The sequence below is a fragment of the Vulpes lagopus genome, chromosome 1, assembly GCF_018345385.1.
Source record: "Vulpes lagopus strain Blue_001 chromosome 1, ASM1834538v1, whole genome shotgun sequence".
Lineage (NCBI taxonomy): Eukaryota > Metazoa > Chordata > Mammalia > Carnivora > Canidae > Vulpes > Vulpes lagopus.
Genome location: NC_054824.1, coordinates 81,586,464 through 81,730,642, shown reverse-complemented (window position 1 = coordinate 81,730,642; position 144,179 = coordinate 81,586,464). Strand labels below are relative to the sequence as shown.

At 41.4% G+C, this 144,179-nt stretch overlaps 3 protein-coding genes and 1 non-coding gene across 5 annotated transcripts; 3 read left to right on the top strand and 1 right to left on the bottom strand.

The window, feature by feature from the left end:
- Positions 1-48,708: 48,708 nt before the first annotated feature.
- TEX55 (testis expressed 55) lies at positions 48,709-81,283 on the top strand. The gene is made up of 5 exons (XM_041748502.1): positions 48,709-49,863; positions 50,437-50,583; positions 51,887-51,949; positions 79,978-80,076; positions 81,236-81,283. Exons 1-5 carry the CDS (start codon positions 48,709-48,711, stop codon positions 81,281-81,283), a joined length of 1,512 nt encoding a protein of 503 aa, XP_041604436.1.
- Positions 73,717-102,664, top strand: UPK1B (uroplakin 1B). 2 transcript variants are annotated; one of them, XM_041723581.1, is made up of 8 exons: positions 73,717-73,767; positions 84,342-84,429; positions 85,484-85,684; positions 88,673-88,747; positions 89,768-89,890; positions 92,288-92,467; positions 97,811-97,894; positions 101,825-102,664. In XM_041723581.1, exons 2-8 carry the CDS (start codon positions 84,361-84,363, stop codon positions 101,873-101,875), a joined length of 783 nt encoding a protein of 260 aa, XP_041579515.1. In that variant the 5' UTR covers positions 73,717-73,767; positions 84,342-84,360; the 3' UTR covers positions 101,876-102,664. The 2 variants fall into 2 exon arrangements, with proteins under 2 accessions (XP_041579515.1, XP_041579600.1); XM_041723666.1 differs by lacking the exon at positions 97,811-97,894.
- A 7,036-nt stretch (positions 102,665-109,700) lies between these two features.
- On the bottom strand, positions 109,701-137,852 carry B4GALT4 (beta-1,4-galactosyltransferase 4). The gene is made up of 7 exons (XM_041722365.1): positions 137,722-137,852; positions 127,205-127,598; positions 124,503-124,735; positions 120,931-121,118; positions 115,863-115,985; positions 113,843-113,947; positions 109,701-110,611 (listed from the first exon to the last, which is right to left on the bottom strand). The coding sequence occupies exons 2-7, from the start codon at positions 127,455-127,457 to the stop codon at positions 110,479-110,481; spliced, it is 1,035 nt and encodes a 344-aa protein (XP_041578299.1). The 5' UTR covers positions 127,458-127,598; positions 137,722-137,852; the 3' UTR covers positions 109,701-110,478.
- Positions 137,853-142,930: 5,078 nt separating this feature from the next.
- On the top strand, positions 142,931-143,034 carry LOC121475414. Its single transcript, XR_005983754.1, has one exon. It is a non-coding gene; the product is annotated as a small nucleolar RNA U13 (small nucleolar RNA).
- Positions 143,035-144,179: the final 1,145 nt, after the last annotated feature.

Below are 144,179 nucleotides of genomic sequence, written 5' to 3'. Positions count from 1 at the left end.
GTTGGGCTCAAGCCCAGTCTCACGTACACCACTAACCTTCACAGGTGGGAGTGTAAAGGCTGCTTCTACTAGAAAAAAAAAAAAAGCCTTGATTAAATTTAGAGGTCCAAATTCCCTCATCTTCACTGGAATCTACCATATGGTCTTGATCCCATTCCATCCCAGTAAAGATCTATTTTTAACAGAATAGATACTGTAGGGTTGGAAATTCAATTTGTGTCATAATTCAGCCACTTGCAAAAGGAAACTCTGGGTTTGGTTTTAAGAAATTTTGACTTTGTGGTTAAAGGAAATAAGGATCTCTTTCAAGAAAGTGGTAGAAGCTTTCAGGTCAGTCAATGTGAAGCCCTGAGCACATCATTTTCTTCCCCTACTTTTTCCAGTGCACTTGAAAACAACCAACCAATCCCACAAAGTTCCTCATTGTGACTGAAATGTACTGAGGTTGCTAATACTTGGTGCCTCAGAGCCTTGCTTTCTGTAGTTGATGACGGATTTCCAAACACGATAATTTTATTAACATTATTGCCACTTCATGCCACTGGAAACAGCGTTCATCATGAGTGCCCTTAAATCTAATCAGAGAACCAATTCCATAAAATACAAAGTCAATTCCAAGAACTCATTCTTAAAACCCTGTTCCTCTGGGTACACCTGGGTGGCTCAGTCGGTTAAGCATCCAACTCTTGATTTTGGCTCAGGTCATGATCTCACAGTCATGAGATCAAGCCCTGTGTAGAGATCTGTGCTGAGCGTGGAGCCTGCTTAAGATTCTCTCTCTCCCTCCACCTCTCCCTCTGCTTAGGTATTTCTCTCTCTCTCAAATAAGTAAAATCTGATTTTATTTATTTCAGAGACACAGAGAGCACAAGAGCACAAGCAGGGGCAGGGGCAGAGGCAGAGGGAGAGGGAGAAGCAGGCTCCCTGCGGAACAGAAAGCCTAACATGAGGCTCAATCCCAGGATTCTGGGATCATGACCCTAGCTGAAGGCTGACACTTCACTGACTGAGCCACCCAGGAGTCCCAATAAATAAATCTTAAAAAAAATTAAAAAGATTCTGTTCCTCTGGAACCATATTTTCTGGTACCAACTTGTGTATGGATCACTGTTCAACTGGAGAACTAGTAGGTTGCATGCACATGCACATATGCACATACACACACACACACAGATCTGGGGCTAGATATAGGTATATACATAGATACAGATATAGACATAGACATAGAAGGACTTATTACATGCAGCTGGCTTACCCGGTAGTGGGGGCGGGCTAAGCAATTCTGAAGTCCATAGGGCCCACACTGGAAGGGAGATCACGTGCACGCCGGAGCTCTACGGGAACAAGGTAAGGGTTGTCATTCACAGTTCAGCATCTCTGCACTCAGAAAAGGCCTGCCCCTCTTTCAAAGGCCTTCCAATGATTAAGTCAGGCCCACCCAGCATAATCCCCCTGATTAATTCAAAGTCAACTTATGAGGGGACTCTAATCATGGCTGCCACATCTCTTCTCAGAAGCACCTAAATTAGAGTTTCCTTGAATAACCTGGAGAAGGTACCTGTTGCTACCATCCTCCAGCTCTCACATCCTAACCGGAGACATACGAGAAATGAAATTGTGGGGACTTTAGTTCAGCCTAGCCAAGGTGAGATGTCAAAAGCTACTGCAGGAAGCTACCAGAGGAATTTAAGGAGGGTAGAAACACATTTGGTTATTTTTTTAAAAGAATACTCTAGCAGCAGCAGCATAGAGAATTGATTGGCAGCCGGGCAGGAAGGCAGGAATTTCAGCCTGATACCACAGTAATCTAGGCCAGATGTGAGAAAGGCCTGAACCAAGGCAGTGACAATAGAAAGGAGAGGTGAGGATGGGTCAGCAGAGAGACTCTAGAGAACTTAATGATTCACTGTGAGAAGTGAGAGAGGATTTACTTGGCAACTGATTGAATGTTGGTACCAATCACAGAGATAAGCAGCACAGAAAAAAAAAAACCCTCAGATTTGGGGAAAAGATCAATAAATTTCCCTTTATTATCTATTTAATGGGCTATGAAATAAAGACTTGTGTACAAATCTATAGTTCAGAGAGGTGACAGCTGCAGAGTGGGAGGCCAGAGTATATGCTCGGACAGGAGTCATGATGAGAACCAGATTGTCCAGAGCAGGTACAGGGAATGAGAAGCTGAGGAGAGGGCTTGGCTCATAACCCTGTTGTAGCTGAGATCACAAGCCAGTTTTTTCTATTGATGCTATACCAAATCACCACATTTTTGGTGGCTTAACCAGTACAAATCTATTATCCTACAGTTCTAGAGGTCAGAAATCCACAGTGGGTCTTCTTGAGCTAGAATCCAGGCATGGGCAGGGGGGCTTTGCCTGCTTCTAGAGGCTATCTGCACGTCTTGCTCTGTGGCCTTCTTCCTCCAACTCCGACAGCAGGTGGAGACTTTCTCCTGTTATCCCTCTCCTGCCTCCGTCTTCCACTTTGATGAGAACTCCTGTGACTACTTTGGGGCATACCCACATAATCCCCGATGATCTTCCTATTTTAAAGTCAGCTGATTCGCAACTTTTATTCCATGGGCAACCTTAATTCCCTCTTTCCATGTGACCCATATATTCACAAGTTCTGAAGATCAGGACATAGATGTTTGGGGGGCCATTAGTCTGCCTACCACATTGTCCCAGCTCACTCATCACGTGAGCCTCCTATAGCCATTTCTATTCCCTCTGCTGAATCCTCCTCTGCTCGACTTTAAATGTTAAACATTCTCTTTTCCATCTCCAAGTGATTTAATCCATTCCCATGGCTTTACATGCCATTTCAGTGCGTTTCTCCTGCTAGAATGTTATTCTGCTCTTCACACTATTATTGGTTTCTCCTTCAAGAGGTCTTCCCTATTCACTATATTTATAATGGGTCCCCCATTATTCACTCTATGTTTCTTTATGGCACTAATAATAATTTGTAACTGTTCGTTTATTGTTTGTTTACCAAATATTTCCCCAATTAGAATTAAGCTCCAGGAAGGCAAAGGCCTTGTCAAGGTTATATTCCATTGTACTTAGCCCAGTGCCTAGTACAGAACCTAGTGCAGAGTAGGCACTCAAAAAAACTGTAGAATGAATCAATCAATAAGCGAAAGAATGAGCAGATGAGAGAAAGAAGAACCTTTAAAAGAGGCTATGATACAAAGATCAGAGATTAGAATGAATACCAGGAGAGAAAAATGTCTCAGATGCCACAGCTGAAGGAGTGTTTTATCAAAAACTTAAATAATATAAAAGGGTTAAGCAAGACAAGGAGACAAAAATCCCGCTGAATCCTTGTCACTTAAGAAATTCCAATATTAGAGACAAGTCAGATTGGAGTTAAGGAGTATATAGGAAATGAGAAAGTACAGAAACATAGCCCTCCTGGGGTGTCTGGGTGGCTCAGTGGGTTGGGCGTCTGACCCTTGGCTTCAGCTCAGGTCATGATCTCAGGGTTGTGAGACTGAGTCCCAAGCCAGGCTCCACGCTGTGTACAGAGTCTGCTTGAGATTCTCTGCCACTCCCTATGCTCCTCTCCCTGATTGTGCTCTCGCTCTCGCTCTCGCTCTCTCTCTATAAATAAATAAGGAAAATCTTTAAAAAGAAAGAAACATAAGAAAGAAGGGCATAACTTCAGGTGGCAGAGGAGGAAATGGATGTTGATTTTCTCAACTGAAAAATAAAGACAAGGTCAAATTCTTGGAGTAGGAGATGAGATGCCAGGTATAGTTTGAGAAGAGAAGTAAAAATGTATAAAAGCTACTGAAGGTATAACGGAAGTGGAGCAAACCAATAGTAGGAAGGCTGAAATCAGGATGAAAATGCTTTGCTTTCCTTCAGTGCTTTAATCATAGTAAAGTTCAGCCCTGTGCATAGAGGAAATGCAACAATTCACAGTCCTCATGGGAGAAAATGATACTATCTTTAGCTTCTGATCTCTGCAGATCACAGCACTGTATGAAGGAGGTCAGGCCTAAGTCGCACAGCAAATGGCCAGCACTCATGGTCTTCCGGTAATGCATTTGAACCATGCAGATATTGCTACCGCAGAAGCCTAAGGGACCAACAAAGCACAAAGGACAAATTACAATAACATCGTCAAGAACCCACATGGAGAGAGTCTGAGAAGCTACAGAGGGGAGGTAACTATGTGAGCTGGGCCTTTAGGAGAATTCACCCAGACAGTTGAATTTTGATTCAAATTACCATTCAGAAAAAAAAAATTACCATTCAGTGAGCATCTTCTTTGCACCAGGCATGAGCTATATGGTTTAAGCACACAATTTACTACCCCCACACAAACACCCTAGTAAGAAGAATTAGGTTCAAGGCATGAAGGTTGAGCGACATCTACAAGGGACATGATGTACGCTTATAGAAATAGTGAAGAATTGATACAAGCCTGGAATTGATACAATGCTCTCTCCAGTCTTCCTTCCTGCCTATCATAACATGAAGAGATGGAAAGACGCAGTCAGAAAACAGCCTATCAGAATAAACCATGGATACAACAGATGCAGAAGCACTAATACTGCCTGTATTTTTCTATGGCATAAGTGCTTCATGTTACCTGGACACGGACTCTGGAAGCTACTAGGTAACTCTGTATATTCTGAGAAATTATGTAGGATTCAGAGCTACTTCTGTACCTGGCCCTGTCAAAGCAGTTAGTGCCCACGTGCCCTGTTCCCTGCCCCCAGTGGAGTCAATCTACTTTACACTATCAAAGGATAGAAGGAAATGCATATCAAAATTTTCCATAATCCTGGGTTCCTGGGTGGCTCAGTTGGTTAAGTGTCTGCCTTCAGCTCAGGTCATGATCCCAGAATCCTGGGATTGAGCCTCACATCGGGCTCTCAGATCTGCGAGGAGCCTGCTTCTGCCTCTCTCTCTCTCTCTCTCTCTCTCTCTCTCTCTCTCTCAGGAATCAAATAAAATCTGAAAAAAAATTTCCAAACTTCTGAGAAACATATATGTTATATAATCAGAAGTCCTTGAGGTGACCATGTGGGAGTGGTTACCCTCTCAGAGGAAACATAGAAAAACAGGAATGCTAACTGATACTTATGGCCAACACAATGCCATGATATGAGAAATCGAGTTAAGATCTGAGGCCACAGACCCATCCATATCTGAAAAATCCCACATGGCAAAAGTTTTGTTAGAAATTCAGAGTATCAAATTCAACTACATAAACGAAATAGTTCACCCCTCGATCGAAAATTCTAAACTAGGAATACAGAATTTATGAACAAGTTGCCATAAGCTAACTTGTCACTTGCCATGGATTTGACTTACCCCTGTCTCAGAGAGGCACCTGATGTCCCCTCAGAAAACCTTCTGGTATGAATTGAACTGAGGTGGGTTGGAGAGACTTGCTCTGGTTCACAGGAAATCCCACAGTACAAGACCTCAGCTGCACCAGGATTTTGGGGACACTCAAGGGTCTTACAACCACAGAGAGTCACTCAGGGGTTTGAGTTCTCACCATGTCCTTTCAGAGGCCTCTGGCGAGAACACTGTTCCAGGCCCATTAGATGTGGGAAAGGATGATCCTAGTACCTTGCCAAGCCCAAAGGTTCTGGAGGATTCTTAAGAGATCAGAACACAGGCTTATCAGGATGGGTCTGAGACCTCAGTAGCAGACTACTGCCAGGCTGTACCAAGTACCCCACTTCACTGGCCTCTCTGGGCAACCACGCCACAAAGAATCGCAGTGGGTGATATATCGAATCATGGTCCTTTTAATCTGACAAGAAGTAAAAACTAAAGCAAAATGGTAGATGGGAATCTAGTTATGTACTTTCCTTGGTGCTTTACATGTTATCTCACTGAATCCAATTTTGAGGTATATACACAGCATTTTTGTACTCAAGGTGATAGTTCCTCTCACACTCCATTTTGAGAAGCTAAGGCCCAGTTTGGAGACTTAGGGACTACATTACAGCCCTCTCCTCTGAGCCAAAGGCAGATGCCCAACCACTGAGCAACCCTTTGCCCATTTTTAAATTGTGTTGTTTATTTGAGATTTCTTTTTGCCTTGTTGAGTTATAGGAATCCTTTATACATTCTGGATATTAGACCCTCATCAGATCAACTATTTGCAAATATTTTCTCCCATTCTGTGGGTTGGGTTGTCTTTTCACTCTTTTGATACTGTCCTTTCATGTACAAACATTTTTAGTTTTTTTAAAGATTTTATTATTTATTAATGAGAGAGAGGGAGAAAGAGAAAGGCGGAGACACAGGCATCGGGAGAAACAGGCTACATGCAGGGAGCCCAACGTGGGACTCGATCCTGGGTCTCCAGGATCACACCCTGGGTCAAAGGCAGCGCAAAACCGCTGAGCCACCCGGGCTGCCCACATTTTTAGTTTTGATGGAGTCTAAGTTATTTGCCTTTTCTTTTGTTGCCTGTGATTTTGGTGTCATATTTACAAAATTATTCCCTAATTCGAAGCCATAAAGATGTAGACCTATTTTTCCTTCCGACAGTTTCATAGTCCTGTTAATTTTTGTATGAAGTGTGAGGTAAAGCTTCAACTTCATTCTTTAACACATGGATCTTTTACACATGGACACATCCAATGTCCCAACATCATTGCTGAAAAGACTATTCTTTTCATATTGAATGTTCGTGCACCATTGTAAAAAATAAGTTGACAATAGAGATATGGATTATTTCTGGACTCACAGTTATATTCTATTGAATGTATAGATCTTATCTCATGCCAGAACCACACTGTCCTGATTTCTGAGACTTTGTAGTAAAACTTGAAATCAGGAAATGTGAATTTTCCAACTTTGTTTTTCAAGATTATTTTAGCTATCCTGTGTTTCTAGGATTTCTGTATGAATTTTAGGATCAGCTTGTCAATTTCTACCAAAAAAAAAAAAAAAAAAGCACCACACACAGCTGGAATGATGAGAGGAACTGTGTTGAATCTCTAGACCAATTTGGGGAGTATTGCCATCTTAACTATGTTAATTTTTTCATCTGCAAAAATAGGATGTCCATCTATTTATTTAGGTCCTCCTTAATTTCTTCAGGAAATACAAATCTTGCACAGGAATCAAAAATGAGAGACTCTAGGGGAACACTTAGAAAAAAGGAAAAGCTGGGATGCCTGGGTGGCTCAGCGATTAAGCTTCTGCCTTCAGCTCAGGGCGTGATCTTGGGATCCAGGATCGAGTCCCACGTCAGGCTCCCAGTGAGGAGCCTGCTTCTCCCTCTGCCTGTTTCTGTGTCTCTCATGAATAAATAAAGAAAACTTAAAAAAAAAAAAAAAGGATTAGCTGCCTAAAAACTTTTCAATCTCCATAAGGCTGGACTATAGTCAGTACATGTGTGTTCCATGAGATCCCTTTGTTTCCTTAAAGTAAATCTGATATGCTTAACCTGGCTCGAATGGGTTTCTACTCCTGGTAATCAAATGACCCTGGGCTAAGACATTACCTATCAAGATCAGTAAGACTTTGGAAAGTTCAGAAAGGGTCTAAAAATCAGAGCACTGGTAAACAGCAGAGCTGAAATTTGAACTCAGCTCCAACAGACTCCAAAATCTATGTTTTCCCCTTCACCATCCTTTGAAGCCTTGAGTTTATTTGTTTCCCAACGTACCTTTAAGAGTTCGGCCATCCTGCAGACCTACTAAGTAATTTATGCATCGAATTGCACATCTGCCTTCTCAAATAATTTTTCTTAAATGGCGTTTCTGATTTTACATTTGGCTCTCTAACTACGCCTATTCTTCATCTTTCAGCTATAACCCCTAAAAGTTTCTCTTTTTATGATTTTTCTATGCTTAGTGGTTGAAGCTTTGATTCTTCACACTCTGAGGATTATGGGAGAAATTGCTTTATTCTTGAATATCATGCTTCTATTAATATATCCCAACATCATGTTGGCTTTTAATAATAGCACAATTCTATGGTACCTCTCATCTTGCTCCAAAAAATTATGGACATTTGCAAACCCCAGCTTTATACCAATCAATATGACAGTGTGGAAAAAAGGAAACGCTATCTATACAGTTTTAGCAGGCAGATTTTCTTCTCTTCTTTCTTAATAACAGTGGGAAGTCTTCTCCAGTAACAAATAACCCAGAAGAGACAAAGCCCAGAGAGGAGGCACAGAAGCTGGAGATGGTGTATTTTTAGTCATTTGATTAAATTATGGAGATGTGAAGTTGATAATTTATTGAAGGGGTACAGGGAAGTCTATGTAAATGTTTGCAGATGAATAATTAATGTGACTTTCCGACATCACTAGGCCTTTAATTAAAGCCACTGTGAAACAAAGCAAGAACCAAAGAGCATATTATTATAGCAGCTAATTGTAACTTTCCTATCCTAAGTAGCATTTGAGAGTCCATGCTTAATTTGCATCTTTAGAGGAAGACAGACCATACCTAGGCTGACAGTTGTTTTTGTTTTTGTTTTTGTTTTTTTCAGTTTAACTACTTCCCTGCAGACTAAAAATCTATTCAGATATTAATGAATTCCCTCCTACTAAAATTTTACCCAGTAAGTTTTCTAGCTTATTTGTTGGTTTTGCCTTTTTATGCATTGCGTTAATTTTCATTTTAGGAAAATATATTAATGCCTCTCAAAAACTTAAAAAGTAAAATGAATACCCAATTTTTTTTGAACATTAATAAAAATAATGTGTTAATGTGTTCCACCTGCTATTTACATTTGATGGAGCATCTGACTGTTCATGGAGTGCTCCTTGACCCTTTCATGTGTCCTTTTTTTAGGATTTATTTATTTGAGAGAGAGAGAGAGAGAGAGAGAGAGAGCACAAGTGGGAGGGGCAGAAGGAGAGAGAATCTCTGCAGACTCTGCACTGAGCCTGACATGGGGCTCAATCCCAAACCCCAACATGAGCCAAAGGGCTCAACCACTGAGCCACCCAGGTGCCTTTCAATTTCCCCTTTTACAAAGTGAGAGTTCTTTGGGCTCTCTGAAATCCCTTTCAGCTTTGTAATGCTGTTGTTCATCCATTCCTACTTGTGGAGGGAAGTAGGAAGATACAATCCTTAAGCCTTCCATAGGCATTTGCTTGGTGATTCAAAAAATCTGTGTCTGGTGGAATTTCAGGCAGCAAGGGAAGATGTTTAAGGGTAAGAGACCTCCCCTTACAATATACCCTTGGTCTGTGCTGCTGAGGCAAGCAATGAAAACAGAAGATAGGGAAGAAAAAGGAGTTTGAGGTTATAGTCCTCAAGTTTGGGGTCACAGTCCAAATTAAGTATGGGAGGCTCCAACAAGGTTTCCCTTGTAAAGCCTGACTTCTTGCTTCCTCCTACATTACAGGTCATGGGATCATCATCTAGAGTTTAGAGCAACTTCTTTATCCAGTCTGCCCATATTTAGCAACAACCCTGGAGCAGCTGAGTCGGACCATGAAAATGCCTACCATTTGTAATTATTTATATGAGCTACTTGTTTTATTTATTCAACCCTCAATTAAATTTAGTGGCTTACAAAAAAATAAACCATATAATAAGTTATAAATAAAAATTAATAAGAAATAATGGTAAAGTAAAAGTTAGATGAAGTGTGAGGTTAAGGCAGATAATCATATCTCCAAATTTACTATAGGTCAGCCATAAATTTGGCTCTGAGCTTCCTGGCAGGTGATGCAAAGAGGAATATAATCAATTATAAAACACAGAGTCCTTAAAAGATAAACAAAACAATAGTTTAGGAGCTGCCCAACTATTCCAGGTACCAAGAACAGAGAGAAATTTTTTCCATGAGTACTCATACAGAAAATAATGAACAATGTATTAAATCATATCCCCAAAAGCATCTTTACAGTTAACCCAATAATATAGTTTATGGGGATATGCCTGTTCTACCCTTCAACTGATGAGTACTTTGATTCCAAAGTTCAAAGTTTGCCACTTATCCTTAAATTTTATGAAGCATAATAGTAATCATGCTCATCATTAAATATTTCAGATTAATTGATGTCACTATAGGTCTCCTTGATTAAAACATGAAATTCTGTTTATTTATGTTTAGTCTTCAGAGTTTGTATGTTTAAATATTTATAACAATAAAAAATTAAATTTTACTGAAATCCTAAAAGGTTCTGGGAGGTATGGTAAGCTTTCTCTGAAGACATCAACTTATCATGCTTCTGTGACCAAAGCTACATAAAAAAGAAAGGTTTTCAGAAATAAAACAAACAAAAACCTGATCCTGTCTCAGGGGTATTTAAAAAGAGAGAGAGGGAAGCAAACCATTAGAGACTCTTAACTATAGAAAACAAACTAAAGGTTGCTGAAGGGCAGGTGAGTGGGGGTGGACTAGATGGATGAGAGGGATTAAAGAGGGTAATTGGGTTTTTAAAATTTTATTTAAATTCAATTAATTAACATATAACGTATTATTTGTTTCAGAGGTAGAGGTCAGTGATTCACTAATCTTAATATAATATCCAGAGCTCATTACATCACATGCCCTCCTTAATGTCCATCACCTAATTACCCTGTCTCTCTTCTTCCACCCTCCAGCAATCTTCTTTGTTTCCTATGATTAAGAGTCTCTTATGGTTTGTCTTCCTCTCTGATTTCATTGTTTTATTTTTTCCTCTCCTCCCCTATAACCCTCTGTTTTGTTTCTTAAATTACACATGAGTGAGATCATATGATAATTCTTTCTCTGATTGACTTATTTTGCTTAGCATAATATCCTTTAGTTCCACCCATGTCACTGTAAATGACAAAATTTCATTTTTTGATAGCTAAGTAGTATTCCATTGCATATATATATACACCACATCTTCTTTATCTATTCATCTGTCAATGGACATCTGGGCTCTTTCCATAGTTTGGCCATTGTGGACATTGCTGCTATAAACATCAGGGTGTAAGTGCTCCTTCAGGTCACTACATTTGTGTTTTTGGGGTAAATACCTGGTAGTAAAATTGCTAGGTCATAGGGTAGCTCTATCTTCAACTTTCTGAGGAACCTCTGTACTGTTTTCCAGAGTGGCTGCACCAGCTTGCATTCTGAGGAGGGCACTTGTGATGAGCACTGGGTATTATATGTAAGTGATGAATCACTAAATTCTACACTTGAAACCAATTTTACCATATATGTTAAATAACTAGAATTTAAATAAAAATTTGAAATTTAAGAAAAAAGAAAGAAGAGGGAGAAAAAGAATAATATCATTAAGTGCTATATAGCTTCAAAATCAATTGTTAGGGTTATAATATCAAGTAAGTGCTATATAGCTTCAAAATCAATTGTTAGGGTTATATTTTAAGACAAAGCTATAATCAAGCAGACTAAATAGACAACTTAATAGACGTTGTGTATTCTTTCATCGATCATCCCCAGTTAGCTTCATGGACTATTTCCCTTTAGGTTGTTCCCAACTCCTTGGTCTATTTGGGCTGCTAAAACAAAATGCCAGAGACTGGGCAGCTTATAAACAACAGAAATGTATTTCTCACAGTTCTGGAGACTGAGGAGTCCAAGATCAAATTGCTGGCAGATCAGGTGTCTGGTGAGACCCCATTTCCTCCTACACTGCCATCTTCTGTGTCCTGGCATGGTGAACGGGGCTCTCTGGGGCCTCTCTTCTATGGGCACTAATTTCTTCATGACCTTATCACCTCCCAAAGGCTCCACCTCCTAATACCATCACCTTGGGGGTTAGGATTTTAACTTATGAATTTGGGGGGGGACAAAAATAGTCAATCCATTGCATATATATATGTCCATGTTGCATATAGATATATATATATACACATATGCAATATATAATATTGTAAGGATAATATTAAAAATGTAAATAACCAAAAGTGCTCCATAATACAATTCACACACTAAATGTCTTAATGTTACATAAGAAACTGAAGATTTCTAAGCTATCTCTAGGGCAAAGCTCAGTTATTTCACCTTGAATCATCAGCACTGGACTCTTACATACACTTCCCAGGGATTCCACATCATCAGCCCCATGTCAACGGAGTGAGCCCAGACAGACCAAACGCTGTACTGCAGAGTGCTCCCTGTAGAAGCTGCTGGCTATTTATGTGTTTGGGTGTCTAAGGCCTTCTTTCACCAAACTACTAAAATTACCTTGACTGACCCTACTAGTCAGGAAAAACCAGAGTCATTAAATAACTCTACCTGTCTATATTTTGAGATGATAAACCACTAACAACTACCAGGAAATTCAATATCAATAATACTCAAAACAAAGTCTTGTCCTTCACATTAATTTGGGGCTCAGTAGAAGTCTCTGTTTCCTCTACCTCCCAGAAATTTTACTAGTTATTTTTTTTATATAAGATTTTGATAGTTTAAATTCCTTTTCTTTGTCAGAGGTTGTTGAATGTCTGATACCACCTGAGATTAGGGATAGATCCTGAATACTAGCAAACAAGTTTATTTGACTGTGAAATCCTTCGGTGTAGGGTCTATGGCTTATTTCAACCCTGTCTCTCTTGTGCCCAGCCCACATCGCCTGGCACATAGAGTAGGCCCCAAATAAAGGTTAGCCTGAAGTGAATATGTAAATAATTCATTATGAGAAATAGAACCACCAAGGCAATTTATTTATGTCAGCTAATCAACATGATTGCTTCTGAGACAGGAATCAAATTAAGATCAGAAGATAGCCTAGATAAAATAAGGGAAATGATCTTAAGACATTTTAGAGGTACTTTCTGTAAAGCTCAAGTATTCCTATAAATCTTTTTTTTTTTTTTTTTTTTTTTTTTTTTTTTTTTTTTTTTTTTTTTTAAAACATTTTTGCTAGCTCATTACATATGGTTCTCAGAATTTTTTTTTAATTTTTTTATGATAGTCACACACAGAGAGAGAGAGAGAGAGAGAGGCAGAGAGAAAGGCAGGCTCCATGCACCGGGAGCCCGACGTGGGACTCGATCCCGGGTCTCCAGGATCGCGCCCTGGGCCAAAGGCAGGCGCCAAACCGCTGCGCCACCCAGGGATCCCCTATTCCTATAAATCACCTCATCAGATGCAGCAGACGGCAGGAATATACTGGCCAAACTAATGATCATAGCTGATGAGAGTTTTAACGTGGATCCCAGGAAGATGGTGGCAATGGCAGCATAGTTTTTCCATTTTCCCTAATCCTCACATAAGAACAGGAAGAGTAACCAGGTAGCAAAGTCAAAAGCCTATGAGTGACATTTATTTAAAATTTGGACAAGGCATGTTTCCAAACCACAAAATACAAATGAGGGCAAGTGAACCACTAACAGCCACAAAACTTGTATGAAATTTATGTCTGTTTGGCAGGAAATATAAAGCAGCAATTAGGCAGCTTCTGAAGGAATCGACAACAGATCTCCTTTATCAGTTAAGGTCCTTGTGGAAGGAGATGCTAATATAGAGTCGGCAATGCTAGGAAAGGACAGAACAAGGAGTAGAAAGTTCTGGGAGTCAAAATGGAGCAGAATACAGAAAAAGGAACAAGAATATCTAGACCAAGTAGCATATGTAAACAAAGCCAGAAAGCTCCAGAAAGCAGCCACCATATTTTTAACACCATATAAAATAAGGAGCAGTGCACACATAGATCAATGAAACAGAACCGAGCCCAGAAATAAGCCAACATTTATATGGTCAATTAATCTATGACAAAGGAGCCAAAAATATAAAATGGGGAAAAGGCAGTTCTTCAATAAAGAGGAAAACTGGACAGCTACATACAAAAGAATGAAACTAGGCTATTTTTTTCACCATTCACAAAAATAAACTTAAAATGGATAAAAGAACATAGACGTTGAGACATGACACCGCAAGACTTCTAGAAGAAAACATAGGCAGTATTTCTTTGACGTCGACCATCGCAACATTTTTCTAGATATGTCTCCTCAAGCAGGGAAATCAAAAGCAAAAATAAACTATTGGAATTACACCAAAATAAAAAGCTTTTGCACAGTGAAAAAAACTACCAACAAAATGAAAAGGCAAGGATGCCTGGGTGGTTCTGTCACTTAAGTGTCCCACTCTTGATTTTGGCTAGGGTAGTGACTTCAGGGTTGCAGAACTGAGCCATGCCCAGCATGGAGCCTACATGGGATTCTCTCTCTCCCTCTCCTGCGCTTCCCTCCTCCCACCCATAACCATGTGCTACCTCTCTCTCTAAAAAAGAAAGAAAGAAAGAGAGAAAGAAAGAAAGAAAGAAAGAAGAAAGAAAGAAAAAGAAAGAAAGAAAAAAAAAAGAAAAGACAATCTATTGAATGAGACCAGATATTTGCAAATGATATATTTGATAAGGGGTTAATATCCAAAATATATAAAGAATTTATACAACTCAACATCAAAAAAGCAAATGATCTGATTAAAAAATGGGCAGAGGGCCTGAATAGACATTTTTCCAAAGAAGACACCAGATGGACAGCAGGCACATGAAAAGGTGCTCAACATCACTCATCATCAGGGATATGCAAATGGTTCTTAGTAAAGAGCTACTACAAAAAGGATGCACATACTCACTTTTTCCAAGAACTGAACCCATGAACCAAGTAGATCTATAAAGGTCAGGATCAACAATATTGCTAAAGCCTTTACAGGGTAAACGTGCCTGACTCGGTGTCGTCTGACATGGTGTATATCCTCATCAGCCTAGAATATCCACATTCATTCCCCAAGTCTGTTTACTTTCCCAACGCAGAATACAGTCAGAAATTGTGAAAGGTCTGGGATTGTACCCTACTTAGAAGCTATCCAGGTAGCTTCCTACATTTCATGGATGCTGGCAGAAGACATGAGATTGCTGGATCAGAGACAAAGGACTTTATTGCTTACAGCAAAGTAGTAGCCAAAACTTCATGTCTGTGCCAGTTCTTTGGGTTCTCCAAGTCTCACAGGGGTGACACAGATAGGTCTAGAAAGTTGTCTACATATGCAGTGGGATGCATTATGGGAGAGAAACACTTATCTTGGAGATTCACCACTTTTATAGTGGGCAGTAAGCTATTCTTTGGGGAAGACATTACCTTATCCATGGGGTTGCTTACTGCAAATACAACTCCAAGAAATCATCTAAGTAAAGAAAACTCAAGGCCTTTATTCTTGGCATAGCCAACAGGAGCATGCAGGATGCTCAGAGCTCATGGGAATTGTCTCTTATAAGCACCTTTATTTTCATTTATACTGTGTTTTAACTATTAACTTCTTTCCTTTTTTTTCCAAAAGATTTTATTTATTTATTCATGAGAAAAACAGAATGAGATGCAGAGACATAGGCAGAGGGAGAAGCAGGTTCCATGCAGGGAACCTAATGCAGGGCTCGTTCTGGGACCCTGGGATCACACCCTGAGCTGAAAGCAGATGCGGGACCTCTGAGCCACCCAGGCATCCCCATTTCTTCCTTTTAAAGCATATTTGAGCTCTTTGAGGACAGGGGCAGTTTGTTTGTTTGTTTATTTATTTATTTATTTATTTATTTATTTATTTTATCTCTGGCAACTACCTAACCCATGTTTAGTACTTAGTAGGGACTCACCAAATAAACAATGAGTGTACTGAATATAATCTATCATGATTTGTGACTTTTCTTTCAAGTATTCTTCTTGGTGGGAATGTACCTACTAGTGGGCAGACTTGTCCTCAAGGTTCTCTTCACTGGTCTACTCTCACGCCCCAGGCTCTGGGGCATACATGTGGATATAGGATAAATAGTTGCGACTCAAATGGAACATATATACGGCTTTAACTTCCTAAAAGGAAATGTGATCTTTATTAATGATAATAAAGTCCAAAATTCTCAAGACTCTTTAAATGAAGAAAACAACTAGACAACACTCCCTGACCCTGAATGAGATACTTTCTCCTCCTTTGGGTCTTCCTGCAGATTACTAATGCCATCATTATATTTGCCTCTGGCTGTAAAGTTGTGCTACTTTGCATTTCACTATCTACCGCATACTGTGCAAATGTGTCTTTATGTCCAGCAGCTAGGAAGGACTGGATGTTCATGCTGTTACTAAATGCCAAAGCATATCAAAAGGGAAAAGAAACAGAGAGTAACACAGACCTTGATTGGCTTATATAAGTTATAACTTTCCCTCCGTCTTGCAAGCCCCATTTAATCTCATGAGGCCTTAAGCAGGGAGCCTGGTCATGGAGTTCCTCTTATTTTAAAAGAAAGGGAAAAAAAAAGATTTTATTTATTTATTTATTTGAGAGAGAGAGACAGCATGAATGGAGGGGAGGGGTAGAGGGAGAGAGACAATCTTAACCTCTATCTCATGGAGCTCCATCTCACGACCCTGAGATCATGACCTGAACCAAAATTGAGAGTGGACACTCAACTGACTGAGCCACCAGGTGCCCCATGGAGCACCTCTTTTTAATCCACTGAGCTTTACTCTGTCTAATCCATACCATAGTGTCTTCTAGACCAGGAGTCTCATTTAGGTTAGACAACTCTTTTGTCACAAGGTCTGCGTTCTCACACTCTGTGAGCCAAGTCTTTGTTATGCTGCCATCTGTCTGACCCTTCCACATCCCTATTCCACTTTTAAGGCTGATGACATTGTACCTAACTTGTCTCAGTCACACCAGGCTGCTATAACAAGACTCTGCAGACAGAGACTTAAACAACAGACACTTATTTTCTCACAGTTCTGGCGTCTGGAAGCCCAAGATCAGGATGGGCCAGCATGGTTGCGTTCTCATGAGAGCTCTCTTCCTGGCTTGCAGATGGCTGCCTTCTCCCTTTGTGTTCCCATCGCCTTCCCCCTGTGTGGACTCAGACAGGGGAGTAGGGTGGATTTCCCCTTTCCCTCTTCCTCTTGTTATAAAGGCACTAATCTTATCAGGAGGGCCTTGCTCTCACAGCCTAAATCAAACCCAAATGCCTTCTAAATGCTCTACCCCCAAATATCATCACATTAAGGGTTAAGGCTTAAACATATGAATTTTGGAAGGACACAAGCATTCCTTCCCTAACACTACTGGGTCATTCAGGATAATCTCCCATTTTAAAGTCAGCTGATTAGCAAACTTAATTCCATCTGTAACCTTAATTCCCTGTGACATGTAACCTGATGTTCACAGATGCCAGGAATTGAGATGTAGACATGTTTGGGGGATCATGATTCTGTCTACCACAATGACTTTCTCAAAAAAAATTAGCTAGTAAATAGCTGGCAAGAGCAGGAAAATATTAGGGAGGTATAAATCTCCACTATTCTGAAGTTTCCTTCCCAGAAGGAACTCACTAATTGTAATTACTGGCTTCTCTCTGCTTTGAAGACATAAGGTGATTTATCTGAGTGGTAAATTTGGGAAGAAGAAATTGGTCATGCCTGGCTCAGAGCCTCCCTTCTTCCTTTTGGGAGTGGCTCTGAGGCTTATAGGAAGCATTCATTTCACTCCCTTCTGGGGACCATGTCCCTGCTGGGGTCAAGCACTGGATGGAAGGTTGGGGGTGAGGGGTACCCTAAGCCTAGGCTTCTGTTCATGGGGCAGGGAAGGGCGAGTGGAGAAGCCTGCTGATGCTGTGACTCAATATGTGTAAGCCCATTTAGCTAACAGATCTAAAACCAAATGCTCTAATTTGCCTTCTGTCAGTAATGAAGGTGATACTTTCGCCCCATCTCCAAGTCTTTTGTTTATCCTTAAACTGGCCAGAATCTAGTTGAGAAAGAGGAATACTTTCATTGACACTTTGTCATAGACTTCAAGAGGAAGCACTTAAGTCATGATGCTATTTCCCCACCATGTCTCCTTTCTCCATAAGCAATTGTTTTTTGAGAACAGAGCTTACATGGGAAGCAGCAGAGCAGTATAGATGGGGTGTAGGTGTTGTGTTAAGACTGCCTCAGTTCAGGGGCGCCTGGGTGGCTCAGCAGCTGAGCATCTGCCTTGGGCTCAGGGCGTGATCCTGGGGTCCTCCCTCTGCCTCTGCTTCTGTGTCTCATGGATAAATAAATAAAATCTTAAAAAAACAAAACAAAAAAAAGACTGCCTCAGTTCAAATGTTAGTTTTACCACTTAAATATTGTATGATGCCTGGCAAATACTTAACCTCTTGGGCCTCCATGTCACACCCGTAAAACAATACTGATTCCTTGTTTGAGTAGTGAGATGAAAAAAAGTAAAGCAACTTGGAACAGTGCCTAGGACCCTGGATGCATTCAATTCATGTGATTTATCGTTATGTCTTACACATACAGGAATCCCCTATTTTATTTAGCACAGGAATACTAAAAAAAAAATTTTTTTTTTAGATAAAATAGGGTTCTCTGCAGCAAGGACTATGTCCTATTCAGCTTTGTGCTTCCAGGAAAAGCACGGGGCCTAGCACAGAATAGAGCTTAATTCATGTTTGCTGTGTGAGCAAGTAAGATGAGGAAAGAGCGTGAAAACTAAGGTAAGGGAACTCTTGTACCATGTAACACAATTTGCTTTTATTAGACTTAACGGCTAATACTAGGGCTTAATTTCTACTTGGTCAGAAAGTCAACAAAATAAATGCTTTTTAAAATTAGTGACACATGCATCCTGTCCGATTTTGCATTGGAAACTATTCTACGGATAATTCCGAATCGTTTTTTTTTTTTTTAACTACCTCCCGATGCACTCATGAGTCGTTGCTGCCCTCTAGTGGAAGAAATCATGTAGTGCACATAAAGTCTTATTACCTTTATTACCACTACTTTAAAAATGAGGTGTGTGTTTTTTTTTAAGATTTTATTTATTGATTCATGAGAAACACAGAGGGAGAGAGGCAGAGACACAGGCAGAGGGAGAAGCAGGCTCCCTTTGGGGAACCCGATGTGGGACTCCATCCCAGGTCTCCAGGGTCACACCCTGGGCCTGAGGCTAGATGCTCAACCCGAGCCACCCAGGCGGGCCTAAAAATAACTTTCTACTCAAATATTTCTTTCAAATACTTTTATATATTTTCAAAAACTGTTCCAAAATTTGCATTAGTATCTCAGGTAACAAATTTGTTTGTATTCATTACCTAGTCCCCTTTGGGAAATCAGTCATATCAAATACAATGTTTCACTTTTTAAAATCTGCTCCAACTATGACAAATTGCAAAATAAATAAGACATGTGAAAATTGCAAGTAAAAAAAGTCACAAATGGAGAACACCATTTAGAAATATAGTAAGTCTCCACAGCTTCTGTTGTGCGATTACTTAAATATTTGTGGTTAATCCCTCTGGTTCCTAACCTGTTTTCAATCCACTTTCAGACCACTAAAGTTCTCCAAAGGAGTCACAAATTTCTGATTCATCTATGGCATCATCTCTGAGCCCACAGAATATGCAAAAGTTGGGAAAGAGAACATTGGTGGAGTATACTAAAATGAAAAAGACACCATCTCTGTATGTAAAGAAAAAGGTACATGGACACAAACATCACTAAATAAAAAAGAAAGAAAATCATCAGAATACCATTCTACTGATGGCCCAAACTCAGACACAAAAGTAAGAGGAAATTTTGCTCTAGGAAAGCCAAGTGGTAAGTGAACGCGCTCTTGAAGATGGATAACTCTTTAACAAAAATAAACAAAAGAGAAGTTATTTCAGAGTGAAAAAGTAAAGGCTTAATTTTGGAAAAGATGACACCTTGAATGCCACCCAGGAAATCTGGACTTTGATCTACCTGCTTTGAACAGTTATTGAAAAATTTGTGAGAGGTCACAGTAAGATCCACATTTTTAGAAGGTAACATTCACTGTAATTTGAAAGATAAACTGAAACAAAAAAAGGCTAAAGTCAAGGAGATGGGTTTGAAGGCCATTGCTATGGTCCAGGCAAGAGAATCTGAACTCCAAGGTATAATAATGGCAATAGAGAAAAAACACCAATGTGTTTCAGAAGGGAAACCTAAGTCGTTCAACAGTGGATTGATGCAGAGTGGGATAGGAGAGTATAATTAAAATAGGAGAGAATAAATAAATCTTTACCTCTTGAGTCTAGGCTAAAGAGATGTTGAAGCCAATGAGACAGAGACTACAGACTAGACAGTGTAACATTCTCATTCATTGTCTGTCACATGTGTTTAAAAGACAATGTTGTTCTAGTATCCACCACTTAGGAGTGTTATAATTTATTATTCTTTAAACAAGGGAAGAAAAGGGAGATCAAAAATATGTAAGCTCATAATCCAACTTATTTAAATTTTTAACAAGAATTTAAATCACCTTTTAAAAAAAGAGAATTAAATCATGCAGTGCCTCTGCCATTAGGGTTTTCATTGGTAAAATAAAATGATGAACCCATGATGCATTTCTAAGGTCCATTTTAAGATTTAAATTTTATGATTCTTTAGTCTTGTAATTAGATAATTAAGACTATGTGATTGAGTTGACATCTGGTATGCATCTGATATTCCAGATAATCTTGAGCTTATAAAAGACAGGGAAACTGTCCACCAAGAGGTGAAAACATGTCATGGAAAGGTAGAAAGACATGAGATAACAGAATTCTACAGAGGAACAGAAGGGCTGAAGCCTGACTGCCCCACCCTGTGGAGTGGCACGGCCGCCCACCCCGTTACCCAAGCCAGAGAAACCTTCATGTTATCTTTGACTCCTCACTCCCCATCATTGCAGCTGATAATACTTCTAATCCATCTGCTTCTCTTCATCCCCACCGCCATATCTCTAACTCAGGTCACCACCCTCTCTTACACAAATAACTTAAATAGCCTCCTTTTTTAAAGTTACTTTTTAAAAGTAATGGTACAAAACTTATGGTACAAAAAAAAAAAAATACGTGCTACAAAATCTTAAGATTACCATGAAGTATACAGTAAACATTTTCCTTTCACCCCGACCCCTAGCGACACAGCTCCCTTAATAAAGGAAACCAAACTAACTTAAGTTTTCTGTATCCTTCAAGACATACATCTTAAACATATATAAGTACATATATATTGGGTTTTGTTCCCCATTCTATTCACTCAGTACCTTGTTTTGCCACTTCATAATTCATTTTGGAGACTATCCCATATAAATACATAGGTAAATATACATCTCTATATAGAGAGCTCACTATAATAGCTGCACTGTCTGGATATACCATATGTTATATACATATAAGTGTTATTGATATCCTATATATATTTATTACTCCCAACTTTTTGCTCACATAAATGATGTTGCAATGAATATCTTTTCACTCACTTTCTAACAGTTGCAATTATATCAGTGGGCTTACTATAAGTTTATAATATATTTAATCCTCTATTTCTTTGGATTAAATGAACCAATGTTCACATTACTTTATTTCCTTTCTGCTCCTCTTCTCAGGCCAACACCTAATTTTCATGGATTAGAAGATTTCTTTTTTTTTTTTTTTTTAATTTTTTTTTTTTTTTAATTTATTTATGATAGTCACAGAGAGAGAGAGAGAGGCAGAGACACAGGCAGAGGGAGAAGCAGGCTCCATGCACCGGGAGCCTGATGTGGGATTCGATCCCGGGTCTCCAGGATCGCGCCCTGGGCCAAAGGCAGGCGCCAAACCGCTGCGCCACCCAGGGATCCCCTAGAAGATTTCTTTTAGTACTTATCTTTAAAATTTTAAATATATTTATACTTCTAGTACTTCATTTATTTAAGTAACTTCTGGCTTCCGAATATAAAAGGTGCTTATGCTACATTCCATTTTTCCTACTGTTTCTCATCTTTTATTTGTCCTATCATTTCCACCTATCCAAGATTAGAAAGAAGATTCTCATTCTAATCATAACCCCCATTCTTAACTCCATGCTGATCATACTTAATTATACTGGCACCTCCCTCCACTCCTTCTGCTACAGTTTCTCCATTCATCCAAGTTGTTCAAGTTTTCCCATTAGAATCCTAAAGAAATCCATATTATAAAGATTCATGGAAATTACATTCTCTGGGTTTTTGGATGTTGAAACATATCTGTTGTCTTTATAACAAGAATGATGATTTCACTGTGAATACATTCCTTGAATCTGCATTTTCTTTCCGTGAGGTTTTTGCATTGTCCCACTGTTTTTTAGCATTGATTGTTGCTGTGCAGAGTCTGAGCCAGCTCATTCTTTTCGCCATATGAAATTTGATCTTTTTGCCTCATTGCACAAAAGCCTTAATCTTTAAGGGCCATTTATTTTTTAAAAAATGATATCTGTGCTGATTGTTCTGTGTCAAGTTGTCTTGGGATGAAGTACGCCTTTTCCACAAATAGATACAAGACTTTGTTTCTAGGGAAAAAATTCTTCAGGGATATTGGTTTGTAGTTGTTCTCTCTGGTGGGGTCTTTGTCTGGTTTTGGGATCAGGGTAATGCTGGCCTCATAGGAAGAGCTTGGGAGTTTTCCTTCTATTTCTATTTTTTGAAACAATTTCAGAAGAATAGGTATTAACTCTTCTTTAAATGTTTGGTAGAATTCCTCTGGGAAGCCATCCAGCTCTGGACTCTTGTTTGTTGGGAGATTTTTGATTACTGCCTCAATTCCCTTGCTGGTTATGGGTCTGTGCAGACTTTCTATTTCTTCCTTTCAGTTTTGGTAGTTTATACAGCTCTAAGAATGCATCCATTTCTTCTAGATCGCCTAATTTGTTGGCATATAGTTGCTCATAATATGTTCTTGTAATTGTATTTCCTTGGTGTTGTTCATGATCTCTCCTCTTTCATTCATGATTTTATTAATGTGGATCCTTTCTCTTTTTTTGGTAAGTCTGGCTATGGGTTTATCAATCTTAACTCTTTCAAAGAACCAGCTCCTCATTTCATTGATCTGTTCTACTGTTCTTTTGGTTTCTATTTCATTGATTTCAGCCCTAATCTTTATTATTTCTCTTCTCCTACTCGGTTTAGGCTTTATTTGCTGTTCTTTCTCCAGCTCCTTTAGGGGTAAGGTTAGTTTGTGTTAATTGAGACCTTTCTTGTTCCTTGAGAAAGGCTTGTGTTGCTATGTACGTCCCTCCTAGCACCACCTTTGCTGCATCTCAAAAGTTTTTTCATTTTCATTTGTTTCTATGACTTTTAAAATTCTTCTTTAATTTCTTGATTGTAGGGGGAAAAAATTCTTAAGCTATACATTAAAAATTGATTTACTCCATTCAATCTGTACCCTATCATGTATGTTGGATCTTCTTTACCTTTCCTATCAGTTATTTTTGTTCCCAAGGCTTTTACATTGTGTGTGTGTGTGTGTGTGTGTGTTTCATTTTTCTTACTTTTCTTAATTCTCCCTAGCCTCCTTGTCTCCAAAGTGTTATGTCTCATCTCCTTTGGGCTAGTTTCATTTCTGTAATACTTTCTTATTTCTTTCCTCAGTTCATTACTCAATTCCTTCTGGTCTCAGTGTATCTTTGCTGAGGTCTTGGACCTTTCTGTTTTGAGTTTTAATTTATAGGGATAATGCATGATTGAAATTTGCTATTGTTTCATTTTATCCTTTAATTCATGACAACATGCTTGGTCAAAATTTTTGTCTGATCCATTGTGACCCTTTTTCTAATGGCAGTTTTCTTTCTCCACTTATTTTGCTTGTTTATTATTTCTTTCCTCCTTTTTTTGGGGGGGGGGGATATATTTATATGATCCCATGCTGATTCCTTTTGGAATTACTGCTCATATTTAAATGAGCTGAGTTCTTCCTATGGTCACTATTGGTAGAAGGTGTATAAGAGAAAGGAGACAAGACTATGTTCTAGATTATCAGAAATTCTTCCTGGTTCATAATAACGTTCCTTACGGTACAGGGTTATATGTGTAGGTTTTCTTTGCTTTTACTTCTCGTTAGTCAACAATGATCAGTAACTCTAGGGTGCCCCCAATGCAGCATCTCTTTTCTCTACTCTCTTTTTATTTTACCAGTAAAATCTCTTTCCTCCACCCTATCTCGCCTATAAAATAAAATACCTAGATATGGCTTATCAGTGTGATTCTCCATTCACTTACTGATACTGCTTCTCATTTGTCTAGGGATGCTGCCACTGGCACATTCCCATTATTCCAAATATAGAAAATGTTTGGGGATTTTCCCCCTGCTGGTTTTGGCTAAAATATGCAGATGCAAGCAGTATCTTTCCATATCTGTTCAGACTCCTTTTGACCATAATTACTCTCAGCAATCCTTTCTTATATATTGTGGTTCAGGGATACAGATACCATCTAATTTTTTTCAAAGACTGAATTTGTGTTTTTATTTCTTGTTCTTCTTATCTTGCATTAATTTCTGGGAGAAGAGTGTAGTACCATCTTTCCTTGGCCATTTTATAAATGGAAGTCTCTATGATACAGTTTTATTAGTCTTTCCACCTCTGGGCAATTCCTTCAATCTATTTTTTCAGTTACAACAAGAATGATCTAAAATGCAAATATGGTCATGTCAGTACCTTGCAAGAAACCCTTTCATGACTCTATGTGTTCTTTTATTTAAATTTCAGTGTAGTTAGCATACAGTGTTATATTAGTTTCAGGTGTACAATATAGTGATTTAACTGTTCTATATATTACTCCATACTCATCAAGATGAACATACTCTTAATCCCCTTCACCTATTTCACCCATTTCCCCCCCTCCACCTCCTCTCAACTATCTCTTTGCTTTTTGGTTTGTCTCTTTTTATCCCCCTTTCTTTGCTATTTTGTTTTTAAAATTCCACATATGAGTGAAATCATATGGTATTTGTCTTGCCTGATTACCTTATTTTGCTTAACATTACACTCTCTAGATCCATCCATGTTGCTGCAAATGGCAAGATTTCAGTCTTTTCATGGCTGAATAATATTTCATTGTACATATATCTTTGCACATTGTACCACACCTTCTTTATCCATTCATCTATTGATGGACATAGGCTGCTTCCATAATTTAGGTTGTAAATAATGCAGCAATAAACATAGGAGTACATGTATCTTTTCAAATTAGTGTTTTCATATTCTTTGGGCAAATACAAAGTAGTGTGATTAATGGATCATATGGTAGTTTTATTTTTAATTTTTTGAGGAACCTCCATACTGTCTTCCACCTTGGTTGCACCAGTTTGCATTCCCACTAACACTGCATGAGGGTTCTGTTTTCTCCACATGCTTGCCAACACTTGTTTCCTGTGTTGTTCATTTTAGTCATTCTGACAAGTGTGAAATGACATTGCATTATGATTTTGATTTGTATTTCTCCGAGGATGAGTGAGGTTGACCATCTTTTTATGTGTCTGTTAGCCCTCTGCATGTCTTTTGTGGAAAAATGTCTATTCATGTCCTCTGCCCATTTCTTAACTGGATTATTTGGTTTTTGGGTGTTGAGTTCGGTTAAGTTCTTTATAGATTTTAGATACTAACCCTTTATCAGATATGTCATTTGCAAATACCTTCTCCCATTCCATAGGCTGCTGTTCAGTTTTGTTGGTTGTTCCATGCTGTATAGAAACTTTTTATCTTGATGATATCCCAGTAGTTCATTTTTCCTTTTGTTTCTCTTGCCTATGGCAACAGGTCTAGCAAGAAGTTGCTACAGCCAGGGTCAAAGAGGTTACTGCCTGTGTTTTCCTCTAGGATTTTGATAGTTTCCTATCTCACATTTAGGTTTTCATCAATTTTGAATTTTGATTACTACAGCTTTGTAATATAACTTGAAATATAGAATTGTAATACCCCAGTTTTTTCTTTTTCAAGGTTGCTTTGGCATTCAGGGATTGTTTGTTCTAACTCTGTGGAAAATGCTCTTCATATTTTAATAGGGATGGCATTAAGTATGTAGACTATATTGGGTAGTATAGACATTTTAACAATATTTGTTCTTCCAATCCATGAGCACAGAATGTCTTTCCACTTCTTTGTGTCTTCTTCAATTTCTTTCATTAATGTTTTACAGTTATCAGAGTACAGGTCTTTCACCTCTTTGGTTAAGTTTATTCCTAGGTATTTTATTATTTTTGGTACAATTGTAAATGGGATTTTTTTCTTAATTTCTCTTTCTTCGGCTTCATTATTAGTCTATAGAAATGCAATGGATTTCTGCACATTGATTTTGTATCCTGTAACTTCACAGAATTAATTTATCAGTTCTAGTAGTTATCTGGTGGAATCTTTAGGGTTTTCTATATATATTATCATGTCATCTTCAAAGAGTGAGTTTGACTTCTTCCTTGCTGATTTGGATGCCTATTATTTCATTTGTTGCCTGATTGCTATGGCTAGGGCTTCCAGTACTATGCTAGATAAAAGTGGTGAGAATGGACATCCTTGTCCTTTTCCTGACCTTAAGAGAAAAGCTCTCAGTTTTTTTTTTCCCACTGAGTATGATGTTAGCTGTAGGTTTTTCTTAATATGGCCTTTATGATGTTGAGGTATGGTTCCTCTAAGCGTACTTTATTGAGGGTTTTTATCATGTGTGAATGTTGTATATTATCAAATACTTTTTCTGCATCTGTTGAAATGACCATATTGTTTTTACCCTTTCTTTTTTATTGATGGGATGTATCATGTTGATTGATTTGTGAATATTGAATTACCTTTGTATCCCAGGAATAAATACCACTTTATTGTGGTAAATGATTTTTTAAATGTGTTGTTGGAATCTGTTTGTCAATGTATACATATTTTAGACGGGGAGGACAGTGGTGGGGGGAGGGGTGCAGAGGAAGAAGGAGAGAGAGAATCTTAAGCAGGCTCCATGCCCAGAGTAGAGCCTGATGTGAGGCTCAATCTCAAAACCCTGAGACCATGATCTGAGCCAAAATCAAGAGTGAGACTCTTAACTGACTGAGCTACCCAGGCACCCCTGTTTTCCAATATTTTGTTGAGGATTTTTGCAACCATATTCATCAGAAATATTGGTTCTCTTTTTTGTGGCATCTTTATCTGGTTTGGTATCAGTGTAATATGGCCTCATAGAATGAATTTGGAAGTTTTCCTTCCTCTTCTATTTTTTGGGAAAATTTGAGAAGAATGAGTATTAACTTTTTAAAAATTGTTTAGTAGACTGTTGTTCAACATAGTACTGGAAGTCCTGGCCTCGGCAATCAAATAAAAATAAATGAAAGTATCTGAAATGGCAAGGAAGAAATCAAACTTTCACTCTTCACAGATGACATGATACTCTGTAGAAAATCCAAAAGACTCCATCAAAATTGGCTAGAACTGACACATGAATTCAGCAAAGTCACAGGATATAAAAATCAACATACAGAAATCTGTTGCTGTGATGTAATGAGCACTGGGTATTATGTAAGACAGATAAATCACTGAACTCTACCTCTGAAATTAACAACACACTATATGTTAATTAATTGCTTTTAAATTTAAAAAAAAGAAAAAAGAAATCTGTTGCATTTCTATACACTAACAATGAAATAGCAGAAAGAGAAATCAAGAAATCAAACCCATTTACAATGGCACCCAAAACCATAAGACACCTAAGAAAAAACTAACCTAAGAGGTAAAAGATCTGTACTTTGAAAACTGTAGAACACAGGAAATTGAAGAAGACACAAGGAAAAGGAAAAACATTCCATGCTTATAGATTAGAAGAGCAAATATTGTTAAAATGTCTATACCACCCAAAGCAATCTACACAGTCAATGCAATTCTTATCAAAATAACGCCAGCATTTCTCACAGAGCTAGAAAAAAAAATTCTAAAATTTGTACAGAACCAGAAAAGACCCTGAATAGCCCAGGTAATGTTGAAAAAGAAAAGGGGGAACTGGTGGCTCAGTCAGTTGAGCACTCAACTCTTGGTTTTGGCTCAGGTAATGATCTAAGTGTCATGAGATGGAGTCCTGAGTTGAGTTCCCCGCTCAGCAGGGAGTCTGTTTGAGATTCTTTCCCTCTGCCCCCCCCCACTCTCTCTCTCTCCCTCTCAAATAAACAAATAAATATAAACAAAGAAGCAACAGGCTTCACAATTCCGGACTTCAAGCAGTATTATAAAGTTGCAATCATCAAGACAGTATGGTACTGGCACAAAAACAGACACATAGATCAATGTAACAGAATGGAAGACCCAGAATTTGACCCACAACTATATGGTCAACTAATATTTGACAAAGCAGGAAAGAATAACCAATGGGGGAAAAAAAACAGTCTCTTCAACAAATAGTGTTGGGAAAACTGTACAGCAACAGGTTTTGCTCAATGAAACCAGACCACTTTCTTACACCACAGACAAAAATAAACTCAAAATGGATTAAGGACCTAAATATGAGACATGAAACCATAAAAAGCCTAGAAGAGAGGACAGGCAGTAGTTTCTCTGACATTGACCACAGCAACATCTTTCTAGGTATGTCTCTTGAGGTAAGGGAACGAAGCAAAAATGAACTATTGGGACTTCATCAAGATAAAAAGCTTCAGCACAGCAGGGAACAACCAACAACTAAAAGACAAGCTATGGAATTGGAGAAGATATTTGCAAATAACATAACCAATAAAGGTGTCCAAAATATTTAAAAAACTTATACAACTCAACACTAAAAAAACCCCAAATAATCCAATTTAAATTGGGCAGAACACATGAACAGACATTTCTCCAAAGAAGACATTCAGATTGTTTCCTTGTAGATTTTCTGTTTGGATCATCTGACCATTGACATAGTAGAGTATTAAAGTCCCCTACTATTATTATATTACTAATGATTAGCTCCTTTATTTTTTTTATTACTTGTTTTATGTATTTAGGTACTATCATGTTTGGTGCATAAATATTTATAATTGTTATATCTTCCTACTGGATTGTCCTCTTTATTATTGTATAGTGTCCTTCTCTGTCTCTTGTTACAGTCTTTGTTTTAAAGGCATTTTTTAAAAATAAGTATTACTACCCCAGCTTTTTTTGACATCCATTTGCATGACAAATGTTTCTTTATCCCCTCACTTTCAATCTATAAGTGTATCTAGGTCTGAAATGAGTCTCTTGTAGGCAGCATATAGATAACTTTTGTTTTTTTTTTTTTTTTAAATTTTTATTTATTTATGATAGGCACACAGTGAGAGAGAGAGAGGCAGAGACACAGGCAGAGGGAGAAGCAGGCTCCATGCACCGGGAGCCCGACGTGGGACTCGATCCCGGGTCTCCAGGATCGCGCCCTGGGCCAAAGGCAGGCGCTAAACCGCTGCGCCACCCAGGGATCCCTAACTTTTGTTTTTTAATCCATTTTATCACCCTATGTCTTTGATTGGAGGCTTTAGTTCATTTATATTTAAAGTAATTACTGGTAAGTATGTATTTATTGCCATTTTGTTACTTGTTTTGTAGTTGTTTTTGTAGTTCTTCTCTGATTCTTTCCTCTCCTACTCTCTTCTCTCAGTTTGCACTTTCTTTAGTGATATACTTGGTTGGATTCCTTTCTCTTTATTTTTTGCATATCTATTATTGGTTTTTGATTTGTGATTACCATTAGGTTTGTATACAACATCTTCTGCGTATAGCAATCTACATTAACTTGATGGCTGCTTAAGTTTGAGCACATTTCTTTACTCACGTTTTTGGTATACAGTATCATACTTTACATCTTTTTACTTTATGAGCCTTTTGACTTATTTGTACAGATACACTTACTTTTACTGCTTTTGTGCCTCCTACTTTTCCTTACTCTTATTTATGGTCTTTCCTTCCACTTGGAGTCCTCTTTAACATTTCTTGTAGGGTTGGTTTAGTAGTCATGAACTCTTTAGCTTGTTTGCCTAGGAAACAAACTCTCCTTTTATTCTGAATGATAGCATTGCTGGACAGAGTATTCTTGGCTGCATATCTTTTCCTTTCAGCACTTTGAATATTATCATTCTACTCCATTCTAGCTTGTAAAGTTTGTGCTGAGAAATCTGCTGATAGCCTTATGGAGTTTTCCCTTGTATGTAATTGTCTTTTCTCTTGCTGCTTTTAAAATTCTCTTTATCACTACTTTTTGCCATTTTAATCACTACGTGTCTTTGTATGGACCTCTTTGGGTTGGTTTTGTTGGAGGCTCTCTGTGTCTCTTGTATTTGGATATCTGTTTTCCTCCCTAGATTAGGAACTTTTCAGCTATTATTTCTTCAAATAAATTTTCTGCCACCTTTTCTCTTTCTCCTAGGATCCCTACAATGTAAATATTATAACATTTGATGGAGTTGGAGTCACTGAGTTCCCTAAGTCTATTCCCATTTTGCATAATTTTTTTCTCTCACCTGCTCAGCTTGATTACTCTCCATTATTCTGTCCTCCAAGTCTGTAAGTCACTCTTCTGCTTCCTCTAGCCTGCTATTTATGCCATCTAGTATATTTTTTATTTCATGTATTGTATTCTTCATCTCTTATTGGTTTTTTTATGTATCATATGTCTTTTTTAAGGGTCTCACTAAGGTTCTCCCCTTTTTTCTTAAATCTAGTGAGTATCTGTACAATCATAACTTTAAATTCTCTATCAGACATCTTGCTTACATCCCTTTCACTTAGGTCACTTGCTGTGGTTTTGTCCTGTTCCTTCTTTTGAGACATATTTCTGTCTCATTTTGTCGAGTTCTCTTTGTTTCTATGTATTAGGGGTATCAGCTCTGTCTCCTGCTCTTAAAAGTAATGGCTTTATGAAGAAGATGCCCTGTAATGGCCCAAAATGCAGCATTCCCTGTTCACCAGAACCTGATGCTTCAGAGGTGTCTCCTATGTGCATAGTATGTGCCCAGATGTTGTTTCTTGGCCACTTTTTCCTTCAACCCAGTTATCTGCAGAGGTTCTCTTTGCCTCTTGTGGACAGTGTTCGGTCCCTTGCCAGCATGGGGCATGCAGTTTTAACAAGGTGAGCTCTGATATGCTTGCAAAATGAGACCTCATCACCACCACTAAGACCAAGGCCACAAAAATGTGCACATCAAGACATGCAGCATTGGCAAGGTTTCCACAGTCTTCTGGGAAAAAGGACCTGCAGTACCCAGACTGAGGCATGTTTATGCCCAGAAGGGGTGGATCTGCAGAAGTGTGGGGGGTAGGGCTTGGCATAAGAAAGTGAGGTAGTATACACAAAGATAAACTCAAAATGGATGAGAGATCTAAAAGTGAGACAAGAGTCCATCAAAATCATAGAAGAGAACACAGGCAACACCCTTTTTGAACTCGGCCACAGTAACTTCTTGCAAGATACATCCACAAAGGCAAAAGAAACAAAAGCAAAAATGAACTATTGGGACTTCATCAAGATAAGAAGCTTTTGCACAGCAAAGGATACAGTCAACAAAACTAAAAGACAACCTACAGAATGGGAGAAGATATTTGCAAATGACATATCAGATAAAGGGCTAGTTTCCAAAATCTATAAAGAACTTATTAAACTCAACACCAAAGAAACAAACAATCTAATCATGAAATGGGCAAAAGACATGAAGAGAAATCTCACAGAGGAAGACACGGACATAGCGAACAGGCACATGAGAAAATGCTCCGCATCACTTGCCATCAGGGAAATACAAATCAAAACCACAATGAGATCCCACCTCACACCAGTGAGAATGGGGAAAATTAACAAGGCAGGAAACAACCACAAATGTTGGAGAGGATGAGGAGAAAGGGAACCCTCTTACACTGTTGGTGGGAATGTGAACTGGTGCAGCCACTCTGGAAAACTGTGTGGAGGTTCCTCAAAGAGTTAAAAATAGACCTGCTCTACGACCCAGCAATTGCACTGTTGGGGATCTACCCCAAAGATTCAGATGCAATGAAACGTCGGGACACCTGCACCCCGATGTTTATAGCAGCAATGGCCGCAATAGCCAAACTGTGGAAGGAGCCTCGGTGTCCATCGAAAGATGAATGGATAAAGAAGATGTGGTTTATGTATACAATGGAATATTACTCAGCAATTAGAAACGACAAATACCCACCATTTGCTTCTACGTGGATGGAACTGGAGGGTATTATGCTGAGTGAAATAAGTCAATCGGAGAAGGACAAACAGTGTATGTTCTCATTCATTTGGGGAATATAAATAATAGTGAAAGGGAATATAAAGGAAGGGAAAAGAAATGTTGGGAAATATCAGGAAGGGAGACAGAACATAAAGACTCCTCACTCGGGGAAACGAACTAGGGGTGGTGGAAGGGGAGGAGGGCGGGTGTTGGAGGGGAATGGGTGACGGGCACTGAGGTGGACACTTGACGGGATGAGCACTGGGTGTTTTTCTGTATGTTGGTAAATTGAACACCAATAAAAATTAATTTAAAAAAAAAGTGAGGTAGTAAAAAAATTTTTTAAAAAAGGAAAGTGAGGTAGTGAATGTCAGGGCCCTGCTGGTTATACTGTGGAGCAGGGGAGGGATATAATACTTACCAGTTCCTTTGTTCCTGGAGAATTCCCTCTAGGACATGCTCTGAGATGGATAAATAGCTCTCCCTCACATCTCCACCTTTCCTACCCTCTTCAATGTGGTGTCTTCTCTACTTTAGTTGTGGAGTTTGTTCAGTCAGTCTTTGGGTCATTATCTGGGTTCTTTACAGGAATGTGAGTATTATCTAGCTGCATCCTGGGAAGGGGTGAGCTTAGGGTCCTCTTACTCCACTATCTTGGTCCTCCTCTCAACTCTGCATACTCTCAGCATAAAGACCAAACATATCTCTGATTGGCCCCTGTCTATCTCTCCTATCTCATCTATTTTTTTCTCCAGCTCCCTCCTACTCAGTATTACAGCATAATGAATTTTATTTAGTTATTCAAACTCTCCATGATCTGTTCTGCCTCCAGGCATGCAACATGCTCTTCTCTCTGCCTGAAATATTCCTCTGACATTGACCACTCCATTTACTTCTTAACTCTTAATAACCCTTCAGAAAAATACCCCTCTCAGAATCATGAGTTTCATTTTTATTGTTTACTATGGCACTATGCTAAGCACTTTATATTAATTCATTTATTTTCATAGAAACTCAACCAGTACTATTATTGTCCTTATTTCAAATATGAGAAAACTGAAGACAGTAAAGATTAAGAAATTTGTCTAACGTAATGTAATTCACAGATGTTGCACCTGCAGCTAGACTCTAGCATTCCAAAGGTCTTACAACAATAAACTTACTATACACTACACTACTTTTATACTTTTTTTTTTATGATAGTCACACAGAGAGAGAGAGAGAGAGAGAGAGGCAGAGACACAGGCAGAGGGAGAAGCAGGCTCCATGCACCAGGAGCCCGAGGTGGGATTCGATCCCGGGTCTCCAGGATCGCATGCCCTGGGCCAAAGGCAGGCGCCAAACCGCTGCGCCACCCAGGGATCCCTACTTTTATACTTTTATGTCACTGTTCCCCTCCCCTCAACTTTGATTCAAGTGTCTCATTTACATGCACCAATACCTGTTTTTACTTCTCCTGCCATTGCTCTTAACACATTGTATTAAAGTTGCTTGTTTTCTTATCAGAGATCCCTTCGAGAATGTGAAATTCTTCACATTAAAAACTGTATCTGTCTTATTTCCTTTTGCATCCTCCTTGCCTGACACACAGCAAATGCTCAACAAATATTTTTGAAATTAAAAAAATATTTTTTCCCAGGATTGAGAAATGGGAGAATATAATAAGAGGTCAGTATCATAAAAATGTAGGAGGGTGTGAGAAGAGGTCAGTATCATAAAAGGCCCTTCTTTCAGCTAGGCCATCAGAGATAATAACTACAAATAGTTTTAAAATCTGGTATTAAGTAACTCACCCCTACTAGAAAAGTAGTCCCACCAGAGCATAAGTCCCACCAGAAACATCTCCTCTTCTTACCTTAGAGAGGTGAGGAAAATAAGAAAAAAAAATTCTATGTTGTGATAACATTATAATAGACAAATCCCATTATTTTAAAATTTAAAAATAGTTGCTTTTAATAAGATCTCTTTGGACACATGATTTGAGTACAAAGCATTAGAATGGGAACTATTTCATTAGACTGTTTAGTTACACAGCAACATTTTTTAAAAAAGGTTTATCTGAAGCTAACCCAGTTAGGTTTATATGAGATCACCTAATGGGATGGGAGCACCATGCAGGAGCTCTGACCTTCTTCCTTCTCTCCTGTTTTACTCCTTGTAGTAAGTCATTTGTAACAATTTCAACTAGTTATCAAAAAGGTAGCACACTCATCCAATATTTCTTAGTAAACTATGGCTTCTCTGCCAAAATCAGTAAGGAGTTAAATGTTACCAGCTCTTTGCAGATTAGGAAACCATAGACACATGAACTCTCTTCACTTAGAAGATGGCATTTCCAGGTTTTCATCAATAGATCTAAATCTTTGAGATCTAGGATTAGATAATGTTTTCCTAAATATGAGAACTAAAGCACAGGCCATGGAAGGTCATTAAAATTTAATACTTCTGTATGTCAAAGGATACCATCAAGGGAATAAAAAGACAACACATAACATAGGAGAAAATATTTGCAAATCATATATTTCATATGGGATTTATATCTAGAACATATAAAGAATTCTTACCACTCAATAATAAATAGACAAGCAACCCAATTTAAAATGAGCAAAAAATCTGAATAGATTTCTCCAAAGAAAATATATAAATGGCCAATAAACACATTAAAAAATATTCAACATCAAAAAAAATATTCAACATCAGTAGCCATCAGAGAAATGAAAGTCAAATCCACAAAGATACAAGACTTCATACCCACTAATAAGGCTGAAATAATAAATACATAATAATAAGTGTTGATGAGGATGTGGAGAAATTAGAATCCTCCTATACTGCTTGTGGGAATTTAAAATTGTGAAGCAATTTTGGAAGATAGTTTTGGTGGTCCTCAAAAGATTACACAGAGTTATCATATGACCCAGGAATTTCACACCAGGTATATAGCAAACAGAAATTAAACTATATATACACATTAAAACTTGTACACAAATGTTCATAGCTACATTATTCATAATAGCCAAAAAGTAGAAATAATGTGAATTTACATCAACTGAAAAATGGATAAACATGTGGTATACCCAAATAATAAAAATGATATGATACTAAATAGAAAACGAAATACTGATACATGTCACAACATTGATAAGCCTTGAAAACATTATGCTAAGTGAAAGACAGATTATATTGTATGATTCCATCTTTGTGAAATGTCAGAAATAGGCAAATCCATAGATACCAAAAATATAATGGTGATTACCCAGGCTTGGGGTGAGGGGAAAGAATGGGGAATGACTACTAATGTATACAGGATTTCTTTTTAGAATGTTAAAAATACTCCACAATCAGATTATGGAGGAAATAAAATATTAGCAACTGATCCCAGAATTGCATTAAAAGACAAACATAGAATGACCAAGTAAAGGTCTATTCTAGGAATGGATTACTGATTTAACATTTAAAAATCTAAAAAAAAAAAAATCTATAGATGTAACTACATGAATAAAATGGATAAAATCATATGATTATTTCAATAGATTCTACAAATTATTTTATAAGATTTAAAAGCCAATTAAAATCTTTTGTAAAATAGAAATAGAAAGAAACTTATCACAGAAATTATTCTGTAATATATTCTTATTCATACATCAGAAACTAAAATCAAGCGTTGCACTTAACGGGACATTCTCATTATATTCAGGAATAAAATGACATCTGTAATCTTCATAATTATTAAACATTGTTTGGCAGTCCTATTCAATATTAGAAAAAAAGAATTAGAGTATAAATATTATAAAAGTAGAGGAAAATTATCATTATAATTGTCTATCAAGAAAAATGAAACCAATCTGAAAATCTATTTAATTTAATAAGAAAATAAAAAAGATGGCAGGAGAAGAGAGAAACAGGATTATCTTTCTTACATATCACCATTAGCTATTTAGAAAATATATTAGTAAAAAAGATCCAATTCACAACAACAAAATTTATAAATTACATGAGAATAATATTTTTAAACAAATATACTCAACATATAAGAGAAACATTCCACATTACCAAGGGACATAAAAAATGACTTTAATACATTTACATTAAAACTCATGACAACTATATTTACTTGCTGAATATTAGGCATTGGGCTGAATTCTTCATAAATATTATATCATTTACTTATCTCATAACTCAGGTAATTACGTTTCTCCTCATTTTACAAATAAAGACACCAAAGATCACAGAGGACAGATCACTTTTCTAAGGACACACAGCCTTTAAATGGTAAGGACAACATTCAAATCCAGTTCTATACGGCCCAAGGCCTAGGCTTGTAATCACTACGTAATACTAGAGACTGAAAATTAAAATGGGTGGAGGAACTAATCAGATGACTTAAACCGTTAAGGAGCAGGAGGGAAAGCGCAGGGAAAATGAAGAATGTATGTGCCTGAACTGGGCAAGCATGAACTCACCAGGCAATTGCTGATATGTGGAACTGGGGGCTCAGTATTGACATATTTTCCAATTCTTAAAAAAAAAAAAAAGCTAGACAGGGCAGCCCTGGTGGCTTAGAGGTTTAGCGCCGCCTTCAGCCCAGGTCGTGATCCTGGAGACCTGGGATCAAGTCCCACATCGGGCTCCCTGCTTCTCCATGGAACCTGCTTCTCCCTCTGCCTGTGTCTCTGCCTCTCTCTCTCTGTGTCTCTCATGAATGAATGAATGAATGAATGAATAATCTTTGGGGAAAAAAAAAGCTAGACATCTCATGTGCATATATAAGTTGCCATTTTCAAAAGTTTAAGAGGGGAAGGGTAGGGAGTGATGGCAGTGAAAGTGGCAGAGTAGGTAGCTCCAGGGGTTCATCCTTCCACAAAAACTATTTTAAAATGAGCAAAAACTGCCAGTCAACGTTTTCAGGATTCTGGAAAATAGACAAAGGCAAGAGCAATCAAGTGAATGCTGAAGCAAGGAGGCAACCAGCAAACAGTTGGAGGCCAGTGCAACATTTTTACTTGTTCTTGCTCTCTGCTTCTCAACTCAGCAGCAGTTTTGTAGATAGCAGTCCATGTTCACAGTATGGGATCATTGTCTCCTATACGTAGAGGGAGCAGAGCATACCTTGTTCTAAAAGAATTGTTTGTGTTTTGTCTGAGGGCTACCTAAAGAACTGGCATAGGTGTCCAATGGATCAAATATCTAGACAGAAGATAAGAAAATACAGGACAACACTATAAACCAACTAGACCTAAGAGACATATAAAGAACATCCCAACCAAAAACAGCAGATAGACATTCTTCTCATGGAACATTCTCCAACATAGACCATATATTAGGACCCAAATCAAGTCTTATTAAATTCTAAAAGATTTAAATCATACAAATAACTTCTCTGAACACAGTGGAATGAAGCTATAAGTCAATAACAGGTGAAAAACTGAAAACTTCACAAATATTAGGAAATTAAACAGTACACTTTTAAATAACCAACAGGTCAAAGAAGAAATTTCAAGAGAAATGTAATGCTTTAAGATGGATGAAAATACCTCGAGATAGATGAAAATAAAAATATAATACACCAACTTACAGGATGCAGCAAACAAAAGGCTCAGAAAGAAATTTATAGCTATAAATTCCTACATTAAATAAAGAAGAAAGAGGAGCACCTGGGTGGCTCAGTGGTTGAACATTTGCCTTTGGCTCAAGTCGTGATCCCAGGGTCCTGAGACTGAGTCCTGCACTGGGATCCTGGCAGGGAGCCTGATTCTCCCTCTGCCTATGTCTCTGCCTCTCTCTGTGTGTCTCTCATGAATCAATAAAAATCTTTAAAAATAAATAAAATTAAAATATGAAAGATCTCAAATCTGTAACTTTACATCTTAAAGATCTTTAAGGAGAAGAACAAACTAAACCCTAATTTAGAAGATGAAAGAAAATTCTATTCTAAAAAATAGAGCAGAGATAAATTAAATAGAATATAGGAAAACAATAGAGAGGATCAACAAAAGTTGGTCCTTCAAAAAAATCAACAAAACTGACAAACCTTTAGCTAGACTGACAAAAATAGAGAAAGAAGTGGTAAGTAACTAACGCCTGAAATGAAAGTGAGGACATTACTACCAATCTTACAGAAGTAAAAAGGCTTATAAAGAGAATGCTATGAGCAACTGTACAGAAAAAAAAAAAAGACAACCTATATGAAAAGGACAAATTCCTAGAAATAGGCGACCAAAGAAGCCTCAAGAAGAAACAGAAGGGATGCCTGGGCAGGCAGCTCAGCGGTTAAGCATCAGCCTTCAGCCCAGGGCGTGATCCTGGAGTCCCTGGGATCAAGTCCCACATGGGGCTCTCTGCATGGAGCCTGCTTCTTCCTCTGCCTGTGTCTCTGCCTCTCTCTCTCTCTCTCTCTCTCTCTCTCTGTCTCTCATGAATAAATGAATAAAAATCTATTAAAAAAAAAAAAGAAGAAGAAATAGAAAAAAAAATCTCAACAGACCTGTAACACATAAACAGGTTGAATCAGTAATCGAAACCCCCAATTTTTTTTTTTAAATCTAGTAACAGGTGACTTCACTGATGAATTTTACCAACAACCATTTACAAAAAAATTAACACAAAGCCTTTTCAAATTCTTTCAAAGAATGAAAGAGGAGGAACACTTTGTAACTCATTCTATAAGCCAGCATTACCCTGATACCCAGACAATAACAAGAAAACTACAAACTATTATCTCTTATTAATATAGATGTAAAAATCCTCAACAAAATACTAGCTGATTGAGTCCAGAAACATATTAAATGCACCACAATTGAATATCCCCATGCAAAGAACTGCAGTTGGACCCCTACCTCATACCACATACAAGAATTAATTTAAAATATATCAAACACATAAATATAATCACTAAGGCTATAAAACTCTCAGAAGGAAACATAGGTCTAAATCTTCACAACCTTGGATTAGATGTTTTTTTTAAGATTTTATTTATTTATTCATGAGAGACACAGAAAGAGGGGTAGAGACAAAGGCAGAGGAAGAAGCAGGCTCCATGCAGGGAGCCTGACGTGGGACTCGATCCCAGGTCTCCAGGATCACTCCCTGGGCTGCAGGTGGCTATAAACCGCTGTGCCACCAGGGCTGCCCAGATAATGGTTTCTTAAATGAGACACCAAAAGAAAACAGATAAACTGGAGTTCATCAAAATTTAAAACTCTGTGCATCAAAGGACACTATCAAAGTAAAGATAGCATGGGAGAGTATATTTACAAATCATATATCTGATAATGGTTTAGCATCCAAATGTATAAAGAATTCTGATATCCAAAAGACAAATTACTCAATTTGAAAATGGGCAAAGGCCTTGGATAGATATTTCTTCAAAGAAAATATAAAAGTGTCCAACAAACAAAGGATGCTCAATACCCTTAGTCCTTAAGGCATCAAAGCCATGAAAAGATACCACTTCACATTTAGTATAGACCAAATATGGAAGACAGCAAGTATTGGTAAGAACATAGAGAATTTGAAACCCTCATACATCACTGATGATAATATAAGATGGTGTAGTTGCTGGGCGAAACAGTCTAGTAGTTCCTTAAAAGTTAAGCACAGAAATGCCTCGATTCAGCAATTCATTTCTACATATATACCCCCAAAACTTAAAAAATGAGTACTCAAATACCTGGATAAGTGTACATATTCACAATAGCCAAAGGTGAAAACAACACAAATGTCCATCAACAGAAGAATGGATAAACAACATGTTATATACATTATAGTGGAATATTATTCAACCATAAAAAGGAATAAATTATAAAAGCATGCTATAATATAGATGAAACTTTTTTTTATGGCAAAGCTGGTTTATTGAACTTCATAATGGAAATGTTACAGTGACACTATTCCACAATGAAATTATTTAGATTTCATGAGGAAATATATTAGCAATATACTGTCAATGAAGCATCATCATTAACAGCTAACTACGTATAGATTCTGGATTAGCTTCCTTCAGTTGTTCTCAAATTAAGACTTTTCCAAAACATATCTGATGTTTTCAATTAAATGTCATAGTTAAAATAAATTCACACAGGAGTTACAAAATGTGTGACTTGTGCTTTAAAAACTTAAAATTATTTGTTTTATAGCCACCATGCTGGAAGTGATTTCCTCTCAACAATGAAGTGTTCTATAAATATTTTGGAAAAGATCTAAAACCTCTACCCCATTCAACTGATAAGTATGCTTTTTAAAAAAATAAAAACATGTAGAAAAAATCAAAACAGTAAATCATTACAAATGAGATATAAATATTTTAAAATTAATAAATATTAAAGTGAAAAAATAAGTTCTTTTACAGAACTATAACAGATACCTATATTAAGTTCTTATAAAAAGAAATAAAGTTAAAAAGTATTTTTAACCATTAACAGCACTTAGAAACGTAAATGTGCTGAGAGTTTGTAAACTTTCTTCCCACACTTTAGAAAATGTTTTAAAAGCAATAAGCAGGGATCCCTGGGTGGCGCAGTGGTTTGGCGCCTGCCTTTGGCCCAGGGCGCGATCCTGGCTCCCGGTCCATGGAGCCTGCTTCTCCCTCTATGTCTCTGCCTCTCTCTCTCTGTGTGTGACTATCATAAATAAATTTTTTAAAAATTTAAAAGCAATAAACAGATTCCCTTCTTTAAAAAACTGTTACACCCACCACAATTAGCACAGTTGTCATTGTTTTTACTATAAAAATAGTTAACAAATCAATTTAAATTAAAACCATTTTTAATTTTAGCATTAAGAAAAATGGATTAATCTCCCTAAACACAGATAAAGCCAACTTGTTTTTCCTTAAGCTCTAATATTTAAAACTGAATAATTATTTCTTTCAGTTAATTCATTTAATAGCATTATCTTGTTTTTATAATTATTCAGTTAGGATCACCATAATATTAAATAAAAATCTTAAACTAGGGGATCCCTGGGTGGCGCAGCGGTTTGGCACCTGCCTTTGGCCCAGGGCGCGATCCTGGAGACCCGGGATCGAATCCCACATCGCGCTCCCGGTGCATGGAGCCTGCTTCTCCCTTTGCCTGTGTCTCTGCCTCTCTCTCTCTCTGTGACTATCATAAAAATTAAAAAAAGAAAAAAAAGAAAAAAAAAGAAAAATCTTAAACTAGATTAGATTACACATTTGATTTCCCACATTCTGAAAATATTTTAAGTATAATCATCTTTTGGCTTAATTACCTCTAAAATTATCAAGGGCAGCAATCTATCAGAATTAGTGAATGTGCACACGTCAGTTAAAGTTCATGGCTTACATTCCATTCGTGTAATAGCTTTGTATGCAAGCTTACTATTTTCTATGTGCAAAGTCTAAAATTCAAAATAAATGTTTTTCAGGTAAGAAACTTCTTGTACTATTCTTTATATTACTAAGAGAGACAAGGTATTTCTCAATATCTTATTTATTTTTCATACCGAGGGGGAATAGCTTGTTGTGACGATAAAATTTAAAGATTTTAAAAACTGGTGTGTTGCCCATTTGCTTCAACGTGGATGGAACTGGAGGGTATTATGCTGAGTGAAATAAGTCAATCGGAGAAGGACAAACAGTGTATGTTCTCATTCATTTGGGGAATATGAATAATAGTGAAAGGGAATATAAAGGAAGGGAAAAGAAATGTTGGGAAATATCAGGAAGGGAGACAGAACATAAAGACTCCTAACTCGGGGAAACGAACGAGGGGTGGTGGAAGGGGAGGAGGGCGGGTGTTGGAGGGGAATGGGTGACGGGCACTGAGGTGGACACTTGACGGGATGAGCACTGGGTGTTTTTCTGTATGTTGGTAAATTAAACACCAATAAAAATGCCCAGTGGCAGACTCAACTATCTTCCTCTTTGAAAAAAAAAAACAAAAAAAACTGGTGTGTTGCAACACAATACTATTACAGAAATATATGTAGACTCCTAGCAATTATAGATATGCCTTCAGAGCTACAATCCAAATAGAAGTTGATTTGTTAATTCAACCTTCAGTCATTGAATTGACTGACTGTGTGGGGGAGAGCAAGAGATACTATTCCAGATACACAGCTTGAAGTTACAGAAGCTAAGAATAGGTCTCCTGTGGTAGCCAGGAATCACATTTACCTATTTTCACCCTAATTACAACTCCTCCAATGCTTTCAATTGGTTTTTCATTAAAGATGCCAAATAAAATATAAAGCACCTTATTATGTCACTTCATTTAAAGTCAGACCTATTTTGCATATTTTAATAGAATTTAGTAAGAAAACTTACTAAATAAAACTTGTTATTTTTTTCTAAAAATAATGACTTCTGTAGATTTTTTTTTTTAAAGATTCCATTCATTTATTCATGAGAGACACACACAGGGAGAGGCAGAGACATAGGCAGAGGGAGAAGCAGGTTCCATGCAGGGAGCCCGACGTGGGACTCGATCCCAGGTCTCCAGGATCACGGACTGAGGCGAAGGTAGACGCTCAACCGCTGAGCCACCCAGGCATCCCGACTTCTGTAGATCTGATTGATATATTGATTAGAAATATCAAGCATTAAAAAAAAAGAAATATCAAGCATGTGGAATCACTGGAAGTCATTCTTTATGCACTGAGAACCAGAAAACATTCTATGCCTTCTCCTCCCACTGGAACTAAAAATTGTCTTGGCTCTAAAATGTACCAATAATAATGCAATTAAATACATCAATAATACAAAGAAAGAACTTTAGGGAGAGGCAAATACCAGTTTTGTCCTATTGAGAATGTTTCCCATTCAAAGGACATACCTTGCAGATATGTCCTAAACCCTCTTATTTTTTTTCTATCCCAGGAACACAGGATTTAACGGTCATTTACTCCTAAAATACCATCATGCTCTCATTTGAAGCCTCCTTCACTGGGCTCTCAATGGGAAGATGGTTCTGATTCATCCTACCTTTGCTTCATTTTCAACCTCACATGAAAGCCAACTTTTGCCCTATGTTGTCACAATGACAAACTCAAGTAAGTAGATACAAGATACAAAAATTAGCATGACAATGATAAATAGTAAAATGTCAGGATGACCCATTATATTTGAGATTAAATCTTATGACTTATCACTGTCATATTTCAAAAGTATTTATTTAGTCAAAATTAGAGAGTATAATAAAGACTGTTGGGATCCCTGGGTGGCGCAGCGGTTTAGCGCCTGCCTTTGGCCCAGGGCGCGATCCTGGAGACCCGGGATCAAATCCCACGTCAGGCTCCCGGTGCATGGAGCCTGCCTCTCCCTCTGCCTGTGTCTCTGCCTCTCTCTCTCTCTCTGTGACTATCATAAATTAAAAAAAAAAAAAATAAAAAAAAAAAATAAAGACTGTTACTTCGCACCAGGTTTCAGAATAATTCCATTATCAGGGGGTTGACTAAGCATCAGTGGTTTGTGGCTCTTAAGTTTATGACCTTGGCTCATAAATACAGCTTCCACATGGTCATTACCATTGGGGTTTTTCGCAGAGGTTTCAAAGGCATACTGCGGGTGTCAGCAAATTTTTGTGCCAAGTCTGTAGGTCCTTGAATGGCACTTCTCAAGTCACATTTCTTTCCAACGAGAATCGTGGTATGTCACTGGCCGGCGAATGTTGTTTGCATTCTTCTAGCCAAGACGGCAGGCTATGAGAACGAGCCACGTGGTCATATCATACCCAAAACAACAGCATGTGCATTTCTGTAATAGTGCTGTACCACGCTCTAAGTCGCTTTTCTCCTGCAGTGTCCCATAACCTGATCTCGATGCACTCCCCATCAATCTCCCCACCGCCCCGCTGGATGAGAAGCTTGCCTCGAAAGCCGACTCCATCTCCAAGGCCCTTCCAGGACCTTCCCCAGCCTGAAAGGGCCTGGATGCTGCTGGGGGCTGCACGGGGGTGCGGAGGGCCGGCCCGCAGAGCAGCCGAGCAGAGCACCCCGGCCCTGCACCCAGGCTGGCCCTGACTCACCACATCCAAGCTAATATAGATGAACCTGAAAAAACACGTGCTAAGTAATTCAAAGCCCAGTCACCAAATACCATATATTATAGGATTCTATTTATTTAAAATATCCACAAGAGGCAAATTCATGAAACAGCAGATTTGTGGTTTCAAGGGACTATGGGGACGGGAAAATGAGGAGTGACTGCTTAATGTGTATGAGGTTTTTTGTTTTTGTTTTTGTTTTGTTTTTGTTTTGTTTTGTTTTTAAAAAAAGGCACTGCAATATCTAGTTAACCTTTTACAAATAAGGTGAAGTTAGATTTCTATCACAAACCATCTACCAAAATAAAATACAGACGGGATGAGTGGTGTTATGTGTGTTATGCTATATGTTGGCAAATCAAACTCCAATAAAAAAAATATATGAATAGAAAGCTTAACGCTTTAGTGTTTAAAAAATACACACGTCATACAAACACATACATACAAGCATGCTATGTAAAGAAGTCCTACAGGGCACCTGGGTGGCTCAGCCAGTTAAAAGTCTGTCTTCATGATCCCAGGGTCCTGAGATCAAGTCCCACATCAGACTTCCTGATCAGTGGGAGTCTGCTCCTCCCTTTCCCTCTGCCCCTCCCCCTTGCTCACACCCTCTCTCTTATTCTCTCTCTCGAATAAATAAAATCTAAAAAAAAAAAAAAAAGTCCTACAAATCAATAAGACAAACAATCTGATATAAAACTGGGCAAGGGACACCTGGGTGGCTCAGTAGTTGAGCATCTGCCTTCAGCTCAGGGTGTGATCCCAGGATCCGGGATTGAGTCCCACATTGGGCTCCTTGCGGGGAGCCGGCTTCTCCCTGCCTGTGTCTCTTACCTCTCTGTGTCTCTCATAAATAAATACAATCTTAAAAAAAAATGTGACTAGGCACTTTGTAAAAAAGGATATCCAAATGCCAATAAATATCTGTAAAAGGGCTCAACAGGATTAGTCACAAGGGAAATACAAATGAAACCTCCAGTAAGAACCAACAAACTAGAACAGCCAACAGTAAAAGGCAAAAATGCAAAGCAAATTGAACTCATTTACGCATTGCTAGTGAGAGTGTAAATCGGTACCACCATTTTGGGAAACTATCTGGCAGTATTTAATAAAGCCAAATAGAATCTATCTTATGACTTAGGAACCCTATAGTCTAGTATATTCCGGAGAAATAAGCACTTATGTCCTCCAAAAGACACACACACAAGAAGTTCTTCATAGTTTCAAGCTATAAACAATGTCAATAACATCAGAATTGATCAACAGTTTATGGTATAATCATACAATGGAATAATGCTCAGCAACCATGTAATATCTACTACTACATGTACAAATAAGGTTGAGTCTCATAACTATATAAGAGGCCAGAACAAGAGTTATACCGTATGATATTCAAAAGCCAGAAAAACTAAGATAGTGAAAAACAGATCAGAACAGCACTTAACTTTGAGAAGGTTATTCACTGGGTAGGGGAATGGGGAAACCTGCTAGAGCACTGGGAACAATCGAGCTCTTGATCTGGGTGGTGTATGTGTGGATGGATACACCTAAAAATTCATCACACTTAAGTTTTGAGCACTTTACTTTAAAAAAGGGGGGGGGGACACACATACTGAAAAGTACTAAAAGGAAATACAGGTGGGGTACATTTATGCAATCTTAAGAGATAAGAAGGTCTTTGTAAACATGACCCAAAGATAAAAACTACAGGGGCACCTGGATGGCTCAGTCAGCTAAGCACCTGCCCTCAGCTCAGGACAGAGGCCCACATTGGGCTCCCTGCTTCTCCACTGCCTGTGCTGTCAAAGAAACAAAATCTTTAAAAAACACACACACACACAGAAAAAAATGAATATAACTTCATAAAAATTAAAAAATAAAACTTCTACACAGCAAATAAGCCAGGAAACTTTATTTGCAATTTACATAATAAAAAAATAAGATTTTTAATATATATTAAAGCTCTCACAAATCAGCAAGGAAAGGACAAGGGCAAGACAAGGACATTTACCAAAAACAGCCATTAAACATATAAAAAGAATACACATTTTAAAAGATACTTTCACTTAGCCAGACAAAAATAAAAATATATTCAGAAATGGTATTGGTATAGGGAAATAGCACTCTCATATAGGACCAGTGGAGCCATAGAATGGCTCAACTTTTCTGAAAGGCATCTTAAAATACAGTACTTTCCAAAGACCAGAATGAGCACACTTCCTTAGCTAAGCAATTCTACAACTAAAAATTCATCTTTAGGAGAAAAACATGACAAGCTTGTAAAATGTCTGTACGATGATGGTCAATGCAGCACTGTTAAAAGCAACAAAATAAATTCATATAAGAAATTACATATGAATTTTAAAATAGCTACTCTTTATAAAGCACATATGAACTAATCACATATATTATCTCATTTGCTTGTCACAAGGACTCTGAAAGCTATTACACTATTCCCATTTTCATCTGAAGATGAGAAAATTGAGGTTCAGAGAAATAATGAGATTTGCCCAAGCCAGTGAGTGACAGGTACAAAATCAGAACAAATTTGGTCTAACTCCAAAAGCCAGCGTCCTTTAATTTGGATTACATTTATTGACAAAGAAGAAATTTATACCACGGTATTAAATGAAAAAATGCAGTTTACCGAACAAACACAGTTTGATCCTCTTTTGTCAAATGCACACATAACTATAGTTATTAGATATATAGATGTGAGTGGGGGAAATTCTAGGAGAATATACATTTAAATATTAATAAAGGTGTTTGGGCAATTTTATTTGATTTTTCTTTATGTTTGTTTTTCTTACTTTTCTACAGCCATTGAATTCAAATTCATAAATAGAAAAATTCTACAAAACTACTGCTCCTTTGAAATTGTAAACCATAGCCCATCAACCCTATTTTACTACAAAGGCAAAGTCTATTTGCTCTACACATTCTTAGATAAATAACTGAGGCAGATGCTTCATACCTTTATACTCAGCAAACGCATCTTGAGCACCTACTATGTTCTGGGAACTGTTACAGAACTTATTTTACTTCAGTGTACCTAGGTTCTCCTTTTGGCTCCTAAGTATGGCATCACTCTCTCCTTCTCTCTTGATCACAGCTGTGGGTTTTTTTGTTTTTTTGTTTTTGTTTTTTTAGCTATCTGTGTTTGGATCTTAAGTGTTACCTCTAATTACTGAATGCAATTAAAGGTGAATCCGGGGCAGCCCTGGTGGCTCAGTGGTTTAGCGCCTGCCTTCGGCCCAGGGCCTGATCCTGGAGACCCAGGATCAATTCCCACGTCGGGCTCCCTCCATGGAGCCTGCTTCTCCCTCTGCCTGTGTCTCTGCCTCGCTCATGAATAAATAAATAAAATCTTTAAAAAAAAAAAAAAAAGGCGTATCTGGTATTCTATTACCAACGGTTGGCTTGCCTCAGAGACTCCAGGCTTTGAAGGGTCAGACAAATGTCTCATCAATCACCACCTCGGAACTGCCCTCCTCTTGAAAGGAAGGGGCATGCAGGCCTCAAGTGGGTTCCTAAAGCTTCTTTCAGAAAGGGGCGGTCACATCTCAAAAGACAGACCACAGCGGCCACCATCAGGTTTCAAATTTCCCACGTGTTAGATATTCCTTTTCCCATCTTCCCCCACCTTTCTTACACTCCTTTTTTTTTTTTCTGGGATCCTAACCCTAACCTTCCTCCCTTCTGCTCTAAGTCCATTACATGGAGTGCCTGGAAGACTCATTCTCACGGGATCTCCAATCTTCCCTGTAGACTTCCAGCCATGGATGAGTAATTCGGGTAAAACAGAGAGAGAGGAGAGAACAGAAAACAAAACAGACAACACACACACACACACACACACACACACACACACCCCTTAGGGCTTGCACAGCCCCAAGTTCCCAAGAGCCAAGCCAGCTCTTCCCCCAAAGGGGAGCAATCAGCTGCTCACCTGTCCCTGGGGACAGAGCGGGGTGGTCCCGCGGCAGTGGGCGCGCAGAGCTGCGAGGTGGTGAGCACGCGGTGGGGGAGCGCATCTCCCCAGCCCACACGCTGATGGCGAGGAAGGTGTCACCTGACCGGGGTCTCGCTGACAGGTGCGTTAGGAGGACTTAGCTCTTCCTGGGGCCCCTGAAAACACCACGGGCACTGCTGCTACAGGCAGGATTTTTTTAAATGGCTTCTTAATAAAAAATTTAAAAAAAAAAAAAAAAGGAAAAGGCGGGGCAGCCCGGGTGGCTCAGCGGTTAGCGCCGCCTTCGGCCCAGGGCGTGACCCTGGAGACCCGGGATCCAGTCCCGCGTTTGGCTCCTGTGCGGGGCCTACTTCTCTCTCTGCCTCTCTTTCTGCGTCTCTCGTGAATAAATAAAGTTTAAAAAACAAAAAAAGGAAAAGGAGAAAAAAAAACAGAACAATCCACAGGGCTGGCCCACCTGCTACATCGGGGGTGGGGGGGAGCTAGCAGCGCTGCAGGCCCGAGGCGGGGACCTGATAGGCCGGCGGCCTCCGCCGCTAGCGCCCTGGGCGACCCCGTTTCACGCACCCGCGGGGAACCTCAACCCGCGGGGGGGTCGGCTCTGCGGCACCGAGTCCCAGCGCGCGGGGCCTAGACGCTGGGCGGGGGCGACGCCGCACGCGGCCATCACCTTCCGCTCACCGGAATTGCGCTCTTCCCGCGTGCGGGGCGCAAGCCGCCTCTGCGCACGCGCACCGGAAGAGCAGGCGCCCTGGGGGCGGAACAAAGCCCGTGGGCGCGACGTCACCTAGGAGACCAGCCCCGCCCCGCCCCGCGACTTCCGGCCTCCTAGACCCGCCTGGGGTGGGGGTGGGGGTGGGGTGCAGAGTGCGGATCATGGAAGAACCTCCCGCAGAATCCTTGGGTCCCGAGAGCACAGCCAAGTCCCCAGATGACAGCCGCACGGATGGCCAGCAAGACACCTGGCGGGACCAGGATGAAGAAGAGGTAGATGAGCAGAATGACCCCAGGACGGCTGAGCAGGCTGCGCTGGGAATGTCTGGACAGACTGACCGCAGGGAGTCCGAACCCCCTGGGCGCCAGGCATCTGATCAGGGTGACCAGAGAGCGCACGGACAGACGGATGGCAGCACGTCCAGCCAGACCGGCCCTGGGGGTGCTCAAGACACTAACAGCCAGATGTTTCTTCCGCTGGAACAAAGGACTGATGGACAGATGGAAGACAGACGGCCCAGCCAGGCCGAGGGACGAGCTTCCGGGCAGACCGACAGCAGGAGGTCCAGCCAGACTGAAGGAAGAGCCTACGAGCAGATTAACCACAGACCGTCTACCCAGCCCAGCCAGAGACCTTCTGAGCAGGTCGTCGGCAGAAGCTCTGTTGCACCCGAGCAAGGAGCCCCCGAACAGGTTGGCCACAGAACGTCCAGCCAGGATGACCGGAGAACTTCTGAACAGATTGGCAGCAGATTGTCTGGACTGGTTGAGCGAAGAACTTCTGAAAAGATTGGTTATAGACCATCTATCCAAGGTGACCCCAGAACGCTTATAAAGACCTACCCAGACGTGGATGAGGAAGCCCCTGAGCTAGTTGAAGAGCAAGCAGCTGAGCAAGCCCATAGCAGTGCTCAGCACCTTGCAGCTGACAAGGATGACGGCAGTGACCAGGCTGACCCCTCAATGGATGGAGAGAATTACAAAGAAGACCACCTGGCTGACTACGGAGCACCCGGCCCATATGATGACAAAATATTTAGCCAACTGGGTTACAGTAAGGAATACAAAGAGCCTGAACCCAGAGTAGAACCCTGCAAATTTGAGACCGAAGAAATAGACCGAGACAATTCCTGGACTTCAGCTGAATCTGACACTGAAAGTGTAACCGGTCTGAAAGGATTGGACGCCTGTGATGCCAGATTCACCAGTAATTTGCAAGCAGAAGACCAATTCTACTCCCAAAGATTCCCCTGTATCTCATCCAAGTTGGACTATATAATCAGTCGAGAAAAAACTGAAGCCGCAGAAACCAAGCCTGTAGGTTAAAGGGGCATTTGATGACCACCTGGGACACTGGAGGCCAAGCCAAGGGCCTGTTTGGTAGTATGGGGGCAGGGAGAAGGCACATGTTGGATCAAAGATGAGGAATAAACCGACGCGTGATAGTTTAGTCAGGAAGTCAGGAGATTCAGGAAAGGCAGGAGAAGGGTGGGAGATGTGTTGCCCTCTCTGTTACAGGAAAGCCATTCAGGAGGGACGAATGAGCCAGGATTCAGGGTTCAGGTCCTGGTTCTGTTGCTTTCCTAAGTCATTTCCCCTCTCTGGGCTTCTAGCAAAGGAAAGGAATTTGGAGGCTTTTGGAGATCCCTGTGAAGAGAAAAGTATTTGAAGTAGATTAGAGATGCATAAGGTATCTCCCGGGACTCGAGGTGCATTACATTGCCAGGAGGATCAGTCAGATTTGTCATCATAGTGTGTCTTTCCTCCAACTCCTGGTGTTCAGGTCCCATCAACACCAGGTGCCGCTGATAAGGGCAACAATTACAACAAAACTTCCTGGGCTTTTTGATTTATTAAAAAGACTCTCTGGGGGGAATATTTCTATTTCAGGATGAGATTTCAGAATACCAAGGATTAAGGAAATCTTTTGGATACAATCAAACGTACAGGAGGCAGTTCCCTCCTATTGTATATGAAGATCCCTATCAAGTTTCACTACGATACATGGAGAAGCACCACATTCTGCAGATATTCCAGGTAAATCTCTCAACCTCATTCTTTAAGAGTGAGTTTTACAGTAATTACAATGTTAAAAAAACAAACTTGGACCTGGCTTTTAGAGGTACAAGAATGGGCCTTTGTTATAAAAGTATTATAATCTCATTGAGAAGTCAGTAAGTGCACTGAGAGGTATTAACCAAAAGTAGTAAATTATAAACACCAAAGAAAGGGGGCGGGGCTTAGGGGGCACTCAGTCGGTTTAGGGTCTGCCTTCAGCTCAAGTCATGATCTCAGGATTGAGCCCTGTGTAGGGCCCCCTGCACAGTGGAGAGCCTGCTTCTCCCTCTCCCTCTGTTCCTCTCCCCACTCATGCGTTCAATCTCTCTCTCTCTCTTTCAAATAAATAAATAAAATTTAAAAAGCAAACACCAAGAAATGCTACTTAGTGTGATATGAAGCCCTTCAGAGGGATTAGGGATCAGACAGGGTAACTGATAGGGAAAAACTTCGCCAAGGGTTACAGCTTGAGCCAGACTGGGAGGGAAGGACAAAATATTGTCAATTGAAAAGGAGAGGAAAAAAAGTTTTTTCAGGCAACAATATAATACTTTCAAAAGATGACCAATCTGACCACCTGAAAGCCTGTATTCTTTAGGGAGAAAAAGAAGTAGGTAAAAGTTGCTTTTAATTCTTGAAATTACAAATATTATTGACCACAGGATATGGGGCTGGAACCTCCTTGAAAGTATGCTATTTCTATGCTCGATATAGAATTATAAGAAGTGATTGCATTTATGACCTCTTTGTTGTTTGGTGGGTTTTGTTTGCCTGACGTGTTTATTTTTATATTAATATTATTACCCAGCAATGCATGTGTATGTGCATGTAGTAACTTTGTGGTTAGAAAGGTGTAAAATGAGAATGGCCCACCTCAAAACATTTAAACTGGAAAAAAAAAAAACACATTTAAACTAGAAAAGTTAAAGTTTAAAGAAGTAGAGTATTGAGGTGAGAGCACAGATTATGCAACCTGTTAACCCAGAGCTCCAGCCTAACTTTGCCACTTCTCATCTTTGTGATTTGAAGAAAGTTAATTAACTTCAGTGAATCTTGGGTTCCTCATATAAAACAGAGATGAATGATTTTATTCATTAACCCTGCTCTATATCTTTTGCCTAATCTTATCAATAGTAAGAAAGTAATTTGTCACTTTGTAGAGGTCCATGAATTTCTTTAAAAGGCTGCAGTGCTAGGTTAGTGCAAGAGATGACGTCAGCTAGAACCTGACCATATACCTTTAGTTCAGAACCATAACGTGATGCCTTATGCTCTCTCTCAGCAGATCACTGAAAACTTAGTCTTTGAAAAGCCAGAAGACCCCCTCAGTTTTATGCTGGGCCAGGTATGTCATAGGAGAAAGAGAACAAGTTTTAATTCTGTTTATTATAAAATGCAGCACATGTACATGCATACAAAACAAAACAAGTACAACTCCATGGGTTATCACGAAGTGAGCATTTTTAAAGTGTTGAACGCTAATGTCTTTTTAGCATTAGCCATACTGATGGATGACTGGTAATCTCTGCAGCTTCAATCTGCTTTTACTAAGGCAGCTACATACCTTCTCATTTGTGTAGTGGCCATTGGGAAATACTTATTTTTCTATGGGATTTTTTGTCCTTTTCTTACTCATTTGTCATGATTTTACACATGTTCTAGAAGGTTATGAGCCCTTTGTTGTGTTGGTTGCAGGTTTCTTCTGCTCTCTGCCTTCCCTTTTTATCTCTTAGAAGTGTCTTTTGATGAACAGAAATTTTTATTTCTGATACAATAACCTTTTAAATTTATGATTAGTACTTCTGGTGTCCTCTGTCCTCTTTTAGAAGTCTCATTAGTCTAAACTCCTGACCATAACCCCTTATATTATCTCATAGAAGTTTGTGGTTTTCTTTCTTTTTTCTTTTTTCTTTCTTTTTTTTTTTTTTTTGGTGGGGACAGGGGTGGAGGTGGGAGGCAAAGTTAAACTTAGTTTATTTTGCCTTTGGCATTACTGTCCAGTCACTTCGGAATTGATTTTGTGTAGAGTGGGAGATGGGATCAAGTTTCATTTCTTTTCCTAAGCAGACATCCAATGAACAAGCACCTTTTATTGAAAAGACCATACCTCCCACCTTGCTTTTTTGTTGTTGTTAATCTTTTTTAAATTTTAAATCAGTTAGTCAATATATATATAGTACATACTTAGTTTCAGATGTAGCGTTCAATAATTTATCCATTGCATATAACACCCAGCGCTCGTCACAACACATGCCCTCCTTAATGCCCATCACCCAATTACCCCATCCCCCATCTACCTCCCCTCCAGCAACCCTCAGCTTGTTTCCTAGAGTTGAGTGTCTCATGGTTTTTCTCCCACACTGCTTTTTATTTGATTCTGATGGGATATTTGTCTATCCTTGCTCCATACGAGACTGTCTTATGTTAGTATACCTTAAACCTTAATATCAATCAGAGCAAGTCCTCACATCTTATTTTTCTTTTAAAATATCCTGCTTATTCTTAGGCCTGTGCATTCCTGTATCAATATAGAGAGTTATTTGTCAAGTCACAGACCTATATACACACAATCAGAAGTGCATCCTGGTAGGATTTTTATTAGGATAGCACTGAATCTGTAGATCAATTTGGGAAGAAGGGATGGCTTGAAACAATGAGTATTTCCAATCCTTTATCCTCTGCATTTATTTAGGTCTTTAATTTCTCTCAGTACAGTTATCATTTGCACAAAGGTTTTACATATTTCTGATACACTTATTCATGGGTATTTTATAATTGTGATGCTATTGTAAATAGAAGTTTTTAAAATTTCAGGTTCTAATTCCTGGCATATAGAAATAAATCTAATTTTTTTGTTGTTGATCTTATATCCAGCAACCTTACTAAATTCAACTTATTAATTCTAAACATGTATTTGTAAATTGGGTTTTTGGGTGTTTCTACATATACAATCCTATCATTTGCAAATAGTGACAGTTTTATTTGAGCTTTCCAGTCCTTACCCTGTTTTAACCCTTGTCTTATTGCATTTATTATGCATCTTCTGTGTGCCTCTTCAGATCCACCTTTTTCTCTTTTCTGCCCTACAAAGTAGATAATCCATATGGACTAGATCAACAGGCTCTCATTCCTTCTGACTTCTGGTTGGGTTAAGCCAATGGGAAACCCTGGAGGAAGATTAGAAGGAGGAAAGAGAGTGAGATCCGGTTTACTTCCCTGGCTCTTTCCCTTTGATCTGTCTAGAGTTGTCTGTGAGCACTGTTCCTCTCAAGATGTCTTTTTGCTTAACTCTTTGTTTCTGAATTCCAGTAATGTCCCCTCCTCTTGGCCTTCATGATTTAGAAGTTAGCTCCACTTTTGCTGGCTTTGGATTATTGCATTGTCTTCTGTGAGTCTCTTGTGCCCAATTCTTTTAAATAAACCCTTTCTGAATGAACTTTCATTGAATTCTTCTATTTTGAATGTGCCATTTATTTTCTGTTGGGATACTGACTGATAATAGTACACTAATTAGGGATCTCCAATAGAATTAATGTAAGAATTAATAGCTACAGTGGTTCACTTTGCTGCCTCCTGATCTTAAAAAAAAATTTTTTCCCTATTTAACCATTAAGTATGATGTTTGTACTGTTCTATAGATACTATTAATCATATTAAGTAAGTTCTCATCTAGTCTTTTCTGACGTCATTTCATCATATATCATTAACTTTATCAACTTATTTTTCTTTATCTATTGAGATGATTGCATGATTTTTCTCCCTTATTCTGGTAATGTAGTAAAATATGTCTATTTCCATTTACAAAACTTTTTGAGCATACATACAGAAAATTACACAGATCAAAACTGTACAACTTGACTAATTAGCACTAATTGAATAGACCCATGAAACTACCCAGCAGGCAAGAGATAGAACGTTACCAGCTCCTCAGAATCCCACATGGTGCCTGTTTCCAATCACTACCCTTTCTCTTCCACAAAATAACCGCCATTCTGACTTCTGGATTAGTTTGGCTTTTTTAGATGTTTATATAAATAAAATCAATATTATGTATTATTTGGGGGCTGGCTTGCTTTGATCAACAGTATGTTTATGAGATTCATTCATTTTGTGCATATTCATTCCTTTTCATTTCTGTATTCTCTACTCTGAGTTAGACTTTTGGTTGTTATGAACAATGCTGCAATGAACATTTGTGTCCTTACCTCTTGGTGCATATGTACATGCGTTTCTATGGGGTTCATATCTAGAAATGGAATTGCTAAGTCAGAGAGTATTTACATAAGTTCAGCTTTAAAAGATTGCTGTCCGAAAGTTTGTCAAAGTATTTTTGATCAGGGACACCTGGGTGGCTCAGCAGTTAAAATGCCTGCCTTCAGCCCAGGGCGTGATCCGGGAGTCCCAGGATGGAGCCTGCTTCTCCCTCTGCCTGTGTCTCTGCCTCTCTCTCTCTCTCTCTCTGTTCTCTCATGAATAAATAAATAAAATCTTTTTTAAAAAAAGTATTTTTGATCAATTCATACTCATTTACAGTAGCATTGTTCTAGTTTTCTTTATGTTTCTTGTGCTGTGGTACTTTGAACTTCTAAGAACTGTGGGCTCATGGTTTTCATCCTATTTGGACATTTGTCAGCCACTATTCCTTCAAAGATATTTCTGTCCCAGCCTCCTCCTCTAAGAACTCCAAATACACGTATAATGGGCCACTTGAAATTGTCTCACAGCTCACTTGATTCTCTGTATTAAAATATTTTTCCTCTCTTTATCTCATTTTGGATACTTTCTATCACTGTGTCTTCAAGTTTAGTAATCTTGCCTTCTACAACGTCTAAAGTGGCATTAATAATGAAGTGTCTGTATATTTCTCACTGCATATATTATAATTCTGTAGTTACACCCCTAGGAGTTTAGTTTGTATCTTTTAGTTTGTATCTTTCTTTAGCTTGTAAAGATGATATCTCTTCTTTACTTTTTGCACATAGAGAATATAGTTATAATAACAGTTTTAATTTTCCTGCCTCTTTATATGCCTGGTAATATTTTTATTGAGATATAATTTACACATAACATTGTATTAGTTGTAGGTATATGCCTGACAATTTTTAATTCATGTAAGATATTATGAATTTTGCTTTGGTGGGTGCTATATTTTTTTTTTGTAAAATATTCTTGGACTTTATTTTGGGGCCCAGCTAATTTACTTGGAAACAGCTTGATCTTTTCAGATTTTGCTTTTAAGATTTTTTTAGAGGAACAGAAGAGTTTTCAGTCTAGGGCTAATTATTTCCCACTCCTGAGGCAAGACTCTTTGAGTATTCAACCCATGAATCATGAGGTTTTCCAGTTTGGTCGTAATAGGCACTATTCCTCGCTTGGTTCTTTCCATGGCCTCTGGTAGTTTTCTTACACACATGCGCTGGTCTATGCAGGGGATACCTTACTTGACAGGGACCTTCTGCAGATCTCCAGAGCACTTTCTGTGACATTCTCCCATCTCTGGTTTGTGAACCATAACTGTCTTGGTTTCCCCAGGATCTCAGCTCCATCTTCTTAACTCAAAGGTCTGCAGAGTTCCTTTTGGGTTCTCTTTTCCTGTGCTAAGGCCAGGAAATTTTCTGAAAACAGTAAGATATATGCGCATTTATGATTATTATGTCTTTCTGATTAATTGACTCTTCTATCATTATGAATGACCATCTTTCTCTTTGGTAATATTCTTTACCTTGATGTCTATTTTCTCTGATATTTATATAGCCAGTCCAGCCTTCATATCTTACAGTTTACTTGGTATATTTTTTTCATCCACTTGTCTTCAACCCATCTATGCTTTATATTTAAATTGTGCCTCTTGTAGGTACCACAGAATTGGGTCTTTCTTATCCTTTCTGATAAGCTCTGCTTTTTTTTTTTTTTTTTTTTTTTAAGCTCTGCTTTTTAAGTGAACCATTTAGAACAAGAGTAGGCAAACTATGGACCACCTGGTTTTAAATGGCCCACAAGGTTAGAAAAATTTTGCCCTTTTAAAGTGGTTGAAGGGGACAGAGGAAGAGAATGAGAAGGAGGAAGAGAAAGGAGAGGAAGAAGGAGAAGAAAAGTACAAGAAGAGGGGAAGGAGGAGGAAGATTCAGCAGCAGGAGCAGCAGATAGTTTGTGTCCTGCAATGCCTCAAATATGTACTATTCAGCTCTTTTCAGAAAAAGTTTGCCAACCCTTGGTTTAGGCCTTTAGTATTTAACCTAAATATCAATATGGTTGAATTTAGAGCTCTCATTTTATTATTTGTTTTCCTTTTGTCTCTTTTATTCTTCCATTCCACTTTTATTGCCTTCTCTTGGATTATTTGAATAATTTTACTATCCTACTTTAATTTGTGTATTGGCTTTTGGCTATACCTCTTATTATTTTTTAGTGCTTGCTCTAGGGATTGCAATATATACCCCTAACCTTTCACAGTATAAAATTGATACTGTGTCACTACACATGAAAAGGAAGCTTTATAATCCTATAGAGTCCTCTAGTCCCATCTATTCTTTTATGTTAAATTTGTCTATCACTTTCCTACATAAGTGAAAACCCTCACAAGATAATAATTTTGGCTTTATTTTTATTTTTTTAATATTTCATTTATTCACAAGAGACACAGAGGGAGGCAGAGACATAGGTAGAGGGAGAAGCAGGCTCCCTGCAGAGACCTGGGTCACAGGATCCCAGGACCCCGGGGTCACAACCTGAGCCAAAAGCAGATGCTCAACCACTGAGCCACCCAGGCATCTCATAATTTTGGCTTTATTTTTTTATAATAAATTTATAATTTTGGCTTTAAATAATCATATGTGTTCTAAGGAACTCAAGAGAAAAAAAGTAATCTTTGCATTTATCCAGATAATTTCTATTTCTAATATTCTTCTTTCATTTGTGAATTTCCATGTTTCTCTCTGAAATTATTTCCTTTCAACCTGAAAAATTTCTTCCAGCATTTTTTGTACTGCAGCACTACTGGCAAAGAATACTCTTATCGTTTTCTTTTACCTGGTAATCTATGACTTATTCTTTCTTGTAGAACATTTTTGCTGGATATAGAATTCTGAATTGACTTGTCCAGCTCTTAAAAATGTGGTTTCACTACTTCCTGGCCTTTATACTTTTGGATGAGAAACCCACAGTCATCCAAGTTGTTGTTACCTGTATGTAATGTGCCATTTTTCTCTAACTGCCTTCATAATCTCATTTTCTTTAGTTTCCAGAGGTTTTACCATGATGTTCATTGGAATTTATGATGGGGGGGGGGTGGTTAGCTGAACTGCTTAAATCTTATAAATTTAGCTCTTTTACCAAATTTTGGAAGTTGTCTGCCACAGTTTCTTCAGATATTTTCCTGTCCTGTTCTCTCTCTCTCTCCCTCTTTTCAATACTCAAATTAACCTTATGATAGACCTTTTGATATTATCCCACAGATTCTCCAAAGTTCTCTTCATTTCTTTCAAGTTTTCTTGTTCTCCAGGTCAAAGAACTCCTTGGCTCTATTTTTAAGTTCAATGACTCTTTCTTCTGTCATCTATATTCCCTATTAAGCCCATCCAGTGAATTTTTTATTTTTCAGTCCTAAAATTTCTGTTTGGTCCTTTTCTTTATTTGCTATTTGTCTTCTGGTATATTTTATATTTTCTTTGATTTCCAGTATATTTTCCTTTACTTCATTGAATGCAGCTATAGTAACAGCCTTAAAATGCTTATCTAATAATATCAACATTGGATCATCTTGGAGTTGGCATCTGTTCATTGTTTCTTCCATTTATTTTTAAAGTTTTATTGTGGTAAGAACATTTAACATCAAATCTGTTCTCTTAACAAGTTATTAAGTGAATCATACATTATATTGAATATAGGTACAATGTTTTATAGTAGATCTCTAGAGTTTATTGATCTTGCTTAACTGAGACTTTATGCCCATTAATTAGCAACTCCCTATTTCCCCCTTTTCCTAACCCCTGGCAACCACCACTCTTTGATTGTATGAATCTGTACTTTAAATACTTCATGTAAGTAGTATGCAGTATTTGTCTTTCTGTGACTGGGTTATTTTACTTAGCATAATGTCTTTATTCATCCATATTGTCACATATTGCGGAACTTTGTTCTTTTTTGAAACTGAATAGTATTTCATTATGTGGATATACCACATTGTCTTTATCCATTTATCTGTTGATTGACATTTTGTTTCCACATCTTGACTACTATGAATCATACTGCAATGAACATATCTCTTCAAGATCCTGATTTCAATTCTTTTGAATGAATAAAGCAACCCAGAAGTGGAATTTAATAATGATACAACACATTGTTAACTGTGAATGAGTTAGTTAGGGTTGAAAAACTTTATTCTGCAATTATTAGAATTATTAGAATTTCTGGTTCTATTTTTAATTTGTTGAGGATTCTCCATATTTTTTCCATAGTGGCTACATTCTTTTTGCATTCCCACCAATAGTGTGCAGAAGTTCCAATTTCTCCACATCTCCACATCCTTACCTATATTTATTACATTGTCTTTGTTGTTTTAGTAATAGTTATCCCAGCTGGTGTTGGATGATGTCTTGTTGTGGTTTTTGATTTGCATTTCCCTGATGATTAGTGACATTGAATATTTTTTCATATACATATACTGTTGGTCATTTATATGCCTTCTTTGAAGAATGTGTATTCAGGTCCTTAGCCCATTTTTAAATTAGGTTGTTTTTTTTTTTTCTTTTGAGTTGTCAGTGTTACAAAACATATTTTGGAATTAATCCTCTATCAAATATATGGTTTGCAAATATCCTCTCCCATTTTGTAAGTTTCCTGTTCACTGTGTTGTTTCTTTTGCTGTGTGGAAGACTTTTAGTTTGGTGTAGTCTCATTTTTTTTGTTGCATATGCTTTGTGTGTCACATCCATGAAATAACTGCCAAAACCAATGTCATGAAGCTTTCCCTCTACATTATTTTCTAGGAATTTTACAGTTTTAAGTCTTATGTTTAAGTCTTTATACCATTTTGATTATTTTTATTAAGGATCCAGTTTCATTCTTTTGTAGTAAACAGTTTTCCCAGCACCATTTGTTGAAGAGTTTCCTTTCCTTCTGTGTAGCTTTGGCACCCTGTTGAAGATCAGTTGACTGTATATGTATGGATTTATTTCTGGGCTCTATATTCTGTTCTATATATCTGTCTTTATTCTGGTACCATATCGTTTTTATTACTGTGCCTTGGTAATGTATTTTGGAATAAAGAAGTGTGATGCCTCCGTCTCTGTTCTTTCTCCAGCTTGATTTGGCTATTCAAGGTCTTTTGTGGTTCTATAAGAATTTTAGTTTTTTTTTTTCCTATTTCAACATTCATTAGAGAAATAATGACAGAACTCAATCTACACAACATACCATTCACAATATTCAGACTATGGTCTAAAATGTTTCTCTTACAAAAAACCTAGAAAATGCAATCCATTTTAAGTGGAAAAGATGATTTTACTTCTTCCTTTTTTATTTGGATGCCTTTTATTTCTTTTCCTTGCCTCATTGCTCTGGCTAGGACTTCCAGTACTATGTTCAAATGGCAAGAGGGGGTCTGTTTTCTTGTCCCTGAACTTAGAGGAATAGCTTTCAGGTTTTCACCACTGAGTATGATGTTAACTGTGAGCTTTTTATAGATGGCCTTTATTATGTTGAGGTGACTTCCTTCTATTTCTTATCCTTTTGAGAATTTTGAGGGTGCTAAATTTTGTCAAATGCTTTTTCTGGATCTATTAAGACAATCATGTGATTTTTATGCTTCATTTTATGAAGGTGGTATATCACATCAATTGATTTTTGTTCATAGTGTATAAGTGTTATTTGCAGAATTCATTTTGTAAGTGCTTCTTCTTGCATATAGAAGCAGCTCTTACTTTTTTTGTATAAAACATATGCATTTAAGGTTTTATCATATAAGTTTAAGTATTTGGTATTTCCATTTCTTTAGTTCAAAATAGTTTCTAATTTTCATTATGTTTCTTCTTCAACTCAAGGGCTTAGGGATATTATTTATATAAACTATCAAATACTAGATTTTCTAATTGCCTTTTGGTTAATGATTTCTAAGTCAATTGCACTTTACTCATAAAAGAAGATTTTAAATTTTTGAAATGTGTTGATTTGCTTTATGATACAACACATTGTTAACCGTAAATGAGTTAATTAGGGTTGAAAAACTTTATTCTGCAATTATTAGAAAGTGTTCTAAATATGTCCATTAGATCAAGTTTGCTAAATACATTGTTCAAGTCTGCTGATATGATTGTGAGATTGCCTATCTCCTTTAGTTCTGTTAATTTATGCTGTGTGTATGTAGTTAAGGTTATGTTATTAGGTATGTGTGAATTAGAATTCTTATAACTTTCTGGTTACTTGAACTTGCTATAAGGGATATATCGTGAACTCTGACAACTCTGTTCAGTTATTGTTATAGCTGTATCAGATTTGTTTTAGTCAATTTTTAAATGATATGATATCCTTTTAACTTTACTTTGTCTTTAAGTTTTAGATGTCTTTCTTATAAATAGCATATATTATAAGTTTTTATCATTATTCAAACCTGACAAGCTTTTAATTTTAGCCCATTTATATTTGATGTTATTAAAGATATAATTGGGTTTACATCTATTGTCCAAGCATATGCTATTTGTTCTACTTCTTCCGTTTCTTTTCCTCTTCTTTTTGCCTTCTTTTATGACTCTATTTTTCTATTAGTTTAGAAGTTATACATTCTGAAATGTTTTTGTTGGTTTCCCATTAGGGTGAGTTCAAAAAATTGATAGACTATATTTTTAGAGTAGTTTTTAGGTTTGCAGAAGAATTAAACAAAGTACCTTGAGATCCCATTTATTCCCTCTCCCTTCCCCATTGTCCACCCTTAGAATCCCCTATGATTGACACCTTGAGTTGGCATGGTACATTTCTTACAGTGATGAGCTAATACTGATATATTATTAGTATTAACTGAAGTCCATGGTTTACATTAGGATTCTCTCTTTGTGTTGTAAATTCTATAGGTTTTGGCAAATATATATGAAATGTATCTATAATTACAGTATCATACAGAATAGAGCCACTGCTCTAATAATTCTTTTTGATATTTTTTAATGGGGACACCTGGCTGCACAGTTGGTTAAGCATCTGACTCTTGGTGTTGGCTCAGGTTGTGATCTCAGGGTTACGAGATTGAGCCCTGCATGGGGCTCTGCACTCAGCTTGGACTCTGCTTGACATTTTATCTCCTGCCCCTCCACCCTGTTCTCTCTACCTCTCTCTCTCTCAAATAAATAAGCAAACCTTTTAAAAATATATTTTAAATGGTTCCCCTGAAATTACAACAGGTATTTTTGACTTATCAAAGTCTAAATTATTTGTACTAGTTCAGTACAAGGACTTTTGTATTTTAAATTTCTGTATATTTTAACTTCACAAGATATGGAAATTCCAAGTTGACCAAAATTGCAAGTGGAAAAAAATTCTTTTTCATTCTCCTCAGGTACAGGAAATGATAGAAAACAGAGACAAAAGTGAAACCTACAGAGAGTGAATTTCTCCTCAACATTGTTTACAACTCTCAGTATCAACACTATGTTCTGTCTCTTACTATGAAAAATGATTTTTGAACGGTCATTGGTAGTGACTTTGCCTAAATATGTTCTTAACTTTTCAGTAAAAATCTATAGGATATCTACTTCAAAAATTCACATAGTAGTTATGGACACCTCTGACTAATCATACAAAATATGTACATGTTATACTTACCCATGTATTGGTATTTCATACTCATTCCTCCAAAGTGCTGCACAATAACTGGTTCTCAGATCCCAAGGAGGATCAAGAAATGAATATGAGCAATTTATACATAGCTCTTATAAAGCATACAACGCTATCATGTCTCCAAGCTGTTTATAAAATTTTCAATCAAAATATGTGGAAAACAATTTTAACAGCCTTTTTTTACCTCTCTCTCAATGGAAAGTGGTTGTTGTAATCTCTTTTTTCTCATCTCTTAATACCTCCGATATATTTTTACTATTTTCCTCTTTGACCCTGCCTGTTATATTTTGCCCTTAGTAGATGGGATTTAATCTCATCCTCAGAACAGCTCTCCTCTGATTTTTAACCTACAACAGAATTCAAACATGTTATATTACTATGTACACACCTGTGGGAGAGGTGAATCACATTTCCTCATTACCTTTATCCCCTGAAGAGTATCCACATTGTATGGAATGTGTAACCAGTGTAACTGGTATTTAAAAGTAAAAAGCCTTAACATGATCTGTCTGATATGAGAGTATCTGCCCAGCAATCATAACTGAGATGACCATCTAATACTATTTTTGTGGCTGAACCTGTTGTTTAACATTTGTTTGAACATTAAAGCAGATTTGATTCTTTATACTGGTGTCTCGGTGTGATTATGTGGTTGCATTACAATGAATTAAGTTTCTGTTTGAACTGTCAAGCACAAATCCTATTTTTTTATACCTGAATTTCATTTCTAATAATTATACCAAAAAATCTCCTGCTGATAGATAACTTCAGAGCTCAGTTGTCCACAAAATGTGCATGGGCTCAAACTCACTAAATGTCATCCACTCAGATAAGCAGCTTGTCTGTTGATTGTGGGCTAGCAAAACCAGGTGAAAGCTAAAGAACTTACAAGAAAAGTTGGTGATGTGACTAAGGTTATAATTAGTCAGTTGAACAAAACAACCCATAAGTTATTAGTGTTCAAAAACTTGGATGTTATCAGTAACGTCTGAAATTAAGTATTAAATTTAGTTCACTGGCTTCCAGCCCTAACACCAGACAGCTGTAACATACTTCTCAAAGCAGGACACTTCAGGCCAGCCCACTCCAGTCATTTCAGCCCTTCTCATTGGCTTTCTGTGATACGTTTCACAACTGTCATTTTGAACTTTTGCAGTGAGGCAGTGGACCAAAGGGGATGAGCTTGGTATGGCCCCAGAATCCTGTATGAACACACAGGACTGAAAGAAGAAGGAATAACACAGTAGATCAGGTCTCACTTTCTGTTACTCGGGCTCTCTGCTAAAAGAGCTGTCTAGTGGAGAAGATCAGTCAGCTAAAAATATATTCACGTCTTAGTGCTTAAGTGGTAAGAAGTAATCCCAGGTCCGGAGTAAACACTAACAGTGAGAATCTAGGTGGAATGAGCTGTCAGCTAGGAAGGAAAGTGGAGTCTCAGGGAAGGCCTTTTCAGAGTAGGGCTGAGAGAGGACACAGATGGCCACGTGGAAGAAAAATGTCAGAACAACCAGAGATCAAAAGATAGGATCCCCTTTGAAGGAATCCTCCAAGGATTCTTCTAAAGAAGAAGATATTCCTATACATAGGAGGTGTGAGAGGACCTGGGTGACTCAGTCGGTTAAGTGTCTGCCTTTGGCTTAGGTCATGATCCTGGGGTTCTGGGATGGAGCCCCACATTGGGATTTAGGGAGCCTGCTTCTCCTTCTGCCTCTCTCTCTCTCTCTCTCTCTCATGAATAAATAAATCTTTTTTTAAAAACAGAGAGAGATGGAGGTGCGAGTGTTCCAAGTGTTAAATGAGATAACATGTAAAAGCACTCAGAATAGTGCCTGGTACTGTTAGCTCTTACTATTTTAGTGCTATTATTATCAACAGCATTAATATTCTGTTTTACCTGAGCAATCCTAATGATCCTCCCTCACTACATTCCCCACCACGCCGATATCACAGTAACTAGGCCATTTTTCCTGGACCTATCCCCTCCCCTCTTCCACTTAAAGAATAAATGTGACATCATTCATCATTAGGGAAATGGAAATCAAAACCAAGGTGAGATACCGCTTCACACCCACTAGAATGGCTGTGATCAAGAAGACAATAACAAGTGTTGACAAGGATGTGGAAAAACTAGAACACTACACACTGTTGGTGGGAACGTAAAATGGCACAGCCACTTTGGAAAACAGCATGGCAATTCTTCAAAAAGTTAAATGTTGTCTTATCATATGACTCAGCAGTTCCACACGTACATATATACCCAAAACAACTGAAAATAAATGGCCTGACAAAAACCCATACACACATGTTCCCAACAGCATGCATAATAACCAAAAAGTGGAGACAGCGAAGATGCCCAGCAAGTGAAGAATGGATTTTCAAAATGTGATAATCGACAGATGAATGGATAAGCAAAATATCATAAATACATACAAAGGAATAGTATTCAGTTTATAAAGGGAGGAAGTTCCATCACATGCTACAGAATAGGTCACCCCGAGGGCATGATGCTAAGTGAAATAAGCCATTCACAATATGACAAATATTGTACAATTCCACTTATATAAGGTATCTAAAGCAGACAAGTTCATAGAAACAAAGTAAAATGATGGCTATCGGACTGGGGTAGGGAAAATAGGAAGTTGTTTAATAGGCATCAAGTTTCTGTTTTGCAAGAGGAAAAGTTCCAGAGGCCTGCTGCACAACAGTGTGAATGTACTTAATACCACTGAACTGTAAGTTTAAAAATGGTTATGATCATTGATCTTATGTGATGTGCTTTTTATCACAATTTTTTTAAAAACTCAAAGTGAAGAAAATGTGATGTATGTATACATACAGTGGACTATCACTTCTAAAAAGGAATGAAGTGCTGATCCATGATTATGACATGGATGAACCTTGAAAACATTCTGGCAAGTGAAAGAAGCCAGATACAAAGGCCACACGTTATCCATGTTTGTATGTGAAATGTCAAGCATAGGCAAATCCATAGAGATAGTAAGTTGATTCGTGGATGTCAGAGGCAGAGGAGGGCGGGTAATGGGGAGTGAATGCAATGAACATGAGGTTTCTTTGGGGGGTGATGAAATGTGCTGGAATTAGTAGTAATCGTGCACAACTGTGTTCCAAAAACCATTGAATTATATGCTTCAAAAGGGTGAATCTTATGGTATATGAATTATATATCAATAAAGCTATTATTTAAAAAAGAATAAATGCAGACATTAATATTTTTAAGTCCACCTTACAACAGAGGAGTGAAGGAGAAACTCAGAAACATTGGAAACAGGAATACCTGAACTTTCCAGGAGAATGATCCTATTTCCTCCATTTTTTTTTTTTTTTTTACAAATTCCCTTGTCTCTTTGGTCTCTTGCAAATGCTTTATTTTTTTCAATTAGCTTCCTATTATTTGCCGCATATGCTCATGTGTGTGTCCTGCTTTATTGAGATATAGTTGACATATAACATTGTGTAAGGTGTCCAATGTGATGATTATAGATATACATGTCTACGGTGAAATGATCTCCACAAAAAAGCCTCATATTATTTCTTGACTACTATTCTGTGTTACTCTCCTCCACTTACCTTCTTTCTCCCTTATGTAATCAATGTGAATATATATACATGAGGATATAAGTACAGTTGTGTTCATGTTTTTTGCTCATATGTCTAGCTATATTTTTGTGCACAGAGGTATGGCCAACTGTGGTGCCAGGCATCTGTGTTTCCGTGCTTGAATCATCATGGCAGTTGTCTGGGAATAACATAAGGCTAAAACTCAGAGAAAATTGTGCTTTTTATGTGTGGCAAGCAATACTAGTGTGCCAGTGCCCTTCTTAGGCTCTCAAAAGGCTATTTTTTCCTCCGTAGCATTAGCAGAATTTGCAGTACACCGGCATCAGAGAAAGAAAGTAGTAGTGTGGCCTGTGGTTATGAACAGAGAGGATTCCTGTAGGCAGAGTTAAGTTGTCTGCCTAATTCTGTGTTGTAATTTTGTTTAAAAAAAGAAAAAGTTGTTTTTCTCAAACTCCATTAAACTAACAGGAAAAAAAAAAACTAACAGGAAAGATTTACAAAAAGAAGTCAATCCATTTTGGGGCATCTAGGTGGCTCAGTGGTTGAGTGACTGCCTTTGGCTCAGGTCATGGTCCCGGGGTCCTAGGGACCGAGTCCTGCATCAGGCTCCCCACAAGGAGTCTGCTTCTCCCTCTGCCTGTGTCTCTGTGTCTCTCATGAAGTAATAAAATCTTTTTTTTTTAAACAAAGTAAATCCATTTTGATACTCAAGGCAGGAGAGAGAGAAACCAGAGATTATTGTGATTTCTGAAAACAGAAAGCAAACGGGACAGATAAACCAGGGCAGAAGTTCCACCTCCAAACTCACAAAGGTGGCTCAGTAGAGGGAGAAGATGCTCTTCCAGGCAGAGCCTCAGAGGCTCCAAACGCAGTGTGGGCAGATACCAGGGGGAACAGTGAGCTATGTATGAGTAACAAAGGACTACTCCTTTCTAATGACCTTTACACTCCATTTTAGTCATCTACTACTAGAGCCACACCTTGTCATCACCCAACCTGCTCCAAAGTGAAATCACTCGTATAGTCAAATTACACATCCAGAAATGACACTAAGCCTGGAGAATTTAAAGGGAGATTTGTGTCAAATTTTTATATTGAGAAAAAAGTGGGGATAACTTTTCCAACCTCAAAAATGTCCAGCCACAGACTGATCAAATAAATTATGACATATCTATACAATGAGATTCTATGCACCCAATTAATGTTGCTGTACTTACTGTTTAATTATGTGGACGAGTATAGCTGGATCTACCCCATGTCATATAGCACACATATACATACATAACTGTATACATATACCTACAAAGAGTTAAGTAGAGAAAGAGACAGACTGAAAGAAATAAAATGGGAAAATATAAATCTTGAGTTGGAGACCCTCTTTTAAGCATAATACCAAAGGTGAAAATCATTAAGGAAAATATTTGTATAATTGACATGAAATATTTTAAAAGTATCAAACAAAGTTAGCAAAATGTAAATGATTAAGCAAGAGTAATGGTTGCAGTGAACATGGCAGGTCAATATCCTAAATATATGACAAGTTCCACAAATCAATTTTTAAAACCAGTCAAAAAAAGGCCAAGAACATGAATGGGACATTTATTTATAGCCAAAGAAATAGAAATCAAACAAAAATTAGATACCAATTAAGTATTTTTTAGACAAAGAATGTTTTAAAGATGGCACCTAACCTAGCTAAAAGTGCAGTTAAGTGGGTCCTTTTTTACACTGTTGTGGGGAATATACCTTTTACAACCTCTTTGGAATTCAGTTGGATCACATGAATCCAAATGCTTTATTAAAAAAAAAAAAACAAAGGATTTTATTTATTCATTCATGAGAAACACAGAGAGAGGCAGAGACACAGGCAGAGAGAGAAGCAGGCTCCCTGCGGAGAGCCCAATGGGACACTCTATCCCAGGACCCTGGGATCATGCCCTGAGCCAAAGGCAGACACTCAACCACTGAACCATCCAGGTGCCCTGAATCCAGACACTTTATTTTGTTTTGTTTTGTTTTGTTTTGTTTTTTGAATCCAAACACTTTAAAACAAACATGCCCTTTAGTCAGAAATTCTAATTCTAGGAATTTACACTAAGGAAATAATGAAATGTGTTTAAAAATGTATGTATAAGAATATTCACATTATTTTATAATACTGAAAAATTGAAAATCCGAATTTTTTTTACCTTTAGGATATAGTTAAATATATAACAGCATATTCATATGGTAAGATATAACATATACATTAAAAATATGTTGTAGAATTATCACATAGGGAAATGTCTGCACCATTTTGTAAGTGAAAATGACTGGTTTAGAAGACCAAATAAGTTATGATCCCAATTATGTTGGGGACAATGCAAAGAAGATCAAAAGTGCCATAAGGGTAGGGATTTCATCTGTTTAATGCCTGCTAGAACTGTGCCTGACGCATAATAATACCTCAAGTAGTTCCTGAATGGATGATTCTGCACCACAATATATATTGTATTTATCACTGGATAAGGAAGAAAAGTGTTTTTTATTTTCTGCAATGGGTGTGCATTCATTTTATTATCAGAATAGAATAATGAATATTTTAAAAGCAGAGAATAATTTAGGGCAATACAGAAAGAAATGCAGATCCCTTCATAAAACTGGCACTTTGTCAGATACTTTTAGCTCTTCTCAAGCATTATTTAATGCAATGGGCTCCCTACCCCCTGCCTGCCCAGGACAAATAGATCTAATTCACCCTAAACCTCCCAATTCAGAAACTCATTCATTCATTTTTTTTAAAAAATTTTTAAAGATTTTATTTATTTATTCATGAGAGGCACAGAGAGAGAGGCACAGAGAGAGAGAGAGAGAGAGGCAGAGACACAGGCAGAGGGAGAAGCAGGCTCCATGCCGGGAGCCTGATGTGGACTCGATCCCGGGTCTCCAGGAGCAGGCCCTGGGCTGAAGTCGGCGCTAAACCACTAGGGCACCGGGCTGCCCATTCATTCATTTTAAACCCTTCCAGTTTCAGTAAGGCAGCAAAGGCAGAGGAAGAAAAACAACAAATAAGAGCCTATTTTTTACGAAGGAAATAAAACATGTTTAAAAGAGAGCGAGGGAAAAAAATAAATAATAAAAGAGAGCGTGGGACTAGAGTGGAGCTGACAGGCAGGCTACTTTAGGAAGGGCCATCAAGAAAGGCTTCTCAGAGTAAGTGAGAGCAGAGCTGCACCTGAAGAATGACGAGGAGGCAGCCCAGAACCACTAGGGCCAATGGATTTTTGCTCACGGGAATGGCAAGTGTGAAAGCCATGTGTTTGGACCACAGATAGGATGAAAGTAGTACCCAATGAAGTTGGCGAATACATGAGTAACTTATAAGCCACAATGAGGAGCTTGGATCCTACTCTTGAACACAAAAGGAAGCCCCTGAGCTGTTTTCAGGGGGGGAACCAGAAAGTCTGGTTTATGTTCTTAAACATTCTTAGGACCCTTCTGATTAAGCGTGTAGCTTTAAACTGCATCACAGAATTTTCTACCCCCAATATCTAATAAAATAAAAACTTTTAAAAATCCGAAGTATATATGCTTACTAAGATCAAATTGAGAGAGGCCACAACCTAATTACTGTTCTTTAAGAGCTGGTGGCCAAGTTCCAAGAGAAAAGCAGAGAAACACAATTGTACTTATAAGAAGACAAAGACCTGGAATTCTTATTATTTTCCTTAAATCTAGATAATGTTGCTTTATCCTGTTGAACCTTCAAAAAAGGAAATCGTGGGAATGAGTGAAAGGTGAGGAGGGAGGAGCTGACTCCTGATGGTGGTGTGGTTTCAGAGCCAGACTCAGAATTGAGAGCTGGATCCTGTTCTTGAGTCTTCTAATGCAACTGGTCAGGCCCAAGAGGAGACATCAATGGGGACTGAGAAGGGGCAAGCAGAGAATTAGGGGAAGCATGACAACTATATGGTATTATGGAAGCCAGAAGAGGAGAGTAGTAGGAGAAGAATGGAGTCATCAGCTATACTAGTTGCTGCTGATTGACTAAGTAAAATGAAAAGAAGTGTCTACCGGATTTAGCAAAATAGAGGTTGTCTGTAACTTGACAAGCAGTTTCAATGGGAGAATAAGAACGGAGGCAAGATTGATTGAAGACTTATAACTAATAATAGTTAAAAGTAGTTTTAATATAGTTAAAAACAACTAGTTCATTAGGAAAGATATAATCGTTCCAGATACTGAGATATCTTAGACCCAACTTGGATGATTGTGTACAACATCCTCAAAAAATGTCTCTGCAGTAAACACAACCAGTTTCATAGACTTGCCCCTTTAGCTGAATATCAAGATGTTTCAGAGACATTTCTTCATTGGATGAAAAATTGGGCTAACTGGTTATTTTATTGGAATATATTTACTCCATATAACCATTCCATATAATAACCATAACTGCTTATTGAAATGGGCCAATGTCCCCTCCAATTATAAAAGTCATTAATAATGGCATGTCCCTTTTCTGGGAGAGGGCTGAGTTTGCTTCAAGAAGTCATCTTGTCAGGAAGTCTGCTTCTCCCTCTGTCTGTGTCTCCACCTCTCTCTCTGTGTCTCTCATGTATAAATAAATAAAATCTTAAAAAAAAAAAAAGACGTTATCTTGTGATGGCCATAATCTAAAATATGAACCAAGTTAAGCACTTATCATCTACAGGAGCTGAAGAGAATAGGCGAATGTCAATTAATGTTGAGCAAGAGGACAGCTGCGTAAGGCAGTTGACCCATCAAAGGCCAAAAACCCTAAATTTATGTATTTCAGTAGAATTTGCAAAGGGAGTCAAGACCTGCTAGAGAAAAAGCAGTCTTAAAGAGGCACCAGAGAACTGGTGGACCTGGGCACCTTGGGCACATAGTCTTCAGGTTTGGCTTGGTCATTTCTAAAACAGAAGCTGAGCTCTGATTGGTGACCGGCTCCACCCCACAGGGAGCCTTGGTGCTCGGGCTGACTGACTTGTGAGCCAGTTTCATAGACACTGGCTTCTTACCTATCCCACGAACATTATTCTACTCTCTGTTAACCTCATTAACCAGTTAATAGAAAAAAAATCGCATTAATTAAGATGTTAATATCATTTTCAAGGTTACACCAATTGTCTACCCTCAAACAGGATAGCCTATAGTTAAGAGTACAGGCCCTGAGGACAGACCAATGGGAATTGTCACCCCTAAACAGCTCTGTCACCATGGGCAAGTTAATCTTCTCAACCCCCCGCTTCCCTCATCTGTAAAATGGGGAGTCATAATAGTATATACTTCACAGGCCCACTGTGAAGGGTAAATCTTACAGTGCCTGGGCCTTTTAGAAGAACTGAAAGTATGGCAGACAAAATCATGGTTTAAGAAAACTTTCTTCCTGAAACTGGTGCATAGAGCAAAGACCATGAAGTAACTCAGAACTTCCAGAAAGCCCATTGCTTTCCCATCCAGTTTACACTGCGACTCCCTCCCTGCCCCATAACAGTGAATTTGAAGTGAGGGGTCCATTTAGGGAATGTAGTGACTGTGAAGAGAAGTTCCTTGTCCCAAAGATGAAAGAGAGACCCCATGAGGGCTGGAAAGTTTGAGGGAGCATATAGGACCAACACCTTGCAGCTCAGGAGACATCGCGTCAGTCACCAGGTTTGTTAGCTCACCTTGGAATGACCACAGAGAAGGAAGAAGCATTGGAAGGTGATGGTGAAGTGAACGGCCAGGCAGAGAGCGACATGCATACACCTTTTTACTTCCAGATTTCTGAGAGGTACTGAGGGCGGAGGAGTGGCATTATTGTCTGAAAATTAATCTTCCTTTCCTAGCTACTCTTTTCTTGTTATGGGCTTTTGTGTTCACATTATCTATTTTGAAAAGATTCATGCTTATTTTCTCCCCCACATAATCCTAGTAATAGAACATGAAATGCCTAGGATATGAATGGGCAAACAGGACATTTTGCCCATATGAATGGACAAGGACATAGGTCCTTGTTTGCTTCCTTGCTGCTTTATCACAAAGATTTCCAAAAGAGTATGCTTTTAATAATTTATATGTTTCTCTCTATATAAATGTAATAGAGATCCTTTGCAGACATAGAAACTATGAAAAAAAAAAAAGAAAATCCATCCATATTATATCATCCAGATATAAATCTGTTGATATTTACTTTACATCCTTAACTCTTTAATTCATATATATATGAATGTGTATTCATATGTGTGCAAATATATGTACACTCATATACAAAGGTCAAACCGTACAGACTATCTATAACCTGCTCTTTTTATTGTTAGCACTTAGAAGAGTGCCTGGCACATCAGAAGTTCTCGATAACTATTTGTTGAATAAGTGAGCGAATATATTTCCTATTTCCACATCATTAAAATTTTTTCAATGGCATCATTTTTCACAGTCTCAATAGAACTCCACTGTGTGAATTATCAAGCCATATCTAAGTGGGTCCTGGAGGACTGAGGAGGAATAAGGCGTGTGATGAACGCCCCGATGCTCCATGCAGGTCCCCCCCGCCAAACAAGGGGGTGTGTGCTGCCCAGCTGCTGGGAGTGCTGGCAACCCCAGCCTCCAGTGTCAGCCCCCTTCAGGGCTAGCCTGACCCTGAAAGCCACCTTCCCAGGATGACCTCTATTTAAGGACTGATCACAGAGGGGCCCCATGCAGAACAACCGTGGCAGGCCAACAACTCCTGGAGCTTCCCGGCTGGAGGGAAGGGGTTGCCCGAGACCATCCCACCTGCATGGCAACTTGTCTTCTCTCTCTGCCCAATGCTATTTCTTTCCTCTCCCTTCCAAGGGTATTAATCGCAGGGCCATTCCCTAATAAATATACTACACACTAAACTTTGTCTCGGGGTCTGCTTCCTAAAGAACCTAACCTGTTACAGAGATGATCCAGACCCAAGAAAATGCCTGCATCTGTTGATGAAAGCACTCAACAAATTCTAATATTGCTGCCATCACCCATCCCAAACTGTAGGCTAAATAAACTACTGTGTGCATAAACCATGATATGTTACGCAGACATTAACAGAAATGTTGGTGCTGGGTATGAAGTGGTGGCTCCAGTGGATGGGAAGGGAAGGGAAGGAAAGGAAGGAAAAGGAAGACAAAAGGAGGGGAAGAGAGGGAAGGGCAGAGGTGGGGAGGGGAGAAGAGGGAGGGGCAGTATTACTCATTGGTCTTTGGACCACCTATAGTGTATTAATTGGGCAATTGCTCCCCCCCCTAAATGTAGCATATGCAAGTTATGAAAACCGAAACTAGACGTGACCCTGGACAGACAGACATGTACCAGCATGACTCTGAGCAGTCAGGACAATAGATAGGCCTTTAAGGGCACAAAAGCAGAAATAAGGATCAAATCATAAATTTAAAAAAAAAAAATCAAAACAAAAACAAAAGCCCAGACCTAGGAGAAATCCAGAGGAGTGATGATGAGCTAAGGCCTGTCAAGGTGCTGCCATCTGTCAGAATCACACATTCCAAAGTAGCAGAAATCTCCAGTCGGGAAACTTCCTGTTACTTCCGGCCTCAGTGAGGCAAGCTCAGGCGGCATCAGGTTCAGCCCATGTGAGATGCCTCCTCCCAATCACAGACCATTCCTCCCTGGTCCAGGAGGTTCAGAGAATTGGTGCTGGGTAGAAAAGCACCTCAGGCCAGAGCAGCGTGCAGAGGGGGCCAGGACAGCCCAAGGAGGAGGAGGAGGAAGAGGAGGAGGAGGAGGAGGAGAGGGCAGGTGAGTAGTCGGATCTCACTCTGCAGGGAAGCCAACTGCACTCTCAATGGTTGGGTTGCTTTCCTGGGAGGTGAGCTGGGGCCTGAAAGGGCGAGGGGAAGAAGATAATTTCCTTGTGAAGAGATCCATCATTTTTTGTAACTTAGACTATTATGACGATTTTGTTCTCTTTTACTTTAAATGTACAAATTGCCTTCTCAAACCGTTTGAAATTGTCCAGTTCTCAGAACTGAAATGAAGGATCTGAGAGTATTATTCACCCATCCTAATTTTACCCTCCAATTTCCTGACGGAACGACCAAGAAAATCCAAGAACCCTGGGAAAACCTATGTCTCCTGATTAAAGTTTCAGACAGACCCCCGTGGACCCCAATTTCCTTGTGAAGTCAGAGAAGCAAAAAGAAAATTTAAGGAAATGGGTCATGTTCTTTCTTAATAATATAGTAGAAAGTTCCCTGGTCATCTTGTCTGAAATCATTTGATCCTGCCTACTTGTAATGGAATATGTGAGGCAATTTACTCATGGCTTCTTCTCTGCAAACTCTTTTTAAGAAATGTGGCAGTTGCAATAAGTCAACAAATGAGCTTTATCTATGTAATGTTATTTTTACATAATTTATTTTTACTCTTCACCAATTAGTTGATCTACAGGATCCACAGATCCTAAATATATTTTTCATTGTAACAACATTTCTACATGTAATACGAATTGAGTTTCCAATAATGCTACTATTAGTTTATGTTTATACATTTAAAACTCCACTTATAACTAGTTTCAAAGATTTTGAACACATTTGGAATTTCTTTAATTTCAATGTCCTTTTTTTAAATTAAAGACAATGTTGACCAATCACTTCTTCCCTGAATACAGTTGACTAACCAGAAGAAGAAAGAATTCATTTAGATTTTATACACACACACACACATATTTTCAAATCTTGTAAAGAAACAGTTTTCCTTTTGATTAGTTCTCCTTAATGAGGAGGAGGAAATTTTCTCATTTTGCTTTTTTTTTTCCCCCTCATTTTGCTTTCTGCTGTAACAGCCTTTTTTGCTTTCTGCTACAATAGGCTGAAAAACCAAATCACCAATTTCTTTTTTAACTACCTGGAAAGAATCATAGACTTGTAAATCCAAAAGGGAATTTACACACCATTTAGTCAAGAAAAACAAATGAAATCTCAGAGTTTCTTGTTGACCTCTCCTGCTTACATTCTTACCAAGAGCAAACACTGATGAGCCCCTGCAGGCTGCGCACACCCCTGATGTTCCCTAACTGGGGCAAAGGCTGAATTCATAAAGAGGCGCCCTAATCTTACCTCCCCAAGGAGTCTCCATAGCATTCCTGCCTTGGGGCCGGGCATCCAGCTGGCATTGCCCGCCCCTGAGGTCCTCATTTGCCTGAGAATGAGCCACTGCTTCTTAGTCCTGACTTAAGGTGGGTGAATGACTCTGAGGTCAGCTGGCAAACATCAAGAGTCCAGAGCAGTGCCATCCAATAGGACTCTCTGTGATGATGGAAATGTTCTATACAATAGCCACCAACTACAAGTGCTACTGAGCACTTAAAATGGGGCTATTGCAACCAAAGGATTGAATTTTATTTTTTATTTTTTTTATTGGAGTTCAGTTTGCCAATGTATAGCATAACCCAGTGCTCATCCCATCAAGGATTGAATTTTATTTTATTTTATTTTGAATTTTAAATGTTATGTAATTGAACTAGTTTGAATGAAAATAGCTACATGTGGCTACTAGTTACCATATTACTGAGAGCAGGTTTAGAGCTTGAAAGGGAGAAAAACCAATGGATGCTGTGAGCCCTGGGTGTCATGGCCATGGGAACAAGCGCTGCTTGTCACCTTTCCCAGGGACTCATCCCTTCCCTAAATATAAGCAGACCAGCAATGGCTCTGATCTAAAATCCCCACACCCACCTTTCTTCGCCCCTCCAAGTCGAACAACTGTCTGCCTTTGTTCTGGGTTTCAAGGTCGGGGCTAAGGGAACAGCACAGTGTGTTTCTTGTTTCTTCCTCTCCTATTTCTCTCTCTTTTTTTTTTTTTCCTTTGTTAATCCAAATTTCTTTAGCATGAGCTAGAGTTTGAGGTGTGGTTTGCGTGTGCTCTGGCCCAACAAACTTGGGTGAGGAAAAGAGGTAATGAACTTGAAAAAATGAGCTCATGCTTGATGGGAGAGACTCACTTCTCTTTCTTCTGCTTTGAAAGGGTTTGTTTAGTGAGCAATGGTTTTTAGACCCATTCAATGTGTCTGGAAACATCAACACTACGGATATGAGTAATTTTTATAAGAAAACAAATGGAATGAGGGCACAAGGAAAAAAAAATAAAACCTAGCCTTTTAAAATGTTTGCCCTCCTCAGAGCAAAGGAGTTCCTGGGATGTTGAGCAATTGGAGTATATCATCATGGTGCCAGGCCACTGGGCAGTTTTCCACAGGGTGGGGCTCACAGAGGCTATTCTTGAATGTGGAAAACACTTTCAGGCAAGCTGCATACTTTCAGTCAAGGGTGATAACATTTCTGAAGTGGACAGCCACTAATTGGCTCTCTTAACAGCCCTCTACCAATCTCACCTTTTAAAATTCGCCTCACCCCATTTGCTTCTTTTCTATCCCTGCCAAGTTAAAAAGCAAGTCTAACGCCTATGGGGGAAGTGGTACTTTGGAATAACACATGAAAGTTTCCATAGACCCCGTATTTGAAATAGCTGATACATACTGGAGGCTAAAAGGGAAGAAGGTAGGATGGGAAGACACATCATATTGCCAAGACTCAGTCTCTATCCACGGAAGACAGACCCAAGACCCCAGATCATGAGGTAGGGTAGTCCGTTGAGGTTCTATACTCCTTGGGTCTCTTTCTCTCTCGTGTGTCTTTCTTCTCCCTTTGGAAATATAAGGGATCTGATAAAATTATTCACATTGAGGCATTGACACTGATGGCTCAGAAGACTCAGTGTGCCTCTTTTATATGGATGTGCATTCTGATCAGGAGCAAACGACTGATTGTCTTGTGGGATTTTAGAAATTAGGGTAATGAGTGAGGAAGACTTTGAATGGAGGGCAAAGGCAGAAGGCTCTATCCTTGCCAGCTTTGTTTATGAGACTCCCTTCATGGCTTAACCTGTAAGGGAAAAGAACAGGGCAGGGCATTTGGGCTTTCTCTCAACTTTAAAGAAGCATAAAGGGAGGTGGTGCCTACCTATCTTAAAAAGAAGAATGATTAGTGACAAACTCGCTAAAGGGCTGTTAAGGGATGTCTGGGTGGCTCAGTGGTTGAGCGTCTGCCTTTGGCTCAGGTCGTGATCCTAGGGTCCTGGGATCAAGTCCCATATCATGCTCCCTTCACAGAGCCTGCTTCTCCCTCTGCCTGTGTCTCTGCCTCTCTCTGTGTGTCTCTTATGAATAAATAAATAAAATCTTAAAAATAAATAAATAAAAGGCTGTTAAGAGTCAGGAGATCTGGACTTGAATCTTGACTCTGCAAACAACACATCCGTGATCTTGAACAAGTCACTTCCCCTCTGGGAGCCTCAGTTTCCTCATTTGCTCAACAAGAGGACTGACTACAAAGCCTCTACATCTTCAGCCAGATAAACAGATATTTGTTTTAAGGAAATAGCTCACATGGTTGTAGGAGCTCGCAAGCCTGAAATCTGTAGAGCAACCAAAAATTCAGGAAAGAAGCTGATGGTACAGTCTTAAGTCTGAAATCTGCAGTTTTGAGGTAGAATTGCTTGGGAAATCTATCTTTGCCCTGAAGGCCCTCAACTGATTAGAAGAGGCCCATCCCTGTTGCGGAAAGTAATCTGCTTTATTCAAAGCCTATTGATTTAATATCATGATTTAAATGTCAATCATGTCTGTAAGACTCTCTTCACAGCAATATCTAGACTGCTATCTGATCAAACGACTGGGCACCACTTCCTAGGCAAAGCCCTAGGGAACACCACAGTTTATATTCTGTATGTAGAATGGTGCCATCTGGGCCTCCCTCCATGCCTGTCTTCTCCAGTAAGGGCAATAAATTCATAATGTCTTTTTTTTTTTTTTTAACAGCTATCGGTGTGAAAATGTGTCAAAGTTTTTCTTGTTCTAACTTAATAAGTTCATTAGTCTGCCCTGGTGCACAGGTGTTCAGAGCCTTCAAAGAATTCTGAAGGCTTAGCCAGGCCTGACCATTTCCTTTCATAGAAATCACATTGCCTTTGCTCCAAGTGTGCCAGGAACCCCTTCCCAGACCCCTTCTCTGTCTATTATGGAAGTTGCCTCTTTTCCAGGAAACTTTCCTAGAAGTTTTCCACCCAACACAGGTCTCTTTGACACAGAGACTAGGTAATATCAACATTACCTCTTGACCAGGGTTTCCCAACTTCACTCTTGAGTGTCTTCTAACTCCCTGGGCAACTGCCTTTGAACTCAGTACTTTTCCTACATCTTTCATTCCTGTTAGTTCTAGAAGAGTGGTTCCTAGCCACGTGGGAGCTCACCATGTGGCTTGGAAATTCAGAACTGATGAGGGAAAACTCTCCACTCTTGCTTCAGCCAAACTTTGATCTGGTTTTATATATTCGCATCCCATATTAAAATCATATGTTCTTCGAAATGCGGCTCTGTGTTTTAAAGCAAAATTAAATCACTAGTTTTCGGTGCTTTCACCATTCAAGTCTGTTGGCTTGGTCTATCTGCTTCAAGAAATTGAAGGCAAAAATAAAATTAATATTAGTTGGGTAATAATATTGTATTAACATTCACCTATATTCTCACTGAATTTTCACAGTAACCTTTTGAGTTAGTGATTATGATACCCGTTTAGAGATAAAGCTCAGTAAGATTAAGAAACGACCTGAGCTCACAAAACCGGTAAGCAGCAGAGCAGAGATTCAAACTCAGGTCTGTCGAAAGCTCCTGCCCTTCCCACTTTACTGTATTCTCTAACCCAGGCTAAAATCTACTTTATCTGCCTTTTATTTAGCAAAATAATATATTGAGTGCCGACTATGTGTCAAGCACTGTGCCACCTTGGACCTAGAAAGATAAATGAAATGCAGTCCCAGGGCCTTCTCCTGCTTTGGAGACTCATGCAGAAAAGTGCAGGGGCCCCTTTGTATGTTGATACCAGGAGAAAAGAATGCAGAGGGGGAGCAGAATCCTCCCTAAGTAAATTCTGCGTCAGGAGGAAAGCGGCCTGGGCACAGAGGAGAATAACGAGTGTCCGCTCTACATCACCTTAGTCTGGAGCAGAGGCCCTGGACCTAGCCAAAGCCAGAGCGATGAAGCCCAGTATCCTGGTGTTGACGGTTCAGGAATGCTGATGGAATGCAGAGAGGGTCCCTCCCATCCAGATGTGCTGCTTGATACCTGACTCTGGCCACATACCCCAAGCACAACGGGGTAGCTTTTTTTCTGGTTCCAAAGAGATTATTACCCCACCCCACCCCTCACCCCTGAATCCTTCCATGGAAAATAAGAAGAAGCACACATGTGTAAGGCCTATAGATCCCTACAGCAGAGTGGATCCTAGGCAGGAGATAGAGGGAAGGTAGAGAGACTGTTTCACCTCAACCTGGAAGACATTGGCCGTGGGACCAGTCACCTTCCAACCTCCTGGCGAGGCCCCAGGAGTCACTGGTGCATAAAGCAAAGCCATAGCCCAATTTCCTGCTCTTCCTAAGTCTGCCACTGGTTATCAATCACAATTTCTCATGTTTATAAGCAAAAAGTTTTTGCCAACCACTTCCCCATCTTTTATCTCAGCAATCACAAAGACCCCATCAAACACATTGAGTCTTACCCATTTTATAAATGGGGAAGTAGACATTGAGTAGCACTGTCCAGGGGTCCACAGAAAGGATGGACAAGACTGGGGTTTGAACCTTGGCATTCTGACCCCAAGTGTGTGCTCACAGACTACAGCCACCAGGCTGCACCGTGAGCCCTGAGAAGCCTACACTTGACTCCCTAACTACCATCTCACTGGACATTTGCGGCTGTGTGGCAGATGCAACACATGTTTTGGGTCCTCTAGACACCAACCTAGTCTAAAACACAAGCAACCAAGGAGATGCTATGAAATGTCAGCTCACATTAACCTGCACATTTGCACCTTTTCCTTCCAAGAATTTCGGTCCTAAGAGGTGGGTGAAAAAACTGCAGGGTTGGGATATATCTGAACAAATTTTCTGGAAAAGCATGTGGGTGCAGCCCTGGGTTTGAGGAAAATGTGCAAATATTCGCGCAATGTCAAGGAGCTAAGGAGACAGGAGCTACGGAGACAGGAAGCTGGAGAGGTGAGTGAAGAGAGGCCCCGTGATTCTAACCTTAGCAAAGGCATCTGAGCCACACGGGGGACCTGTTCGCTCTGCTTGAGGGTCATCACAGAAGTGAGCCAGGGGTTGCTTTTTATATTAGCTCTGTGACAGGACTTCAGAAACTGTATAGCGTTTAAGTAAAATATCCAAAGCCAGGCAGACTTGGGTTTGAATCTCAGCTTTTGATTTTTTTCAAGAGTATTTATTTATTTGAGAGAGAGAGGAAGAGGGAGGAGGGTCAGAGGGAGAGAGAGGAGCAGACTCCCCGCTGAGCAGGGAGCCCCAGACGGAGCTCCATCCCAGGGCCGGGGACCATGACCTGAGTGGAAGGCAGACCCTTACCTGACTGAGCCACCCAGGCGCCCCTGAATCTAAGCCTTTGCATTTTCTGGCAGAGTGGCCTTGAGTAAAAGTAAGCAATCTCTCAAGCCTCCCTCTCTTCATCTGGGAAATGACAAGAAAACAGATTCTCCAGGAGGGCCGCTCTGCGGACAGGTTGATTTTATCCCAGTGAGACTCATTTCACACGTCTGACCTCCACCTCGGAGGTTACATTTGTGTTGCTTTAAGCCATGGAGTTTGTAGTAACTTGTTACAGCAGCCGTAAGAAATTAGTACAAATTTTGGTTAAAAAAGTGAACAAAAATAAATAAAAATTAAAAATTAAAAATAAATAAATAAAATAAAATAAGTGAACAAACGCCCAAACAAAACAGCACCTCTTGGCTCTGTTGAGAGATGAGCATGAGGTGCCTACTGTGAGCTGAGGACACCCAAAGTGCTCATTCCATGACAGCTTTCATCATGGTTTTTATTTTGGAAGATGGGAGTGACTTCCTCGGTTATTGCGTGCCGCTGACCCCAGAGGCCTGACGGGGAGGAGAATGCACGGGGCAAGGGGAGAGAAAGCTGGTGGCCTTGCCCATTGCTACATCCCGGCCCTCCAGGGGTTCCCCCACAGTCAGGCTGCCTCCCCAGCACTTCCTACCGCTGCCCGGCTCAGTTCACTCTTCTTTTTGCTCAAAGCCACCCCTCATCGGCCTCCTCCTTCTTCTCTCCCACTCTTGTCTGGGTCCCATCCTGATCCTGACAGGCAGTCTTCCCACAGAGTACCCATTTGTCTCTTCCCCCTTTATAGAACTTGCTGTGGCAGGTCGTCTTTGGAAAAGTGGGTTATGGGGCCTAACGAATCACCCAGGCCCAATCCCACGTTCAGGTCCCTTCAGCAACGCCCTGAAAGCCCAGCGTGGTGGCCTGCCTGTACTCTTCCTCTTGTCTGTAGTCCTTTTTCCCCTTTGATTCGACCTACAATCATTTTTTCTTGAATCCATGTTGCTGCAATCACACTTGAAATTCCTTGCAAGAACACGTTGCCCTCTTTCTGTTCTTTAAGCCCAGCTAATCAACACAAACAGGCTGCTACCCAACAAATGGGTGCCTAGCCCGGACTGGTCGAAATGGTGCTGCCCTTGGCTTCTCCAGACTTTTGCCCCTGACTCTCTATACTTGTGTTGTCTGAACTTTCCCCGTCTATTTATTTTGGTCTCTAGATCATCACTCAGCTGGTCAGGAGCAATGTCTGTCATACCAGTAATGAACTTTACAATGTGACTGGTCTGGTCACATTGATCTCCCCTGGTGGCGCCTGTGCGTTAACTCCTTCAGGGCACCCTGGCTCCACTCAGTCTGGCAGGTAACAGTCACTGGAACAATTGCAGGGAAGGATGAATGCCACTTCCAAGCAGAAACTACACACAAAGATCTTATCCCAGTGGCCTGCTTTCTTCTATTCACTCAGCAAACGTTGATGGATGACCCACGGATGCCCTCAATTCTGGGGCCCAGACACTCATGGATTATGACTCCTTCAATCCCCATAGCTACCCAGCTGAACGAGCAAGGGAAAATAGAGAAGTTGAGATTACTTGGAAGGTCATTAACGCTTACGGTAGAGTAGAATAATGACGTTCAATTTTAGCAAGGTCTGAGTCACGTAGAAGGCTTGCCTCCCACTGATCCCCTGTACCAACGGGCACTGCAGCCACACTGCCTCCATTGCTACCTCAGGGCCACCTTGCTCTTCTAGGTCTCCGCTCCCTGACTTTTTCCTTTCCCTGGAATGTCAGCCACCCCATCTTCCTCCCACACCCGCCTTACACCTCTAGTCTCCTCACTTAAACCATACACACTCTGGAGGGCTTCCATTTCCATACTCAGAACTCCCACACAGCACTTAGGGTCTTACGGGATGTATGAAGACTATTTAGGAACTATCTCAGCTTCCCTACTAGAGCATAAAATCCTAGAACACAGCAATCTCCCTTATACATCTTTGTACACCTCAAAACCCAGGTTGTATCATTTAATACATTTTGACTTAGAGCCTGAGTGTAGGCAGTGATTCGTTACTCAAAACAGTAACACAGTAAGAGATGTGGATGGCTTTTCTTTTTTTTTTTTTTTTTTTAAGGATTTATTTACTCATTTGAGACAGAGAGAGATGAGAGAGAACACAAGCATAGGCAGGGGGAGAGGGAGAGGCAGAGGCAGGCTCCCCGCTGAGCAGGGAGCCCTACCCAAAGCTCCATCCCAGGACCCGGAGATCTTGACCTGAATGGAAAGTAGATGCTCAACCATGTGAGCCACCCAGGAGCCCCCTGGATGGCATTTCTGAAGGCATTTGAAATATAAAAGCTAAAGTAATTGACCCAAAACACCTCCGTGTTCCTTCCAGAGAATCCTCAGGGAGGAAGGGGCTACTGAGTTTTAGTGCCATACAAAGCACTAAACCTCATGAATAATTTCTGGGAGCCAGAGTGGGCTGCGGGGATGGCCTGGAGCTCCAGCCACACTGGCCAACACCTCCAGCCTAGCTCTTCCACTTACTGATCTGGTGGCCCCAGGGACCTTAATTACCTAAATTAAAGCTTTAGTTTCCTCATCTGCAGAATGAGGCTCCTCACCTTTTTTCTTTTTCTACCTAATCAGGCTATGAGAGTTAGATGTGTCCTAGTTGAGTGGCACATGGAAGGAACTTTATGTCAATGCCTCTTTTCCCACCCCCCACCTTGTGCAATAGGGTACTTTTGATTTTTACTTACTTATTTATTTCAAGCTTTTCTTTAAATTCAAGTTAGTTAGCATATAGCATATTGGTTTCAGGAATAGAATTCAGTGACTCTTCACACTCATCATATAACACCCAGTACTCGTCATGACACATGGCCTCCTTAATGCCCATCCCCCGCCCACCTCCCCTCCAGCAACCCTCAGTTTGTTCTCTATACCTAAGAATCTCCTATGGTTTGTCTCTTCCTGTTTTTATCTCACTTTATTTTTCCTTCCCTTCTCCTATGTTCATCTGTTTCATTCCTTAAATTCCACATGTGAGTGGAATTGACTTATTTCGCTTAGCGTAATATGCTCTAGTTCCATCCAAGTCATTGCAAATGGCAAGATTTCATTCTTTTTGACGGCTGAGTAATATTCCCAGTGTGTATGTGTGACATCTTCTTTATCCATTCATCAATCAATGGACACTTGGTTCTTTCCATAGTTTGGCTATTGTTGATAATGCTGCCATAAACATCAGGGTGCATGTGCCCCTTCGAATATCTATTTTTGTATCCTTTGGATAAACAGGGTATTTTTAAAATTGCCAGCTCTTTTTGAAGGTAACAGAATATTCTGATAATAATGATTTTTAACAGCTGCCTGTAATCGATATGGGCACCAACTGCCATGGATTTACCATTTTCAAATTTTAATTTAAATAATAATAATAATAATTTTCAAGTTATCTTTAATTGTTCTTCTCTTATCCAACACCAAATACTTAAGCAAAACCTTTTGGGTCTACTTTAAAATATCTCAAATCCAGGGGCGCCTGGGTGGCTCATTGGCTGAGCATCTGCCTTCAGCTCAGGTCGTGATCCTGGGGTCCTGGAATCAAGTCCTACATCCATCTCCCTGCAAGGAGCCTGCTTCTCCCTCTGCCTGTGTCTCTGCCTCTCTGTGTCTCTCATGAATAAATAAATAAAGGCTTTTTTTAAAAAAATGACAGTGATTCGAGAGCTTAGTAACCAAATTCCCTCCCTTGCTAAATGATTGCCTGACTTTGGTTTGGATGCTTCGGAACACAAGAAGGTGATACATGATGGTGTGAGGTAGGCATATCCGGGAACTTGGAGCGGCATTTGCCACCTGGTCCGATTCAGTTGTAATGTTCTCCATTGTGTCTTCAGCTTGTGGGAAATCCTGAAGATGGCCAAAGATGACTCCACTGTTCGTTGCTTCCAGGGCCTGCTGATTTTTGGAAATGTGATTGTTGGTGTAAGTAACAAGTATTTTTCAGGAAGTTCTTTCTGAAATCATGGTTTGGGGATTATTTTTTATTATTTGGATTATTTATTTTTCCTTTAAACTCTCACTTTTGAAAGTTTAAGGGAAAATAATGATATAATTACTGGCTTCCTCTCTTCTTTTTTCAGGAAATGTGATAGTAAAATATGTTAGCTAGAATTTGATTATATAAACTATCATGTGGAACTGCGCAATATGTTGAAAGACCATGATTTTTAAAAAGAATGGATCTTTTCCTCCCAACTTTAAGACACAAAAATCTGAAAGAAGCCAGGTCAACCATGGTCAGTGTCCAAATATTCCCACCACACACAGGCTGTGGTGTTTCTTTCCTACTTCACCTCAGTTTGATTTCCGTGGAACTGTTCTATTAAGCCTGTTGGGGATAAATGTTTGCATTTACTTGTCCTTCTCACACAGAAGGCAATACCAGGATGTGAGAGTGGCTCAGAGGCCACACTGTGTGGGTGTGGCATGCTGACAGAGCACTTGAGAACCAGGATCGCTGGCTCTGGGCCCAGCCTGCCTCTAAGTCCATGTGACTCTAGACAAGTCATCGGCTTTCAAGGCCAACGTCCCTTGTCTATAAAATGCAAGGGGTGAGAAAGATAACCACCAAGGTTCCTTCCAGCTCTAATACTCAATGCCTCTCTGGCACCAATGAGCATGACCAAGAATGGGTTAAATATTATAATCCAGGAATTTGGGTGAAAGGCAGTGGGAGAGTGGGAGGTGATCTCCCCACAAGATGTTGCTTGTGGTTCATGCCCCCAAGGACTCTAGATGGTCTGAAATTGCCTGGGTCTTTTCCCAAACAGCAATAAGGGAGTGACTGGTGGGAGGAAGCATGCAATGTATTACTAGGATGGAATGAGCTGTTTGATGTCCTGGTGATGAGTCCATCACTTTGAGCCTCTGCAGGGACGGAGTTAGTCTCTCTCATAACCCCCTTCCCACCCTTCTGCATCCTTCTCCCGATGCTTCTCTCCTGCCCCCCAGCCTGACAGACGCCCTCTGCCCCCAGATGTGCGGCATCGCCCTGACGGCAGAGTGCATCTTCTTTGTATCCGACCAGCACAGCCTCTACCCACTGCTTGAAGCCACCGACAACGATGACATCTACGGGGCGGCCTGGATCGGCATGTTTGTGGGCATCTGCCTCTTTTGCCTGTCTGTTCTAGGCATTGTAGGCATCATGAAGTCCAGCAGGAAAATTCTTTTGGCGGTGAGACCTTAAAACTCTCTACAGTTGCTCCTGGACCGATTTTGATGGACTGTTTCTTCTTCCCCAAGCGCAGTGATTTGGCTTGCAGTGGGGTAGGTGGGAACAGAGAGAGCCAGGTGGGGGTGAGAAGGCGCAAAAGACTCTCCTGCAGTGAAGCTTGTCCGTGTGGGGGTAAGGATGCCCTCCACCATTGCAAGTCCAGAAGATTCCAGTACAGAGAACTCACAGAGGAGAAACGTGGGGGTGATCCTGTTGAGAATTTTTCAGATCTGTGCTTCTCCGCCTGGTACCTGCATGCATCCAGCAGGTACAGCCAGAAGCTACATAGGTCAAAAGAGAGACAGCGTGAGAACATGATCATTAGGCTTTTTCCTCTTGACAATAAGGAGTTTAAAGTATTATTTTAATACCAATCAGTCATTCATATCTTTGGATAGAAAATGCAAAATATGCATGCATTTTTAAGAGACAGCATGAGCTTTTTCAGACATTTTTGAGCTTAAGGCTGATGATTTTGTATAATGACCTGCATTTCCCATATTTTGTATTCACTCTACTCTTCAGGGACCCTAGAAAACCTTGACACGCAGCACTATAGAGCACAGCGTCGGCCCCACCTGCCTGTGGAACCTCTAACACTACGCAGCCGCAGAGGCTTCAGCCCTAAGCCACAGACAGCAAGGTCAATTCCCGGCTTCATAGATGGAAGCAAATTTGCTACCAGCAGAGCTAAGAACCCTTGGGATTGGGTCTAGACTTCTATTCTTGGCCCCCATGCTTAGAACAGTGGTTTTTTCCTCACACTGTGATGGGGTCCCACCCCCACCCCCCAACCTGAAATAACTCTCCTACCCAAGTGCTGCAGGACTTGAGTTACATCTTTATAGATCAAGCCCAGCAACTTAAAGTGCTTGTTGGTTTACTTTTCCTGTGATCTAAACTTTGCCCTGACACCTAGGGAATGCAGAACATTTACATTCTCTGATTCCTTTAGCATGAGTTTGTTCTGGGACAAAAGCACCCACTTGTTCAGGTGGGTAAAGAATGCAGGGAAAGGGAGAGGAGGGGCAGGTATCCCCAGAGACAAGTTTTACCTGCATCCTGGTCTCACCTTGGGCAGCCACGTATACCTGACAAAGCCAGGAGGGAACATTCTTCACTTGTGCCCTGCAAAGAGAAGGAGCAGGGCAGCTGCCAAGGGGCTGGTGGGGAAAAACCCTGCATCCTCAGCACCTCCTTTCTGGAGTGTCCAGCCCCTTGAAGAGGAGCCATCAAAGCCCTTTTTTTCAGTGTGAAAAAGTTGTCATAAGTGTCATGTAGATACTAATAACCCATGCACTAAGCTTTTTTTTCTACAACATTTCAGCTATCAAAAGATTTGATGTATTTATGTTTAATGTATTTTTATATATTTATGTCTGCTAGAAAGTTCAACAAAATACTTTGTTGAACAAAATCCTTTCAATTTTTTTACAAAGGAATAAAGGTGTGATATTTCTCACACTTTTAGGTAAGAGTGTTGAAAGCAATGTAAAATGTTTCCTTTAAAAAGAGCATAGAAGAGGCAAAAAGAATGACAGGCTACCAAATGGGAAAAATCTGTATTTTCAATTTTTTCCCTTTTTAAGAGAAATTCTCATGTTTCCATGGATACAAGTGGATAGATAAAAGGACAAAATCAGGATGGATAATTAGAGTTGTCAACTTAAAGAAATGAATATTATGGTGACAGTATAATGTCCTCCTCAAGGAGGAAAATAATCCATTTGTTCATTTAAATGTGCAAAATATAATCATGAGAGTATAAAAAAAGCTCTTTTTTTCTTTAAGGATTTTATTTCTAAGTAATTTCTACAGCCAACATGAGCCTCAAACTCACAACCTCAAGATCAAGAGCCACGCGCTCTACCGACTGAGTCAGGCAGGTACCCCCAACCAGCAAAGCTCTTAACAAAAAACAAGGCAGCAAGTGTTATGAGGCCTCTGGAGAAGCTCCTGCTGCTAACTCCCCAGCCAAAGCCTTTCTCTGAGTAGTAGCTGAGTAGTTAGGGCAGGAGAGGGTCCTACTCAGAGAGCCATCCCTGCCCTGGAGAGAGAACAGGTTTCCTTGCCCTCCCCCATGGACACTGACTGCAACGCCCCTTCCCTAGAAGAATCCAGGGAACAAAAGTGAACATGCAGGGTCCAGAAAAGCAAAGACAGACCCTCGCAAATAGTCCTCATCCCAGATTCAGAGGCAACTTGACGTTCAGATATCTTTCAGTCATAAATAGAGGCAGTATGGTGGGGAGGCACCATGCAAAAGCATGTGTGCCCATGTGCGAGTGTGGACACACACACACACACACACACACACAACAGCAACACACAGACACACAGCAGCAACACAGTGAGGTCTGTTCCACTTGCCTGACCCGTACCTGGAAGGCTGGGGCCTGAGAGAAGAGCGCTGGTGAAAGGCAGTGTACCAGGATCCACTCCACTCTAGTGAGACTGGACCTAGTCAGGAGGGACAATGGATATTAAACACGATCTGGTTTATTTTTTTCTGGCCTCTGTAATTCTAAATTTTCAGTAAACTATAAAGAAAACTTCCCTCGGTAAGAAGGAATTTATGGAGCTCTCTGTGGTGTCTGATCCACCAAGACTCTCTTGCCAGCCATTGAACAAACACACATACACACATCAGTTCATTCTCTTGATTTGTTTTTCTCAGTTAAAACAGAAATGTAGGATACAGGACTGAGAAAGCTCTGTATTCAATAGTCGTTTGTTCTCTGGGCATAAGGAGGGAATTGGGCTGATTAGCACCTAGCACCAAGTCCTGCACCAAACAGCTGATCAATGAGTGTTTGTTGAATAATTTCATTAATGACTAGATGGCTATACTTAGATGAATATGCTGAAAGACTATAATAATTATCTTTTTTAAATTCTCTTTTTTGGAGATAAATGTAATTCTTTTTTTCCCATTTGTTTCCCTTCCAGTATTTCATTCTGATGTTTATAGTATATGGCTTTGAAGTGGCATCTTGTATCACAGCAGCCACACAACGAGACTTTGTGAGTACAATTGCAAAAAGCACAGAGCAAAAATGATCATGTAAGTCATCATTATCATTATAACAGCGTAATAGCTGACACGTATTAGGCCCTCAGTCTGTATAGCCACTCTAATATGTGCTTTAATATCATATATAACTTTACTTAATCCTCATTATAACTCTATGAAATAGGTATTATCACTATGGTCACTTTACAGGTAAAGAAATGATACTTAGAAAGGTGAGGTAACTTGTCTGAGGTTACACAGTTGGTAAGTGAAAGAAAAGAGCCCTGAGGGACACCTGGGTGGCTCAGCAGTTGAGCGTCTGCCTTTGGCTCAGGGCATGAGCCTGGGGTCCAGGGATCGAGTCCCATGTCAGGCTTCCCACAGGGAGCCTGCTTCTCCCTCTGCCTGTGTCTCTGCCTCTCTCTGTGTCTCTCATGAATAAATAAATAAAATCTCTTAAAAAAAGAAAAGAGAAGAAAGAAAGAAAGAAAGAAAGAAAGAAAGAAAGAAAGAAAGAAAGAAAGAAAGAAAGAAAGAAAGAAAGAAAGAAAGAAAGAAAGAAAGAAAGAAAGAAAGAAGAAAGAAAGAGAAAGAAAGAAAGAAAAGCAAAAAATGCTGAGTCCAGGAGAGCGACTCTCCGGGCCCATGCGTACACTGCTGTGCTCTTCCCACTGCACTGTGGCCACTGGCCCTGCAATAGGATGATGTCATCCACCACATCTAAGACTTCCTCTCAATTCAGCATCCTGCTTTCTCTCCTTTTCTCCATTTCCTAGCCTAAGCCACCCTAAAATGCCTGTCCACCCTGGACTCACTGGGATTTCTTTGAAGATGATGGGAGGGAGGGCAGGGGTGTCCTTCTTCCTTCATGGGGACTTCAGCCATCCAGAGCGCCCTCACACCCACCCCGTCCCTTTTGGTGCCTCTGAAAAGTTTTGCTCCAAGAGACAATGTTCAGTGCCCCTAGCAACAGGCTGAGAAAATCACTTGGAGTGTGCTAACTCTCCTTTTTTTGTCTCTTCCCACCATAGTTCACACCCAACCTCTTCCTGAAGCAGATGCTGGAGAGGTACCAAAACAGTAGCCCTCCAAACAATGATGACCAATGGAAAAATAATGGAGTCACCAAGACCTGGGACAGACTCATGCTCCAGGTAATGCCTGCAGTCTTGGGGTCATAGCATTCTATACCTAGACCAGTATCCAGAGGGAAGGTTTGGTTGGGAGTAAATATAAAGAGTGAGGACCACTGCCTCTAGGGTGGTTTCCTTCAAAAAGAGATTGGACTGGGGCACCTGTCTGGGTGGCTCAGTGGGTTAAGCATCTGACTTGTGATTTCAGCTCAGGTCATGATCTCAAGGTCATGAGATCAAGCCTTGTGTCGGGCTAGGCGTGGAGCCTACTTAAGATCCTCTCTCTTCTTCTCCCTCTCCCTTTGCCTCTCTCTTCCTTCTCACATAGGCTCTCTCTAAAAAAAGAAAGAAAGAAAGAAAGAAAGAAAGAAAGAAAGAAAGAAAGAAAGAAAGAAAGAAAGAAAGAAAAGAAAGAAAAGAAAAGAAAGAAAGAAAGGGAGAGAGATTGGACATAGGCCAGTTCATTTATTTATCTTATCTATTCCTCTTGTGTGCACATCACTCAGTGGGACTCCTAAGTCTATATTTTATTTTTGAGTGATGATATTGATTAACTTCCATTTAGGGATAATGACGTTGTTAAGAAATTTAGATAAATCACACACCCTCCCTCTTGGAACTCAAGCATCACTTACATTGAAAGAAAATGTTTGCTTCCTCCACACCATAGTGAACTCAAATGGCAATTATTGCCTATTTTGCTTATTTAGTACCTATGGGCTAGTCCTGCCAAGGACCATGGGCTATGACTTGACTTGATTGCCCACTTTTGTCTAACTGGCCATTATCCCTTATATGCAAGTGTACCTTAAATGTCATCAAAAATCCAAGTCTTTCAGAATATCCACTACTGCCCCTATATTGCCTTATGTATACAAATTTCTATCCCTACAAAAGCCCTAATCTGACCCAACTCTCACACTGACCCCTGCTTCCCCTCCCTCTCCACTGACTCACAGTACATCATCAGCAAACTCTCTTATAGCTTCTGACCCGTTTTTGATGTCTCCTTACCCTCTATCCTCTGTCACTTCCTTCATTTACCTGAATATTCTCATTCCAGTCATTCTTTTTACCCCAGTAGGACCTCCGATTCATTGGCCACTGTTTTACTTTCTATCACTCTTCTGACTATAGGTCATGTACTTTTTCCACTCTGTTAGCAAGTACTAAGCTCTTCAAATGAAAATGCAAATCCCCACACATTTGAAAAACCTCCTTACCAACTTTTAAAACCCCAGTCTGAACTTGACCATTTCCCCCCCAAAAGGCTCAGGTCAAAATATGAGATAATTATTTTCCTTTGCAAGATATTTTCCATAATCCAGTGGCAAAGTAGGATATGCCTTAAAGCCAGCTGATTTATCATCAAGTTTGTTTGAAAGTAATTTATTCTGAAAGTGGAGAGGGGCCTGTAGTTCTAATTTCTTCCCCTGAAACATTTTAGCAGAATTTCTACAAAGGAAGGAAAGTGATATGAAGTATGTTTTATTCCCTAACCTCAACTCTATCCAGAGTGTAAGGATATTAGGTATGCGTTCCTTGATCTTCCTCTCCTATGTAGAGGCATAGCTGTTTGCCACCAGGCTTTGTTTTTTTTTTTTTTTCCAGTGTATTTTCTCCCATTATAAAAATAATACATGAGTACTCTAGAAAATGTTAGAAGTGCAGAAATGTAAAACAAGAATTACTCATCACTTCTTTGTCACTAAAAATTGTAATTTTCTGATTCTCAATTTGCTTATATGTCCTATGAGAATAATCATACCTCCCTCACATTGTTGTATCAAGATATTAGTATTAATAATAATTAAGGGTTTACCATGGGCAGACACGGTACTAGAAAGGTCAGGCACATTAGCTAATTTAATCCTCAGAGGAACTCTGAGGACCACGGACTGCGTGAAGGAAACAAGGCCATGTTTTACAGCGAAGGCAAATGAGGCATAGTAGGGAGTTGAACTCATCAGAGGCTAAAGAGCTCATTAGTGGCTAGTAAAGTAACAAATGTTGGAGTATTTTGTAAGCTCTAAAAGGTTATCAATACTCTCAGCCCTTGTTTGGGGAATTTTAGTAAACATAAGATAAGGTACACTTTCCAGGGATCCCTGGGTGGCGCAGCGGTTTGGCGCCTGCCTTTGGCCCAGGGCGCGATCCTGGAGACCCGGGATCGAGTCCCACGTCAGGCTCCCGGTGCATGGAGCCTGCTTCTCCCTCTGCCTGTGTCTCTGCCTCTCTCTCTCTCTCTGTGACTATCATAAATAAATAAAAAAAAATTAAAATAAAATAAAATAAAATGTTTAAAAAAAAAAAAGGTACACTTTCCATATCCTCTTTCTCCATGAAATCTCAGTTGCTACATTGATGGCTCTAGCAAGGAGCATGGAAGAGAATTTTGTATCTCTCCTCTGCTGACAGGACCACTGCTGTGGGGTAAACGGTCCATCAGACTGGCAGAAATATACATCCGCCTTCCGGACTGAGAACAACGATGCCGACTACCCATGGCCTCGTCAGTGCTGTGTGATGAATAATCTTCAAGAACCTCTCAACCTGGAAGCCTGCAAGCTAGGAGTGCCTGGTTACTATCACAAGCAGGTGAGTCCTCTCTGCCCAAGACCTGCCAGCAGGATTTCTGCTCTATATGAGGGAAATGCTATAGGCAATCTAGTCTATTATACCTATTAATTATAGGTAGTAGATTCCGCATCCTTTTTCCTAAACCTCCGTGTCAACTATTCCCTTCCCTGTGAGTAAAATGTGAATGCTAATCTCAGGCTGATCAAGGAGAATCTACATTTTAATAAAACTAACAGAACATGAGAATTGCAACAGTGAAGTCCAACTTTGTTTAAATGCAAACTATTTGTACAATAGAATTGGCATTTCAAAAACTATTGCCGTTAAACACAGATTTGTTCTATTTTTGCAACATGTAAATCGGAAGAGGTGTATACAAAAACAATGTTTTGCTAGTGCCAAGGCAATGGCGATTGCTGATGGCAAATGCAGTGATTATATAACCACTTTCATTATTCAGTGGCAATATAAGATAGTTTTAATAAAATATTAAGTTGATGATTTGGGTAGAGGCAGTTTACATACAGATGGTTTCTGAGAAAGTGTTTCCAGCCTGATGAGAAAGATAGAATGATCATGAAAACTAACATTTATTGAGTACTTACTAAAGCCAGATACTAATCCAAGTGCCATCCATATATTAACTCATTTAATGTTCAAAGGTAGGTACCAGGATGAGGAACTTTTATGGATGAGGAACTGAGTTATAAGAAGTACCTTGCCCAAGGTCACTCAGCTAGTAAATAGTTGCATCAGGATTCAAATTCAAGCAGTCTGGCTCTGGAGCCCAGATTGTAAGCCAAGAAAAAACTTGGAAATATTCCCAAAAAGCCTGATGAGAATTCGCATATACTTGTAGTCAGCCTCTGAAATGCTTACGCTGCTCTGCAAGTTTCTGCTTTGAGGAAAGCTGGTTGTGTGCCAATTCATTAAATATTGAGAAATGTCAGACTCCTTAGTCTGGTAGCACATAGTACACAGTGCACTTTCAGAATGAAGGACACTGAAGAGCTGATCATTGTGCCATATCTGGAAGGGTACCTGGACTTGGATTGGTTGCATTAATCCAGAAGAGGACATGGGAGTGATACAGATTATTTTGCAGAGTCCTTCAGAACAATCCTTATTTAGCTTTTCAGCAACATTGTTTTGGTGTCATTTTAATCAGTTACATTCAAACTGCTCTAAAAATTAAATTCATTCCTTATAATCACAATATGCAGTATAATGACCACTCTCAGGAGTAATAAATGCTTTCAGTATTTCAACCTTGGCACGAGCCCACACAAACGTGTCTTGATTGGATTGGGTTGCATATAAACCATATCATCTCTGTGAAAGGGACAATTTGCCCTCAGATAATCCGTATATCTCCCTAGAACAGTAATGTTCTTTTTTTTTTTTTTAAGATTTTATTCATTTATTCACGAGAGACACACAGAGAGGCAGAGGCAGGGGAAGCAGGCGCCATGCAAGGAGCCCGATATGGGACCCGATCCCAGGACCCACAGGATCACGCCCTGAGCCAAAGGGAACGCTCAACCACTGAGTGACCCAGGTGTCCCGGACATGTAATGTTCAGTAGTGAGGGACCTCTGCATGAGTTTTGATAACCCTTCCCACCTCCTCCCATAGGGTTCCTTGGCCTTGCCTGTCCTAAACATTTTTACCTCCTCTACCCACCAAATACACCACAACTACAAACTTACCATCATGCAGCCCTACTCCCCTGCCAAGTCTTGCACTTGAAATTCCTCTCTGTGCCCAGCTCCCCATGCTCCCATTGTCTCAATCTCTCATTCTTCACCCTCAACATGATCTCTTATCTACTAGCCCTTTCCACTTCTCCCTCTCCTGGCCCCCAGATTCCCACACACCACTGTTCTTTCTGAGTTCTAGGTCCTGCTAATCCTCCTATAGCAGACCTTTTTCCCCCAAGGAAAATATGCCACCTTCATATACTTTATGGCAGTTGACCCCTTGAGCCATTGTGTAAGTATTTGCTCCCAAGTCTATTTCTTCTGAGTCTCCTTGAGGACCATGCATTACTCAATTCTGGATCTTCAGTACTTCACACCTCCTGCCTGGCTCAGAGCAGTCACTGAGAAATGTTGGGTGGATGGGTGGGTGGGTGATTGAAGAGGGGAATGACTCTTGCCTATCCATGTTGTAGCTTTTTGAAATCTACGTTGCGTAAATGAAGGCTAACAAAATCAGGGATATCATCATAAGTGTGGGGGAAAAAACTAACCAGAATTTCACATAGCATGTCAGAGGCAGATATTTGTATTCTTACTCATGGTCCATCTGCCGCAGAAATGCTATGTGCAAATTCTGATTATGGTACTTCAAGAACATTATCACAGAACTAAGGAGATCAAGAGATGGACTGTTACAATGATTTTTTTAAAAAGCTAATTAATTAATTAATTAATTAAAAATAAAAAAATAAAAGCATCATGATAAGGAACTGAATTAGAAGAGGTGAAAAAACTGGGGCTTTATCTGTGATTTCCATGAGAACAATACCCATGTTTGTCTGGTCACCGCTGAGCCCCCAGCCCAGGGCCTAGCACCTGACATAAGTGGGTTCTTATACATATTAGGACAAACAACCACCTCACCTCCCAGGATTGTCAGGAGGATCAGTGAGTGTTGGATAGAGGAGTGTTTGTGAGCTACTGTGTCACAAATGATACTGTTGTAATCATGACTTCATATCCTGCTCCATCCATTCTATGAATGTTTATTAGGTGCCTACTTTGTACCGGGCACTTGTGCTGGGTTCCAGAGATTCAGCAATGAGCACAATAAGATCCCTGCCCACGACTTGTGCTGTAGCAGGGGAGAGAGAGACCAAACAAGTTACCAAACAAATACATGACAAACTCCAGGTGGTGATAAATGCCACGAGCAAGAAGTAAAGCAGGGAAAGCATACTGGGAAAGAACAGGGGAAAGAGTGGTGTTTTCTATAGGGCTAAGGGAAGTCTTTGTTGGGATAATATTTGCAGAGTTCTGAATTAAGTGAGGAAATGATATGCTCCCTTAAAGATCGGAGAACAGAGTTCTGAGCAAAGGAAGCAGCAAGTGCAAAGGCCCCAAAGGGGAGCGTTCTTAGCTTTTTATAGAACATTAAAGGACGTCAGCATGGCAAGGTCAGAATGAGTGAAGAGTAGATGGGGCACCTGGGTGGCTCGGTCAGTTAAGTGTCTGTGTTCAGCTCAGGTCATGATCTCGGGGTCCTGGGATTGAGCCCGTGTGGGGCTCCCTGCTCAGGAGGGGTCTACTTCCCTCTCCCTCTGCCTCTCCCTCCAGCTTGTGCTCATGCTCTCACTCTCTCTTCCAAATAAATAAATTTTTTTAAAAAGAAAGAAGACGGCAAGGATACTTTAGATTTTGTAGGGCTTTGAATCAGTAAGGAAAGATCACTCTTAGGAAAAACAATGAAAAATATGTATACAAAATTAGGTACAGGGCCTTGAAATGGGCTTGTGAGTAAGCAGCCCTGAAGCTTAAGCTCATTAGCTTCACAGGGAAGCAGCCTTTGGTAGAGGAAGCGGGGGTCAGAGAGGGAGGCAGAGCCACATCTGAGAGGGCCCCATAGGCCAGCGTGAGAACTCAGAATTTCATTGTAAGGATGGCAAAAGCCATTTCTTTTGAGCAGGGATTTGAAGTGATCCAATTTATGTTTGACAAGCATCCCTCTGGCACTGTATAAATAAATAGGATGCCAACAGTGGACTCAGGACCCAGGGAGACCAGGTAAGAGGCTGTTGTAGTAATTCTGGAAGGAGACCACAGTGGACCAAGGCGAGCAGGAAGTAATAAGTGTTTGGATTTTATACATATACATTATATATTTCAATATTTATTTATTTATATATATATTTTTAAAGATTTATTTGTTTATTCATGAGAGACACAGAGAGAGGCAGAAACATAGGCAGAAGGAGAAGCAGGCTCCCTGTGGGGAACCCGATATGGGACTTGATCCCAGGACCCCAAGATCACAACCTGAGCTGAAGGCAGATGCTCAGCCAAGGAGCCACCCAGGCGCCCCTGGATTTGAGATATTTTAAAGTAGACCCAAAAGGTTTTGCCTAAGTATTTGGTGTTGGATAAGAGAAGAACAGTTAAAGATAATTTGAAAATTTCTTACTTGAGCACGTAGATGAATGGAGATGCCTATAACATAGAGGAGAGTACATGAGGGAGAAATAAAGGCTTAGCAAAGGCAGGGTTTGTAAGTGGGTTAACAAGGGCCTGGAGCTGGGTCAGAAAAGATGGAACCCCAAGTGGTCACCTGTAGCCACTGGGCAGGCCTAACCATCCAGGTCAGCCTTTTAAGGACATTTCCCTCTGGACCTCAGTGGTCCACGGAACCACCGGCTACTGCATTTCCTAGACTTCTCCCAGGCTTCAGCTCAGGTCACTCAAAGGGCAGCTCTAACCCCATGTGTGTGTGTTACTCCAGCACTTTGCATGGTGACTGGAACAGAGTGTGCCACATATAAAAATTCACAGGATTATAGCATGCATGGATGAATAATTTGATTAATAAAAAATGAATCAGGGATGCCTGGGTGGCTCAGTGGTTGAGCCTCTGCCTTGGGTTCAGGTCATGATCCTGGGGTCCTGGGATGGAGTCCCACAGCAGGCTCCTTGTGGGGAGCCTGCTTCTCCCTCTGCCTGTGTCCCTGTGTCTCTCATAAATAAATAAAAAATCTTTTAAAAAAATAAAATTAAAAATGAATCACTTGCATGCACACCGTGGCTTCTCAAGATCTCACTAGAATGCAGTAAAGATATGTTGAAATATGATAGCAAATGAGAATTTAGGACGTGTGAAACAGGGGTTCCTTTAATGGTTAAAAAAACAAACCCTCTGAGGTTCATGGACCAGAAGCACTTTTCCTTAAGAACAGACAAATCAAAAAGTAACTCTGCCCTTAAAAAAAAAAAAAACGCCGAAAAAATCTTTAGGGAGAGAAAAATACTCAGATTTTATTAGGAATACTTTACATTGTACTTTATACTACAACGAAAAAAAAAAGAATACTTTTTTTTTTTGCCCACCTATTCAATATGAAAATATGTTAGCCTAAAATAGCAGCACCTTTGTTAGACTGAGTGATAAAGACACAAAATACTGTGATACAGAGTAGTTGTTGGGCAGCACTATTTCTAGTCTCCAGCAAAGCCCCATTAGCGTGTGGCTGTCCACAGGGATGTGGAAATAGTATGTGAAACTGGACTTTGGAACAGTATCGATCCAGATAGAAATGTCCTTTCTACCCATCTCTTAACATCTTTTTCTCTGGTTCCTCTCACCCCCGTGTGGGATCACCGACTCCCCCAGGGCTGCTATGAACTGATCTCTGGACCTATGAACCGACACGCCTGGGGGGTCGCCTGGTTTGGATTTGCCATTCTCTGCTGGACTGTGAGTATCTCCCTGCACATGAAAAGGAGAGAGCTGGAGATCGCCCCTGGTTAGCCCAACCATACTAGACAGTCTGGAAACAAAACCTTAGGCCTGAGGGCTTAGTCAGGAAGCGGCTGGCACCGACCAAGGACGCTGGATCCCACTGGCAGGTGGAGCATTTGTATCCGCTGGAGGGGAAAGGGTGCAGATCCGCTCCTCGATGGGGGAGCACTTGCTGCTGTTCAGCTCTCCAGATCTCATTAATTCCTCAATTCATTATGGTTAGATACCAAGGATATCTAAGTGGTTAGATACCACTTCCTGAGGAAGCTTGGAGCAAAGAAAACATGCCTGGGTGGGCCCCAACCTCTGAGATTCTGATTCAATGGATCCAGGGCAGGACCTAGGCATTTAAAAAAAAAAATTTTTTTCCCTTATGATTCTAAATTTGCTGTCAGGATTAAAAGCAATTACATTCGGGAAGCAGTTCTAAACTTTTGGTTTCAGAACCCCTTTACACTCTCAAGAATTATTGAGGACTCCAACAAGCTTTTATTTATTTATGGGGGCTATATCTATTTGTATTTACCCTATTGGAAATTAACCCAGAATTTTAAAAAATACTAATTCATTTAAAATAACGATAATAAACTAATTACATGTTACCATTAACAATATATTTGTGTAGAAAAAGTGACTATTTTCTAAAACATTTTGAAAAAAAAGTGAGAAAAGTAGCATTGTTTTACGTTTTTAAGGGTATCTTCTGATTTTAATAGATGTATCTGATTTTAATAGGAGACAGCTGGTCCTCCTATTTGCTTCTCCACTTAATCTGTTGTAGTATGTTGCTTAGGTTGAAGGATTTGAAAAAATCCATCCCCACACTGATAGGTAGTTGGAAAAAAACCAGGAATGTTTGGGTAGCCTTATCTAAAGATAATTGTGATCATTCTCCTTTGGCACTATACAAAACTTGACAACTAGTAGTTTCTTAAAATGTGGAATCTAAAACTATGACAACAAGCTTTTCAGAATCTATTATATTAAAATATATTCACCTTGGTTTGTCTTGCAGTTTGCATAAATCTTTTTACCCATTCATGATTCTATAACATCATGCATTGGTCATTTGGGAAAATACTGGTTCACTGCGTTATGTGATCTTCCAAATGTAGACTGAATGCTTTACGCACTACCAGGAAATCACATCTGTTGCTATTGCCACATTGGAAAGGACCTCAATCACGGGGATGCTCTCAGCCCATCATGGCAGAAACACACGTTGCCTGATTTTTGCCTGTGCGCCCAAATTTATCACTGGCAATAGATATTGTCAGTTGTTTTCCTCGAAGTGACATACTCGCTTTGTGAATTTTTGAGAAAATGCCAGCCAGATGCCCAATCTGAATAACCATAGCTTGTCTGTTAGTTTTTTTTTTTCAAGTAAAAATCGTGTTTCATGATAAAATGGCTAGTTCACTACACAACTTAAACAGTCACACAACTGCCTCTCCTTAAGCCAACCATCAGATTTCAGTATGCAACAAAACTGCTTTATGCATATTTTCTGTTGCAAGAATATGAAAAAGATGTATTTTCAGGGGCACCTGGGTGGCACAGTGGGTTAGGTGTTTGACTCCTGATTGCGGCTCAGGTCATTTTAGGGTCATGAGATCGAGTTCCATGTTGGGCTCCCCCTGCCCTCTCCCCTGCAACCCCCCTCCCCACCCCCCTGCTCTGCTGGGGGGGGAGTTTGCTTGAAATTCTCTGTCTTTCCGTCTGCAGCCCCTACCCCACATGCACATGAGCGTACGCTCTCTCTCTCTCTCTCTCTCTCTCTCTCAAATAATCTCTTTTTAAAATATTTTATTTATTTGAGAGAAAGAATGACAGAGAGACAGCATGTGCACGAGCTGGGGAGAGGAGCAGAGGGAGAGGGAGAAGCTGTCTTCCCACTGAGCAGGGAGCCCAACATGGGGCTGGAACCCAGGACCTCAGGATCATGACCTGAGCCAAAGGCAGACACTTAACTGACTGAGCCACCCAGGTGCCCCAATAAATAAATCTTTTTTTAAAAACCGTGTATAGGGGCAGCCCCGGTGGCGCAGTGGTTTAGCGCTGCCTGCAGCCCAGGGTGTGATTCTGGGGACCCGGGATCGAGTCCCACGTCGGGCTCCTGCATGGTGCCTGCTTCTCCCTCTGCCTGTGTGTGTGTATCTCTCTCTGTCTCTATGAATAAATAAATAAAATCTTAAAAAAAAAATAAAAATAAAAAAATAAAATAAATAAAAATAAAAACCAAAGGTAAACATTTAATAAAAATCAAAGGTAAACATTTAAAAAATCAAAGGTAAACATAAAAATCAAAGGTAAACATTTAATAAAATGGGTAATTCTTACTGCTTCATCAAAAACAACTCCAAAATTCTAAAACTCTAAATCTTTTAACCTACTCTTTTTTTTTTTTTTTTGGACTGCAAGTACATAGCAGTGAGTACACTGACTACTAACACAGTTTAGTGCCTCTGCCTCGAATCCTGCCAAGACGCCAGCTGTTTTACCTTCCACTGTCTTTGCACCATCAGCACAAATGTGGAAAACAGTAAAAAGGGCAAATAGAGTCTCAATATTATTATGCAAATGGTCTTAACATCGTGGACACCTGCAAGGGTCCCTTAGGTGTGTGCCCGCCACACTTTAGGGAATGCTGGGTTTGGGGTGAGAAGCTGAGTGAGGCAGGAAGGAAGGGAAAATGAACTCCCCTGAGAGGTCTTCTGCGGTCTCTCACCTGCCCTCAGGAACTCCCACAACACCCTGCACACACCTGTCCTGTCACTGTCGCTCCACCACTGAGAGCCAGCTGCCCTCTGTACCCCCGGGGCCTAGCAGAGCACCTAGCAAGTGTCTGACAGTTTGTCAAATGAATGGAAAATGGTAACAGTGAAGTTTCTATTGGTGCCATGCTAGCAGGAACTGTGGGATAATGTTGAAAGGCCCCTATGGATCTTAGAACTCCAGACCAGTGGAAACCCTGGACATTTTCACAAGCATCAAACGGACTCTGAATTTAGTAAGTCTCTTTGAAATTCCAAAGAGGGAAGCAAAAGGAACTCAATGTATTGAAGACCTGCTCTGGGCAAGGCATCGTATCCAATCCTTTTAGCATGAATTCCCCACAACAGCCGGGTAGGCAGCCAGTCTCCGTGGATACAAGCTCCTTACCTTCTCTGTGCCTTGGTGTCTTCATAGGGTTCAGGAAGCATTCAGGGGTGTTATATGGGTAGCCCCAGAACAGTGCCTGTTGTATAGAAAATTGTCAAAAAAAAAAAAAAAAAAAACACCAGACGTTAGTGGTAATGGTATTTCTTTCTCATTCCAGCATCTAACTCTGGGGTAGGTGAAGAATAATACCATCATGACTCTCCAGATGCAGGGAGCGGGTGGCAGAGGTGCCACAGGACCCAGATACTCTAACCCCTTGCCTGAGTCAAATACCTTGAGTTCCATGGCATTCTTCAGGAGCTGCTCTTCTAGGTCATGAGCATTTTGGGGAAAAGAGGGAGTCCTGTGGGAGGAGAGGTTCGGCACTGGAAAGCAAGAAACCTGTACCTCCAAATGGCCCATACAAGAATTAGGAACACCCTGGAAGGTCATTAGCCCTGATGGGAAGAAGAAAGAACTTCCCCATGGGGCTGGCTTAGCGCAGACTGGGAGGCACAACCTCAGCAGCCAGGTAATTAATTCTAGGGCAGATTGGGGCAGGAAAGTGAGGAATGGGATGTGATCCCTGAGTGGCAGGATGGTGACCTCTGCCCCATGAGGCTTCTTAAGGCGACTCTTAAAACTTCGGCATCATCTAAGCCCGAGTGAACCCAACATCCTTTTTTCCCCCAAGTATGTGATGTTTCTAAAATAATTCCTTATTTTTCCCCCTTTGTTTTCTAGTTTTGGGTTCTCCTGGGTACCATGTTCTACTGGAGCAGAATTGAATATTAAGAGCACGGCATGACCACCCACCGCCCTCCTGCAGGCCCACACCTGTGCCCAGGCGGCCTCCTCACTGGGTCTGGCTCCCCTGGGCGCTCAGCCTCTCCAGATTCTCACTAGTGTTCTCAGCCCCGTCAAGGCTTCTGCAACATTCTTATAGACAGTAGGAAAGACCTGAGAAAGTCAATAACTACCTCCAGCTCTGCTTATTTTTAACACGGGGGCAGGGAGCCATCCACCAGAACCCTGTTATCACTGCGAGCGCCTGACACCCCAAGTCTGCACTTGCACAGCAAACTTGCATGCATTGCACCCTGCTTTCCAAGAGATGTGCAAAGGGTTTCATTTATCTCCATCTTGCCCAGGTGAGAAAACTAAGGAAAAAGTTGCTGAGAAAAGTCTTTGGCCTTTGCTCTAGGGTGGCTCCCATCACACAGACACAAGTGACCCCTTAAAAGCCACCCGAGGACCCCGTTGTTCTCCAGGACGATGTCTGACCTTGAGTTACTGGTGGTTGAAACTTCGTCTCGGACACGGCAGGGTGACATGTGTGTCGTCCCATGAACTAGATGTGGACTTCTGGGGACAGAGTCAGGCCTGTCCTATAGTTAGCAGTCTCCACTTGAAACGCCTTTCAAACAGGAGACCAGCAAGCTGGAGAGTAGCGACGTGATCTATGGTGATTTCTGTTACTGTCGAAATATTTCTTTTCTGAACTATGTTTCCATCTGTGGTCCTGAAAGAAATTCTTATAATTCAGTATTTGTCTGGTCTTACAAATAAAGAGGGCTTTCAATATGTTCACTCTCTTTTGTTTTTACCGGTGGCATAATTGGTCACATACAAGTGTAACAAAATGAGTGTTTTAACAGAAGAGCCTTTTGGGCTCATTGGAATGAAAGTTTAGGAGAGGGAAATGCAACCGGGTGAGGCTTCCTGCTGGATGCCCTGTGCCCTGCTGTATGGCTAAATGGTTGGAACTTCTAAATTTACTTTTACTTTTCACTCCTGCGTGTAGCCCAGTAGTGGTGATGGAGCTACAGCTCCTTAGCCCTTTTCCTCCTGCAGTGGAAGCATCCGGAACTTCCAACCACTGAACTATGTCCCCTTGTGAAGGAAATGTATGTTTTCTTCAGGGTCCTACTCACAGCCAACTCAGTCACAAGAAGTGCCCCGATCCCACACCCTGGCCAGGTTCTGGGGAGTTAGGCTGAGCCCGGGTGTAGGGAGGCACAAGGGAGGAGTGGGGTATGGGCGCACCCCTGCCATGCACCTGCTGGTAAAGCTGGGGAGGCACAGCCGGTCCCTAAATGCCAGAATAGGGGGCCAAAGGCTCCTGTCCTGACACTTAACCAGCTTGCCCCTCCATTGCCCCACTTTGTCCCCAGGAGAGCGCTTGGGGTGTCAGGATAAATGACACCTGCACTTAATGGAGAAGGTTCTCTCCAAGGTCTTCTAGAAGAGAGAAAGAGAGGGAAGGAGCTTACTCTGGACAAAGCTTTGAAATGCCTCTCCCATGTGTTCCGAAGCCTTTTTCTTCCACTGCCGACCAGGTTTTCCAGTGCCTCAAGGGCTCTGCTGGCTGAGCAAATTCTGCCCCCAGATCCTCTCCTGACTCCCCACCACCACCCCAGTTTCCTGAGTGCTCCACAAATCTACCCACACGAGTCCATTCTCCTTGTGATTTGATCTCAGCTAGGTTAAGGGAAAGGCTTTGTACAAACTAATTTATACTAAGGGGTGAGTGGCAACTAGTTTCCACTCTTAATCTTCTCTGTGAATTTTTCATGGATAATTGAAAACTGATCTCTGGTTAGTGGAATTCAAGGCAGCAGTGGGAGCAGGAAAGAGTTATCGTGGGGCCAGATGCCCCCCCTGCTGCTCTCTAAATCTTACCTCCTGCCTTCTCTACCAAGTAGTAACTAGAAAGAGAACAGGCAGTTAGTGCCCCTTGCCCCCTCTGCAGCTATCTTCCTATCTGGGACCTCAACCTTACCTTGAGAGAAGGTGCAAAGTTCACAGGTTTTATTCCTCTGAAGCCCAAAAAAGGCCCCAAACCCAGGTACCCACTATGTCTAGGTCACCGACCCTTGGGGCGAACAGCTTTCAGCCGAGACAAGCCCAGGCCTGCCATTCACCACTCCTATGCCTTCTGCCCCGGCGGTCTTGAGTTTAACCTCAGGGCAATTTCCACTCCACGCAGGTCCTACTTCCATCCATCTCCACTTTCCGTGGAAGCCCAGCCTTCCCCTTCTTCCTTCTGGCCTCTGGGACTGAAAGTGGGGCTCACAGCGGGACTCAGGGTGAGGTCCAGGTCCAGCCTCACCAAAGCCACATCCAGCCCCAAGCAGACCAGGTTGTGGAAGGAGTGCAGGAATGGCTGGCTCCGGGGAGCTGGCAGGTTGCTGGGCTCAAGACCCACCCAGACAAAACCATCCTGCTTGGAGAAATTGCCACTTCTCCAACAGCCTGCTTGTCAGGTGCACAAAGAACAATTACTACCCAACACCAGAAAGGGGGCAGGCTGACTCTGGGGCAGGTTTTACTTGTTGCAATGCCAGATGGCTCATCACACTCTCTTGGTTGGCTGATTCCTCCCAGGTTGCCCCTCAGGCTCCTGGCGGGCTGTGTACACGGAATGTTAGAAGGCCTACTGCTCAGGGGCACCTGGGTGGCTCGGTCATTAGGTGACCGGCTCCTAGTTTCAGCTCCCATGGGGATGGGGTGGGAGGCCTTGGAATCAGCCTGGCCTGCACTCAGCAGGGGGCCGGTCCCTTTGGGCTTTGGGCTTAGCGGAGGGATGGGGGGCTGCTTGGGATGCTCTCTCTCCCTCTTCCTCCTCACCCCCAAAAATAAATATATAAATCTTTTCTAGAAAGAGGGGCACCTGCGTGGCTCAGTCGGTTAAACATCCGCCTTCTGCTCAGGTAGTGATCCCAGGGTCCTGGGATGGAGCCCCGCGTCGGGAGCAGGGCTTGGGAGCCCATGGGGGTCCTGCTTCTCCCTCTCCCTCTGCCTGCTGCTCCCCCTGCTGTGCTCTTTCTATCAAATAATAATAAAAAAAATCTTCCCCCACCAAATTTTTTTTCCAAATTATTTTTTTTCCAAATTATTTTTTAATTAAAAAAAACCCAACATACTGTTCAGGTTTGTAAGCTCTAGGACTTCTTCTCCTACATGAGTTTGAATACACAGAAATTGCTCCAATTCTAAGCAGCAGATGAGGTGCTTCCCAGCTACTGATAAAGAAGAGAAACTCACTGGTCCTGTGAGTTTGAAAATCCAATCTCCTCTCAACCCCCCACCCACGCCCACCCCTCCGTGACAGGCGGGCTGTGGCTGAGGAACTGGAAACTCAGCTACTTTCTTATCTCTATCGAGTGAACTAGGGTCTTTCTCCTCCTATATCTAATATTTCCTTTCCTTTGTGTTTTCTGCTTCACCACACTCAGATCCTTATCACCTTCTATGCCTGAGGCTGAATCAAAAAAGAAACCCAGCAAAGGCTAGTTGTATGCTAGGGAGTTTGCTTTCACGTGTGACATTTTTAGAAGGCTTGAGTGGCCCCGTCTGACGAGGAGATGCACAAACATCTTGGAAAAAGGCAACACTTCTGATAAATGCAATTCCCAGAACCCTCCTCCAAGCAATCCTGCCCACAGCCAACTCTCAACTCCCAATACACACACACACACACACACACACAACCTTTGACAAATAGCCAAATCTTGGGGTTAAAGAGAAAGGGTGCCATCATGTCCTACTTTCTAGTGGCTTCTACTCTGAGTTCCTGCTGAAAAAGAAAACAAGAGCAGCCCTGACATTCAGAAACTAGGCTGCACTCACACCTAGGCCTGTAGATGTAAACAGTCCTACCGGATGTAATCTCACACAATCCCCACCTCAGATAAGGTCACACAAAATGAGGCAAAGTACAAGTCCACTTCCCAGTTCTGTCCAAGCACAAATACAAGGTCACCGTGACACCTGCAAAATACCAAACATACCCTCCTTTGACTAAAATAAGTGATTGCTACAGGGTTACTAATTACAGCTCCATTCTCTTGCTAGTCTCTATTCTATGAATAAAATGTATACACACAATTGTCCCCCCTTTCTGACAAATGTCCAAGGTAGAGCACACCGTTTGCTTAGGCCCTCCCCTTAATGACCCAACCAAAACCCAAATGCTGTAATAGGTTCCAACTCCCTTTTCCTAAGGCACTTCATGGTTCCCTATGGTGTTTTCTCCCTCACTGGGAGTCATAAATCCCAACTTACTTAACTACAGATGTGTTCCTAGGAGTCTTTGAAGGGCATAGCTCTCTCCAAATAACTGTCCATCCCTATTTCCTCTCTTGGTGTATTTGTTGGTTGGTTTAGAGCCAAATATCTGGCTCTAAATCCCAGCTCTGCATGTCTTTGGCAATTTACTTGGCCTCTTGGAACCTGCTTCAGGAAAACAAGACTATCCTCACAGAGGACTGGGAAGGTCCGGTAAGATATGATGTCCAGTGCATCAGAATGGTTAACAGGCTAAGAGACACCAATAAGAAGTTATACTTTAAGTCTGAAGAACTCTGCTAGGTCCAGAATCCTTAGAAACATCCCAACTAAGGTCACATTGTTCAATTTATTACAATAAGCTTGATGACCAAATACACTGGTCCAAATTTACTAGGCCTCAAACAATAGCTGAGTAATAGCTTTTCACAACTCCTACACCATAGAAGAATGTACTGGGGTCATCAAGATAAGACATTTTAATGGATATGTCTCATGTTCTGTGTATATTTCTAGAGTCCTCACTACAAATGAGATCTCTGCCCTGGCTGGCCTCCCAGAGAAATCTCATCATCTGACAATGTGATATTCAGGGCGGGGGGACACAAGGTATGGGAGAGAGACTTGGGTTCAAGACTTATCTCCTCCTCTTACCAACTTCAGTAAGTTACTTGAATCTGTTTTTTCTTTGCTGTACATACATACTATTGTATGGGCTATTGGAAAGTTTAAATTTAAAAAAAGATACATACATACACAGGTAACCTGGCTAATACAGAGAAAGCATTCAGTTATTGTTATGACTCATGCTTCACCAACCTCTCTTCCAAGGCCCAAATTTACACATATGTGCACACACACACATACACATATATACAAGGTCCAATTTTGAGTTTTCAACAGTCATCCATGGAACAACAGGGCCTTTGCCTGTACAGTCCTGTTCCCTGGGGTGGGACATCTCATCACTCCTTTGTGAATATCTCTGAGACCTATTGGACCCTCTCAGCAGGTATAAGGTGGTCTTCAGAGTACTTAACACCTGTGAAGGTGGCAACAGCTTAACTATCTAAGGTACTAAGGGATCGGCTTAAAATATGGAATGTGATTAGCAAAAAAAAAGTATTTCTAAAATGCATCTAAATATGCTCCGTCTTGTAGGATGTGTTAATGGCTTTTGACAAGAACTGTATATATGCATAAAACTTGGAGAAAGTGGACATTTTGAGTCTAGCAGAAAAGATCTTTCATCTCTCCTGGGAGTCCACCCATGGAGCGTTTGGGGCCACTCGGGGAAACCTGTCTAATAGGGGCTTGAGTGGAAGTGAAAGGGCTAAAGGCAGAAAAACCAGGGAGGGAGTCTGGAAAAAAGTTCTAAGACCAGATGAGAACGGAACATACTTTTAAGATCCCAGAAAATACCAAACTTCTCTAGGAGCTAGGACAGAGATCTAAATTCAGGGAAACTACCTTTAAAAAGGAAAGAACCAGCCCCCTCAAAAAAATTTAAAAATTAGAGAAGCCAAGGTGATGGCAATATGTTGCAATGGTCTTGAAGTCAGAAGACCTGACTTTGCCAACTACTAGCCGTGATACAGGCAAGTCCTCCACCTGCTCAGAACTTCTACTTCCTTATCTACTCTTATCTCAAGAGTCAGCCAGACCAATAAATTGTGTGTAAAAATATCACAAACCATAAAGCACTCTAAAATTGAGTGGCAAGGTGAGATAAAATCAATAAAGCATTTAAGGGGGGCACCTGGTGGCTCAGTGGTTGAGCGTCTGCCTTCTGCTCAGGTCATGATCCCGGGGTCCTGGGATCAAGTCCCACATCAGGCTCATCATAAGAAGCCTGCTTCTCCCTCTGCCTATGTCTCTGCCTCTCTCTCTGTGTCTCTCATAAATAAATAAATAAAATCTTTAAAAAAAAAAAAAAGCATTTAAGATAGCACACCGTTCACGTACTTATGATGTCCAAATAGACTGTGCTCATATAATCCTTAGCAATTACTAGAAGCGTATCTACAAAGCTCAGAAAGCTCAGTCTCTTTGTAGCAGTTGACAATGAAAACATATAGGGCAGGAATTGGGGAAACTTGGCTCCTTTGAGGCCAAACCCCTCTGCCCATCCGTGAAAGGAAGCAGGAGACGACAGCAATAAGCAAAGGTCCTAAAAAATTATCTTCCACCCTGAGAAGTTTCACGATGAGTCATTTATATGACTTGTACGTTACCTTGGTGGAAAGAATGAACTGAAGCACAGTAATAGGCATGGTGTAGTGGTTTCTAACATTTGCCCCCAAAATGCAGATGCCTGTTCGTAGCTCAAAAAGCGTAGGGAATTTCCACATGGTTTGCTGTATTTTGTTTCCATTTAACAAGAAACTGAACTCTCAAATATGGATCCTCAAATTCCTTGCACACAGTTTCTCTTCCTTTACCCTCCCAACCATGACCAGGGACCCACAGCTCCAAACTGGGGACCTCTGGCATGGGCCGTTGCCAATCACAATTGTTCAGTCTGTACAAGATTATAATTAAGAGAATTTGAAGCAGAATGCTCAAGATGCTGCAGAAAAGAGAGAGAAGAGCGAGGGGGAAAATGGAAAACCATTGTTACTTCCTTGCTAAAGGAAAAAAAGAAAAACCCACAGCTTTTACTTGTCCCTACGGAGTTAAAGGTAAACCAGGCCAGTCCTAGGTAAACCTGTTCCATCTACAAAATGTATTTTCCTTTCAAATTCTTCTTCTCCCACTTGGGAGGTGACTGCTGCCTTTCTTGGGAGCCCCAAGCCCGCCTTCCCCTCCTTCTCCCTATTGGGAAGAACATTATTTACACTCATTGGCTGGCACTCATTCATGTTAAAGTTTAACAATTAAAAGTATCATATAATAATGATGGATTGAGAGATCCTAAGGCACAGTACCACAAATCTTCCTTAAGAACATCCAAATCTACATTATTTATGTGTCCAGTCACCCATACAAACAAAATATAATTTCGTTATCCAAGTATCCATCTCTGAATATTTCTGTATTCCAGTATCCTTCTCCTACTACCTTCCTTAGATTATCCACCCACATCCCTGCCTGAACCCCAAGAAGCTCAGCAGTACTGGCCCCTTCTCCCCCAGACAACTGACACTGCCCAACTCTGGGCCATGGCCCCATCTTCCTCCCAAATCAAAGGCTTCCAAACCCAGGCTTCTACCCCTTGCTATCCTGTTGGTGACCAGGTGTGCCCTGGGTCCAACCCTGTTGCACCCAGGACTGGTGGTGGGAAAGGAGTGGAGCACAAGAGGATAAACAGATCAAAAACATGATGTGGCCTGGGAAATGAGATGCAGAGGCACCTGCCACGGGCCCAGAGCTGGTTAGAGAAAGGGACTGCACACAGAAAGAACAAGAGAAAGGAACGGAAGGATAAAGAGGAGAGGGCGTGAGGGGGCTCAGTCCAATTTGTTTGTTTCTAAACCCTTGAGGATTATGGGTCCTGAAATGAACACATCAATAGGCCTCAAACATCAGTAAAAAAACAAGGAGCACCCCATGCTTTTTCACATTTTACTACAGAGGTACTTTCGATCTATTGCTAGCTAATAGGTCATTTGTAAACTGCTGATGCAGATCCTGCATGTAGAAAATCATTTTACAAAAATACATCAAAAACTAGAGGATAACGTGTTCCCTGTGGGCTGTTGCTGGAAGGCACGTCTGGGCAGGTGACACGGGCCGCAGAGCAGCAGCGGCAGTCGCAGCCCACACGGGCCTCCCTGAGGCCAGGTTTGTCCAAGTTCACTGCGTCCTGATTCTTCACCTGTCTTCTCTCCTCGTGGCCTTCTTCTCACCCGGGACCCACCTCTTCACAGATGACTGTGCAGGACAAACAAGTAACAGACTTCTTCGTACCGTTCTCCCTCAGACGAGAACAACCGCGGTTCTCTGGGACACTGAGCAGTTCTATTTCCCATGGGCTGTCTTATTCCATCGTGTATCACTTCAAACTTAAATCTCCTTCAATCCACGTTTTTCACGTAGCCTTCATGTTATCCCTGGAGTAGTCCTTTCATACTCAGCCCCTCGAGTATGTGTACCACAGTCTTTAATAACAACCCTCAGGAGCAGAATGACCAAGAAAGTGGTCTTCCTACAACTGTTTTACATTCTGTATTACTTGGGGCTCTGCTAAGAAAATACAAAAAGGAGAAATCCAGATCCGTAATTAGCTGCAACCAGTTCTTAATGTGTACTACAAAGGAAAGTCTCTAGTCCAAAGTTATTGCGGTAAAATATTCAGGTCTTCCGAAATGTCACCAGAAGATCCAGGGTCATGCACCAGACCAGAAATCCACTGTGATGTTGGTATACAATGGATTATAATCCACAGAGAGTAATTTATAGATACAGCTAGTCAACCCATCTGTTCTCCAGACTCGTGACACCTGATGTAAGAGCTTCATCCTAAAGATAAAAAGAACAACGTAAATGGTAATGCTAGAATATAACATATTTTACCACTGCTTTTTGCCTTGTCCCCAAATTTGACAAAAGTACCCTTGTAAATTATTGCACCTGCTGGGTTTCCTACTACAAAAAGTTAATTTTCCCAGTCTAAAGTAACGGACACCACTAATAGCCATGTGGTTGAGTGTCAGACCCTATGTTAAGAGCCGGGGAGCAATGATGAAAAGGGTCAATGCACCCAGTCTACAGGACAGAAGGACGCACAGGCAACACTGATACAATGTGACACGTGCCATCCACTGCTAACAGGTCCTCGGCTAAGCTTCGGGTGGATCTAGGAATCCTCCCCAGTTGCCGTCCATAGGCAGGGGCGGGTACCTCTATTTCCTAAGAGTCTCAAAGTTAGAATCTACGTAGAGGAAGATGAATAAAGCAGCACCTGACTTCATGAGGGAGTCTGCGTGGGGAGGGCTCAGAGAAAGTAAACATGACTGAGGCTCAGAAGAGGAGAAAGGTGAGGGGAAGGACACGCAGGCAGAGACGCCACCCTGTGCAAGATGCAGAGACATGTTGAAGTAGCAGGATGCGTTTCAAGAAGCAGCAGCAACTGCAGGGCTGGGGCCCCGGGATGTGGGGATGTGGAAGAGGTGGTGAATTAAATTGGTCTCTAGGAAAAACAAAATAAACAAACAAATAAATAAATAAATAGGTCTCTAGGAACTTGGGGTGAAAAGCAATATATTTCGGTTACAGTGTCAATGTGGACGGGGATCAGAAACACAATGCTGAACTAAATAAGGTAAGAGAAAATCAATACAGTATGATTTCACTCAGAGAAAATTGGAAAACATATAAAGCTAATAAGCCATCTTCTGTACAGGGATACACACCTATGGGAAAACAACGACAAAGGAGCAGCAGAAATAACTGTCATTATCACAATTCAGGAAAACATGACCACTTGGGGTAGGGGAGGGGTACACGGGTCAGAAACACAAATCGGATGGGGACACTACCACTGCCCATGGTACCAAGAACCTTCAGGCTTTTCATACAATTTATAAGCATTCTTTTGTATCTATTCCATAATTTCTATTATTTTTTAATTTAAAGAGAAAAGTGTACCCCGATGGACAAAGACTGGAAAGACACATGGAGAACAGAAGTTGTGGGACACCTGGGTGGCTCAGTGGTTGAGCACCTGCCTTTGGCTCACGGTGTGATCCCAGATCCCGGGATGGAGTCCCACATCGGGCTCCCCGCAGGGAGCCTGCTTCTCCCTCTGCCTGTGTGTCTGCCTCTCTCTTTGTGTCTCTCATGAATGAATAAATAGTCTTTAAAAAAAAAAAAAGACTTAAAAAAAGAAAACAAGTTTTGTTAAAGTCACAGATTCTAACAAAAGGGCTAAAAGCCTTTTAATATTGTTTTAAAATATAAACTCTAACAAAGCCCTATAATATTTTAATATTGTTTTAAAATGTAGGGTCCAACAAAAGGAATAAAGGAGTTTTAATAAGGTTTTAAAGTCTAGAAGAAAAAAATCAGAATAAAGGATTGTAGATTCTGCAGCCACTGCCCCCTAAAGAACTGGCTTATTGGCCCGGATTCTTTGGTGAAAGGGCCAATTCCCGGGGCAAGAGAAGTACAGGACGAGCCTAGCACAGCGCATGGCGCAGGAGCCCAGAGAGGCGAGCTCTCAAAACTAGTGCAGTTATGTCCGAGGGCTCGGGATCAGCTTGAAGAAGATGCCACCTGCCAAAGATGGGACAACTAAGCACTGAAAAGAGTATGAACTGCAGGTGGAAGGATGCGGGGAGGCAGCAACTCACCATTTTGAAAAATGAAAAGTCACTACTGAACCTTTCCCTTTATTCTGGCTTTTTTTCTCTGACAACCATACCTTGGCTACTCAAATAGCCGAAGAGGCAAGTCCTTCCTTACAGAAAAACCTGTCTAATAAATGCAGAAGGCCTGACAGTACCAGAATTTTGCGATCCCAGGCAGCCCGGGTGGCTCAGCAGTGTAGCGCCACCTTCTGCCCAAGGCCTGATCCTGGGGTCCCGGGATCGAGTCCCACATCGGGCTCCCTGCATGGAGCCCGCTTCTTCCTCTGCCTGTGTCTTTGCCTCCCTCTCTCTCTCTCTCTCTCTGTCTCTCATGAATAAATAAATAAAATCTTAAAAAAAAAGAATTTTGCGATCCCTAATTGACTAATAAATTCATTAAGTGAGCACCCATGGCTGCTAAAATCATCGGTGAAAGACTGATGGGGGACCTGGATGGGGCTGACAACGCCTAAACCCACAGATCAATGCTGGCATCACCAAGACCCGACCAGACATCACGTCTTCCTGTTGTGATACAAGAGGAGCTACGTGGCACCATCAGTAAGGTGTTCTTGTCCCCAAAAAGTACTGGAATCCGTCCAAGCGTCCAGGTCTAACCCCCAGTTTACAAGGGAATGCAGAGGTCAGAGGCACATATGAAGTTATTCCACCAGAAGGCAATTCACAAAACCCACAAGGTAGGAAATTCCATCAGACAAATGAACTGGTTTGTTCAACAAATACAACATAAGGGGAAAAAAAAAGTAGGGGAGAGGTAAGGTAATCTGCAGATTAAGAGATTTCAGAGAGCTCATCCAAATATCCAAATGCAATGTGTAGACACTGTCTAGATCCTCTGATCTGAATAAATAAACTATTAAGGGGAGGGAAAATATATATATATATATGATAGCCCAAAAGGCCTTGTTATTAGAAGTCTGAAGATACCAGCCCCAGGCTCTTGCACACTTGTGTGTGTGTGTGTGTATTTGATAATTAGGGAAATCCAAACACAACTGGATATTTGATGATATTAAGTAAGTATTGTTAATTTTGTTTTAGGTATGATAATGGTGTAGTGGTTCTTTCTTTAAGACTTCTTATATTTAAGCAAACCTATACATAAAAATGCTGTGATATCTGATTTGCTTCCAAAAATCTACTAGAGGAGAAAAAAAAAAGTGAGGGAAAAAAAGAGAGGACAGAGTTAGTAACTGTTGAAGCTAGGCACGTGGTATGTGAGGGTTCAATATCCCATTCCCTCTACTTTTGTGTTTGAAAATGACCAAAAAAACAAAAAGTTCTGAGCAAAATAAACTGTCTCATCTGATCAAATTCAGCAGTCCTTAGACAAAAGAGATACGTAGGTGCCTCCTGCCAGGCATGTGGATCCAAGACTCACCGTTCTATATTCACCTCATTGCCTCGGTCTCTGGTGTGGAAAATCATTGTGTATTTACCCACTTCAGGCATTGGCCGGATTATTTTCATTCTATGAAGCTCAACCCTAGAAGAATAACAGAAATGTTTTATCCTACTTATCTACCACCAGGTTCTTAAAAATAATAATAATAATTTGCAAAAAATTTACACTTATGCACAGTCTCACAGTCTGATTCCTAGAATATTAAAAAAAAAAGAAAAGAATCTTCTTATAATAATGTTAGGCCTCAGGCAGTAAGTCCGTAAAAGAACCACATTGAATATTACTGGGGTACAAAGGAGATGTGTCGATTTATAGTTTGTCATTTTCGAAAACACCTGAGAAAGTACTCGTTCTGATTATTTCAAAACATCATGACGCATGGGAGAATCAAGGCTCTTCAGGTGCCCAATTTACTTCGTGTTTCCTTTTTTTCAACAAAGAAAGTAATGACCGATTAAGGTCCCACGCTTAAAAGCCCACAAACCCAGATATAAATGCAGACTTTGTTATTTACAATCTTGGAAAGTCAGTTCATCATTCCAGGACTCGATTTCTTCTTTGTAAAACGGCAGTAGTGTTACAGAGTTGATTTGACAGGGTCCGAGTGAAACAGTCCACACGCTTTGTAAATAGTAATGCAATATAGAAGTGCAAATAAAGGTGGTGCCTGTTGCCCAGGTGATTAACTTAATGTTTAGTAAATAAATCATAGCCAGTTTTTATGTTCAAGTCAGTGGTTTAGTCATAGCATTGGTCAAGAACCACTGTGGAGGTTATGATGTTTTTCTCAAATGAAAGCAAAACTGGGGTCTTCCCTCTACTTGCAGTTGAGGGAGGATCAAGAAGTGAAGTTATATGATATGTGAAAATTCTATTGATCATCCGCTCTGGACAGTGAAATGGATTTGGGGAAGATAACGGATACTGTTTATCTCTAGTCCTTGCTACTCTTGCCCTGAAGTCTATCAGGTACCCTCTGTCTACCTCATAAGCCAAGGCCACACAGGCTGCTGATGGGCTAGGCCATAAAGTGCTGTTGCCCATCACTATGACTATTCCTATGGAGCCTTTGGTGGGGGGAACCATTCTATCTTCGCAGAAACATTGCAGAGACTCCCAGCCTAGACATGGGAACAAGACCAACATGGAGCCCTGGCTCCTAAAAAAGTGATGCAGAATTTCAGGTAGTCATGGATCTATTCATTCAGAACCCTTGCTAGGAAATGTCCTTTCGAAGAGGTAACAGTAGGAGGAAAGGGAGTCTCCTCATAGCCCCAATGGTCTTGTTATTAGAAGTCTAAAGATGACTAGGCCCAGGCTCTTGCACACTTGCTTTGGGGAGCTAGGGATACCCATAACTATCTGGTCACAAAACCCAAGCTTTGGGCGCAGGGGGGTGGTGAGCTGAGAAGAGGCCAGACATGTTCCCTTTGAGCCCCCCAGAGCAGAAAGCAATCCAAGAAAATCTAAGGGTGATGCCAGGAGCCCAGGATCTGGCCTGGCTCCCAGTGTGTGGGGCTAGCTAAGGCATAAGCATGAAAGGACACCTTGGCCTGATCCTGGGGGTGCCACTCCCCATAGGCTGTTGACACTCTCTGCTCTGGAAACTGAAAACTCTGCCAGGATTCCCTTGGGTCTGAGAAAAAACACAGGTTCACAACAGACTCTCTGGCCTCTTTCCTTAAATAGCAGTTTTGCAGAGTTTGGGCCCCTGTCTCATAAGTGATACCCTCCAGTGAGTAGAGAAAGCTCCATCAACACTTCTGGTCCCTCAACATCCACGAGCCAGAAACAAAGCACCCTCCATCAGTTCTGAACTGCCAGTGGCAAATAGCAATTTGGGCTGCCCTGCTCCCACCCCCACCCCTACCTAAGCCTGATCTGTGGCCTCATGACCTGCTGAACTGGCATCGATAGGAACTATCCATAAACACAGGTTTCTAGAGCCACCAGTGATAGCAGAGCCCCGTGAAGGGGACCTGTCCCTGTTGTTCACCTGAGTCTGAGGTCATCGTCTTCGCCTCCCCATCCCCAGTAGTTGTTAGAGAATCCATTCACCTTGAAAAATTGCTCTCTGCTGAGGGCAGTGACACCCCCAAAATATCCGCTGTATCGTAACCTGGAGGAAAAGAGAGGAGAGAAAAGGTACCATCAGCACAAGGCCATTTCGGTTCTCCATACACTCTTCGGATGTCCCTCATTTCAGGGCTGGCATTCTAGGAACACTGAGGACCACGCACTTTCATCCGTCCACTCCTGCTTGACCAATGTTCCGGGTCCTCTCTGTCGGCCCTTCTTTCCTCTGTCTGGAAAAGTGCTCACATCCTCTCACTAAGCAAAGGGCTACACACCTGTTGTTGTGAATGTTTGTGTGCAGAGGTCTACAGAGGAACCTATAAACGTGTGCTGAAACATCAGATCTGAAGGACAGATTTCATCTCAGGTGCCAATCCAGTGAGCAGTGACGGCTGCCAAGGGCACTGGGTCAGGAAGGATCCTGAGGCTGGTTCAGCACGAATGAATGCCCTGATGAATACACTGGATTTTTACTTTAATTTGTTTTGACCGGGTAGGGGAGAGATGAGACAGCTCCTGCACACACTTCGTGTGCAAACTCCACTTCTGTGCACGCAAAGTTCCATCTCTGAGTCTGTGTCCCGAAGAAGCCAACACACCTCAGCAATCTTGAGGTTTCTGGCTTGGGCAACAAGACAGAGGATAGTCTTTCAACAAAAACAGAGTATACAGAACAATAAGAGGAAGACAATAGTGTGTTTTGGGTAAGCTGCATTTGAGATACCCCTGGTGCTTTTGCTCGTGGGCAAAAGGATATTGGATCCGAGTTCAAAAGAGAAGAGTGGCCACAGACATGGCTTGGGAACTAAGATGTCAAGAGGTGGTGGTTGATGACGTAGAAGCAGGAGAGATCGCCTGAAGACACTGGAGTAGGTGGGAGGTTGCAGAGGGTGGAGCTGTGCGGATGCCGAGAAGAAAAGGGGGAAGGGGAAGAGATCAAGAGGCACATCGGAGAGCACCTCCCAGTCATTTAGGATTCTAATGGATTATTGGCAGACAAATTAGCAAAAAAGAGAAATAAAGACAACCCTTGAATATAACTCTAACTATTCAGAAATGCAAATGAAGGCAGCTTTATAACTTGGATGTTACTGAATGAAAAGGTAAAACATATGGAAGATTTCTAACTTTAACCTCAGTTCAACGTGCTCCAAGCTCCAAGACCAGTGCCCCTGGGTGGCTCAGTCGGTTAAATGGCTAAGGGGCTGGGGCTGTCTTCAGCTTGGGTCATGATCTCAGGGTCTTGGGACTGAGCCTCCCCACCCCAATCCAGGGGGCTCTACTCAGCAGGGAGTCTGCTTGTCCCTCTCCTTCCCCCTGCTTGTATGCTTTGTCTCAAATAGATAAACAGAAAAGAAAGAAAAGAAAGAAAAGAATAGAAAAGAAAAAAGAAAAGAAAGGAAAAGAAAAGAAGGGAAGGAAAAAGAAAGAAAAGAAAAGAAAAGAGAAAGAGAAGAAAAGAAAAGAAAAGAAAAGAAAAGAAAAGAAAAGAAAAGAAAAGAAAAGAGGGAAGGGAAGGGAAGGGAAGGGAAGGGAAGGGAAGGAAAGGAAAGGAAAGGAAAAGAAAGGAAAGGAAAGGAAAAGAAGGGAAGGAAAAAGAAAGAAAGAAAAGAAAAGAAAAAGAAAAGAAAAGAAAATTGTCCCAGGAACAATTAAATACTTCTGCTTTTCTAGATACGAGAAACCAGATGGAAAGACCAACAAACATGTATCTAATAGGTGGAGTCCCAAAGGCCAATCTGTAGTTCAGCTGTTCGTTTCTCTGTCCTGAGTATACATGGGGAGGCCCTGTTTAACCCACAACGGAAACAGATTTGCTTGCAACCCCTCAACCTAAAATTCTAGAAAAATGGTATGATGACTTAAAAGAAATAAAAGGAATGAAGTGCTCGGAAGGAGCTGTCACTGGCCAAGACACCCGCTGCTGTGACTTGCTGCCGTGCTGCTGGGCTCTGACTGGGAAGGCCTTCCTGAGGCCCTGCAGACCAGCAGCTTCATCATCAGGACGCTGAGGGCACCACGGCCCAGGCGCAACCTGCCACGCACAGCAATAGGTCAGCAGGAGAGAACCGGCATTACCGTGATCTGGGGGATCTGCCGTCCGCTGAGTGCAAGACAGCGAGCTGGACACAGAACCAGGGAAAGTCTCACACCAGATGGGAACATCATCAGGGTTTGAGGAAGGAGATGCCATGCATCAGGGGCAGGTGGGCCTGGGAGGATTCAGATAGGTAGGAACCTGGGGGAACCCCTGGTGGCCAGAACTCCACGAGGAAAGGTGAAGAGAGAGGCAATGCGGGCTGGCCGGGATCACCTGGAGAGCAGTGTGGCCGCAGTGGGAGGTTGCAGTGGACACCAGCCAGGAAAAAGGGTTGAGGAGCTCTCAGTTTCTCAGCTGCTTCTTAGATGGCAAATGTCTACGTGTTTGCTGATCTCTGCTTTTGGTTTTTCTTCTCACTGGGAAAAGCATAACCAGTTAAATGGCCCTGGAACAATTTTATTTATTTTTAAAGGGCTGTAAGACCCTTATAGTATCCAGGGGCCAGGAATGTCCTTACGGAAAGTAGTTAGGTGCCAAAAGAACTCTTGGCAGTAAAACTTGCCACAGGCTGGTCCAGGGCTTCATCACTGATCCAGTCAGTGAGACAAATAAGACTTATTTCGGGCCTCATCAGAGTCTGAGACAGTTGGGGCAGGTTACTTGAAGTTCTTCCCTCTGCATGTGTGTGAAGACTTTTCCAGCACCTCAACACATCCATGGGGCTGCAGTAACAAGGAGTAAAGCATGTGCATTTCAAGCTCTGTGACACAGTGAGACATCATTGCCAGCAGGGAGCAGACCCTTAGGTGCCTGCAACCCCACCTGCCCTCCTGCGCACGATTAGAGGGATTTTGCCCAAAGTAGCAAAGGTACGAAGCAGGGGACAGGGATGAGGGCAACTCCTACATTACTTGGGACACAAAAGATGTATGTTTACACAGACACATACAATAAAGTAGAAAGATATAAATGACAAACAACCAGAACCAGAGGGAAACTTAGAGGATTTTTAAAAATATTAAAATAGGAAATATATTAGATCTCTGATCTACAAGAAAGACTCTTTTCAGCTTTAATAAAAGAAGGCCATGGATTTGGCTCAGAGCTCCTTACATCCAGATCAAAAGAGGAGACACATTCAATCATCTGATTCATATTAAGAAAACCCTGCCAGTTACTGAAAGAAGACAAAGGCTTTCTGTATCTAATTACAAAAGAAACATCTGGCCAGTGACAATAGCAAATCAAAACATTAAGATCCATACAGGAGCTGTTTTTTTTTTTTTTTTTTAAGATTTTATTTTTATTTATTCCTGAGAGCTAGAAGGAGAGACAGAGCCAGAGACACAGTCAGAGACAGATCCAGAGACACAGGCAGAGGGAGAAGCAGGCTCCATGCACTGGGAGCCCGACGTGGGATTCGATCCCGGGTCTCCAGGATCGCGCCCCGGGCCAAAGGCAGGCGCCAAACCGCTGCGCCACCCAGGGATCCCACAGGAGCTGTTTTTAGAGTGAGCAGCATCTGATGAAATTCCTGATTGCAGCACTGAAGTTTTACTTAAAATTAATTTCCAGCAGGAAAGCCCAAGCACTCAGTTTCTTGTGATCCAGCTGAATTAAAAAAAGAAAAATCTAGAAACCCCCCTAAATCCCCCCCTTTAAACAACATGTATCTGCTCTCCAAAAAACAAACAGCAATAAAACCAGTCCTGCGTGTTTGTAATTTCTCATCACAGGTGTTCACAAAGAACTGGGCCACGGAGAGTTATCTATGGAAGGGTCCAAAGTACAGATATTCTCTATTGGACATGGGGATATCTCATTAATTTTACATAGACAGTGACATGTTTCTGAAAACACCAAGGTACCCTGACACGACACGCTGCTTTCTTCCATGCAGAGGTGGCTCAAGGAGACCAGAAAGCAAGACCTTCAGGTAAGGATTATGATAAAATTCCCCAAAGGAAAAAATCCTGCAGTTCCCTTCCAGACCCCTCCCCTGCCCCCGGGGCCCACTGCCCACCCCACCCCAACTCAGGAGACCGGCATCTCCTGTCTCAGCTTCTCCCCTTCCGTCTTGCTCTGCTCAGCACACCAAAGACCAGCCTCACTGAGCTTCTCCTAGCACCCTTCAGCTATATTGGGGTGCCAGATGCCCCTCAGTCCCTTCCCTAGCAAATCCGAATCCCTTAGCTGACTGAACGAGGTGCATGGTCTGGCCCCTGCCTGCCGTCATCTCTTGCCTCTCCTCCCTCCACCAATCCAGACACTCCTTCCTGGGCACTAATGAACTACCTGCATTTCCCCTCGAAAGCATGCCATGCTCTCTCTCTTGCTTCCACGTCTCGGAACTCTGCTGCGAAGCTCCCATTGTGGCACAAGATGAAGGAGCCACGTGCCCCGGGGAAGAGCTTTACACCCCTCGGCAGGTGTTTCTTAGAGACCTTGTACGCTCACCCGTTGTAGCTTATTCTAGGTATCTGCTTATATTCCACAGTTTACACAGGGATTGGGTTTGAAGTCAGTACCAAGGGCAAAAATCACCTGCAGTGTTACTCTTGGGAATCCCTTATCGTCCAAAGGGAGAGACCTACACAACTGGAACAGCCCAGACTCTGGGATTCAGGCCAGTGCCTTGGAAGTGTTCTACTCAGCGTGGACTTACTGGCAAAAGTAAGGGGCACCCTAGGGGAACCATGGGTGGGGCTGGCTGTCATCCGCAATGCTTGGATCACTTTACCCTTCCTGTTCTTTCCCTTTTGTCTTTCATCCTCTGCCAAGACTGCTATCAGTCCTGTTTTGAACTTAAGTGATGTGTCATGGATCATTATTCCTTTTCTTCATTTTTCTGCGACAGTCTGGTCACCATGCCCCGCACAGCCTTGATGACAACAGGGCGAGCTTCTCAGCCTAAGCAAGCCATGAGCAGAGCCGCCTTAGCACCCACCTGTACCCGGTGCTGTTCCTGCCAACCACCAGATGCTTGGGCTGCTCCTCACACTTATAGAGGTTCAAGTCGTTCTCGGGCACCAGGTCCACATCGTGGAATATAAAGCAGTCCCAATTTTCATCCTTGAGAGCTTCTAGATAGCCCACATTCAAGAGTTTGGCTCGATTAAACTTCTTAGTTCCAGCCTATAGATAGAGAAATTAAAACTTGAAAAGTTGCAGAGATAAGATTTCTCATGGTGGGTGCCCCTCTTCAGCTCAGAGGCAGGAGCTGGAGTTATTCTTCCCAAAGCCCAAGAATATACTTGGTACAGGAAGGTCTGACAGAGAAGATGCAGGAACAATAAAAGACCATTTGTTTTTTTGTGTGTTTTCATATAGACTTGTATTCCAAACGTTACGAACATGCCTTGAAATGGAGAGCTGTGGCTTAATGGCTATAGAGTTTCAGTTTTGCAAGCTGAGAAATTTCTAGAGACTGGTTACACAACAATGTGAACGTACTTCACACTACTGAACCGAAAACTTAACAATAGTTATGATGCACTTTTATGACTGTGAACCTGGGGAGATCCTGGCAAGGCTGAAAACATCAGATCTCCTTGTCCTCCCAGCCCATCGACCTTGCCCCTGAAGCCCTGCAATAAAATGGTTTGATTTAAAAAAAAAAAAATTAAGATACTAAATTTTAAGTATACATCACAATTTTTTTAAAAGATCATACTTTTAAATTACAAATAAAAATAACTCAGGGCACCTGGGTGGCTCAGTCACTTAAGTGGCTGCCTTTGGCTCAGGTCATAATCTCTGGGTCCTGGGATCGAACCTCACAACAGGCTTCCTGCTCAGTGGGGAGTCTGCTTCTCCCTTTCCGTGTTTTCTCTCTCTCTCTCTCTCTAATAAATAAATAAATAAATCTTTTTAAAAATAACTCTAAAATTTTCTTTAAAAGCATGAATGGGGATGCCTGGGTGGCTCAGAGGTCCAGCGCCCGCCTTCAGCCCAGGGCGTGATCCTGGAGACCCAGGATCGAGTCCCATATTGGGCTAGCCACATGGAGCCTACTTCTCCCTCTGCCTGTGTCTCTGCCTCTCTCTCTCTCTGTCTCTCATGAATAAATAAATAAAATCTTAAAAAAAAAAAATCTCTGGGAAGAGCAGAAGAGAAGGGCTGAAACTCCAAAGTCACTGGGCCTTCTGGAAGGCACACATGCAAAGTGTGTGCCAACGCCTGATTCTGGGTCGGCTACTGCCGATCACACCCATTTCTCTGTCCCACGTACAACTATAAACCTTTTTTATACACCCGCCACGCCAATTAGTATCACTGCTTTACTGTCTGACTTCCAGCTGATCCCAATCTTACCATATGTAACAAATTTACACTAAGCTTCCAAGAGACACTGCTTACCAGAGAAGACCAAGAAACCTGGACCCAACCCATAGGTTATTGCTAATATTCCTGAGCTACCTAGAAGTTTCTCGGAATCACTGCAAGAGAATCCTGTTTTAATCCTTAATGGCAGAAGGTGATCCTTTGGGCACCTGGGTCGCTCAGTCAGTTGAGCGTGGGACTCTTGATTTTGGCTCAGCGCATGATCTCAGGGTTGTAGGACCAGGCCCCACATGGAGGCCCACATCGAGCCTGCTTGCCCCTCTCTCTCTGCTCCCGTTCCCTGCCCTCCCACCACTTGCATTCACCCTCTCTCTCAAATAAATAAAATCTTAAAAAAAAAGAAGGTAATCCTCATAGTCACCTTATAGAAGGGATTCATCACTTGGCTAAGAAGAGAACACAATTCAAACAGTAATATGAATAAAGCTATAGCATCAGAAAAATTTTACAGAATTTTTTCATAGTTGTTTGGATCATAATCCTTAATAATAAATTCCCGTTTAATAAACAGTTTATCAAAAAAAAAAAAAACAGTTTATCATAAAGAAAATACAGGCAGTTCTCAAAAGTTACCACAGTATTTTCCTGAAAAGACTAATACCAAGCAGACATATTTTTCTAGTCTCAAATAAATACACTGTACATTGGGGGCCGCTGTCCTGAGTAAGAACTGAGAATGATTAGCACCATTTTTTTTTTCTTTTTTAAAGATTTTATTTATTCATGAGACATACAGAGAGAGGCAAAGACATAGGCAGAGGGATTACCAATTACCAGCATTCTTAAATAACATTTAAAAAGAAAAATAAGGATGCTTGGGTGGCTCAGCGGTTGAGCGGCTGCCTTCAGTTCAGGTTGTGATCCCGAGGTCCTGGGATCGAGTCCTGCATCGGGCTCCCCCAGGGAGCCTGCTTCTCCCTCTGCCTATGTCTCTGCCTCTGTGTCTCTCATGAAAAAATTAATAAAATCTTTTATAAAAGAGAAAAGAAAAAGAATTATAGGGGTGTCTGGGTGGCTCCGTCAGTTAAACATCTAACTCTTGGTTTTGGTGCAAGTCGTGATCTCAGGGTCCTGAGATCGAGCCCCACGTCGGGCTCCATGCTCAGCTCGCAGTCTGCTGGAGATTCTCTCCCTTCAGTTCTGCACCTACCCCCACCAGCATGCGCTGTGTCTCTCTCAAAAAAATAAGTTGATAAAACCTTTACAAAAAATTATAAGCCAGTAATAGTAAAATTTTGTTTCAAATCCTAAAAAATGGGCATACTATATATGCACATTGATTTCAAGAGCTCCCATTTATTTTAAAGTATATACACTGCAGAACTGCATCCTCTGATTTGTCCAAAGTTTTCCTAAAACAAATACTACCAGTTATAAAAGCATGTAGTATTAAGCACGGTATTAAGTATGTAGTGAATGATTTTGCTTGCATTGTTGGCACTTGTAAGGACTTGAGGGGGAATTATTTGGGTGGTCTGGGACAATGTGGGAAAGCGAGACATGGATATTTAAGCTGATGCCTTATCTTTCTCTCAGTAAACATTAATACCAAATACAGTCATCTTCATCAGCCTCTCTACTTGGAGCTAAATCCTTCAAAAACAGCCTAAGCTTCACACCACTGTGTTCCTATTGAATCATGCTTCTGGAAGCCAAATAAGGGAGTCGAGAAAGGGAAAATTAAATATAATCTGTTTTACATAATAAAAGTTATAAGCAGAAAGACGGAGACAGTCCTAGAACTCCATAGCTGTTAACACAGTAACCTGTCGCATCCTCTGCCCAGATCCCCACCGAACAGCCACGCTCAATAATGAAAAACAATTATTCCAACATCTCATTGTGTCATGTACAGCAAAGGCGGGAGGGAATATACGGTGAATCTCTGGGGAATATCTCTGGGTGGTCATAGGCTACCACGGAAGGGCTTAGACACATAAAGCAAAAACAAAACTAAACAGACTTCCTCCAGAGGTTCATTTAAGGGGCACACTTAGTCTGATTATTCCACACTCGGAGGCAAGAATTTCCTTTACTCCTTTCATGGATCAATGAGGCAGGAGCCCTTTTCTTTGAGGAGTCTGATGCTCCCTTTACCCAGGACACACAAGAGGCCATGTCCCCCCCTCGCATCCCAGAGAGAGGAGGACCAGGCGGGCAGAGGCCCAGCCTCACCTGATGGATGATGTAGATGCCATAGTCCAGCTGCTGCCTCTGCAAGAAGGGGTGAAGGTGCTCTAGCAGGTACATCAGGTGTCTCTCTCTGTTCCGGTGAGGAATGAGGATGGCGACCCGCTGCAAAGCCTTACATTCCTCAGGGTGATAGCGACCTCTGTGCACTTGGGGATTTTTCGCTGCCACTTCTTCCAGGGTGAGATCTGGTTTGAAGATGAGCTTGTTCTGGCCCCCTACGGTAGAAACAGAACATGGCAAGTAACAGTAGCTGTCTCATCGGGGGCTGACAGGGTACATGAGCACCCACATAAAGCACTGGGAACACTACCCGGCACACTGTGACGACCGTAGGAGTGTTGGTGTTGGTTTTAGTGTTATTACTTTTGAGGCCTTGTTCGGTCATGAACTGTAACCAGAGTCATGTGCCCCACGCTGCTGGCTGCAAAGGCAAGTAGATGACACATAAGAGCATTCCCCTGTGGCTGGAGAACCAACCCTGGGTCCGTGATTCATCTGTGAGGAGGAGAGGCATTCTGTCCCGTGGCCCTGGTAAAAAGCAGAGGTCAGGGCTAGACTAAGTAACTTCAAATTGCTCCATCCTCTTTTCCTTCTCAAAATTCCAAAGGAGGGTAAAGTCTCTTAAAAATCAGAAGAGTTCTGGGGCACCTGGTGGCTCAGTGAGTTAAGCGTCTGCCTTCAGCTCAGGTCAGGATCTCAGGGTCCTGGGATCGAGCCCTGCATCGGGCTCTCTGCTCAGCTTCTCCTTCTCCCTCTGCCTCCCCCCCCCCCTTTCATGCTTTCGCTTTCTCTCTCTCTCTCTCTCTTTCTCTCTCAAATAAATAAATAAAATCTTAAGAAAAAAAAATTAGGAGCATTCCACGGAATCAAGTTCATGGGCAAGGCCATGTTCCCACTCTTTCCCTGAGCTCCTGAGACCTATCCTAGCTCCTGAAGGTAAAAACCATGAAAGGAAATAGCAACCGGCCTCATGTCTCACCCTGCAGTAACACGTATGAGCAACATCCTAATTCTCCCGTTGTGCACGGCTGCAGACATCCCCCACCGCAGCACCTACTCAGTGAGTCTGGAACAGCCTGGCTGGATGAAACCCAAGGCCGTGCATGGTGACCGACCCCGTGCAAGGCTTTATAGATTAGGCTAGAGGCCCTCCTGCCCATTCTGAATGAACAGGGAATACTGACTGGGAAGAGAGGAGGCGGTGTTCTGGTTAGAGAACTCGGCCACACGTTGTTTTTTAGACTCCACATACACTGCTCGGGCTGTGGCATCTCAAGATGCTTGCACGTTGTGCCATCCCCTCCGCAAGGCAATCACAGGCCCTTCCGACGTATGGTCTCCACGCCTTGCTCCGGGGGACCAGCCCTGGCCACGGCTGCTTGGACCAGGCTCCAGGTTCCACGAAGTGGCTGAAAGACTCTGGCCAACAGCACCAAGGCCAAATAACTGCTTCCAGCCAGCTGGAGACGAACTGGCCTACAAGGAGGAGCCTTTTCTGAAGGTGTGAGACTTCGAGCCACAACTTAGAGCACCAACGCCCTATAAGCAAAGTCTGTAAAATGAGTTATGTAAGCTAGCCAAGCCACTGGACGAGATGACGGCGTGGCTGTAGAGACGGCTTCCCACGTAGCCCCTTAACAAACCCCCCATCTGAGTTAGCCTAAGCCTCTATTCTTGGCCCCTGAAAGAGCCCTGTGCAACAGGTCTGATACAAGTGGGTCCCCTTGCTCACTTTCTCATCGCCTTTTTAGGGCCCCCCCCCCTTTTTTAAAGACTTTATTTATTTATTCATGAGAGACACAGAGAAAGAGGCAGAGACATGGGCAGAGGGAGGAGCTCGATGTGGACTCGATCCTTGGACCGGGATCACGACTTGAGCCGAAGGCAGATGCTCAACCACTGAGCCACCCAGGAGCCCCAATTCGCTGCTAAATTAAATTGAAAGGCAAGACATCAAAGGGAAATCAGAGCATGCAACATATTTAAGAAATAAACACTAAAGACAACATTGAAAAACCTACTCGGTCTTGTCCCTTGACTCCATACTTTGGGCCAAGGGAATGGGAACAGATGTGACATGAGCGGATTTCTCCACTTGTGCTCCATGGATGCCAGGAGAAGGATAACAGCCAGGCCCACTAGCTCACTGGTCGCAGGAGGAGGATGGGAGGCAACATGGAACAGAGCCACCAGCCTAGATCCATGGACCCCCAGTCCATCCGGCAGACTCGTGAGCAAAATACATCCCTACTGATGTGTGCTTCTGAGGCTCCCGCGGCTGGTAATAAAACTGGGTATGTTCATAGAATGGAAGACTGGCCTGCACGTCAGCAGTATAGATACGTCTCCCAAACATAATGCTGAACAATGGAAACCAGACACAAGAGAGTTCATGGTGTATGTTTTAATTACATAAAGTTTAAAAACAGGAAAAATCTAACACCTAAGTGTTAGAATCCCGAAGTAAGGGTCATGCCTGAAAGAAGCGTGAGAATTTCTGGGGTTCCAGAAAGATTCCATTTCTTAATTTACATACCGATGACATGGGTATGTTCATTTTGTGAAACTTTACCAAGTCGTACACTTCTGATTTGTGTTTTTCTGCACATATGTTATATTTAACTAAAAAGTTGACACAGCACTTGTTTAAAAAAAAAAAAAAAAAAAACAAGAAAACACCTTACTGAGGTACGGAGACACAGAAGGGCAGCTGTCCAGGTCTGCTTCTTTCCTGGATTCTTCATTAGTCATAGTTTTCTCCTTCCCCCAAACGAGGACCTTGTTGAAATTAGCCATGAAATCCTGTGCTTTAGGGATCTCTTGAATAGCACCCACAAAGTAGTTGCTGGTGGCCCACCCAACCACTGTCAGGCATAAGAGAAAAAGCAACAGTAATCGGACTTTGTAGGAAAGGTGGAAGGTCACCAGGGAGCCCATGGCTGTTATTCCGTGAGCAGCACGTATCCCTCCACTTCACCGCAGGCAAGAAGCCTCAAGTGCAACTTGTCCAATCCAAAGGCAAACCTGGCGACAACTAAGGATGCCTCCTTCTGCTCAGTAGCTCTGCTCCATCAGTCTCTGAAAGGCAATCACCAAGACACGTTGTTTCACGTGGAAATCCTATCCTGAGTGATTCCCGTCAGCGCAGACTGAAAACCTATCCCCAGGGGATCTTGGCTGACAGCAATGGGGTTTCTCCAACAAGGACTTTGAGGTCAGAAAATCAGAGATTTCAGGGGCAGAGGGCTCCACCCATCTGTGCCTCGCTGGAGTTCTCTCCGGGTTACCACCCAGGCTGTCACCCAAGAAGAAAAGGTGCTTCCAGATGTTGTACAGGAGGTGAAGGTAAAGAAGAGGCTGTGAATGCCTCCTCAGTTCTGAGTTGAATGCAGCCCCAAATACGCCCCCACCCCATTTTTTTCTTTAGTGGCCCTTTCCTAGCACAACTTTAAGAGAAGGTTAACAACATGTGAAATCTTGTATTTTTGACCCAAAGAGAAAAATAAAGAAAAAGGCAAAAGCTCTTCTCTGTGACAGCTAGAAACACTTGTTCCTCAACAACAGGCAATAAAAATCAAGGATGTTTCAGCTGTTAATGTTACATTCACAAGGAGGCACTGACACAGCACACACCCCGACAGGTGGGGGGTGAGGGCAGGAAATGTAAGAGAATGCCAACACAGGAGGTCAGCCATCTAGAAGGCTAACAGGGAGAGCCAAAGCGCAGTGTTTGACATCAGGGGTTTGGATTTAGACAGAAACCATAGCTCCACCACATATCAGCCATGACACCCCAAGCCTGTCACTTAACCGAGCCTCAGTCTCCCTACCTGTAAAATGGGGATAAAAACAACACCTCCCTGGAGAGGCTACTGTAGGACTGAATGACCTGATGTATTAAAACAGAGTGTTAGCCCAGCTCCTGGTGCATAGTGAGCACCGACTACGTGCTGACCATCACTGATACTGTTGTTCTATTACTCACATAACTCTAGACTAAAGATGACCAACAGGTGGGCACCCAGGCGGCTGCCACAAGCGCCTCTCTATCGTACCATTTCTCACCATCAGTTGAGGAGTTGCCATTCTGGTTTCGTACTGTACAAGCACATGGTGAGATAGTATGAGTTCACCTCTGAGAGGAGGCTATGCCCTTAGTTACTGACAAAAATCCAGTTTTGGGCCCACCCTGGACCGTAGTGAATGCATGAAGGTGATGAGGGCTACTTGGCAAGGCCCCCCTAGGGACAGCCAGCAATCCCCCCCACATCCTCCCTGCACTGCTGAAACCACCTCTCTCCTCAAATTCTAAGCATGTTATCACAAGGGTGCAGAAAATGCCAGGGCGGCAATCATCTGCATATTACTTCTACAGTTTAAAAAAAAAATGATGATTTTCAAAAGACAGTTCTTTCTAAGGCAGGTATCCTCGGTTAAATGGATGGAATGGAGACCAAAATATTTTCTGTGCCAAGTAATGACACAAAAACAGGTATGATTAAATCTTAACAAAAAAGAAAACAGAAATAAACCCTGATGTTTATATGATGACCACTAAAACTACAGAAAGAAAACTCTAGAAGGAAATATAGCCTAAAAGCTGACAAAACTGTATGAGGAGTATGGGATTAGCCAAGGGTATGTTTTCTCTTTTATTTTTTGACTTTTCTATCATCTCCTTCTGCCCTTTCATAATGAAAACAAAGTTGTTAAACTGGTTTTTAAATTTTTTAGAAGATTTACTTATTTGAGAGAGAAAGCACATGCGTGCACACAAGAGCAGGGGTCCGGCAGAGGGAGAGGAACAAGCAGGCTCCCTGCTGAGCGGTGACATGGGGCTCCACCCCAGGACCCTGGGATCATGACCTGAACCTAAGGCAGTCGCTTAACCAACTGAGCCAACCAGGCGCCTTGTGTTTGTTTGTTTTTAATTAGACATAGGGATGTGGTAATTCAGAGAAAAACAAGAACAAGACAATCTTACCACCTCTCAAGATAGTCCCCTACTTCACTGATGGGTAGTGTTCCCAAAATTTAGCTCTAGGCTAAGTTCAAGGGCTACATAGAAAGCATTTCTCTCTAGGTTCAATGTTATAAACGGAGGTTAGGTTCCTGGGTCAAGCCACAAAAGAGAAGATTTGACTCAGGAAGCAATTAAACAGGATGGCCTGTGATTAGGGTCTTGTGAGAGTATCACAAGGAATTGATGCTGAAGGCCGTAATAACAGCTAATAAGAAGAGTTAATTTATTTGTGCATTTACTCAGTGGCATGCACTGGGGTTAAATCACTTCTATTAATTTACCTAGTTCGCATTCCCAACCTTGCCAGGTCAAAATCATTAGTCTCTCCATTTCATAGAGGAGAAAAATGAGTGGAGAGTAAGGAACTTGCCCTCAACCATACAACTAGCAAGTCTGAGCCCACAAGGCCAGGCCCAAAGGCTGCTTCTGCCACTAGCTAACTTCACGTGAACATTCCAATCTCTTTCCTCACCTAGGCACCTGGGTGCACCCAACACAAACCCCTGAAATATGCAGAGTTCCCCTTGGCAGCCTTCTATCCCTCCTCTCCGTCCTCCTCCCTTTCCTTGACTGTGTTCACATGGCTTCCTGCATCTGATCTCCTCCCTCCAGGAAGTCTGCAGGTTCCTGGGGCCAATCAGACAACTTCTTGGGGACTTACCTGCTTGAATCAGCAATAGTGTTTTTAAGTTTTTATTTAAATTCCAGTTAACACGCAGTGTAATGTTAGTTTCAGGTGTACAATACAGTGACTCAACACGCCCATCTCATTCTTGGAAAATTTAGACTGAGACCATTGTTTTCCTAAGAGCTGCTTATGGAGGAATAGCCCCCTGCCAGGGAGACTCACCTGGCTGAAGAGACTTCTGACCACAGAGGTACTACAGTGTTAGAAGCACAAAGGACCAGAGGGCACACAAGTCAAGCACCCTGTCCTTCTACACAGGGAGGAAGAGTGGCTTAGAGAGATTTAAAACCTACCCAACCAGGGCAGCCCAGGTGGCTCAGCGGTTTAGTGCCACCTTTCAGTCCAGGGCGTGATCCTGGGGACCTGGGACCGAGGCCCACGTCGGGCTCCCTGCATGGAGCCTGCTTCTCCCTCTGCCTGTGTCTCTGCCTCTCTCTCTGTCTCTCATAACTAAATAAATAAAAATCTTTACAAAATAAGTAAATAAAACCTACCCAACCAATAGCAAGCTGGGAATAATCATAGACTAATATTGCTAAGCAATATTGCTGCACCCCATGGCATTTGTCCAAAGATAAGATATTTATTATAAAGGCAAGGAGCCATTCTTAATGATTACCTAATAATTAGCCTTTCATTGCTAAGTCCACTTCCTGAAATGTGGATCTAGTTAAAAATAATCACTTCTTTCTTCTAAGCCTTAGGGCCATCTTCAAAACAGACTGTATAGGGAGCCACCAGCATGACGGAAGCATGAGATCTGGTTGGTTCCTGGGAGTAAACATGGGAGGTGTGAAGGGTCTATATAACACAGATCCAACTGTCTTTCAAAAGAGATCTCCTAAAAAAAAAAAAAAAAAAAAAGAGAGAGAGAGATCTTCTGCCCAGCCTGCTCATCTGCCAGTGACTGAAGGCAATCCCTCCCAACATGTTTATCAAGCTGTTAAACATAAATATATATATTATATATATTATATATATTATATATGCATACACATTTAGCTTAAAATGTTGCTGTAAGAATTTATGGAGAGGTGCACCCAAACACAGCTGGTACATTCCCAGGAGCACACGGATCACTAAGTCTATTTACCAACGTGATTCATGCTCAAATGTTATCAGAGTGCTAACCATGATAATGCTTAACCATGATAATGCTTCCTTTGGAATTACATATTAACATACAGGTAATTTTTATTTTCCATTTCTCTGTTATTTCCTATTTTTCTTTTAATGGGTTTATATCACTTCCACAGTTTAAAAAATTGTGATTTTCAAACCCAGTAGCCCAGCGGTTTAGCGCCACCTTCAGCCCAGGTGGGATCCTGGAGTCCCGGGTTCGAGTCCCATGTCAGGCTCCCTGCATGGAGCCTGCTTCTTCCTCTGCCTGTGTCTCTGCCTCTCTCTCTCTGTGTTCTGTCATGAATATATAAATAAAATCTTTTTAAAAAATTATGATTTTCAAAAGAAAGTTCTTTCTAAGGCAGGTAACCTTTGATTAATGTTTGGGAAAATGTCACCAGATTGGATGTATTTATAACATATAAGAAAAAAAAAGAAAAATAATAACATATAAGTAATTGAGAGACCTTGAACCTAACCTTGAAAAGTTTTTTCCAAATACAATTTTAAAAGGAGGGGGAGGGGCCTGGATGCTCAGCTGGTTAAGCGTCTGTCTTTGGTTCAGGTCATGATCTCAGAGTGGAGTCCTGGGATCGAGCCCCTGCATCAGGCTCCCTGCTCAGCAGGGAATCTGCTTCTCCCTCTGCCCTTCACCCTGCTTATGCTCTCACTGTGTCTCTCAAAAAATTTTTTTAAAAAGGAAAGAGTTTATTTTGCAATCAAAACAGTGACAGGAAAATTCTGATCACAAATAATAAATTCAGATAATGTAAAAGAAGCTATTTTAGGGCAAGACTTATTTTCTATTAAGTCTGCCCCCTATAGTTCAAAATAATAGTTTTCATAAGTTTTGTTCTTCCTCCTTTCAATTCAACCGGTCTTTTCTGAGCATCTGCTATTTTCAGGCATGGTACCAGGTACTAGGAATACAAAGGAAGTTAAGGTAGAGTCCTTGCACTTAAGGGTTTATTTCAATCCTTTCTTAGATTTTAATGACTGCTTTGTTTTAAAATATGCCAACCCCTCCCTAAAAAATGGAGGAATAGATGAAATAAGATTGGTAAAATACTGAGATGTATTGATACTAGGTGATAAGTACTCAAGGGTTCATTTTCTTTTCTCTCTACTTTTGTGTATGCTTGAAGTTTCCCATAATAATGAAAGAAAAAATCTAGCAGGGATAGTAAGTCTTAACAAAAGGTAAAACATGAATGCTAAGTATCATTTTTCAAGAATTTCTATACATACACATTTTTGCACCATGGGGAATGAAGGGAGGATACCAGGTGTTACTTCATAAATATTTACTAATCATTTATGTACCAAGAAAAAAGGGTGTGGTCTTCATTCAGCTGCTAAGAGTCCCAAAGCAGCATTCCAAACCCATCTAGTTTCCAAACCCATCTGGCAGTCCTGGAAGCACAAGGCATCTCAGAGTGGGTATGATGTGGCCCCAGGCACATGATCCTACCTCTGGAGCAGCAAAGGGGAAAGGCTGATGGTTTGCTACTCCTTTACTCCTGCAGAGCTCCTGAGAGCTAAGTGTTGGCACACAGGTTGTCCTACCTTCTTTGGGGCTCTAGTATTCATCTCCTAATGATAGCTCCTTTACCCTCGCTTTGAGTGATCACTGCTCAGACCCTAAAGAAGCAATGGTTCCCTGGTTGGGGGTAAGGGTGGGACTGCAATGACAGTCACTTACAAGTACAAGTCATTTAAACTCAGAGACTGAGCTCTGAATGGCCAAAACTGGAAGCATTTGAGCCAGAAAATAATGAAGGCATTGTATTTTAACCCACAGAATAAAATGAATATCCATGAGTCCATACTGATACAAGTGATCAAATAAATAAATGGGAGGAAGAGGGCAGTTTTACAGGAAACTTTCAATTAAAAAGGAAGCAGGAGATGGAAAAAAAAAATCACCGTTAGGCAAACATCACTCTAAGAATTGTTGCAGACAAGATCCATCAATGGGTATTAAAATCAGTAGGTGAAAATTTGAGGATAAACAGAGTTTGTATAACTCTCAAAGTAGCACCTCCAAGATAATTATTAGTTGCAAAGGGAAAAATAATTTTATAGTGGGGAAACATAGTAGATACCACCCTAAGTGATTAGGTTTAATATCACCAGTGATAAGACCTATCAACCTCATCAATCAGTGACATTTTAAACTCCATAAAATAACTAATGAGCACTCTTCAAATGGGTCAAAATAATGAAGGACAAGGAAAAACTGAGGAACTATCTCAGATGGAAGAGACTAAGGAGAAATAATTAAATGCAATGTAGATTCTGGATACAAGAACAACAAAAAAATTATTAGCAGGAAAATTGATGAAATTCAAATAAAATCTGTTTAGTTAATAGTATTGATAATTGAACCATGGTTATATAACTGTCTAGTATTAGGGGAAGTTGAGTGATTTCTCTGTACCATTTTTGCAAACTTTCTCTAAGTCTAAACTTAGTTAAAAGTTAAGGGACACCTGGGCGGCCCAGTGGTTGGGCGTCTGCCTTTGGCTCAGGTCGTGATCCCAGAGTCCTGAGATCAAGTCCCCCATCGGGCTCCCCGTGGGAAGCCTGCTTCTCCCTCTGCCTATGTCTCTGCCTCTCTCTGTGTCTCTCAGGAATAAATAAATAAAATCTTTAAAAAAGATTAAAAGTTAAAATTTTTAAAGTAGGACACTGAGTATAACCGAGGTCAACACAGGGCAGTCAGAGTAACTTAATTCTCAAAGAGAATCACTGTTTTTTATATTCCTGGACCTCAAGCTCACCTGACACATAGCAGGTGCTGAATTTGATAAATAACCAATGACTACCTAGAGTTTACCAGTTGAAATACTTAAGAACTCATCAGCATCATCCCAGGCAACTACCAAACTGATGAGACAGAGGGGAAAGGGAAGGAAAAACAAACATTAATAAAGACCAGGGGAAATTCCATTTGGGGAACATTTAAAAACTGAAAAAGGCTCACTCTCATACCAGCTCCCTTCGGTTTACTAACACCAACACTTTTCTAAGGGGAAAGAGCCCCATCTAGAATAGATGGCACTTGCTCTCCCTCATGCCCACCACCTTCTGCTCCTCTGTCATTGAATATTCAAAAGCTTAATGAGGGTGAACCATTTTCTTGTTTTACAGGATAAACTAAATTTAGGATTTCTCATCATTCATATATGCTATTCTATACCTTGTCATAGGGGAGAATTTATCTGGAGGAAATAAATTTCCACAAAACAAACAAACAAACAAAAAACACAAAAGCAGTGCTTCTCTCTCCTAATTCCGAAGGAACTGCTGCTTGGATGGTCCCTTCCACCCTGAAGCCTCAGGGCACTCTGGAGCAGTGTCCCTGACTCCAGGCAAGAGCTGCCGGACGGTCCTACCAAGAGTTGCCACAGAAAGGTCAGGAAACGTGAAATACGCTTAGCTAGCAAAGGACTGAAATTGGTTTGTGAAGTATATGTTACACAGCATCACAGAATTCAGAATTTCTGATGGGGGATTTTAATGGAGATTCATGGTGTACTTGTGACACATTCCAGAGAGCCCTGCAGGAGGTCAGCCAGAGTTCCCTTTCTGCCGTCCTTAGGGGCACACCAATGAGAAGGCTTGAGAAGGCCTAAGGAAATGGGAAAAACAAAGGCTCTGAAGTCACAAAGAGCTGAGTTCAAATCTCACTACCAGATGTATGAATGGCTTTCGGCAAGTAACCAAAATTTCTGAATCTGTTTTGCCCTTTTTTAAAAAAGCATGTTTAATGTTCCAAGAACGCCTCCAGCAAATTCACTGGGGAAATCTGTTCAAACTACAGATTCCTGGGCCCTACTCCAGAGCTTATAGCTCAGAACAGCTGGGCCTGGGACTTGGGAAAATGAATTTTTAACTAGCTCCCGGATGATTCTTCTACCCATTAAAATTTAAGAACCACTGAAATGAGAGAATGGGCCGAAAATGCAAGAGATCCTTCAGCAATGTTCATTTTCCTTCCAGTGAGGACAAGCAGTAAGAAGATACGTGAGGGGTGCCTGGCTGGCTCAGCCAGTAGAGCACATGACTCTTGATCTCAGGGTTGTGAGTTTGAACCCCACACTGCTGTAGAGATTACTTAAAAATAAAATCTTAAAAAAGATATGTGAAAATGAGACTATTAAAATCCAGTTGAATAATTTTTTATTCCATCATTCAATAATTTATTCTAAGGAAATAATCAGAAAGGCAGACCAAAATATTCAAACCAACATTATAAAAATAACCAAAAATCACAAAGAATCAGAATGTTAACAATACGGAGCTGATTTAATTAATTACAATACCTCCATGTGCTGGAACACATGTTTTTATTAAAAAGGTGTTAAAAAACTTGACTACATGAGAAAGTGTTCATGATAGCAAAGCGGGGAAAAAAAACAATATAAAAATGTATGTGTACAATTCTTATTTTTCTCTATATGTATGGCATGCATGTCTTTTATATATAAAATGCCAGAAAAAAATCACTGGTGGTTATTAATTACAGAATTAGAGAAATTGTTTTTTTCTCATATGTTCTAGTTGTTGTAAAGGGGGGGGGTTGTGACAGAAACAACACTGTTTTTTTTTTTTTTGATAAAGTGACTACATAGATTTCCTTCAAAATATATTAAAATTTAAAGATGACACAACAGACAGGATTATAAATTTTCAGTTACATTAGTTTGGCAGCAATTCATTCATATAACTTTTAAGGAGATCTGTTCTAAAGAGGTCCCAACAAGGCCAAATCTAAAAACAAAAAAAAAAAACAAAAAACAAACCAAAAAACCCTGAAAGCCTGTGAATAATTTTCAATGCCAGAGAATACTGCAGTCTCTGTTTGAAATTCCTATTCCTAGGTTCTACTCCAGAGATTTTTATTCCTAAGGTCTGAGGTGATGTCAGGAAATTCATATTTTCAACAGGAACCTAGGTATGTTTGAGAAACCACCACTGTCCCTTGATGGCTTAAAAAAAAGAGACTAAAACCTCCACCGACTTGCTTCCGATGTTCCCACTCTGAATAAAGATCTCTAAGAGATGGTTAGCTCTCAAATTATTTGTATGAATCTCTGGAAAAAGCACCCATTATTATTAGCTCAGTTTAAAATAGATACTAAATACATATTCTATCAAGTGTCCTATAAAATAGTGCCACAGAGCTAGTTTTATTGTCCCTCCCCAACGAGATTATGTGGTTCAAACAATTCAGTGCTTCTCTCCAACAGATGTTTCTAATTTGATCAAGGCACACATGACAGGAACCTGAAAAATCCTGCAATTTCGTGGGGTTTAACGGCCAACCTTGCTCTAGAAGATAAAATTCCAAAAAGATAAACTGTGGTCCAACCAAGCATTATCTACTCTCCTAGAGAGACGCCGTGCAGCACTCCTGCCCAGCCCTCCGGCCTGGAAGAGCCCTCCACCCCTCTTTTCAAGCCCATTATCTTCGCCAGGACCCAGAATAATATTCATTCCTATCAGACATTCCCTTTCTTGCATCCCCAACATGTTATCTCCCTTTCTTAAAAAATTCAGAAATTAAAGGTGCCTGGGTGGCTCAGTGGTTGAGCCTCTGCCTTCAGGCCAGGGCCTGACCCTGGAGACTCGGGATCGAGTCCCACGTCGGGCTCCCTGCAAGGAGCCTGCTTCTCCCTCTGCCTGGGTCTCTGCCTCTCATGAATAAATAAATAAAATCTCTTCTTTAAAAATGTAGGAACCAACACACACACACACCTGTCCTCAATCCTCGAATTACTATTTCCTCGCTCCTCGCTCGTCACCCCGGGCTGCAGAGCTCTCCCGGTGCCTGGGCGCCTCCGCCGCCTCCTCGCTCTCCCACCCTGGAGCACCCTGCACCCACCGCTCCCCGAAGGCCCCAATCCCAAGGTCCTGTCCCAGTCCCCGTCCTGCCGGACGCTGCGCACCGGAGTCGGCCCTCGCCCACGGAAGGCCGATCCACACCCGGGGGATGCCGCCGCCCCCGACTCCGGGCAGGTGTCTCCCAGGTCCCTGGAGCCCAGGTGGGTCGGCAGCCGCAGCAGGCCCCGGGCTGGGACCGGCGGGTCGCTTTCCCAGGAGAAGCCCCGCGAGCCCGGGCTCCCAGGAGGAAGGAGTCGTTCCCGCCCGTGCACCCGCGGGGGGCGGGGGGCGGGGGCCACCCCGGGGCCGGGGCCGCCCGAGCCTGTCCCCGCCGCCCCCCGCCCGCCTCGGCCTCCGCAGGCCCCCGCTCCCGCCCCGCCGCCCGGCCCCGCGCGGCAGCCACCCCGGGGCGCCCCACGGCGGCGCCCCCCGGCCCCCAGCCCCCCCAGGCGCCGGCCAGCCCCGCGCGGCGCACTCACCGCAGGCCCCGGCGCCGCGAGCACCTCCCGCAGCAGCGGAGGCCGAGACCCGGGCCCGGGCCGCCGCGGCCGCCCGGGAGGAGGGGCCCGAGCGCAGCTCCGCCCCCGCCCTCCCCGGGCCTTGGAGGCGGGGCCTGGGGCGGGGGCGGGGCCGAGGCCTAGGGGCGGGGCCGCCCGGCTCTGCTCGCGTGGCGCTCTGCCCCCCGCCTTCCCGGGAACTCGGGGGCGGGGCCTGGGGCGGGGGCGGGGCCGAGGCCTAGGGGCGGGGCCGCCCGGCTCTGCTCGCGTGGCGCTCCGCCCCCCGCCTTCCCGGGGCCTCGGGGGCGGGGCTTGGGGCGGGGGCGGGGCCGAGGCCTTGGGGGCGGGGCCGCCCGGCTCTGCTCGCGTGGCGCTCCGCCCCCCGCCTTCCCGGGGCCTGGGGCGGGGGCGGGGCCGGGGCCTTGGGGGCGGGGCCGAGGCCTTGGGGCGGGGCCGGGGCCTGGGGGCGGGGCCGCCCAGCTCTGCTCCCGTGGCGCTCCGCCCCCCGCCTTCCCGGGGCCTCGGGGGCGGGGCTCCGGGCGGAGGCGGGGGCGGGGCCTCGGTCTTGGGGGGGCGGGGACTAGGCCTCGGGGGCGGGGCCTCGGGAGGGGCCGGGGGCGGGACCTCGGGGCTGGAGCGTCCTGCTCTGCCCGGGTGCGCTCTGCCCCCGGCCTTCCCCGGGCCTCGGGAGTGGGGCCGGGGGCGGGACCTCGAGGCTGGACCGTCCTGCTCTGCCCGGGTGCGCTCTGCCCCCGGCCTTCCCCGGGCCTCGGGGGCGGGGCCTGGGGCGGGGTCTGGGGGCGCGGCCGAGGCCTTGGGGGCGGGACGGGGCCGGCCGACTCTCTGCCCCGTGCGCTCCGCCCCCAGCCCGACCGGCCCCGCCCCCCCGGGGGTTGATTGGGGAGACCTAGGGGGGCGAGGGAGGGCCGGGCAGCTCGTCTCTGCGGAGACCGTAAACCCTTGTGCTAATCATACTGAGCTCGGGGCTGAGCTTTGCACATTCATCCCCCGTAAACGCTCACAAAGCATCCTCGGTTAGTTCAGAGATGGTTAGTTCTGGTTTTGCAGAAGAGGAAACTGAGGCTTTGGAGGTTAGTTAAACGTACCTTACATCGCCCGGACACCTTGCAGCTTCCCTGGATACATGATGTCCCAATTACCTGCCTTTCCCATGTCACAGGACGATTGAGAATATTAACTGAATAAGTTGGGAGAAATCCTAACTTCTTCAAAGATATCCTAACAGAAAAGCAAGACAAAAACCTATTTATCACTAGAGGTTTACGTGGAAACTCGTAGTGAGCTCTGCTTAGGCAGGCGGGATAGCAGGCCAGATTCTCCAGGGCACCCTGCCTTCTGCAGGAATGTAAGAGGTTCTCCGAGAATTGCCCTAACCCACAAGGGACAAACCATGAGAAGAACCAGCACTGGGTCAGGTCGCTGAGCTCTGAGCAGATCTGGGGTTTTGCTGAGGGTGCATGGAGAGTTTCTACCCACATTAATGTGGGATTGAAAGCAAAACCAAACCTGAGCCCTTGAAGAGTTGCCAAGTCTCCTTGCTCTAAGCAGAAGCCATAGACATCCACCTGGAGGATGCATCCTTGTGACAGTCCCATAGGATTCACACAAATGCAAGTTAACAACAACAACAAAATCGCCAAGCATAAGTAAAGTCAACAGAACTGATACACAATAGATTAAAGGATTCTCTAACATAGGATAAAGAACTCTTTTTTTTTTTTTTTTTACTTTAAAGGCAAAGAAAAATAAAGGATGTCCCTGGAGATTACTTACCAATTATGATGGAGATAGAGCACCAGGACATTGGAAAAATCTGGCAGACATCACCTAAATCAAGTACTCAAAGTCCACCAGTAGTACAAGTTGGCATCACACACAAGATGGGGTTCTAAGGCCATGACATCACCTTTATTAGATTCCTGCCAAAAATACAGAATTGGAATTTAATCATGAGGAAACTGTCAGATAAGCCCAAATTAAGAGACATTCTACAAAACAACTGGCCTCCCCACCGCGAAAATTTCAATGTCATAAAAGACAAAGAAAAATAAAAACTGTTTCAGATTAAAGGAGACTAAAGATATTTGATATCTGAATTTCCGGATTGAAGAAAAGTGGCTACAAAGTATATTACTGAGACAATAGGAAATGGATATGTACAGTGTGGTAGATTAAAAACAGCCTGGAATTCTTTGACACTCCTCTGGCTGAGAAATGGGTACATATTTCCCTTCTTTTTAAATATGAGCTGGCCTATGACTGCTTTGACAAATGGAGTAGAATGGAAGGGAAGGGGTGCCAGTTCTGAACCCAGCCTTTATTCTTTTTATTATTTTTTTTCCTGAGCCCAACCGTTAAAAGGCAATTTCTGGGGGTGCCTAGATGGCTCAGTTGGTTAAGTGTCCAACGCTTGATTTTGGCTCAGGTCATGATCTCAGGGTCATGAGATTGAGCCCTGCATCAGGCTCCATGCTCAGGGTGGAATCGCTTGAGGTTCTCTCTCTCCCTCTGCCCCTCCCCCTTCTCACACTCTCTCTTAAAAATAAATTAATTATTTTTAAAGGCAATTTCTGCTTCTACTATACTGTTTCTTGAATTTGATCATTGTATTATGGTTATATAGGAAAGTGACTTTATTCTTAAGAATTATTTAATGAGTAACTATCATGATGTCTGCAATTTTTCTCAAATAGTTCAGTTAAAGTATGTGTGTGAGAGAGCAAGAGAGAGAGAGAATGGGACACCTGTGTGACTCAGCTGTTAAGCATCTGCCTTTGGCTCAGGGCGTGATCCTGGAGTCTTGGGATTGAGTCCCACATGGGGCTCCCTGTGTGGGGCCTGCTTCTCTCTCTGCCTGTGTCTCTGCCTCTCTCCGTGTGTTTCTCATGACTAAATAAATAAAATCTTAAAAAAAAATTAAAAAGAGAGAATAAGCATGCATAAATGTGGCAAAATGCTAACAGCTGATGAATCTAGATGAAGTGTATACAGGTGTTCCTTGAATAATTTTTACAACTTTTCTAAGCCTTGCCATTTCACACCCAAAAAACTGAAAGAAAAAGAAAAAGGATCCAATCTCAAAGAGGAAAAAAGCAATAACTTGACCTCCCTTTTTGGCCAAGATGAACTAACAAGGACAAGATATACCACCCCACCCAATTTACCTAAAGCAAAACAAAAGAAAAAATCAGACGTAATATCTAAAACAACAGTTTTCAAGATACTCTGTATGAAGTAGTAAAGGATCTCTGAGAGACAGGAAGTAACAGGGGGAGTCCTATAACTGCCCCAGTTTGCTACTTCGAGAGTTTCCAAGCATGGCAGAAGGAAGAGAAAGCTGGGACAGAGACTGGAAGACTCCCTGAGTTGGGAAAACAGACCAGAGAGTCCAGCGACCAAAGCAGCTAGAGTTCACAGGACAGAAAAAACAGAAAGAGGACAGTTGCACAGAAGACAGAGTACTGGACAGATCTACAGTGTTCTCCCTCAGGTATTTATGACCCATACATAAATCTAAGGAAATTGTTCTAGGCCCGAGTAAGAACCATCTGTAAGGATTGGAGGGAATGGTTCTTGTTGCTCACATTGGGCTGGGACCAGTATCTATTTCAATTAGCCAGACTGGAAAAACCCATAATTCAAAGGCACTGGCTACAGTGTTCAGGAAGATCTTGCATCAGTAGTGGAGAAGCAGCCTTACTATGAGCACGGCTCCAGACCTACCTACTATAAAATAAAAACAAGATCCCAAGGATGGAAAGAGAGGAACTATGCTAATACTAGCCAAAGAAAAATGAAATTATCTACTTTCAGATCAAACAAAGTAAATTTCAGACCAAAGAATATAACCAGAGGGATCCCTGGGTGGCGCATCGGTTTGGCGCCTGCCTTTGGCCCAGGGCGCGATCCTGGAGACCCGGGATCGAATCCCACGTTGGGCTCCGGGTGCATGGAGCCTGCTTCTCCCTCTGCCTATGTCTCTGCCTCTCTCTCTCTCTCTCTGTGTGTGACTATCATAAATTTAAAAAAAAAACAAACAAACAAAGAATATAACCAGAGATTAAGAAGGTAGTTTTATCATTTTAAGGATAAAGGGGTCAATTTATCAAATGGAAATAACAATCTTAAACATTATGAACCTAATAACAGTGCTTCAAAATACATGAAGTTAAAACTGATAGAACTGCACAAAGAAATAGAGGAATCCACAATTATAGTCAGAGATTTTAACACTTGTCTCAATAATTGCTAGACCATGTATGCAGAAAATCAGTATGGAATAGAAAATTTGAATAATGGTATTAATTACCTGACTTGATTGACATTTATAGAACACCCAACAATACCAGAATACACATTCTTCCAAGTACACAGAGAACTATTCTGGGCCATAGACTCAATAAAATTCAATAGGATTTAAGTCATACAACCTCTGTTCTCTGACCACAGAAAAAATTAAATTAGAAATCAATAACTTGGGATGCCTGGGTGGCTCAGTGATTGAGCGTCTGCCTTTGGCTCAGGACATGATCCCGGGTTCCCGGGTTTGAGTCCCACATTGGGCTCCTTGCATGGAGCCTGCTTCTCCCTCTTGCCTGTGTATCTGCCTCTCTCTCTGTGTGTCTCTCATGAATAAATAAATAAAATCTTAAAAAGAAAGAAATCTATAACTTGAAGATCCGTGGAAAATCCCCAAGTATTTGGAAACTAAACAACACCCTTCAATATAACTGGATGATGGAAAAAGAAATCAAAAGAGAAATTTAAAAGTATTTTGAACTAAATGAAAATGAAAACATCATATCAGAATTTGTAGATGCCATTAATACAATACTTAAGAAAACTTATAGCGAAAAAAGAAAAGTCTCAAATCAGGACCTCGGCTTCTGTCTTACAAAACTAGAAAAGAAAGAGCAAATCAAACAAAAAGCAGAGTAAAGAAAATAATAAAGACCAAAGCAGGAACCAATGAACTAGAAAAGAAGAAAACAATAGAGAGAATCAAATAAAGCAAAGGCTGGGTCTTCCAGAAAATCAATAAAAATGGATTAAGCTTTATAACTGGACTAACCAGGAAAAAAAGAAAAAAGACAAATTATCAATATCAGAAATATCAGAAATACGCAGTTGACATCACTACATATTCTACAGGCTTAAAAGATAAAATTGGGTCTTTTAAGAATTCACAAGTGTGATGATTGAGTATTCACACTGTTTTGTGACATGTGCTTCCTTCAAACTTTGTTACAACTACAACATGTTATCCACCTGACGCTCCCCCAAAAATAATAAGAAGAAAAGATAAAAATAGATTACTATGAGTAATAATAACTTTATGCCAATAAATTTCACAACACAGATAACATGGGCAAACTCCTTGAAAGACACAAATTACCACAGCTCACACAAGAAGAAATAGATAACCTAAAAAGCCCTATATCTGATAAAGAAGCTGAAACTGTATGTAAAAACCTTCCCACACAGAGCATCCCAGGCTCATGTAGCTAGAAGCAGTAACACTACTTTCTATAGAAATGAGAACCAGAAGTGTCCTGGTACTAATTCCATAGTAGGAAGAAATAATACTGATTCAACACAAAATTCACCCAAAAAAATGAAGAGGGAGTACTTCCCAACTCATTCTATGAGGCCAGCATTACCCTAACTTCAAACCCAGACAAAGATATTACAAGAAACAAAACTATAGACTAATATTTCTCATGTATATAGAAGCAAAAAAATCTAAACAAAACTCTAGCACATTGAATTCAATGGTGTAAAAAAGGATAACACAACATGACCAAGTGGGGTGGGCTAATCCCCAAAATGCAGAATTAAAAGTTTAGTGTTCAAAAATCAAACAGTAATTCACCATATTAGCAAACCAAAGGAGAAAAACCATATAATCATCTCAATAGATGCAAACACTGCATTTGACAAAATCTAATATTTATTCCTAATAAAAATTTTTTGTCAAGCTAGGAATATGAGGGAACTTCAACATCATATTCTGTGGTGAAAGACTGAATACTTTCCCACTAAGATCAGGAACAATATAGGAGGATATCATTTGTCACCACTTCTATTCAACATTATGTATATGTTTAGATACAAAAACTCTAAACATAATTTCAACAACTTCAACAATATATAGAAAGGATACTACATAATGACCAAGTGGGATTCATTCCAAGAGAGATTCAACTACTCAGAAATCAACCAATGTAATTCAACATCTTAGCAAACTAAAAAGAAAAACCAGATGAAATCATATTTCTTTTTTTTTTTTATTTATGATAGTCACACAGAGAGAGAGAGAGGCAGAGACACAGGCGGAGGGAGAAGCAGGCTCCATGCACCGGGAGCCTGATGTGGGATTCGATCCCGGGTCTCCAGGATCGCGCCCTGGGCCAAAGGCA

What these genes read in the sequence shown, in the direction of transcription:
- TEX55 (XM_041748502.1), top strand. Translation starts at nt 48,709, where the DNA reads ATGGAAGAACCTCCCGCAGAATCCTTGGGTCCCGAGAGCACAGCCAAG. An exon ending in ACATTCTGCAGATATTCCAG is followed by an intron (nt 50,584 to 51,886) that starts GTAAATCTCTCA and finishes GCTCTCTCTCAG; the next exon opens with CAGATCACTGAAAACTTAGT. An exon ending in GGAGACAGGAAGCTGGAGAG is followed by an intron (nt 80,077 to 81,235) that starts GTGAGTGAAGAG and finishes CCCCCTTTATAG; the next exon opens with AACTTGCTGTGGCAGGTCGT.
- UPK1B (XM_041723581.1), top strand. Translation starts at nt 84,361, where the DNA reads ATGGCCAAAGATGACTCCACTGTTCGTTGCTTCCAGGGCCTGCTGATT. An exon ending in GCAGGAAAATTCTTTTGGCG is followed by an intron (nt 85,685 to 88,672) that starts GTGAGACCTTAA and finishes TTTCCCTTCCAG; the next exon opens with TATTTCATTCTGATGTTTAT. An exon ending in TTGCCATTCTCTGCTGGACT is followed by an intron (nt 97,895 to 101,824) that starts GTGAGTATCTCC and finishes TTTGTTTTCTAG; the next exon opens with TTTTGGGTTCTCCTGGGTAC.
- B4GALT4 (XM_041722365.1), bottom strand. Translation starts at nt 127,457, where the DNA reads ATGGGCTCCCTGGTGACCTTCCACCTTTCCTACAAAGTCCGATTACTG. An exon ending in GCATCTACATCATCCATCAG is followed by an intron (nt 121,119 to 124,502) that starts GTGAGGCTGGGC and finishes CTCTATCTATAG; the next exon opens with GCTGGAACTAAGAAGTTTAA. An exon ending in AATGAGGTGAATATAGAACG is followed by an intron (nt 110,612 to 113,842) that starts GTGAGTCTTGGA and finishes TTTTATCTTTAG; the next exon opens with GATGAAGCTCTTACATCAGG.